This window comes from Dipteris shenzhenensis, chromosome 2, assembly GCF_047967505.1.
Source record: "Dipteris shenzhenensis isolate YYH24624 ecotype China chromosome 2, Dip_SZ_1.0, whole genome shotgun sequence".
NCBI classification, from domain to species: Eukaryota; Viridiplantae; Streptophyta; class Polypodiopsida; order Gleicheniales; family Dipteridaceae; genus Dipteris; species Dipteris shenzhenensis.
In genome coordinates this window covers 28,206,729-28,350,907 of record NC_141597.1, presented here as the reverse complement: position 1 = coordinate 28,350,907, position 144,179 = coordinate 28,206,729, and the positions used below count along the sequence as shown (strand labels likewise).

Genomic DNA, 144,179 nt, shown 5'->3' with positions numbered 1-144,179 from the left:
TAGTGACATAATCAATCGATCGCCACCACGATGTTGTCTTTTCCATGTTTAAGTGGCCACTTTGAATGGATCGATGAAATAAAGTCCCCAGTTTTGGAGGGTTCCCATGGGTAGGTTTGCCATAGTGGCATCTAATATTAGAAGATGGGCCTCCTGGCTTGTTGGCAAGGATCACAATCTTGCATTGTTTCACAACACTATAGATGGGATACTCCACCATAGCCCTGCACTTAGGATTTTTCTGACTATGACCAGTGGAAAAATGACCACCAGCCACACTTTGGTGTGCTTTGTGATTCCCTTTTGTGTGGAAAGATGCATCATTGGAGGGCCATGCCCCGCCTTTGTGGTAACAAGCGGCCACCTAATCAGCATGTACTTCCAAGATTTGAGTGCAATCCTTTGTTGCTTGTCTCTCGTTGATCGGCTCTTCAGATCACACTCTATGTACATGATTTGTGCTCGCAAACAATAAGACAACGCTTACTCCATAGACTCTTGAACTTAATTTATAGGACGTTCAAACACTATGTGTTTGGTACTATGATCATTTACAATCAATTGTACCTAGCTATCATAAGGGTAGGTACCGATACTTGGGCACCGAATATACCCTGACACTTTTGATGTGCCCATCAAATCTCTTGAGAACTATGCCCCTCGGTTCTCTCACCCTTGCCAATTTCTAGCAAACTGCTACCTCGGGTTTGGTTTGATGAAGGCGATGTTGCATTGCATGAAGGGCTTGCCTCATGCTCACTATTCACTTGAGCCAATCCTTCGCTCCCTCTTGTGATGTTCACTCCTTGCTCCTCCTCCATTCATCCTAAGCTTAGTTTCAAATCCCTGTAATATTTGATTGGGGGTTCGACACATGTAGTATGGTTTATTTATTTAATTTAGTAATGAGTGAATTGAAGCGAGGCAGTTGTAACTTGTGGTCACAAGAATACTTGATGTGATAAGCAGTGATGTAATTGTTGATATCCATATTGGGATAGTAGCCAAGTGGCGGGGATGGGCAAGAAGCAAGTTTTTTGAGCGAGTTTTGAAGCGAGTTTTTTTTGGCAACCATCACATTTTGTTCCACCTATTCCACTTGTGACACCTCTCTCTCTCTCTCTCTCTCTCTCTCTCTCTCTCTCTCTCTCTCTCTCTCTCTCTCTCTCTCTCTCTCTCTCTCTTTCACGAATGTTGGATTCGATTCACCAAAAAAATGTGTGATTAGCATGGACTTGAATGCATTGCTTGTTCTTCTTTTGTAGAAGTATTGTTGTTCTTAATGGTTTCTTCTTCTTATACAAAACTGGAGCACAAACCTTAAACCTTATTGTGAATTGGCCAATGATTTCAAAACCCATCATGAAAAAATAGAATGCAAGGCTTTTGAGTTTACAAAGCACATGTCATGTACAATCCCTAAGGACCAGAGAGACAAACAGAGAGACAGATAGAGAGAGACAGAGAGACAGAGAGAGACAGAGACAGACACAGAGAGAGGGGGGGTGAGAGAGCTATATGCACTCACGCGCATGCACACACACACAAAGAGAGAGAGAGAGAGAGAGACAGAGACAGAGAGACAGAGAGGGGGGGGGGGGAGGGAAGGAGGGAGGGAGGGAGCGCACACACACAAAGAGAGAGAGAGAGAGAGAGAGAGAGAGAGGGAGGGAGGGAGGGAGGGAGGGAGGGAGAGAGAGAGAGAGAGAGAGAGAGAGAGAGCAGTTTTAATGTGGTAGGAACAATCCCAAGATGCCTCAAAGGCATATCCCACAATCCAAGTGTTGAACCCAAGTGGACTCAACCTTGAATAGTTCAAAGAGATGTCACAGAGAGAGAGAGAGAGAGAGAGAGAGTTTCTCACACACACGCACACAGAGGGTTGGGAGGGACTGAGATAGAGAGAGAGAGAGAGAGAGAGAGAGCACTTTTAATATGGTAGGAACAATCCTAAGATGCCTCAAAGGCATATCCCATGATCCAAGTGTTGGACACAGGTGGACTCAACCTTGAATAGTTGAGAGAGATGTCACAAAGAGAGAGAGAGAGAGAGAGAGAGAGAGAGAGAGAGAGGACTAACTGGAATAGGTGGAATAAGAAATAGTGGGTTGCCAAAAAAAACTCGCTCAAAAATCTCACTCCTCGCACACACTCCCAAGTGGCTTGATTCCATGCAAAAATCACATGTAGGCAAGGTCTATGTAAAGGTGATGCGTATGGTAATGAAAGGGAGCTCTTTGATTATGGAATCTATCTCACATCCTATGTCCTCGCATGAGAGGCCTCTTCTTGCCGTCCACCACTATGTAGTTGTAGTTACTCTTCTCTATCTTATCGGTAGTCTCTTGTGTTAGTTGCAAGCCTAGTTTTCTCACTCTCTCAAGCTAGACTGCTTTCTCCTACTATTAGTCGTAGCATAATTGAGAGCCATCTAACATGAATATTGTAACGAAGGCCAAATAGGTGATAGTGAGAAATATCTTCCTTACATTTACCCTTGATTATGGAATTAGGATGTTCCTCATCATAGGGCTATAGGGATTTGAATAGGGGTTAGCATACCCATGCACAACTGCAAAGTTAGACCTAAACTTAAGCAATAACACTTTGTCGGTATGGTGGAATCTATATGATTAGGACTAGCAAAACATTGTAATGATGTTTTATGCAATTGTTGTACGATGGTTGCCAAATGGTAGAGCATAGTAGATGGTTGGTGGGAGATGATCAATTGATTTATCTTTGAGGAGAATTTACTCAACTCTAATAGATCCCTTCATGGACATCAATGATATTAATTGCACTTGAAAACTTGAACTTGCACTATGCTTGTATGTTTTTTGTATTCTTCTCCATCATCATCATTTATGGGTGTCTACTACCTTAAAAAAAGAAAACTTAAATTCAACTAGTTATATTAATGCCATAATATTAGGAAAAGGGCATAGGTAAAAAGTGTGTATTTTAATCATAATCACATAGGTTAGGTACACATCTCATGAATGCATAAACAAGATGAATTTCATTCATATGGCCTGCCCAGAGAGAAGAAAATGGAGAGAGAGAGAGAGAGAGAGAGAGAGAGAGAGAGAGGAGACAGAGAGGGAGGGGGGAGGGGGGGGGACGGCAGACCAAAGAAGACGGAGTCACTGAATGCATGTATTGAAAGGCCCTTACAATAGACTATAAACAATTCAATGGACCATATGTGGACCAATCACCTTAAAATAAAAAGAAATATCTTAAAAAATACCTATTTTTCCTTTCTTATCACACATTTTCACTAAGGCCTTCTAATGGGTAGGCCAATCATAGAATTAGAATTTGGAAGGTTGGGCCCTTGGGGGGATGAAAAGGTTGGAGTCACTAAATAAATCCAGGTTCCACCCCCTTAAATGCACGTCTGTGTGTTAGAGTAACTAATACCTAGAAAGTAGAGGGTGTTAAAGGCTGGAGAAAGAGGCCTTGGGTTGGTTGTTTGCCAAAATGAAAGGGACTCATGGGAGTAACTAATACCTAGAAAGTAGAGGGTGTTGAAGGTTGGACAAAGAGGACTTGGGTTGGTTGTTTGCCAAAATGAAAGGAACTCATGGGCGTAGTGGGAAGCTCCTCCCCCTTGAAAGTGAAAATGGTGAAAGTAGGAGTAGCCACGAGTCCATTTGATTTTAGGGAACATTGATAGCAAACTCATGGGAAGGGCACAACGAGTGAGTTTATTCACAACTCAAAGTAGCTATTAGCGAAATATACCTTCACTAGATGAGACTTCCAGAAAACAAGAGTAAGAAGGTGGTTCACAACTAGAAGTTGGTATTAGTTTCATGAGATGAAACTTCCGAAAAACTTTAATAAAAATATAGTTACAATCAGAAGATGTTATTCGAGCCGCAAGAGGTGCCAAAATTGTGATTAGTGTCTTGAGGATGGGCCACCATTGTTGACCTAGGGGACAACAAGAGCCATAGGACAATGACAGAAGAGCCATTATCATACAATGTTGACGGAAGACTTGCAAAGTGTGTACAATTTCCAAAGTGTGTAAAAGGAAACTTCAAAATTTCAAATCTATACGGCATATATATTTTTTGGATTTCAAAAAACCTTAAACTTTTCAAGTATAGGGGGGAGGCCTTTTCGAGAAGGAAAGTGCCCGACCAATGGTGAGCAACCGGTGGCGAAGGGGGCTCGGACTAGGTCGAGGACTTTAGTAGCTATATTCCTATTCTGAAAATAGTATGATCCACCTGGGACCTGTACTTGTTTAACCCAGAAAATATAACCAAAGAGCAGAAAATATAAAGTGTAACGTGAAGTTTGACGCATAAAATACAACTAAAAAAGACTTGAGCAAACAGCCGGCACTTTGGGTCGCTTTTGAAGGTTTGGTGCGTCGTCGTGATGTACTTAAATTGTTGTAGAAAGTTTTGCTTTTGCGACTGCGGTGAGCTTTCATCCTGCACCGCTGCTTTTTCCTGCAGCTTGGTCCCTCCATTAATCAATCACAACATTATACATTATTCAATCACAACATTGAACAATATACATTATTCAGATGTCGCACAACCCTCCAAATCGCCACCCGGAATAATTCGCATCTCAATTGCCTTCCACTTTCTCCAGGAATTCGCTATCGGAATGCATACTTCCATTCGTTTACTTGCACGTTGCATTTGCAGTGTTCACGCTTCACAATTGTACAGGATCACTGTAACTTTCCACCTCACACGTAAATAGTGCATGCAATTGTACAGAATCACTGTAACTTTCCCACCTCACCCGTAAACAGTGCATGAAATTTTGATGAGTTCGCCTTCTTCTTCGTGCAGCTTCCGTCGGAGCTTTTTGTTGGAGCTTCGTTCTCTGTCGATTTCTCTCCAATCGATCCGAAATTCTTCACCAACCCTCCTTCAGTCTAGCTTTCTGACCCTCGGATCTCAAAATCTTAGCATCGCTCGCCGATCAATCGCTGCCCTTCTCATTGTACCTTCCGTTTTGCAGCCTCACAATCCGTCGTCCCTCCATTTCTTTCATCGTCCCTCCGCATTCGAGCGGACGTCCAAGCGCACCACTGGATGCCGCAAATCCGTTGTTTCGGCTAAATCCTGTGATCTGCTTTTGCGCCGCTGCATTCTGTCGATCTGCTGTTCACGGGGTCAGGCTAGCATCGTTCCTGCATCTGAGGAACTTTTGCCTCAGTTTGAAGAGAATAAAAATTGATGTCGACCGGGAAGAAAGACGAACCGTCAGAGGCCTTGTAACGTCGCAGCACTAGACAAAGCAAGGATTGATTGATTATTCCGTGGCCCGTTCATCCGCGCCTGTTTCTTATACCCAACGAGGCGAAGAGAACATCTAAGAAACGAGTCGTTTAAGAGAGGTTTTGAATTCTCTGGGAAGAAAGGAGACAGTTTTTTCTCCAGGGGTAGTGCACTCTTGAGAAAACATCAGCGTAGCTTCAGCCATATATTCGAAGGCGAATTTATGAGTCGGTGACGAATCGACACAACTGTAAGCTCAAGAACTCGTCCCGAGGGCAGGATTTCCCAAGGGCGTTTGGAGGAACGCTTTATCATTTAACTCGTCTTATCATGGAATCGTCTTCTTACTCCGCCAACGTCTGTCTGGGGAATGCTCGCCTCATCGCATATGCCCTGCTTTCGTCCTTCATTTTAGCGTCAGCTCTCGGTACGTGACACCCTTTAGCCCTTTCCTTTTGTCCCTTCGACATTTACGTGAAGTTTTGCAGTTCCTACTTCTCGGCATATTTTTGTGCTGGTTATCGGAAATGGTTGCTTAAAATGAAAAAGAGAATGAGCATCTCTGGTAGGTGATTTCCGAGAATATGGTTCGGTTCTTTACAGGGTTGGAATTTGAAGCCTGCAAAACTTCGCAGGAGGATATTTTACGGTTCGAACCATTAGTCAGGCTGAAGCAGCTGGGAAAAGTGAGTAATTGCCACTATGTCGGAGAGAAGACAATATAACTGTTGTTGCTCCTTTCCTTAAGGACGCCAATACTTTTCAGGTCAAGAAATCAGTAACATTGAGCTGGCTTTTCTTTTGTTTGTATCAGATAAGTGACTCTCCTCACCACTTGCAGCGGACATTTCTGAGCAAAGCATCCATAGAAGCCGGAAGATTGATTCAAACTTGGATGGAAGATGCCGGCATGATCACGTGCGTAAGGGCTTAGGACTCGGACTGAAACGTTGAACTTAACTTCGATGAAGACTCTACGCCGAGAGACTTCCTCTAACTACTTGCCATAACAGTTCAGAGAGCAGAGAAGCGTCATATAGACTAATACTTTTCCTGGTATGTGATCAGGTGGGTAGATTCTATTGGAAATGTTCACGGGAGAGTAGTTGGCGGGAATGCTTCTGCGCCGGCATTGCTGCTCGGTTCCCATTTGGTATAGACCTTTCGTCACTTAGTTCTGAAATCGATAGTGATACCAAAGCATTCCAACTTTTCCCGTGCACCTACTTCGAGTGTAGGATACCGTGATTGATGCGGGACTCTACGATGGAGCGCTGGGCATTGTAAGTGCTGTAGCAGCGGTGAAAGCTCTCCGTGTGAGTGGACAGCTAAGCAAGTTTCCCAGACCCATAGAGGTGCGTCCTGTTACCTCCTGTATCTGTAGCAAGGTCGTTGAATCAATATTGGTATGCGACTACATGTTTGCTTGACTCGTAGAAGACAACTGACTTTTCAGGACGTTCTCGTGCAGGTGATTGCTTTCAGTGATGAAGAAGGTGTACGATTTCAGTCCACATTTTTGGGAAGTGCAGCCATCGCAGGGAGTTTCCCTTTGCAACTTCTCCATGCCTCCGACAAAAGGTGAAGTATCTAAAATTGTAAACGTCTTAAATACACAGACTGTCCTCTACATGCTACCTCTCATGGGGTCCTTCTACCTTTTGTGACAGAGGGATTACTCTAGAAGCTGCTTTGAAGTCTTCCTCATTTGATGGCACAGTTAAAAGCCTGGTTGATCTTAAATACGATCCAGATTCTGTGTGGGCATATGTAGAGGTAAATCAAACACTCCCAAATGAAAGAGGAAAACTATTATTGCATCCTGCTTGTGATCATGTCAAGTGCATTTGTGCCGGAAGCAAAGCCTCTGGGTTCCTTAGCTCTATTGTTTCCCCGCAGGTACACATAGAGCAAGGCCCAGTGCTCGAAAGGCAGGGCATTCCAATTGGAGTAGTAGGAGCAATAGCTGGGCAGACGAGGCTCAGTGTAAGAATTCTAAAACCACGAACAGAATCTTTTGTTATTCTCTGCATTTTATAGGATATAAATTTTAACTTAGCAGTGAACATAGAATTTACTGCTCACATTGGCTGTTTGCTGTATTGCAGGTAAAAGTGAAAGGGTCCCAGGGACACGCAGGAACAGTACCCATGGGAATGCGAAGAGATCCTATGCCAGCTGCAGCAGCTGCTATAGTTACCATTGAACATATTTGCAAGCATCCGGAAGAGTATCTTAAGCGAGAATGGGTGCACGACCAAAATAACCACTTTGTTTCTGAAGGCGCTTTAGTATGTACCGTAGGTGAAATATTCTCATGGCCTGGAGCTAGCAATGTTATTCCTGCCGAGGTTAGTATGCACGTTTCTTTCCATTTCTTTCACAACCAGGATTTGAGATCTTAGAAATTTTAGTTGTGAATCTTGCGTGTGCAGAACATGGATGTTCTGTTTAAAGAGGAGAATATATATTCTTTTTTTAAGCAGTGTTGAATAAGAGTTGGACTCTTGAAAGCTTCTCTCATATTTAGATCTACTTGCTAAATGCGTAGGTTATATTCACATTGGATGTACGAGCAGAGGATGATGCTGTTCGAACGAATACCATCTTCATCATTGCACAAAGGATTCAAGAGATGTGTGAGTCTCGCCAAGTTTCTTGTTACATTGAACCCAAGGTTTGTACCTTTGCAAAAATGATAAGGATCATTATAAGCTCTTGATTTCTCATGGGAAGCCTATTGTGTCACTTTATTTCTCATAATGGCTTATTGAACTGCAGCATGAAGCAGCGGCTGTTCACTGTAGTTCAGAGGTTCAGCAACGTTTGCATAAGGCAGCATTGGTTGTACTTCAGAATCTTCCAACTATTGATTTGCACCAAAATAATATGTTAGTCCCTACTATTGTAAGTGGGGCAGGGCATGATGCCATGATGATGGCACAATTGACTAAGGTATATGCATTACTATGGATTTATTGTTGCTGTGTCGTAGGTTGCTTTCTGCTTTCACAGCACTCTTAAGTTTGTTTCTAAATTTTAGATAGTAACTACAATGATTTGTTCATTATATTTGTAGGCTTTAAGATGAATTGATTGCTAAACTGTTGGCTTGGTTTTATCAAAAACCAGATCGGAATGCTCTTTGTTCGATGCGCTGGAGGAGTAAGCCATTCTCCAGCAGAGTATGTCCTTGAGGAGGATGTGTGGGCAGCAAGCTTGGCTCTGAAAGCATTTTTGGACAATGAAATGGAAACTACCATGTTATGCTAGTAGCACTTCTCTAACCATATCTTATTCTCTTTTGTGGGCATGGTTTACTCCTCTGCATTTAGATCTGTGGAATCTAAAACCAATGGTGGGATTGTTCCACAGTAAGGAACCAATCCGTGTATACTACTACAAGAAATGCACACACAAATTGTATTGAGACCTCACGTGTAATATATATGACTCTCAAAAAGAAATTTGTATGTGGCATCTCTCTCTCTCTCTCTCTCTCTCTCTCTCTCTCTGGTTAGCCACCATGACAAGGAGGAATGTTGGGGATCCTTCTCTATTGTTACTTCTGCTATTTTGGTTACACTTCTCAGGCTCCATGAAGAGCCTCTTAAAAGCACAAATGCAAATACAAGGTGATATGCAAGGATGGGAAATGAATGAATTGATGACACAATATAATAAGAACTACACAAAGTTGCTACCCTAGTTCTTTGCACTGATCTTGGGTCTACTCCCTTGATTTTGATTTAAATTATTTTTTGCAGAAAAAGAAACTTCTATTAATGCTTTGAAAAAACCCCGTGCAAGTCAGCTTCTACTATTGATTGTTGATATTACATGTTGAATGCTTGGTCAATCAACATTGATGTACTATGCCTTTTTCTTAAATGGCCTTGGAATGTTCTTACAACAACATATGAAATGAGTGATAAGTATAATGTTCACTACTTGTCCCGCTTTGCATGCTGGTTGCATGCTAAGAATGCAAGGCATGCAAAGATTGCGAAGAAAATAGTGTTTGTAAAAATTCTACAAGGAATGTTGGAAAGAGACTATTGCAATTTCAAATAAGGATCTGAAATAATAATTCAATGTAGAGTTGTGTGTCAGAGACCAGGTGGTTGTCCCTAATTTCCTTCCTTGGATTCAGGTGGCTCTCTTTAATTTCACACGCACGCATGCACACGCACATGCACACGTAACCATCACACTCTCACCATGTGGTCTTATCTACTGGGTTGGGGGCACACACACACACACACATCTATGTGTACCCTTACATATACACGCACACCCACACGCACATGCACACACACACATCTATGTGTACCTTTATATACACATGCACACACACATACACTTACACACATGCTTATACACATGCACACTTACACACACACACACCCCATCATCATCATCATCACACTGGTACTACTTGCCAATACCTAAATAATTCATTTATACAATGCTTGTAGCCCCTTATTATGTAATATGTGTACTGATGACTCATACTCACACTTATAGCACGGTGTTCATTCTTTGGTTAATGCAGCTTACCACTAATTTGGGGGAAGAATGATCTACTGAGAGGTCATACATGAAGAAGGGATGCCTTCTACATGATTTGTGCAAGGAGAATTTATAACATTTGCTTTGGTTTAGTATGGAGTGTTTCTTTCTAATGTAGTGTAGTGATATTCTATGGTTGAGTGGTGTGTTTTCATTACTTAATTTGGGTGTGGGTCTTGAATTGTAATAAAGTAGTACTCATGAACATTTAAACAATAAAATCATTATGTTGCATAAAGTAATATAATTTGTAGCTCAATGATTTATTGCAAGGTAGTCTCAAATGGACAGAAGTGCCCTTTTATTTAAATATATAATCGACCATGCTACTTCCAAGTTTGGCTGTGGTAATCCCCCTTTGGAAGCAGAGTATGGGTGTTAGGGTCTACAAAACTCCTTAACTAACTTTACCCCAGGTTTATCTAATAGTGTGGTATTTGCCAGCCTTTGAAATCAATAGTGTTCCTTTCTTTATATCTATCATTTTTATCTACAGCATTGGGGGTTTAACTTATCTGGTGTGTATTCGCTTTATATGCCATATGATGCTTAGCTTACCTTTACTAATAATTTTCTTTTTAATATTTTCTTTAAATTATTATTGGCTTTGTTTCCTAATATTTTCTATTAATGGCTATTATTAATGGTCTGTTTTTAGTGTACTTATTAGTCTCTTAGCATTAGAATTGATTTCTTATAAGTTTCTTTAATTTTTAAAGTCATTTCTTAATTTCTAAAGTCATTTCTGAATTTTGGGCACATAAGTAATGTCCCAGTATTGCTTTTATGTTCTAGATAATAATTTCTAATGTCACTTTGGTATGCAACTAATTCTTTTTCATCATTATACGTAACCGAAGGTTACATGCTAACGCGAGATTACATTTGCATACTTGTAAGTCCCTTGAATGGATCTCTTATACATGGGACTTGAGTATAAAACCCCTTTTTATTGTTCTTGTGATTGTTCTCTTGACGGTGCTTATACCTTCAAGAGCACACAATATGGTTTCAAGATTTTCTTTATTTACTTCTAATAATTCATTAAAGTTTGTGAAAATGTCTCGTCTTTTTCTAGTATGATGCTGCTACATCATTAGGCAAAATTATTGAATGGTATTACCCTCTCCAAGATGTGCATACATGATACACTAATACGTTGAGGTCTACTCATACACACCCATTACTTTATACAAATTTCACCTTTAACGTTTGAATCTTGAAGGTAGTGAGTCTCTGGTAAAAGCGATAACAAGCCGAGGTGAGCAGGCATTACCTGTCTACCCACTTGAAACTTTGACGTTCTAACACTTGGTTTCGCTTGGATGGTGGCAGGTAAGTTGACTCCAACCTCAGATCTTGGATTACTGGAAAGATTCAACATTTAAACTTTGGATTCCATATTTGGTATTGAGAGATTGTTTGTTATCCCACATTTGAGGTGTGGTATGTAATAATTTACTAGTTTAACATGATTTCATTCGATTCTCTTTCTCTGAAGGCCTGACTTCTATTTTATCCATTTTATGGGGTTTTCATCACTTAATAATCCTAATGATGGGATTAACTATATGGTCCTATATTAATGGGAGTATTAAATTTGAACACACACACATGCGTGCACACGCACCGGTACACGCACACACACCTGTGCACACGTACACACGTGCACGCACCCACCCCCACACAAGCACATGCACGTCCCAAGCGCACACGCATGCATAGGTGCACACACTCGCATGCATGCATGTGCACACATGTACACATGCACATGCACGTATGCGCACGCACGCGCACACACACATGCATGTGCACATGCATGATGCTTATGAACACACACGTGCATGCTTGCACATGCACACACATACGCACACAGGCACATGCACGCACACAATAATTTTTATTAGTAAATGTATCTCACACACACAATAATTTTGATTAGTAACTGTATCTCTCACACACAGACACTTATTTCTACACACACACACACACACACATGTATACTTCCACAAATATGAATGATTCTTTTATGTAGCCCCCGTGAAATCTCGTGCGTGCACGTGCGCTCGCACACGCACATGCATACTCATATGAACACACACCCATGCACATGTGTGCACACACACACATACACAATAATTTGGATTAGTAACTGTATCTCACACACTCAGACACTTATTTCTTTACACACACACACACACATGTATACTTCCCCAACTATGAATAATTCTTTTATGTATCCCCGTGAAATCTCCCCTTCACACTCTCTTTTTAACCACCCCACACACCAAGCATACTAATCCTCCCATACCTCCTCTAGTCCCTTCTTAACTCATGCACTCATTTGCTCCTTACTTCACTTTTGACTTAAACTTCACTTGTGACAAACAATTTTTTGAAATTATCTAAGAATCCATATGGTTGTCTAAATTCCTAGGTAAAGTGGTAACAAGCCGGTGAAAACATGCGTTACCTGTTTACCCAAATGTAACTATGACATTCTAACACCTAGTTTGTTTGGATGGTGGCAGGTAAGTGGACCCTGACCTCGAAATCTAGATTGCCTAAGAATTTGACATATTTTTTCAATATTGTGTTGGTCAAACTTAATATCATTAAAAATTCTTAATTTTGGCGGAAATTTTTGTAAACTCTAGTTTTTGCATTTTTCAACTTAGATGTCTCAAACATTTTTTCCTTATATGCTCCCCTTTTTTACTTTTTATCCAATTGACGGAATTAATTTTTATGGCTTGATTATTGATGGGACTTTTTAATCTAAACACACAATTTGATTTCCCAACTAGCCTTTGGTTGGGCTAGTGCCATACAATTAATTCACATCCATTGGATAATTCTTTAGTATGGATAATCCCTAGTCATTTTGTGACCCGACTTATTTTTTACTACCTTTTATATCTATTTTGTAGAAGCAGTTTACGCATTTACTATTCGCATCATTTTTTCATTTTGACACTTATTATACAGATCCCCTTTTATTTTATTTATTATCAGCAGGCGGTGGGAGTAGGTTCCACATGGTGGGCTTACTCCCCACCATGTGGTCTTACCCTCTGGGTTGGGGGTGCCCCCCGTACACCTTTGGGGACCCTTGTATACTTTAGGATGGTCAAAGTATTGATGACCAGTGGAAACATATGATCAAATAGAAGTCTTTCATAAAGTATATGATGGCCTGTATAGATACACACTATGTGCCTTGGAGGTCATTACAATCTCTAGAACTTGAAAAAATCTTGGTTGACCCTAAAGAACTTTATTAACAATTGCCCACCATTAAGTAACGAAAATAACGGTCCATAAAGACCTTTTTAATGGTATATATAAGATGCTCCCAAGGTTGCACTTTTTAATGGTATACATATATATAGTTCCCCCTTGGACGTTTTTAAGGACATAACATTCCCTTGGGCCCATTTTTTAATGGCATATATAGAAAATTCTCACACACTCTTATAATTGTAAATGTAAGGGTTAGATACATATATGTTGTTCCCCAAACTATTGGACCACCAAGTCCTTCATTATAATTATTGTGGAGGGATACTAATAATTAAACAATGAAAAAGGACATATCGGCAAGAGAATGGCAAAGATGCTCAATGTCTCTCTAGTTTAGCCCACATGTAACTGACCATGGCTTGGAGCAGGAGAATAATGTCCTATGTGGTAGGTAATTGGACCTTGTATGCACTTTAAGATGTGCCAGATTTGAACATGTGGTGGGGTAGTGTTTGCAGACTTGTGTAGTCCTTGTTGCATTGACACTCATGAGGAAAAAGCAGGGAAACACAACACGTGACACTCTTGACAAATCTCGTTGCAGCAGCTAGCAAACTTCCCTCATGATACTTAGAAGAATTAAAACCCCATGATACTTTTGGTGTCATTGAGTGTAGGACGGCCAATCCAATTTGCTTGACTTGAAAGGATCCAAAACAACACTCCCTTTGACGATGGCGTGCACAGTTGAGGACGCTCTTTACCACACATAGTGGCATGCAGTTGAGCACATATTGCAAGAATTGGAATAGTGCATAGCCACAATTCGTAGTGTGTGGGAGTTTTTTCAGGAGAAGCTTCACGGAGTACCTCACGAATTGGAGCTTGAGCACTCTGAGCTTCTTGAAGATGAGCTTCAAGGACATAGCGGGATACTGATTTTTGCACATGGATAAGCTAACATAATCTTCAGAAAGGTACACAATATAGAGAAACATTTAGTTTTGGCACCCAGATTTTAGTTTTGGTGCTTGGAATGGAGGCATAATGCCCGAAAATCATTCCTACCTATACTTAGAACGATGATACACTGCAGATGGTCTGAGAATAGTAGTCCCCTTCATACATTTCTACATTCCATATGCTCTCCCTCATATTTCATTTGGATTTATATACGTATATAACACTTGAAGTTTTTGACAAACAAGATGGAGCCATCCTCAATGCTATGCGCAGGAGTGTGATGCCACGTAATAGAATCCAACCTGCCTGTCTTTCGGGGGGGGCTGAGCTACTACCTTAGGGACCTCTTCCAATGCTTGAGTCATCTACTTTCTTCATTTGAGCTTTTATTTTCTTAGAACTTCTTCTACAACTCCTTGATGGAGCTCTACTACCTAAGCTTGAAGGAGGCAAGCGATATATGGCTAGGACGTCTCTGATATATGGCTATGACATCTCTATTTTTCGGTCATAGAGCCATGAATGTGCCATAACTAGGGCTTATAATAGATTCACAAAACCTTGCAGGGCGATTTCTATTCCCTACTTCCATCACAAAATCATTAGCGAGTGAGTGTTGAAATCGCTAACATAGACAGCAGAGCGAGGAGTTCCCATTTGCCAGTAGCTACGTCTATCTTGCAACTCCATGTCATGTTGTTCACATTGTATATGCTGTTTAGGCTTCCGAGGTGTGCCAAGGCACCTATTTCTCTTTGTGCATGGGTTCACAGTACCTACTTTGAGCAGGCCTTTTGTCTGGCCAAAATGCATGGTTGAAGCTCTATGTGAGCGCCAACATCCATGTTGAAGTGAGCTACATATGGCAAGGGAGCCTCACCTCCTCTGTGCGTGCAATCTCTTACTTGGATCAACTTCCTATAATGATTTCCCACCATCCCACATGAGGAGGGGTTATGACACACCAAGAACACTGTTGCCCTCCCATAGGAAGACTACGAGCTAGAGGAAGAACTAGTGTAATTCGGCGAGCAAGAAACTTCAAGCTCGACTTCTTGAGCTATCAAGGCTATGGCTATTGAGCCCTCAAGCTCAATTGAACACTGTTGCCCTCCCATAGGAAGACTACGAGCTAGAGGAAGAACTACTATAATTCAGCGAGCAAGAAACTTCGAGCTTGACTTCTTGAACTATCAAGCTTATTTAGTCCTCCGAGGCTATGATGTAGCCTCTTCACAGTCAGAGCGCATTGGGTCAACTACTCTCACTACAAATAAAGCTACATCCTTGCTATGTTGACCTCCCCCCTTCATGCAATGCTCAAATGAGTGTTCATTGAATATATTTTTCTCAAAAAATCACAAAACTTGGAGTTTTTCTTGAGAACATGGAGTTTTTTTTCTAGAGTTTGTAGATTTTAAAGCTAAAATTTAACTAACCCCCTGCTTGGAAAGGCTTTCCTAGGTCAAACACCATGCTTGCTATGGAAACCATATCCATGCGCTCTAGATCATATATCCTCTTTTTCCTTGGAGATTCATATGTATTGCTCATATGGGACCCAATAATAGGAAATTGTATCCCAAAACTCCAACAAAGGTCACTCCCCCCAGTTTCAAAGGAAAAGACCTCCAACGAGTTCTCTCTCCTATATGGAGGAGTTTCATCATAATTGATGCCATATGTCTGTGCATACCCCTTGACAACTAATCTTGCCTTGTATCTATTCATAGAACCATATGCATTGTGCTTCACCTTATAAACCCACTTGTAGCCAATTGCATTCTTGTCTTTAGGCAAAGGCACCAATTCCCATGTAGCATTTGCTTCCAAGGCATCCATTTCTTCATCCATGGCCTTCTCCCATTTTTCTTTTCCCATGGCTTGCTCAAAAGAAGTGGGTTTTGGTTCATGTATCACTTTGACCATATAGGCATAGTGAATGGTTGTAAATCCATCATATTTCAGCCTATCCACAGGATACCTAGCTCTGGTAGACAGGTATAACAACAGAAGGAATACCCAACTCATCATTAAGGCTTTGTTCTGAGGCTTTGTTCTGAGCCACTGGATTCACCATCTGCATAAGAGTGACCTGCATTCACATCAACCATGGGCTGGTCTACTTTCTCTTTTCCTTTTTGTGATACTTGCATACCACTATTTGCATTGCTTTGAGAAGATTCTCCTGATCTCAATCTGCCTGTCCATGGTGAAGTATGTGGACCACTGCTAGAGGACACTACAAGTCCACTTATATTTTGTGATTGCTGCTGTGAATTATTCTGTGCAGCATTACCACTTTGTGCATCTAGTTTATACCAGCTGCTCATCTCATAAAAAACAACATCTCTGCTCACTGTAAACTTACGAGTAGAAGGGTTATAGCATCTATACACTTTCTGCTGCATAGAATAATCAATAAAGATGCACTACTCAGCTATTGGATCCAACTTGGATCTCAACTCATCTAGCACATGAGCATAGGCAATGCAATCAAAAACTTTCAAATGAGAAATATCTAGTTTCCTACTAGTATATCTCTCCTTTGGCATCATGCCATGTATTGCTTTACATCAGATGGATGTAAAGAATGCCTTCTTGCATGGTGATTTGCAAGAAGAGGTTTATATGGAGTAGCCACCAAGTTATGTTCATGCTGTTCATCCTGAGTTTGTTTGTAGGTTGAAGAAAGCCTTATATGGCTTGAAGCAAGCACCCAGATCATGGTGTGACAAGATAGGATAGTATCTTGTTATTATTGGCTTTCAGATTTCCAAGGCAGATTTCTCACTTTATGTGAGAAAAACAGAGAAAGGCATTATGTTGCTTGTCATTTATGTTGATGATTTGATCATCACAGGTGATAGTGATGAAGCTATCCTTCATGTGAAAATGCTATTGAAGCAGAAGTTTGAGATGAAGGATTTGGGAGAGCTGCGTTACTTCTTGGGCATTGAGGTGATTAGATCCACAAGTGGGATATGGCTCTTACAGAGGCAGTATGGATTGGACATGCTGTCCAAATATGGGATGACAGGCTGTAAGCCTATTTGAGTTCCTTTGGAGCAAAATGTGAAGTTGAGTGTAGATGCAGGTGAGCTTTTGGAAGACCCTACTATGTACAGACGCATAGTAGGAAGTTTGATTTATATAACTATTGCCAGGCCAGATTTGAGCTATGTTGTTAGGCTGGTAAGTCAGTTTATGCAAGCTCCAAGGAAACCGCATTTGGATGTGGCTAGACGCATACTAAGGTATGTGAAGTCCACATTGCAGTATGGACTATTTTATGAGACTAGAGTTCAGATACAGTTGCATGGATACATTGATGCTGATTGGGCTAGTAGTATTACTGATAGATGATCTACCAGTGGATATGTGTTCTCTTTTGGGAGTGTTGCAGTCACTTGGAGCAGTAAGAAACAGCCTACAATTGCCTTGTCGAGCATAGAGGTTGAGTACAGGGGTGCAGCAATGGTCGCATGTGAGGTAGCTTGGTTGCATAAGCTACTTTATGATATGCATCAGTGCACAGATGGGCCAGTTGTCATTTATTATGACAACATAAGCAGTATACACTTGGCAAGTCTATCATGCTAGAAGAAAGCACATTGAGGTGCATTACCACTATGTGCAGGAGAAGGTTCTAGTAGGTCATATTGATCTAGTTTATGTCAGCAAAGAGGATCAGGTAGTTGACATATTCACAAAGGCATTGGGCACAGAGAAGCTACGCAAGCTCAAAGACCTGCTTGGTGTGCAGGAATTGGGATTGAGCTCGAGGGGGAGTGTTGAGATATTGAGCTCCACTCGTGATATGCCAAGGTGACCATTGTGCATTTATGTCACCGACTTGTTAGGTGCAGATGCGGTTGGTACATCGCCCATGAATAATAGCTGGATGGCAGCTATCTTTATGTTCTCTAGTTAGTGGCTCAGTTAGTATGCCACCTTAGTTAGCTGAGTTTGGTTTGAAACCCACATATAGGGTTCACCTATTCCTTTTGTACTCAGAGAGAGTTCTTTTGGCTTTCACAACTAAGAAGAGGAAAACTATTTTCAGCCTCCACCTTTGTGTATATTCCCCCATTGTGTATGTGAGAAAGCTGCAAGTGAGACTCCTTATTTCTCTCCCACTCTCTTTACAATGTACAAGTCCACTTCATACTCACTTATCAGTTTTGGTCTCCTTTGCATCACTCATATACTCTTCATCTATCTTAGAAGTGGAAGTGATGAACTAGAATCCAATTTTATGAACCCCCCATGGACATGTGGTTGCTTTCCCAATAGCCTATTGCCTTCATTTAATGAAGCCATTGCCTTCTCAAAATCAAGGGGTAATCTTTGGCACTATCATCGACCTACATCACATGGAAGTCCAATGGTGTGATCACACCACACACTGTCAATGGCACTCCTTCCACAACACCCACTGGTGGAACCTTCCTCCCATTAGCCACCTTGATCTCGACTAGGGTACTTCATGTGCATCAAAGGTGGAGCTTATCACAAATACCCATAGGTATCACATTACACTTTGCACCCGTGTCAATGCATGCCCCATGAATATTTATGTGGGACTGAGAAACTTCTTTCTTTTGGCCTCTTCTAGTAGAAATTCCTTGACTCAACTCTAGGACCAATGGACTCACAACAAGATGCTGTGACAAGGTAATTGAAATAGGACACTTAGACACATCATTCAGAATAGAGTATGGCTCTTCACCCTTCCCCACACGAAGATCAGCTATGACCAAGGACTTCATAGACCATCTGTGTTTCTTTGCTAGAGAGGACTCAGACATCTTAACTTCAGGTGGTGAAGGCTTGATTTCAGGTGTAGTTTCACAAGCTTTGTCCATAGTTCTTCTAGGACTACCTCTTTTCTTGGGTGCAGAATCACTACCCTCCCTATCTCTCTTGGACCCAAAAACCTCTATCATAGATGATCTTCTACCTTTCTTCTAGCTCCATAAGTTTGACTCTGGGGTTTTAATGAGGACACTCAATAGTGTTATTACCCCTCTCCTCACCAAAACTATAACAATAAGTGACACCTCTCTTATCCCATGAAGGATGGCAATCAGCCCCCCAATTTTGGTTTCAAGAAGATGGACTATTAACTGATTTAATTTGGAGGAAATAAGGGGCACTTGTTTCTCATTAGTAGAGGAGAAGCTTGCAACAATAGTAGCTAAAGGAGTAGAGAGAAGAGGAGTGACTCGAGGAGGAGGAGTAGGTGCAATAGGCGGAACCATGTACGATTTTGAACTATGGCCAGTTTGCCATGACAGGTTGCAGATAATGATGTGGCATTTGCATAGGTGATGACATGGCACTTGATGATATGGCACTTGATGATGTGGAAAGTGACGACATGGTAGGTGTGATGTGATAGGTCCACAAGATGATGTGGCACTCACACCGGTAATGATGTGGCAGCCATGTGGAGAGGGATATTGGTGAAGAGAGAGGTAGACAGAGAGAGAGGGGGAACCATTTGCCATCCTTCCAGGCTTCCTTTATCTTTGATAACTTAGTTTCCTTTTGGCTCAATTAAGCTCAAAAGAGATCATTTTGGCTCCATTAAGCTCAAGTGAGATCCTCGCTATCCACACTTTCCTATCTTTTATTTTATTTGAAATATCGAGTATGTATATTCTATTGGCACTTGTGTCAAAAGTGAGAGCCAAGGCAAACAATGGATCCCATGACTTTGGCAGCATTAAGTAGAAGGGGCATCGGGGTTGTAGCAAAAGATTCATTGCGGGGGTGGAAGGGGTCTTTGAGAGCATGGAAGGGGGTAGGAGAGGGCTTTTCTTGAGTGCGATGACTTGTTTCTCTCCCCTTAAGGCCTTTGTATAACTGGGTTGGAGGTCTTGCTGCCCTCCCACTCTTGTCCCCTTCATTTCGTATGTTGATTCGTGCGACTCTAGGTGCTTATAGCTACTATGATCACACAACCCACCACTAGATTTTTCTATGACCAAACAAGCACCCCCCTTGTTGGGATGAGAGGGGAGAAGTAGTGGCACATGCAGAGTCCCAATTAAATATCCCAACCAGCACCCACCTTACTGGTAGCCTAGCCTAGCATAGGCGATCATATACATCATCATCTGGCCACCCATGATGTGCACTTAGATGGCTGCCATGGGAGAATTTCTTGGTCATCAAATCCAATAACATATATAATAATTCAATGGCAAGCAAACTACCAATTTGAATGGCACTATAACTAGTGCCATAGGAAATTCCATATGCTATAGTGTGCTCAGTGATATTTCATGAAGAAAATAATATGAATTAGCCTAAGGTAGAAGGAGCCTCTATAGCCCTCTCAACACAAGAATTAGAGGAATTTGATGCATTGATATTATCTCTTGAATGGAATCTAGAATACCCACCCACTCTCAATGCGGATTACGTGGGCGGCCAACAAGCTGAGCAAATTCCTGAGGTTGACAATGTGGACCTCCGCCAAAGAATGTTGCAACTCAGTTCACAATTGCTACCACAATAGATAACATAGATTGACTGAAGGAAAGAAATCCAAAAGGGAGCCACATCTTACAAAAACTCACTAGTGGGCCAGATAGTGTTCCTCTTTAAGAATCACAAGTTAGTAATGTTGATAACTTTATGGCTCCATTTCTACAACCACAAATTGTCTCTAGTGACACTCCACAATAGGCTATTGTTCAAGATAAAGATTAGGGTACCACATGGATGCATGGGAGCCAACTATATACTCAGTACAAGTAAGGCAATTCCACATTTCAAATGGAAAGACAAATGATCCCATCACTCCAAACCAAGTTGCATAGTGCAAAGATTGAGATTCAAAAGCTCAAGGAAAGCACGGTAGAGCAAATGCAACAACAAAATATTTTCCAAAATGCTCAAGAAGAAAGAAGGATGCAATGCAAGCTAAAATTCCCTACAAGAAAAACACCTTCAGCTTTCTGATGCTTTAAGTAGAAAAGAAGAGGTAGACATTCCCTCTACCACATGAAAGCCTCTTGTGATGAGTTGAAAAAAGAAATAGTGCACTTAAAAGAAATCTTGATGCTTAAAGATTATCAAATCCATGCCATAGTCGACACAAACAATGAGTTGCAGAAAAGCCTCAAAGATTGGAAACATTAAGGTCAAGCACTAAAGTAGGAATGTATAGCATCAAAGAAGAAATTTGTGAATGCAATTGGATGCTCAAGAAGAAGACATAATCCAACTCTGCATGCTTAATGATCAATTGCTAGGCCAGCCAAAAGTAGGTCAACAATTCAACAATCCAAGCTTGCCTACACCTCAATATTTGGTAAGTATAAAGAAAAATGCACAAAGCTACAAAATCACTGAAGGCAATAATTTCCAAATTGGAACTTCAACTCATGAATCAAGCTAATGGATGATGCGAATGTGCCAACGCAAGATCTATTGCTACAGGGCACCACCACATTCCATTAAGATCTTGTTGCAATTCTTAATCAAGAGGATCATCTCAAAGGATGAGCTCACATTAATAATAGACAATTGAAATTCAAGATGCTACATGCAGTATCTGGTCTTGATTGGACCAAGGCCAATTATCACCAAGACTCTCTGGGGTTTATGCAAAAAAATGGATGAGGATAAGGAAAATGTGCTCTATCACTCAATACTCATATGGATAAAACCTGAGCAATAGTTCTATATCAATTCTATTGAGAGTTCACGCTTAACATCATGTGATCATGTGTGCATAGCACCATCATTTGTGCATAGCACTAACCCAATAGAGTGCTATAAAGAAAAGGGTTAGATGCCCTAACCCTAACCCTAAATTGGTTTGTATATATTCTACATGTTCAACTAAATCTAGTGTACAGTTAGTCATTTGTGGTGTGCTCTCTAGCTATGCCCTCTCTCCTCATCTCCATTCTTCTACTCTCCCCTCTTCATATTTTGTCATGATATCAGAACTCCCTTGCCTTTTGCTGAGGCATTGCAATTCTTGAGAGTGTGAGAGAGATTGTGAGATTGAGAGTTCTCTTGAGTGATTGTGAGTTTCTTCTGTTCACTTCCATTGAGAGAATTTCTATCGATTCATTTGATTGAGAGAGAAAGTTTCCATCCACTATTCTTTTTGTGTGAGAGAGAGTTCATTCGATTCACTATGAGAGAGTCTGGGATTTGAGAGAATTTCCATTCTCTTATGAAAGTTCATGCTTTGAGAGATTCCTTGTTGTGAGAGAGAGAGAGATATCCTAGATCTTACTCTACTGTGAGGGAGAGAAAAAGATTTTTGAGAGTCTCTCTATCCTACTTCGAGAAAGAGAGCTTTGGAGGGAGATCTACCGTCAAGCAGCTCGAAGGACCTCCAACAGTGCCTGACTCCATCTGCACATAGCCCAAGCTTCTACAGCAAGCAATAGCTATAGCAAAGCAAAGGGGACTCTAAGAGCAGCACTACATTGACTACGGCCTGCAACCTCTCCTTGATGACTTGCTCCTTCAACGACTAGCTCCTTGGCTCTGCCTCATTCAAGCTCTTTGCAAATACTGCCAATTGCATCTAGGGTTATCTTCTACAAATTCATGACAAGCAGTAGTGACCTGGCCTCTCATTCATCTTCAATGTGCTGAAGAGGTTCTGCTCCAAAGGCCACAGTTGCAGTGAGAGTGCTCTCAACGGAAGCAAGAACGGAAGAAGGAGAGAGAGAGACAGAGAGCCACACAAGTTTGGTGGGTGCAGAACCACCCTAATCTTCTTTTTCATTCATTTATATATGTGTTTGAGTATTGTACATAACTGGGGTTAAGGCACAGTGACCTTTAACCCCACAACCTCCCACTTAAAGGACAATGTGCCTTTAAGGGAGAACAACCAGTGAGCATACTATCCAATGCCCATCAATACACGACAATACTCAAACCGCTGACTAGGTAGACTCTTCGTCAGCATATCTGCAGGGTTATCATCTGTATGAACCTTGACAAGCTCTATGCGCTTGTCCTCAAGTACCTCCCTGATGAAATGGTACCTGACCTCGATGTGTTTGGTCTTTGCATGAAAGACCGGATTCCGTGCTAGCTGAATAGCACTCATGGAATCACTATGCAATGTCGGTACACCTGTATGAATCCCCAAATCTCCCACTAGCCGATCAAGCCATATAGCCTCCTTGCAACCCTCTGTGGCTGCAACATACTCAGCCTCTGTGGTAGACAAAGCAATGCACTTCTGTGCACGAGACATCCACGACACTGCACCACCTACAAAGGTGAACACATAACCGGAAGTGGATCTCCTACTATCCACATGCCCTGCATAGTCTGAATCTGTGTACCCAAGTACACGCATGTCTCCTTTACCAAAGCAAATGCACATCTCCTTGGTACCCTTCATGTACCTCATGATGCACTTAACTGCCTCCCAATGCCTCTTTCCTGGATTAGCCATATACCGGCTAACAACTCCCACTGCAAATGCAATGTCTGGTCTAGTAGCTATCATAGCATACATAAGACTCCCAACTGCTGATGCATAAGGAACCTTGGCCATCATGGCCCTCTCCTCATCTGATTTGGGACTATCTGTATGACTCAGTTTCACATATGGAGGCAATGGAGTACTCACTGCCTTCCCCCCCTCCATATTGAAACGCTGCAATACTTTTGTAACATACTCTTTTTGTGAAAGCCAAAGGAGTTTCCTACTCCGATCACGCGTGATGCGCATACCAAGAATATGACCTGCAAGTCCCAAATCCTTCATATCAAAGGCCTCATGCAACTTGGCCTTTAATGCATCTAGCTCATAAGTATTCTTGCTAGCCAATAGCATATCATCCACATATAGTGCCAGGATTATCAGGCTACTATCCTTAGCCCTTTTAGTGTAGAGGCAGTGATCAATTTCACTCCTTCTAAAACCCTGGGACCGAATGAAAGCATCAAACTTCTGATACCATTCTCTAGGTGCTTGCTTAAGACCATAGAGACTCTTCTTCAGCTTGCAAACTAAATGCTCTTTGCCCTTTTCTTCAAAGCCTTCCGGCTGCACCATGTAAATTTCCTCATGCAAATCCCCATGCAAGAAAGCTGTCTTGACATCCATCTGCATAAGCTCCATATCCTCTAATGCCACTAGTCCAAGCATGCATCTAAGTGTGGTCATCTTCACAACCGGAGAGAATATCTCATCAAAGTCCACACCCTTCTCTTGCTTGAACCCTTTAGCAACCAAACGGGCCTTGTACCTAGGCACATCACCACCTGTGACCTTCATTTTGTAGACCCATTTACATGGCAATGCTTTCTTTCCATGTGGCAAAGAAACCAAGTCCCAAGTCTTATTCTTCATAAGTGAACTCATCTCTGATTGCATAGCATACTCCCACTTGCGTTGATCCTCACGCATCATAGCCTCTTTGTAGCAACAAGGCTCCCCGCAATCAGTAAGCATCACATAGTCTACCCCTGGAACAAACCTATCAGGCGGTCTAGACACTCTAGATGATCTTCTCAATGGCATTTCAGCTTGCTGTCCCACTTGCATATCAGCCACATTTGGCTCATCATTTCCACCAATAGATGATCCATCATCTACCCTTGATTGTATACCTGTGGGAGTACTTGGTTGTACCATTTCTTGCACATTTGGTGCATGGACAGCTTGCTGCCTATCAACATATGCAGGTGGATTCATATCCTGGAAAGTGATTCTCCTCATTTCCACATCCCTCATGGGTGCCTTATGCATCTTCTTCTCATTGAAGACCACATCATGGCTGCATATGATCTTCTTTGCTTCTGGATCCCAGAGACGATAGCCCATCTCTCCACTTTCACCATAACCCAGAAAGATGCATTTCCTAGACTTAGGATCTAGCTTCTTTCGAAGCTCTTTTGGCACATGTGCATATGCCTCACACCCAAATATACGCAAATGAGAGTAAGAGGGCTTCTTGCCACTCCATGCCTCTTCAGGAATACCACCATCCAAACTCTTACTAGGTGATCTATTGATCACATGCACTGCAGTCTTCATTGCCTCAGCCCAAAAACCACCAGAAAGACTTGCATTGGAAAGCATGCATTGCAACCTTTCTTGAATGGTACGATTCATCTTTTCTGCAACTGGATTTTGCTCTGGAGTACGAGGGGATGTGAGCTCCCTCTTAATCCCACGTGTATCACAAAAATGCTGAAAGTCATGAGAGAGATACTCTCCACCATTGTCAGTCCGTAGGCATTTAAGCGTTCTACCTGACTGATTCTCAACCAAGGCCAGCCATTTCTGAAATACCTGGAACACATCACTCTTCCGAGCTATAGCATAAGCCCACACTTTCCTAGTTGCATCATCAATGAATGTCACATAGTATTCAGCCCCGCCTAATGACCGTGTAGGCATGGGACCACATACGTCTGAATGCACCAAATCAAGCATTTCAAACTCTTTCTTTCCCCTTCTTTTATGGGCTGATTTAGTCTGCTTCCCATAGAGACAATGCTCACAAAATTCAAAATCAGAGAAACTCAAATGCGGTACATAACCCAAACGGCATAAGAGTTTCATTCCATTCTGGCTCATGTGCCCCAACCTGCAATGCCACAAAGAAGTGCTCGGCTGCTCAGTTATTGCAACAACATGATCAAATACCCCTGATACATGTAAGGGATACAAAGTCCCACACTTGGCACCCCTGGCCAAAAGCATAGAGCCCTTTTGAATTTTCCAACTTTGAAAGCCAAAAGTGGTGTGAAAACCAGCATCATCTAGCTGACCCACTGAAATAAGACTCTTGGTCAGCTTAGGCACATGTCTCACATGTTTCAAAACAAATGCAGACCCATTTGCAAAAGAAAACTTTATGTCACCTGCTCCCACTATGTCACATGCATAGTCATTTCCAAGATGCACACAACCTGTCTTTCCACTATCATAAGTGGAGAACCATTCCCTATGGGGAGTAACATGGAATGAAGCACCAGAATCCAAAATCCAATCCTGGGAATATGCATCATCTGAAGTGGTAAGAAACTCTGCAGATAAACTAGACATGAAGAGAACATCATTGTCACTATCATGTGTGACTGCATTGATCTCCTCGATCTTCACTTTTCCTTTGTCCTCCCTTGGACTCTCTTCCTTTTGATTTGCACCCCAATTTGCATTCTTTTTCTTATCCTTTTGCTCTCTTTTCAGCTTGTAGCAATCCTTTTTCATATGGCCCTTCTTGCCACAATGGTAACACTCAATGTTCCGTGCCCTGGATTTACTACGAGACTTCCCTCTTTCTTGGGACTTCCCCCTGAACTATGATCTGCCCCTTTGCACATTTAAGGCTGCATCCTGCTTGTTGCCATCCATAGACTTCCGTCTAATCTCCTCAGCCAACAAGCTACCCACAACATCATCAAATTTCAGTACTTCACCAGGTGCAGAGTTACTGACAGCTGTACGGAAGGTATCCCATGAGGATGGCAATGAACATAAGAGAAATATTGCCTTAGTCTCCGCATCAAAATTCATTTTCTGAGCCTGAAGCTGGCTGAAAATAATATTGAATTCATTCAAGTGAGAAGCAATGGAGACCCCTTCCTTCATCTGCAGCTCAAACAACCTCTTCATGAGGTAAACTTTATTAGAGGCAGTTTCCTTTTCATAAGTGGCACACAGTTTCTTCCACAAATCTTCCGTAGTCTGCTCATTTACTACTGTGAAATAAACTGACTCTGCAAGATGAAGTCTAATAGTAGACTTTGCTAATGCATCCAACTCATTCCAATCATCCTCAGACATATTTGCAGGCTTAGCTTCAATCCCTGCCAAGGGTTTAATCTGCTTCTTTTGAATAAGCACATCCCTTATCTGTTCTTTCCACAAAGAAAAGTTTGTCCCATCAAACTTTTTAATGCTGAAAAACTCCTTTTCAGGCATGGAAGAGGATGCCATGATGCAAATAAAGCAAAATCCCAAATGCTAGTGCCTGCAAGAGAGAATCACACCAAATACCAGGTGCACCCAAATGTGTATGCCACAATAGAGTGAAATATCACCAAAATTCAAAGCTCAAAGCATCAAAAGATGCATCTGACTCATGTGCATATACTATGCATCCATATGAGCAAATCTGGCCCAAAAGAAAATGCCAATAAGTGCCAAATGACTCAAGCATAAACACTGTCCACTGGCATATGCATCAATAATGTCTCATCCAAGAGAGCATAGCACTATCAGTGCATCACCTGCAATGTGTCAAAGCTGTCCCTCAGCTTAAAATAGCATCCATGTGCAAAGCGTCCATAAAAAATAGCATCCCACAAGGCAATTTGGGCCTATCAGCGCATCCAACAAGGACCGCAATGCATCCAAATGGCCTATAAATCATCCACTGCAACCCAATGCATACCACGAATGAGCGCACACTGCTCAAACACTGCAACCAGAGTGATCTGCATAAGGTATGCTCAAGAAATCATAGTCCCACGGTAATGAGCGCTACTGAAAATAGAACCTGAGATGCTTCAAAACATGGGCGCCATTGCATAATCGGACTCAGCAAGAAAATCTGCAAATATCTCTCTTCTGCCAGAACTCCAAAATCCCAACCGATGAGTGAGAAATGGGAGTCAACACTTATCCACTGCCATGTGGCATAAATCTAAGGTTTCAAAACCTTAGTATGAAAAATGCATAACAGAGAGACGAAATCGAATACACAGAGATTCATAACTCTGAAAAACCTCCACCGAATCACGCAAGAACTGATAGGTAGGGGTTTTAGGGCATCCGGAACGCAATGGGACAGACGGTTTTGGAAACCGTGGCCTCAATCACTGGGTCCAACACATGGACTGAAAAACGTTTTTGGAAACAGAGCTATCTGTAAACTCCACCGGAGTGCGAATGATGAGCAACATAGAAGTTTTAGGACCTCCTGAGTCCACCGGAACTGACAGATCTGCAAATGGTTGCTCCAAACTTGAGTTCCAACACCCGGGCAAAAAACGCAGGAACTGACACAGTGAGTCAGAAATCCACTGAAATGATCCCAGATTCAAGAATGAAGGTGTTTCCAAGCTCCTGAAGTAATGTGGACACCAAAAGCAAGCAATAGTTGCCTCTACAAGTCAATACGGAGTCTCTGTCATCGAACGGAACAGGGAAAAGCTCAAAAAACGACTTTTTCTTTGAAAGCTCTTAACAGGCTCTCAAAACCACTTCGCAAAGCCAAAGTGACTTTTCCAAAGGTTCCTCCAAGGTCTCTGCACACTCGGATGCAAGTAAAGTCACCCACAAAGCTTCTCCTTCCTCCCACAGAGCTGCTGAGCTTCCAAGCATTCACGCACGCTCAGCTAGATCACCCGAGCTCTGATACCAGTTGAGAGTGCTCTCAACGGAAGCAAGAACGGAAGAAGGAGAGAGAGAGACAGAGAGCCACACAAGTTTGGTGGGTGCAGAACCACCCTAATCTTCTTTTTCATTCATTTATATATGTGTTTGAGTATTGTACATAACTGGGGTTAAGGCACAGTGACCTTTAACCCCACATGCAGCTCCTCTACAACAGTGCTGGTGACCTCAGAAACGATGCTCCAGCCTGAACGCCATCGCTCGCAAGCTCTCAACTGGCTCTAGAGCCTCTCCTACGTAGCTCTACCACCTACAAAATGCTTCAGCATCTCCCTACAACTCTGCAGTGCCAATGAAAGCAAGCTTCGACCTCCACATCAACTAAGGCCTTGAGGAATAGCCCAGCCCCCATGACTCTGGGCTGAAGCCGCGCTCTTCAACGCCTTGCACACCGAGTAACTCCGAAGACAAGGCTGCTCCAACAACACTTTCAATAGCTCCATGGGTAGCCATCTTCACCAACTACAGCCACAGGCTAGCCTTCTTATAACAACACCAGCCAGGCGATCCACATCCACAAAAGTCTCAGCCTCCCAATGCTTCTTGCACACGCTCCAACATCCATCGGCCAAATGAACTCCCAGCCTCAAACAAAGCAACAAAAAGCTTGCACACGACTCCAAATGCCTCTAACGGAAAAAGTGCCATCACCAACAACTGCAACACCCTCATCAACTTCAAGCCAGGCAACCACAGGGAAGACGATGAAATCTTCAAGATTTCATCAAAATCAAGCAGATTTCAGCACACATACTAGTGACACGTAGCAGAAACATCACCCAACCTTATCACCAAGGATTGGTCACATTTTTTGACACATGGCACCATTGCCACATCAGACCTTATCTACCACATCATCAGTCAAAGTCCATGTGCCACATCACCTCGGGTGCCAAATTAACAAGTGCCACATAGGCACCACATCACCAGCCACATCAGCATCTCTAGGCCACATCAACTACCATGCCAACACAGCCACATCATCAACTTGACCTTGGGTTAGTCAACCAGACCTTGTGGTTAGTCAACCATACCATGGTTAGGTCAACTTGACCTTGGGTTAGGTCAACCAGTGCCACCTCAGCTATCCAATCATCACTAACCCCTGCAGGCACAGTAACCTCTTCACAAGCACTTCATGTGAACACTCCTACCACCTCAACACAGGGCTCCACAAGCACAGTCCCTGCTAGGCACAGTCAATGCATGTGACCCCCTGACTACCACATCATCATTGAGCACATTTGCACTCCTTTTGCCCCTCCACCTATATCAAGTCGTATCTCTTGATCCATGAAGAATTTGAGGGTGCTCCAAAATTAAAAATCGCTCGACTTTTCATGCTCTACGCGCTTGTCACATCATATGCACATTTTGATGCAAGTATCACTCACTTTTGAGCTTCTGACAAATCCACCTCCTACATGCACATCAACCTCTACATCGAGCATCTGACCCACCACTTAAAAAGAACAAAAATAAAGAAATTATTTGCTATTCTTTATCAATCAACGATTGGTATAGATCTAGATTAGAGTAGACTAGATCATCATAGAGGGGGAGCTTTGAATCTCCCTAAGTTGCCAATCTAAGCCTTGCCCAAAATTCCCAACTAGTACCTAGAGTCAGTCCATATACTCACATATGGTTTCACATCATCACATTACTTGAAACCTGATGTTCATCAGTTCAGTGAGCAGACTTTAGAGTGTTCAGAGGCATTTCCGATTGTTTAATGGGCAGATAGCACATGATTTGATTTCACACACACATGCCATCATTGTAAATCCTATTCGGCTATTTCATAGCATTGTGCACATCATTTCAGCCTTGTAAAGCCTCTTGGCTATTTTCAGCATCATTTGCCACAAGCCTTGTAATTCATATCAGATTATATATATTGCAGTTCTATCTTCATCGACAGTTCAAATTTCAATTGCCACAATCAGTGTTTTGTAGTTGATTCATACAGTGATTTTCATGACACTTTGAGTACATTTCTTGCACCATGTCTATGACTAGCAACCTCAATCTAGAGGCATCTGCTAAGCTCGACAACTCCAATTACGGCACATGGAAATACCGAATGGAGACCATTCTTGTACTTTAGGACAAATGGGAGTATGTCGACGATGGATCTACACCTAGACCGTTGGACGATGGATCTACACCTAGACCATTGGACGATCCAATCATCAATAGCTCTACTCCACTTGTTGTCACAGCACCAGCAGCAGGATCTACAGCTACACAAACAGTTTCCACACCTGTAGCAGATCCTGCCATTGCTCAAGCTCAGGAAAAATGGGATTAGAAAGATAAGTAAGCATATCATCTGATCAAGCAAAATGTGCAATATGTCATGCTAAGACAGCTCAACACCGTCAAGACATCGAAAGAAGCATGGGATATGTTTGCAGCTCTCTACAAGTCCAAGAACACATCCAAGATTCTCACACTGAGAAACCAAATCAACCAGAGTTTCTGTAATAGCAGTGAAACCAGTCATGCTTATGTACTCCGAATCAAAGACTACAATAATCAACTTGCAGCAGGCAGCAGGAGAGACTATGAATCTAGTAGAAATGGTTCAAGTCATCCTGAATGGGAGAGGGATATGAGAATCTAGTTTAGAGTATTGCCATTCAACAGCAAATATCGACACTGGAAGAACTTGAGTCAATGTTACTTGGTGAAGAACTCGGGACGCAAGCCATTCATGCACGCAAAGGTCATTCTAATGATCAGGCATTCACAGCTTCAGACAAAAGTAGAGGCAGAGGCAGAGGTAGATCATTTTAGAGAAGTGGCCATCATCAGCAACAAAGTCATTAGCAAAGTCAGAATCAGCATCAGCATCATCCTCAACAACATCTGAATCAACAAAGAGGAAATCATTCCAACTGAGGAAGATTCCAAGGATGAGGGAATGCATCCACCAATGTGTCAAACATCCAATGCAACTACTATCATAAGATTGGACATTATGAAAGAGATTGCCACAAGAAGCAGTAGAACAAGGCGGTCAATCTAGCAATAATTGAAGGAATTTCCATGGCAAAGGAAATCATCGTGGTGGACATTCTCATCACAGTCATTTTTGCAAATGAACATGGGAATATATTTCTTGCAAACGAGGAAATACAGTAAACTGATACAGTGTACCTAGACAATGATTGCAATCTCAAAGAGGATTTCAGCTATCAAGACAACCAAGCAGAACAGGATCCTTGGTACATCGACAGCAGTACATCATCTCACATGACAAATCATTAGGAATGGTTCACAGAGATGAAACCATTAGAGGGTGTCATCTACAGATAATACACCGAACTTAATTCAAGGGACAAGTGTTATCCCTATAAACAATTTCACTAATATGAAAGGACTGGTGAAAGCTGTACTCTATGTTCCAAAGCTCAGCAAGAACCTTTTGTCATCAGTAGGTCAAATGACGGAACACAATTATTGAGACATCTTTGATAGAGATGAATGCACTATCAGAGATAAATCCAAAAGATGTCAACTAGTAGCAAAAGGTGTCAAGAAAGGACACTTGTACAGAATGCTAGCTATAGTACTAGATAAGCATGCTATGTCAGCTCAACCGCAACAGATGCCACTATTGGCAAAATGGCACAAGAGATATGGTCATGTCAATTTCAAGTACTTGTTAGATCTCAGGAATCAAAATATGGCAATTGAGATTCCAAAGCTACAGTTTCCTGGAAAAGTTTGCAAAGCACACTACTTCGGCAAACAAAAGCAAACCAACTTTGGCAGAAGCACCTCTCGAGCATGAGGTATTTTTGATTTGATACATACAAACGTATGGGGTTATGCCCAGACCCGCAGCATCGATCGTTCACTTTACTACTTGACTTTCATTGATGACTACAACAGATATTGTTGTGTCTACTTTCTGAAAGATAAATCTGAAGTCTTTTCCAGATTTCAAGAATTCAAAGCCATGTAGAATACAAGACAGGTAGAAAGATCAAAGCCATGAGATCAGATAGAGGAGATGAATATACGTCTTCAGCATTCATGAAATTTTGCAAAAGTCACGGCATTTGAAGACAATTCACTTGTGCAGATACTCCTCAGCAAAATGCAAGAGCTAAAAGGAAGAATGGAACTTTAGCACCAGACAGTGGCAATGCTTAGTCAGAAGCATCTTCCGAATCAATATTGGGCAGAAGCAATAGCCACTGCAAACTATTTGCTTAATCCGCTTCCTACCAAAACCGCCGATACAAGGTATGACACCTTATGAAGCATTCACTAGACATAAGCCACACATTGGCATCTCCACATATTTGGTTGCATAGCATATGCCCACATACATGATGATGATTGCAGGAAATTGGATGCAAAGTCACGCAAATGCATCATGATTGACTACAGTGAAGAAAGCAAAGCATACAAATTGTATAATCCCATTAACTGCAGGGTCATTATCTCCAGAGACATAATCTTTGATGAGGAATCAAAATGGAAAACCTCAAATACACAGGCGATAGAAGCATCAACATCACACTCATCTATTGGATAGGTTGATGAAGAAGAGCAAGAATTACCAGAAACGCCCCAAAAGCCATAGTAGCTCAAACGGTCTACTAGGGAAAGCAGACCTCGAGCCAAATTGACAAATGCTCAGAAAGGCAAAGCAATTCAGGTTGAAACCACCAACTATGCTCTTATGACTACCATCATGGCTATAGAAGAGCCAGTGTACTTCAAAGATGCAATAGACAAGCTAGAATGGAAAACTACTATGAATGAAGAAATGGATGCTTTGTATAAGAATAATACTTGGGAATTATGCCACCTTCCACCAAGAAAGAAGGCCATAGCAAACAAATGGGTATACAAAGTAAAATACAATCCAGATGGAAGTATTCAAAGATGCAAAGCCAAACTACTTGCAAAAGGATTTGCACAACAATATGGTCAAGACTATGATGAGACTTATGCCCCAGTAGCAAAGATGGATTCCATACGGTTCTTGGTATCGCTAGTGACACTCAACAGATGGAATGTGTATCAGCTCGATGTCAAGAATGCATTTCTTAATGATTATCTAGATGAGGAAGTCTACATGCAACAACCAGTAGGTTATGTTGAACCAGGAAAGGAGAATAAGTTTTGCCATCTCAAGAAAAGTCTCTATAGCTTAAAGCAAGCACCCAAAAGTTGGTACAGTAGAATCGACAAGTATTTTGATAATCTAGGATACATAAAGTCCAATGCAGACAATATTCTCTACTACAAAGTTCAAGGGGAAGACATCACTATTGCATTTTTGTACATAGATGATATGATTGTGACCGGAAGCAAGGATAGCTTCATCAAAATAGTAAAACAAGACTTATCTGCAGAGTTCGACATGAAAGATCTTGGACTTATGCACTATTGTCCTGGAATTGAGTTCTGGAGAGATTCAGATAGCACATTCATGAGTCAGCTCAAGTACGTTGATAGTCTACTAAAGAAATTTCATATAGAAGATTACAAGATTGCAGCCACTCCCATGGAACAGAGTTTGAAACTTACAAAAGATTCAGAAAAGCCTATAGTCAATGACAAGTACTAAAGGTAGCTCATCGGATCTCTTATATATCTGACTATCACATGACCAAATATATGTTATGTAGTAAGCTCACTTGCACAGTTTATGGCAAATCCATAATAGTCTCACTGGAATGCAGCCAAAAGAATCTTGAGAAACATCAAAGGAGTCTTGAGATACATCAGAGGTACGAGACAGTTTGGGATAGAATATAGACAAAGTCATCCACGGTTGCATGAATACTATGATAGTGACTATGCTGGAGATCATGAGACCAGGAGAGCCACAAAGGGATATGCATTTTTCCTTGGTCAAGGTGCTATACCGTGTTTGTCAAACAAAAAGCCAACTATTTCTTTGTCTTCGACTGAAGCAAAATATAGGGCACTCACTACAGGTGCATGTGAGGCTATATGGCTTAGAAGACTATTGTCAGGAAACATATTACTTTGATGAATCAAATCCAACAACAATATACCGTGATAATCAATCAGCTCAAGCATTGGCCGAATCCAGCATATCACTCCAGGACAAAGCACATTGATGTCAGAGCCTTCATCAGAGAAAGAGTGTTACTTTTGGTGACATCACATTACAGCACTGTGATAAGCAAAGAGAATGTTGCAGACATCTTTACCAAACCACTCGATAAAGAGCTTTTCGAGAAACACCAACTAGCTCTTGGTTTGATGCAGAGGAAAGACATTCCCATTAAAGTGGTGTGATGGAATGTAATGCTCAGTACTTCTTCGATTCCCCATAATCATCATATTAAGGGAAGGCCTACTTCATGATGTTGATCTTGAGGGAAGGTGTTGAGAGTTCACGCTCAACATCATGTGATCATGTGTGCATAGCACCCATCATGTGATCATATGTGCATAGCACTAACCCAATAGAGTGCTCTAAAGGAAGGGGTTAGATGCCCTAACCCTAACCCTAATGGGTTTGTATATATTCTACATTTTCAACTAAATCTAGTGTACAGTTTGTCATTTGTGGTGTGCTCTCTAGCTATGCCCTCTTTCCTCATCTCCACTCTTCTCCTCTCCCCTCTTCATATTTTGTCAAATGCTTGATGGGAAGTCCTCCTCTCTGGGTAGTAGGGACACTTACCCCTGCTACAATAAGCACCATCAACCTCCCTAGGAAATAATTTCAAGTCAAATCCAACATTGAAGCTGACAATGCCTTCAAAATTTGACAAAGATCTACTGAAGAATATCTGGTCTACCTTCAAGCTATCACCACTCTCTTTCTTGATTTTGTCATATGCCTCCCTAATGGTAGTAACATCCTCTGTACCTTTCCTGATCATCTCATACCCCTACCTAGCTCCAGTAACATCCTCTATACCTTTCTTGAAATCCATGAACCCATATTCCTTGCCATGCCCCTTCGCCTATGCCTCTCAACACTTCCTACTAGGGTCTCAATCCTACCATCCAATAGCACCTAGCTTTTTTTATTACTTGAAAACCCTTACCTCAAGGATTATCAAGTTGCTAAATCCATTTGCTATGCTCTTCCTCCACTTTCCACCAATGTCCCGCCTTCCCCCTTCTCTAATTTACTACTTGCTTCCACCTCATTTTTTGTTACCTATAACCTCTTCCTCTCCCTACAAATTCCTCAGATCCCAATTGAATTTCCAATGAGAGGTGCCATCAATGATTCCAACAATGAGTTGAACATGATTTTGGTGATTCAAATCGAATACGCACACGGGAGTTGAATGAGGATACAAATGGGATTCCAATGCCTGGTAATCCCATAGGTGATTTTTAAAGGCAATACCTAGACATGCAAGATTTTAGGGTGGGACCTCTACAAGATTTCCATGCACATTTGCAAGCGCAAATCACTCCAACATAAGCGACAAAACTGGTGAGCCATAACCTACATGGCGTAGACCCAAGCTACTCAGAAAAAAGTACCTCCTTGAGTGTTTACAAGCTCCATATTCCTTTTGAATGCATCCCACATTGATGTGGTACCCCGTCACTACAGCTATGATGCCCATCCACATGATCTAATAAGAAAGATGCTCCTCGTAATTGGCCCCTAATAAATAGATACCCCAAGGTCAAATGGATAGGCCAAGAAACACTTATCAGATCCTTGGAAAAACATGCATCACAGATGTGAGGTAGGTATGACAAAACACTCAAGGAAAGTGCCAAACATCGTGCAGCTCTGGCAGTAATCCTTGAGGTGTCCCTCACCATTGATGACCATTTACCCACACTAAGTTTCAACCCGAATGAACAAATAGATGCTCAAATAACAAATCGCATATTTCAAAGAGCCATATCACTTGAAGGGTGGTATGTGTGTCTGGTTGAAGAAATGATTGATACTGGCTTCTTAAAAATTGAGCAAACAATCTATGGTGTTCGTGGATTACAAGGAAAAAATCAACAACAAGCTCAATCCATCTATCACCAACACGATCTTTACCATACTCATTGGGTAAAAGCAACCACATCACAACATCATCAGCAAACTCAACCATAATCCGAGGATGGGTATTCAAATCGGTCCAGGGGAGTTGTTAACCCTATGGCAACAAGGGCTATAAGTACAGACTAGAGTGATAAAGAAGAGTAGTAGCAAAGCTCTACTTGTAATATATTGAAAGATAGTATGATGAATGCAAAAGAATGAGGATATCCAAAATACTCTCTATAAAAGATCCAATCATACTTGCAATATCAAGATCTAGAGAGAGAAATACTAAAGCCTACACTTTTTGAGGTCCCCCCAAGAAGTGTAGAGACCAAAGAAGTCCCCCCACAAAGTTTAGAGGCCCCAAAGGTCCCTCCAAAAAGTGTAGAGACTCTTACCCAAGAGGTGTCCTACAAAAAAGGTCCCACCCTTGACGTTCTTACAAAAAGTGGAGGGACTCTTATCCAAGAGGTCTCCTACAAAAGAAATCCCACCCTTGAGGTTCCTTCAAATTGTGTAGAGACCAAAATGTATAAATTTCTCTCAATGGAATGAAGCTCCCACTCTTTCGAGTTCAATGTTCAAGTTCACTTATGTGTTCATGTGATTGATCTCCATTGTGTCCATGATCCCATTAACAAAATATGAAGAGGAAAAAGGAGAAGAGTGGAGATGAGGAGAGATGACACACCTAGAGAGCACACCACAAATGACTAACTGTACACTAGATTTGTTGAAAATGTAGTATATATATAAACACTTTTAGGGTTAGGGTTAGGACATCTAATCCTTTCCTTTATAGCACTCTATTGGGTTAGTGCTATGCACATATGATCACATGGTGTTCAGCATGGTTTCTCAACCCCTTCCCTCAAGATCTACATCATGAAGTAGGCCTTCCCTCAAAATGATGATTTTGGGGAATCAAAGAAGGACTGAGCATTATATTCCATCACACCCCTTTAATGGGAATTTCCTTCCTCTATGTCAAGCCAAGAGCTTGTTGGTGCTTCTTGAAAAGCTCTTTACCGAGTGGTTTGGTAAAGATGTCTACAACATATTCTTTGCTATCACAATGTTGTAGTGTGATGTCACCAAGTAGCTCTCTTTCTCTGATAAAGTTTTCTCTAACATCAATGTGCTTTGTCCTGGAGTTATATACTGGATTCTTGGCCAATGCTTGAGCCGATTGATTATCACAATATATTGTTGTTGGCTTTGATTCAAAGTAATCTATTCTTAACAATAGTCTTCTAAGCCAAAAATGCATATCCCTGAGTCAATCTCCTGGTCTCATGATCTCTAGCATAGTCATTGTCACAATATCCATGCAACCTTGGATGACTTCTATTCCAAACTGTCTTGTACCTCTGATGTATCTCAAGACTCTTTTGGCTGTATTCTAGTGAGACTATTTTGGATTTTCCATAAACTGTGCTAGTGAGCTTCCTGCATAACAAATATCTAGCCGTGTGATAGTTAGATATATAAGAGATCCGATGAGTTGCCTATAGTACCTATCATTGACTTATAAGTTTCAAACTCTGTTCCATGGGAGTGGCTGCAATCATGCAATCTGCCATATGAAACTTCTTTAGGAACCCAACTCTTAAAGGTGTTGTCTGAATCTCTCCAGAACTCAATTCCAAGAAAATAATGCATAAGTCCAAGATCTTTGATGTCAAACTCCGTAGATAAGTCTTGTTTCAACTTCTTGATGAAGCTATCATTGCTTCCAGTCACAATCAGATCATCTACATACAAAAATGCAATAGTAATGTCTTCCCCTCGAACTTTGTAGTAGAGAGTATGATCTACATTGGACTTTATGTATCCCCGAATAGAAAAATACTTGTCTATTCTAATGTACCAACTTTTGGGTGCTTGCTTTAAGCCGTAAATTTTTTTTTTAAGATGGCAAATTTGATTCTCTTTTCCTAGTTCAACATAACTTGTTGGTTGTTGCATGTAGACTTCCTCGTCTAGGTAACCATTGAGAAATGCAATCTTGACATCGAGCTAATACACATCCCATTTGTTGAGGGTTGCTAGTGATATCAAGAACCATATGGAATCCATCTTTGCTATGGGAGCATAAGTCTTCTCATAGTCTTGACCATATTACTGTGCAAATCCTTTTGCAACTAGTTTGGCTTAATATCTTTCAATGCTTCCATCTGGATTGTACTTCACTTTGTATACCCATTTGTTTGTTATGGCCTTCTTTCCTAGTGGAAGGTCACATAATTCCCAAGTATTATTCTTGTACAAAGCTTCCATTTCTTCATTCATAGTAGTTTGCCATTCTTGCTTGTCAACTACGTCTTTGAAGTACGTTGGCTCTTCTGTAGCCATGATGGTAGTGATAAGAGCGTAGTTGGTGATTTCAACCTGAATTACTTTGCCTTTCTGAGTGTTAATCTGGCTGGTGGTCTGCTTTCCCTAGCAAACCATCTAAGTTGATGTTGCCCTTCTTAGGGTGCTTCTGGCAATTCCTACTCTTCTTCGTCAACCTTTTCAGTAGATGACTGTGTAATCGGTGTGTCTAGCTCCTATGTATTTGATGTCTTCCATTCTGATTCTTCATCAAAGATTACATCTCTAGAGATAATGACCTTTTGGTTGATCGAATCATACAACTTGTATGCTTTACTTTCTTCACTGTAGCCAACCATGATGCATTTACGTGACTTCACATCCAATTTTATGCGTGATGGTCGTCATATATGTGGGAATATGCTATGCAACCAAATATACGAAGATGCCCAATGCATGGCTTTTGTCTAGTGAATGCTTCATAAGGTGTCATACCCTGAATCGGTTTGGTTGGAAGCCGATTAAGCAAGTAGTTTGCAATGACTATTGCTTCTACCAAATACTGATTTGGAAGATGCTTCTCACTAAGCATTGCTCTAGTACTGTCTGCTGCTAAAGTAATATTCTTCCTTTAGCTCTTGCATTTTGTTGAGGAGTATTTGCACAAGTGAAATGTCTCTTCAAATGCCGCGATTTCTACAAAAGTTCATGAATGCTAAAGACATGTATTCACCTCCTTTATCTGATCTCATGACATTGATCTTTCTACCTGTCTGGTTTTCTACCATCGCTTTGAATTCTTGAAATCTGGAAAAGACTTTAGGTTTCTCTTTCAAAAAGTAGACCCAACAATATCTGCTATAATCATCGATGAGAGTCAAGTAGTAAAGTGAATCATTGATGCTGCAGGTCTGGGCATAACCCCATACATCTTTATGAATCAAATCAAGAATACCTCTTGCTTGAGAGGTGCTTCTACTGAAGTTGGTTTGCTTTTCTTTACTAGAGCATCATGCTTCACAAACTTTTCCAAGAAACTAAAGCTTTAAGATTCCAATTGTCATATTCTTATTTTTGAGCTCTATCAAGCTTTTGAAATTGACATGTCCGTATTTATTGTGCCATTTTGCAGAAAGTGGCTAGGTGTAGACCCGTCGACATACTCCCATTTGTCCTGAAGTACAAGAATGATTATCATTCAGTATTTCCATGTGCCGTAATTGGATCGCTTAGCAGATGCCTCTAGATTGAGGTTGCTAGTTGTAGACATGGTGCAAGAAATGTAGTCAAAGTGTCTGTGAAATCATTGTCTGAATCAACTGCAAAGCATTGACTGTATCAAGTGAAATTTGAACTGTTGGTGAAGAGAGAACTGCAATATAAAATCCAATCTATTACAAGGCTTGTGGCAAATGATGCTGGGAATATCCAAGAGGCTTTAAAAGGCTTGAAATGATGCGCACAATGCCGAAAAATAGCCAAATAGGCTTTACAAATGATGGCATGCATGTGTGAAATCAAATCATGTGCTATCTACCCACCACTGATCAGTCAATCAATACCTCTAAACAATCTGAAGTCTGCTCACTGAACTATGGAATGTCAGGTTTCAATTAATATGATAATGTGAAACTGAATGTGAGCACTGGGACTAACTCCAAGTAGGAACTATTTAGGAATATATGAAGAGGGGAGAGGAGAAGAGTGGAGATGAGGAGAGAGGACACAACTAGAGAGCACACCACAAATGACTAACTGTACACTAGATTTAGTTGAAAATGTAGAATATATACAAACCCTTTTAGGCTTAGGGTTAGGGCATCTAGCCCTTTCCTTTATAGCACTCTATTGGGTTAGTGCTATGCACATATGATCACATGATGTTGAGCATGGATTCTCAACACCCATACACTACCGTGTTCTAGCATGCCCTTACCCTTGAACTCCCTACCCTCTACTCCTTCTTCCCATCTCTTCCTCCTCCTCCTTACACTACCTCCTCCTCCTCCTCCCTCTTCGCCCTCCCTCCTCCTCCTCCTCCCTTCTCCTTCTCCTCCCTATACCTTTACCTCCCTCCACCTCCTCCTTCCTCCCTTGATGCTCCTCCTCAACCCTTTTCCTTCCTCCCTTGACCCTCCTCCTCAACCCTTTATCCTTTGAAGTCACGAAGGATACTAGCTCTCCACTCCTCAACCTTGAACTCCTCCTAAACCCTGCAACCCTCTCTATACCTTAGAACTCCTAGCTAGCTCTCTCAACCTTATCCCTCTTCTGAATCTTGCAACACCCTTCTAAATCCTTGAACTCCTGTGGAGGCGAGAGCCTCCATCCATCATTGTTATCCTCACCCACGCGTGCATGAGATATGCTTTCCATGCTTTATCCTACACCTCTAACCACACCACTTGAGGACCTATGCTACACTTGTGAACACCTATGCTAGGACGCACAACGACATGACTATAGGTGACCAAAACCCTAGTATGAGCTTGAGCCATTCATAAATACACGATAAAAAGCAAGGCATGAAAGAACTGTTGATAAATTTTGAGCAGTACGAGTACTACCTTGACCTTTTTTCCCAATGTGTCCAGGTGTTGATCAACTTTTTTCCCCATTTGTCCCTATGTGGACCAATCTTCTTTCCCCATGTGTCATGGTGTGAATGGATCTTTTTCCCCCATGTGTCATGGTGTGCATAAACCTTTCTTACCCAAGTGTCATGGTGTGTATCAAACTTTTTCCCCACATGGTGTGAATCAACCTTTTCTTATCAAATTGTATTTTTCATACATGGATATCTTATGTCAATTTTGGTGTGAAAATTGTAGGTTTGTAGTATTATGTGACTAGAATTATAGAATATGGTACATAAATTTTTATATGTTTGTAAAAGCATGTGATAATAATTGTATAAAATGGTACATAAATTAATTGAAGTCCTTTTCTTCAGCAACTAAATAATGTTTGAGATGAAGACCCTATTAAGGGGTTTTTGGATGTAGCCGTGTGAGAGAAAATAAGCATTGCTTGTAAATGCCTGTAAGGTTTTGTGCATCCCCTCATACAAGCATAAATGTCCATGTATAAACCAAATTATGTGTGGTAATAGGTGATTTCTAATGCATGTTACGATTTATTTGTAGCTTATTAATAAACCATATTTTTGTTAGATGGTTAAACTATGCTATACATAAATTATGAAAAGTAGACAAAGACTCATAACATTTTAAATAAACGAACTAGAGAAGAATAGTATCTATAAGAATACCTAATGGTAGTACACCGTTATAAGTGATAAAGGAGGCTAAGGGCTTGCGATTGTGGAATGAGTAGGTGTCTCTTTTAGTCATACATGCATGGGCGATCATTTTGTTTACAGAGCTGAGGAAGGTCGTATACAAGATTTGTTTACAGGATGAAAATTGATTGATTTAGTTCAATAGTGTAACATTCTATGCATATAACCACATGTTATATATGGATAAGCCATCTTTCAAAATAAAGAATCATGGAGGATATTCTTTCTATAGATACCTCGTCATATGCTTTAAAGTAGCGAGTTATATGATGGCATGTTATGTATGTGGAACCCATCTTTTAAACTTTAGAATCATGGACGATATCCTCCTCATACACGGCCCTTCTTTGCATGAGAAAATACCAAGTAGCAAACACATATATTGCTACTCCAATAGTAATATAGAAAGGTTCACGCTTTTAGGATCGTGTTTAAAAACAAAACTTCAAGTTGCTTTATTTTAGATTTGAGATCAATTCACAATTTAGTCTCAATACATTGTCCAGAACAAAAATAACAAGTACCAAATATAAAAGATAAGTAAACACATATAGTGCTACATCAATAGTAATGTAGAAAGGTTTAGAATCGTATTTAAAAGCAAAACTTCAAGCTGCCTTATTTTAGATTTGAGATGAATTCACGATTGTCTCAATACATCCCAAATTACAAGTACCAAATAGAAAAGATAAGTAAACACATATCTTGCTACTTCAATACTAGTACAGAAAGAGTCACGCATTTAGGATCTTATTCAAAAACAAAACTCAAATTTGCCTTATTTCAAATTTAAGAGGAATTTTAGTCTCAATACATTTTCGAGAACAACAAATCTAATGATGTTCCACTTAAAAATGGGGGGCCTATATCTAAGCTTGTGTAGCACTAGGCAAGAAGCATGCATTTAACATACCCCTATACAATAAACATTTACATCTAATTATTCACCCCCATCTATTATAAAATTTCACTTAAAATGCCTCCTTTGTAAATTCACCTGGGATATGCATTTATTTCATCCCCTCATGCATGTGTATGGCATGTAATTTCCTCAATTAAAAAAATCCCCTTCTAGGAATGCCCTAAGAGCCATATGCTAATCTAGCTAAAATGGAGGGCACATATGGATACTTTTTTTTAAAACACACTTGTTGGACCCAATACACAAACATATATCAAATGCTAGCTATATGCCATGAAGCATACATTAGTTCCTTCAGGACATATAAACTAAATGCAATGATGCATGTCATACGCAAAGGGTGGGTGAGAAAAGTTCCGTGCACATCATGAAGGCACCCATCTTTAAGTGGTAAAAGACATACGATAAAGTTGACTTGCACATGTGAAAGAGTAATGAGAACCTCGAAGGGATAAAATCAAAGAAGTAAAGAGTATGTGTGATCTTGAAGCTTAGATGGATACAATGAGGAGGCTATACACTAGACCCGATAGGGCATGGGAATATGGGTTTGCTCCTCAGTGGTAGTTGGGAGGGATCTCACTACCCCGATGTGCACCATGGTACTTAAAGTCAACATGGGTGCTTACATATAGGACACTAACGCATCTTCTTGATTCTTTAACAAGATTGAAGGTTGCCCTACACTATTTGTATGTTACCATGGTCACACTTTGTATATTATCATGGTTTGGCATATCGTCAAAGTCAACTTGGAGACTTACATATAAGACACTAACATAGCGTCCAGATCGTTTACAAGGTTGAAGCAATTGCCACACTATTTCCGTGTTACCCTGGTTTGGCACATCAATAGTACTGACTTTGTGCACCTCTGACTTGTGTTTTGTTGAATGTTCCCCTTAAGCTGTGCTCAATTCCGCGGTTCTCTTGACCTTCACTCTCACCTGTGTAGTGGTAAGTTCGTCGCAAGAGGGAACATTGGCGGGTGAGAGGCATGATGACGTGGACGGTGACAGGGGGCTGTCAGCTAGGTGGTGATCAATGATGATGTGGCAAAAAGCCAGCGTGGCATGGTCTGCAAAAGAACATGAGGGAACAGAAAGAAACATAAAAATAAAAAGAAAGGCCGTCTCCCTTATAGTAGTAGAGCTGTCGAAAGCTCCATCGAAAGAAGACGCATTCGCAGAATCCGAAGCGCTAAGCAGCAAACACAGCTCCAGATTTGGAGCTCCTACAAGAAGAATACGGGCAGTCGAACCATTAGCAGAAGCCTAGGCAGAAGCAGAGCCAGTAACAGAAAGTAGAGCTACAGATTTCAAGAACAACAAGAACAAGGAGAAGCCTCGGCAGAAGCAGAAGCCGTAACAGAAAGTAGAGCTACAGATTCGACGAACAAGAAGAACAAGAAGAACCAGAAGAAGCAGAAGCAGAAGCAGAAGCAGCAGCGCTCCGAAGAAGAAGACGCCGACGACGACGAAGAAGCAGAAGCAGTAGCAGCAGCGGCAGCAGGAGTTGCCGCCAAGAACATCTTCAGGTTAGCATTTTCTTGCCTCTCCTTGCTTACTTCCCTGATCTTTCGCTCCATCGTGATGCCTTGGGATGAGATTTTACGCACAGCAGGTTTGCCTGCCTGCTTCCACCCTTGAACTTCCTGCATTGTTTGCTTTAGGGGAACTCTCTCCTCTTTATTGACCACACGCATTACGCCTTGTTTTCAAAGATTGCGTTTCTTAATCCTTTGCCATTTCAAGAAACGCTGCCGCATCTGTCTGATCGCCCCGATTTTTTGCTGCTGCAGCTGGTGGCATTCGGCCGACAGCGACAAAACCGGTATTTAGCACTGAGAAAGAATTCGCTGTCAAGTTGTGTGGGCACTGCCATTGGAACTCGTTACATGACAGTAATCACGAAACAGCTTGTGATAATGGAACGAGGGCAGATCTTCGTGAAAATCGCCATGCCACTCGGACAGTGATAGAGGCGTACTTTATAATTAAGCGGAGGCTCTAATGTAGAATCCTTGATTTCGTACAGAGTGAGCGGTAGGTTGTTTTGTTCTGTACGCTTTCTTCAAGACTGTGCCGTTGTCTCCAATGGACGTATGGACTCTTAAGCACAGATTTCTGGGTTCAAGTATACTGGCTATCTCAGAGATTGGACCAACAGGACGAAAGCAACGCCACCGAGGGAATGCTTACCGTTAGTAATCGGCATAGCGTGGATATCCCCAAATTTTTCATGGTCTTTTTGACTACCTTAAGAGGTGTTGTGCATCATGGTGGAGAAACGAGTTTATGAAGTCTGGAAAGGAAGCAATGTAAGGGACCTCCCCACTTATTCCATTATTTTTACTTATGAATAACGACTCTCAAACCATCATAACGGTTATCTTAATTATGCTGTAGCCCATCGGCATCATTTTTCAGCGCTCTTTTTTTGAAAGTGCGGTACAGAATAAAAATGCACTATTTCCTCTTCTATAGTCATAGCCAAACAAAGACACGTATCATTCCAGTCGTAGTCTCTGGTACATGACTCTTTAAAGTAGAGATGCATTGACATAAAGACAAACAACAACGAATGAAAGAGCCGTGAAACTGAGGTCTCTCTTGCCTAGTAACCTGGTCTAGCCATGTTATGGCTAAAGTCTCTATGCATTTAGTAGTTCTATTGGAAAGGGCTAGTTCTGTCTGCATGTGACCTAGCATTGAGCACAAAAGTTATCGTGTGGCTACTTTTCAAGTTCAAAGTGCTGTAGTTGAGCTCTATTTCAGCTCGGAGTTTCCTTTGGCAACAGTAACACCTTTTTTCATGTAAGGACAAGTATCTGAGAAGTGTACACTTAAATGCCCTATTATCGTTTCTCTCAGCATGCAGTCGAATTGGTGCAGTTTTTCAGGCCTTGCTCTATGTGCAAGGTGTGTTTATGCTGTATCTACATGTTGCCCTTAAACTTGCGTCCTCTTGTGCTCTGTGCATGTCGTAGCAAATTTTCAAGGAAAGTCTTATTAATCCAGATCACACAAGGGCTTTAGGTTTTAAGCTGTTGCTGCCTATTTATTTATCTATTATGGTTTGAATGGATTCTTACTTATTTGTATGAATGAATAATCACACATATATTCAGGGGCTGGAAGACTCTCCTTCCCCTCATTGTCATTGGCATATACAGCCCGTGGCCATGCTGGCTAGGTTTGCGCAATCAGCAGCCTGTTGGCATCCACATAGGCAGCACCAGGAGCTTCTAGGAGCTGCGTCAGCAGCGTGCCAAGCAGCCACACAGGCTCCATGTGGGTGCCACATGGCAGTTGGCTGACATCAGCAGACCCTGCCAGTCTGGTCGGGACAGATCAGACTTGGGTTGGCCAATTAGGCAGGCCTAGGTCGGTGCAGTTCTAGGCCTTGGGGCCTATAAAAGCCAGCTCCCTTGGCCTCATTTCTCATCCACCTTTGAGGCTATTCCAGGACAGGTTTACCTCCAGCCAGCAGCAGTCTTCAGGACCAGATCGGGCCAGGCAGGTAGCAGCGGTCTTCAGAAGCGGATCAGGCCAGGCAGGTAGCAGCAGTCCAGCTCCCTCCTGCAGCATCTACATCTGCATCTCCATTCCAGACCAGGCTTCATCGCTTGGATAGCAAGAGTAGGGTTGCATCAGAGCAGCCCTCAGGTCACAGATCTACAGTGAGGGATCTTCCCCCCCCATACATTACTTCTCCATTCTTTTGCAGTGAAGGTTCTCCTTCCATACAATACTTTTTCTTTCAGTTATCTACAATCGTATTCAGCCCTATTGGGCAGACATTTATTCAGTTCATTTTCCCCTCTTTGGAGGCCCGTTATATTCATCCTCAGATTCTCACACCAACCTCACAGCTTCCACTTGTGTTTGTGAGTCATTATTCTGTTAGCTCAGTCTGCATCAGTAGGAGAGAGAGTGATTGAGTCTTTCTCCCTGCTGCATTGGTATCAGAGCTTCAGATGTTCTTTCTAGAGATACAGAGGTTCAGTCAGGATAGACAAGATTCGTAAACCATGGATGCCAGTGGCAAGTCCAAACCTAGTGTGGAGGAAAACGTTGCTTATGCAGCCCCTCCACCGCTAATAGCACCTCTGGTCGTTGAGGCCCTGATGATAGTTTTTGCCATGGTAGCCATGATGCAGATGCAGCAACAGTAGTTAGAGAACCTTTTTGCACGCATGCTTCAGCTCCAGGAGATGCGGGATGATCGTGATCAGGCCGCCAAAGAGCGCGAGAGAGCAGCTCTCAGGAGGCAAAAGAAGAGTGTGATCTTGAGGCCTAAGAAGTTAGGGAGCTGAGAGAGCGCACAGCTCAAGTGGTGAAGGAAAAATGGGATTGTTAAGTGTGTAGTGATCCATGCCTTCAAAACATGGAAGCATTTTCTGTATGGACAGGATTTTACTGTTTGGACATATCATCAGGCATTGAAGTGGCTTCAGACAATGCCAGCTGCACAGTGGTCTAACCACTAGGTTCAATGGAGGCAAACTTTTCAGTAGTTTGGTGGAAGGATTGTACCAGCCTGGACAGAAAATGTCGTGGCTGATGCTCTCAGTAGATGAGGATGGTTGCCTCCATCTCCGTAGTTCAGGAGTCTTCTCTTGCAGTGATGTGCCAGCAGCACCCTACCGACTCAGATTTTTAGGTACATTGGTACATGATTCTGCTTGATAACCAGCCTGGTGAGTATGCCATACATGATGGGTGGCTATTTTTTTGAGGACGCCTTTGTGTATTGCCCCAGTTCCGTGCTACGGTACCCCATGATATGCACGATTTCATAGTTCTCAGACACCGAGGGGTTGCATGCACTGTAGAGAAAGATCGAGCGCAAGTTTTTCTTGCCTTGTTTACGCAGTGATGTCCAGGAGTTTGTGTCTCACTGCCAGAGATTCCAGCAGGTGAAGGTATCCCATGGGAAGTTGCCAAGTCTTCTTCAGCCCCTTGAGAGTCTGGGTCAGCCGTTCGAACATATTAGCATGGATGTTGTCACTGACCTTCCACTGGCCATTGGGTCAAGGAATACTATGTGTCAGACCATTGTCGATAGGTTCAGCAAATTTGTCATGCTTATTCCATGCTAGGGTACCATCGATGTGAATTCATGGGTAATTTTTAGAGTTATGTATTTCAAAATTGCCGATATCCTTCAAAATCTGCCTTTTAAATAGCCCAGCGCCCTTAGAAAATCGTATGGTTTCTCTTTTGCATCCAAAATCACTTCCTATATCAATGCCTACGTGCACTTGTGCACTCTTGTTGCAAGAGAAGTAGATTGACTATCCAGTTCTTTATCTGTTAAATGTGACGTTTTATAAATTGTTTTGTTCTTTGTATGCGTGGTGAGAATTGTGAGATTATCGATGCTTATATATATGTTATTGAATGATCTGTCCAATAAGCAGAAGAAGTTCCAGCGTTTGTTCTTTCCTTTAGTATAGTGCTTCATATGTAGTCTAATTGGCTGTCATACATTTTTGTTGTTTTTTTTTTAAATGCAATGGTAATTAAAAGTTCCCATTGTTTTTGGACTACCAAAGGTAAGGCTCGAGTGAATGTTTGTGTTTTGGGTTATTTATGGGAAATGTGCAAGGCGTTGGAGTAAAAGAGGTCTTGAAAATTGAATGCCATAGATTTTCATGTGAAAATTTTCTTGAAAATGATGAGGAGAGAGGAAAGTGAAGATGAGCAACAAGAAGACAAGATGAAAATGGGAGAAGATAAGAAAGATAAAGGTAATAGGTAGGAAAGAAGAGCAATACAACAAAGGTAATGCATGAGGTTAAAGAATGGGTGGGAAATGCAAATGGAAAGGTTAGATGCTAAGGGATTGAATACCATTGCATGGTAAGTGACTTTCAAGAAAAGGGTTCAATAATATATGTAGCACTTAACATAGGTGTGTATGGATGGTATACAAAATCATCTTATGGATACTTTCCCAAAACAGGTTTTTAAATTATGATATTGAAAGAAGGTACCCTTCTAAAAATAAAAGGTTGAATAAAATCTGTTTCCCGTTTGCTTTATCTTAAACGCATATCAGATATGGTTTTGATCCTTTATCAAATGTTCTAGTTTGTATATCCTCTCATTAATCTATAAGTTTTTGGAGGATCCTTACAAAATAATCAAGTTAAACAGTCCAATTTGAGTGCATTTGCAATCAATGCAGAAGCAGCACGATAAGTTGGCAAGCCTTGAAGCAGTACTACCATGAATGTGTACTGCAGTTACTTAAGTAGCAATTCTCCAAGCTAAAATAACCTTGCCCAATACCACACCAAACAAGTGTGCTACTTCATGGTGCAAATATGGACAAAGTCCCTTGGCCTTCAAGAGCCCTTTTTCTTTATTTAGTCCAAAATTTCAATGAGTGGAAAGACTATACTCATTGATATCAAGAAATTTGGCATTTTCTATCAACCATCAAGGACGCATCGTGGACTTTCATCATGAAGAAAGCAACAAGAGACTTGTTGTTGCAATTCATGAAGAAGGCAAACGATCTCTGGAGAAAACCCCACTACAACTGGGGGAAAACCTGGTGCTTGAGAGCTCGGAACTCACAGCTCAACAACCAAGTGGAAGGGAGCACATGGGAGTGGATGAACTGCTCCACTACCTTGCTCCTCAGGTGAAAGACTGGGCTGGCTCTACTCTTCTGCCAGGCCCCTGCAATGTGTGATGATCTGCTCCACAAGAGATAGTGAGACACCAAGGAGGGGGGCCTATAAATATCCCCATCCTCTCCCTGGTCGGTCAGCAAGAAGGGGAGCCGACTAGCTGCTCTCCCTGGCCAACTTATATGCAGGGGGACCGACCCCCCTCTGCCCTCTATAAAGGCTGATTGGCAGCCCTATTGCACCTCCTAGAGGGTTGATCACCTGCCTTGCTCATGGCACACATCCCTATAAGAGGGCACACCCCTCTAGGCCTAGGGGGGCTGACTCAGCAGGTCCTACATGAGCTGACCGGACCCGGTGTTCCCTTATAAAGGGCTCACCTCCTCCAACATACAAGGAGGCTGCCTAGAGCCGACTAGATCTACTCTCACAGGGCGGGCACACCCACAGCTCAAGCCCTCTCTTTCCCTACCCTAGCCTCACACTAGGCGGGCACACCCACAAACAAGGCCCTCTCTCTCTACGGTGACATCAAGAGATGTTGAACTCCAACACGCCCTCTCAGCTCCTGGATGGAACAGAGACGCTAGGGAGCTGGGTGTGCCGCTAGAACAACTAGAGGAATCCGTCGTGTGATGCTCCACTGCTGAAGACCACCATAGGTACTGTTGAAGAAGCCTCCCCATGGCACAAACTGCCTCTGCACGTCATTGGAAACTTGGAACTGTTGTTCCTAGGCCGCAGGTGCTAGGTACACTCCTTTGATCTGGTACTGGGTCATCTGGTACAATAATCCAACTGTTGGTATTGGTACATCATGCCAACAAAGGATCCAGGAACAATAATCCAACTGATACTGCCTTTGGTGCAAGGTCTGCTTCCTTGCATGGGCACCTGAATTTAGAGCTAGATAGCCCCCTCTGAATCCCCCTCTCAAGTCCAAACTAGTACACTGTCGCCATATCAATGAACTTCAGTGCTCCAATGACAACGGGCATATAACAGCTCACAAGGATCAATCAATTGTGTCTGGGTTCTCGCAGTGGCAATCTAATGACCCATCCGGATCTCTAGCAGCATCAGACAATAGCTGTAGTAGAACACTAGGAGACCCCCTCTAGATTTGTTAGGTCATAACGTCCAAACAAAATAGAAACTGGTAACAAGTTGCCACCTGAGTCAGTGGGAACAACTCCTTGTGGAGGTCCTGCCTGATAGCCTACCTCGATAAATGACTCCTTGCTCGGTGCACTTGATCAACAGGTCCAGCTGCCACAGACAAGCAAGCAATCCTCCATCTAGATCCGGAAAGCCTGTTGGCAGCGCCTGCCTCGTGCTACTAGAAGGCTGGAGTATACGTGGTCGCAACAGTCACACTATTGGTCACCTGGTTACTGGACCCCTCTGCGTTCCTTTGGGGACACTGACACTAATAATGACCTTTTTGGCCACATCAGTTACACGTACGGGATGCCTTGAGAGCTTCTCGTTCCTTAGCTGTCAACAACTGCTTTGTGCCTTTCTGATCAACTGTCAAAGCCTCAAGGCTGACTGTCGTAAGTACGATCGATGAAGCGCTTCTCTTGGTCAAGCACCATGGGCACCAATTCCTCCCAGGTCAACTCATTCACCCTACCACTGGTGATCTAGGATGAAGAAGGCTCTGTACTAAAAGGATAACTGGGATAGTAGAGTAATGTCATGTCCTCTGATGAAATATGCTTCCTTGCTTGAAGGATCTCTTGTAACTTGTTGATGTGGTCCCGCATCGATGAAGACTTCTTGGGATCCAACCACCTCATGTGGACCATTAGTGAGACCCTCTTCATGAGAGAGGTTCGGTTATACATGGACGCCAAATGCTCCCATATACTTTTGGCCATTGTCATGTGCTTCACGTGATTAATCACATGAGGAGTACAGTTAAGAAATATAAATGATCTTACTGTGGCATTAACACGGTCCACAGTTGGGACAGAGTGTCGGCCTCCTTTTGAGCCAGGATGCCAAGGTCCTCTGCCAGGGGATGTGGTCGGGCAACACCTATCAAGACGAAATCTTCCATGTCGTATGACTGTAACACGGATTCCATCATCACTTACCAAACGCCTTAATTGAGCCCATCTAACTGCCGGTCAACCGGGAACGTGGGCAACACTGGAATTCTAGTCTTGTTCTCTGCCATTTCAGGCAAAGTCGTCATGTCGGAGTGAAGAGGATGATGAATTGAAAGAGAAGATGGATGCTGCTCCTCGGATCTCAAGCCAACCGTGGCTATGATACCATGTGAGAAGTGCAGCAGAAATGAACGGAAGAGAGAGAGAGAGAGAGAGCGCGCCTCACACACACACACTGAGAAGGAGAGAAAGGAGAGAAAGGCACAAGAGAACTGCAAGTAATGTGAGAGTCACAATGAAAGGGTGATACCCTTTCAATAATGTCCCTTGAGATCACTCAAGTTCCATCTTCTCATTTACACCTACCCTTATCCTATGACCCATGCATCTACCATTCAATGCACCTAAATGCACCCTTCCCTTCCTATTGCCCCTGGGACCTAGACACGAGTGTGCATATCTTTATTAATAAAATAAGTATCACATGTCCAAATTTGATGCCGTCTGAAGCATCTGGTCCAGCTCGACTAGTTCTATCTACTTAGATGATCCACCGCCATAACAAATCGGTCGGTGTCCATCATAAATACAAATACATGTTACACCATTGGCGTATAATATACAATAATGTTTTAATGTCTACTAATCACGGATTAGTGATTTCTCTTGTCATGACACTCCCTCCCGTTTGAATGGACAGAAGTCCTCTTTTGGATCCTCTCTTGTCTCTTTCTCTTGCGTACACTTCTCTTTTACTTCTGCATATGCATCTCCTCTTCATAATCTGCAACTTGTCTTCTCCTGGTAGTACACGATCTCTTCTGAATCAGAACTTAAATCTCATCTTCAAGTTCTGGTTCCTGTTGATGTTGAATATTCAAAATGCAGAAGTACCACTGCAGTGCCTCTTCAATATCTCTTCATACTCAGAACTCTCTTATGAATACCAAGCTGCTGAAGTCTCTTCATAATAACCTGCTCAATAAGCTGAAACATGTTCTCAACAAACTGGTGAGTATTCAAAAGATGTGCTCTCACCCAATTGTGTTATTGAACTAGGTAGACCTTGGCCATAGTTGATTTTGTGATGGAGAACTACTTAGTCTATAGAAACTATAGACCTTCAATCTCTTTTTCCAACTCTTCTATTTCAGCCCTATTCATCCTCTCAGGCGCTCTACATGGAGGAGAAAAATATTTATTCTGTGTCCATACTCTACAATGAATATGCCTACTCTCTATTCAATTCACACATCCATACACCAGTGTTGGCTGAATGGATAGCATTTACTCTTGGTTCTATGTTCACCGTAGAGTCTTGGGATGATGAGGTAGAAGCCTCACCCTCCTACTTGGATGCTTTGCCTTTCCCTTTTACAGAATTGGCTTTGGCAATTTTGGCTAATAGAGTAGGACATTTATACCATGGATGCCCTGGCTTATGTTTCTTACGTCTGAAACATTTACCCTCCTTAATTAGCTTTTTCTTCTCATCGTCAGTCTTGGGTATCCATCCAGGACGTGATTGGCTGCTGACATTTTGTACAATAGCTTTCTCTTTTCCTTTGTTGAAAGGCTTCCGAGGATTCAATTTCCTCTCAGTAATCTCAGCCAATTTAGTGAGGTCTTTCGAGGTGGTTGGGTTGAACATTTCAACCTCATACCTCACAGGGGCTAGGGCTGCTAAATACTTCTTCCTTCTATCATCCTCGCTCTTCTCAGGTAACTCTAAAGAAAGTTTCCAGAACCTAGCTGTAAATTCAGCGTTACTCTTGTTATCGAATTGCTTGAACCTTTCCCAGCGGAAGGTCAATTCTTCTTCATGCCTCATAGGCATGAAAGTGGCCTTAAGTTGCTCTACAAATTTGGACCATTGAAGAATAGGCTCTTTTCCCGTTTGTGATAAGGACCACCACATCGAAGCATCCTTTTGTAGATGCAGTGTGGCAAGAGCAAGCTTCTCGTGGTCGGTCTTATCTTGATGGGCAAAATATAGCTCAAAATGGCAAATCCAGTTGAGGATTTTATCCGCCTCTCTTGCTCCATTATACTTTGGGAATTCTATTGTCTCTCAAGGTTGAAATTTGGCTCTCTTTGAGGAGGTACCTAAATCTTCATCTCCAAAATTCAGCACTCTCTTAGTCCCAAATTTTGTCATAATAGACTGTTCAATCATATGGCTAAGCTGAGATGTGAGAGATGGGAGAGTAGAATGCAAGAGTGAGAGCAAGAGTGAGTTGAACGTCTGAATAGAAGAAGTGTAAAGAACAACACAGAGTGGGGTTTTGTCTAAGTGACAAAACCCTTATCCTATCTACTAACCGTAGTTAGGGATTGGAATGTGGTTAGGGGAAAAAACCTCAGAGAGGGAAAAGTGCGCCTAACCTACTTATTACCTTACATTGGCCACTGCCTAGAATATACCAATAGTTGTAACACCCCCTGTAGTGCCAATGTGGTGTACAAGGTAGTGATCAATCACCAAAGGAGATAAATTTAGGGCTCTACGAAATGCCTCAAACTTCTCACGTGGAAGTGCTTTGGTGAAGATGTGTGCAACATTGTCATATGTTGACACATAGATCATACTGATCTCCCCTGCATACAACTTCTCTTTGACATAATGATAATGAGCCTCGGTGTGCTGCGAGCATGAAATACAGGATTCTTTGCCATTGCTATAGCACTCTGACTATCAGTGAGAATTGGAGAAGGACCCTCCAATAAGAGATGAAGATCCACGAACAAATGACGCAGCCAAAGACATTCAACTGTTGCTGTGAAAGCTGCCCTGTACTCAGCTTCACATGAGGAAGTAGCCACTGTAGATTGTTTCTTACTCAGCCAAGAAATGCAAGCTTTGCCCAAAAAGAAACAATTACCACTAGTGGACTACCTGGTATCATAGTCTCCAACCCAATCTGAATCACGGTAAGCATGCATCTACAAGTCAACCCCCTTGGGAAACATCAAGCCATAAGACTTTGTGCCTTGCAAATAACGGAAGATGCCTTTTACAGCCTGCCAGTTTGTAGTCTTTAGGTTGTGCATATACCTGCTCACCTGAGATACTGCATACTGAATATCGGGCCTTGTATTGCACAAATAGATGAGGCATCCAACAGCCTGGCTGTAAAGTGTGACATCCATTGATTCACTTGCATCATACATAGTAAGCTTCAGCCCCGGCTCCATGGGAGTGGCTATAGGCTTACAATCATGCATATATGAAAATGAATTGCTCCCAGGTGCTACGTTTTGCTGTTGGCATCTCAAAGAAAGAGACGCCGCCCTGCTGTCTTCCCTAAACTCCAGGTTGTTAAAGTCACCTCCAACAATCCAGGAGTCTACATTCGGAAGACACTCTGACAGCCTCCTCCAAAAGGTTGGTCGGTGCTGTCTGCACGCTGGGGCACACACGTTCAGGATCCCAATCCTGGGCTCTCCCGTCCGAACTCCCATCCTAGAATGAGCTTGTCCTGATCATAGACCTTTGGAGCCAAAGTCTGTGAGAGAGATGCAGACCCCTACGCTCCGTCCTATTGCGGCGGACCACTCCTCTGAGCCTGTCCCTGGGAGAAGGTGGTGACGTTGTTTGATGTCTGAGGTGAAAACATGTACTCCTGAATCAAAAGGATGTCCACTGCGCATCCTACCACTACCCTCTGCAACTCTTGTCGGAGTATCAAGTACTGCGCTGGCTACGAAGACGGTCATGGAGCCCGTGCACGTTCCAACTCACTATGGTCCAACTCATGAGGACGGGTGTGTCAAGAACAAGGCTCTCCTGTGAGTGGGTGCTAGTTCCAGAAAGACTGCTTGTGTGACTTTGCCGGGGGTTTGGAGGGCGAATAGTCCGTGTCTGTGCGGCGATGTACTAGGGTGGATATCGGCTCAATACCGATCTTCCATGCCCACTTCATCATGAAGGAGGCTTTCACCCCGAATAGCTCCACACACTTCTAGAGGGGCCAGTAGTATGCTTGCTCCACCTTTGGCTCTAGCGGCAATCTCATAACTCCTACCGCCAAACCACTCATCGGCTTCTTGCGCGTGAAGCTCAGCTGGAAGTTCACCTCCGCGCCATGGACGTGCCTAAGGTCGAGTCCTTGTGGCCCCATCCACTCGTCCATCATGCGTGAAATTTGATCTCCCGTAATAGTATCAAACATCTCTAGGGACCACTTCTCCAACCCTGTGGAGGCAAACTGGAATCTCCAAACGGGGTGTGTCTGAGATTCCATTGCATTGATCAAACCTCCCTTCCGGGGCTGTAGGACCATGAGCGTTACCTCTAGTGGTAGAGGATAGGAGTCCATAATCTCCAGATAGTTCCAAGGTCCTAACCTCCAGAAGTCCTGTGGTAAGGGACGCCTAGGCTGGAGGTTGGGGGCTACTCTCCGGGAGGACAAGCCCCGTTTCTTAGGATACCTCCCTGAACGGACCGGCTGTTGGGATGAGGAAGCAAAAAGGGGCGTCATCTTTGCCTTGCTTATTAGGAGGGGTGTTGAGGCGGAAGAATCTGCTTTGGAGGTGGAGAGGGGGGCGGCAGGGGTAGGGGCGCGGGGGGCGGGTGGTGAGAGTGATCATAGCAGGGGGGGCTGGGGGGGAGGGACCGGGGGGGACTCGGGAGGGGGGTGGGAGGTGGAAAAGAAGAGGGGGCGGGGTGTAGAGGGGGAGGGGGAGGAGGAGGGATAGGGACGACCACAGGCCCCCTGCTGATCAGGCTCGTCGGGCTCTGGATCCGCTCCTTCGCAGCTCGGGCTAGCATCCGCGGCTTCCGCCATCGCCGCACCTGGAGCTCCTGGGGCTCACTACTACTACAAGAGTGAGTGTGGAGGCTAAACCTCCGAAATGGGAGGATCATCTGGATGGGCGGTGGCCCTTGCTTCTAGGGGAGGTGGCTGCTGCTGTTCCTCCTTCGAGTCCTCTCGATCAACCCCGTCCCTCTTTCTCGTTTGGCTCTCTGCCTGCGGCGCTTGTGGGCCTGTTTGCTTGGTTTCTTTTTCTTTTTAACCTGGGTCCATTCCCCTTCGAGGAGGTAACCTAGGGGTTCTGAGACTCCTGTTGCTTTTTCCAGCTGAGCTCCCCCGATACAGCCTTGACACTGGTGGAGCAGAGCCCCATCCTCCTTGGCCCGCATCTGGTGTACCTCTTTCCTTGGTACCATGGCTTTACAATGGAGAACATGGACACGACACACCATGTTCCCCGCTTCCCGGTTACGCTTCGCTTCCCGGTTACGCTTCGCTTCCCAGGGCTCCCAAAGGAGTACAGAGCCATCCTCCCCTCCATTGATCGAGCATTTGGCACAGTGCTCGAGTCTCCGCCAAATTCGGCCGTAGCATTGGTAGCAGATGACGGGGTCCCTAGGATCAGACAAGTGGTTGAGAGCCCAGAGTCCCTCCCAAAGTTGATTCTTCTAGAGACCCTTTAAGGGGGTACACTTCGCCAACGAGAGGAGATTTCTGGGTTACCATGCCAATGTCTCCGTTGTAGGCTGATGGGTCACCTAGCCAAAGATTGCCCCCGTGGCCATGGCCGAGTGCCTCCCCCCCCACCCCACTAGAGCAGGCAGAGTCAACAGGCCTGAGTCCAGCGCCATCTCAGGCAATTCTCTCCCATAGATGGTGACCTCCTGAATGTGGTCGCCCTCTAGTACCAAGCTTGCCTGGATCAACTCTCGCACCTGTCGCCTTGTTGGTGTGAGGCCCACAATTTTGCCCAATTGTGTCGCCTTGTTGGTGTGAGGCCCACAATTCTGCCCACAGTTGCCTTATCCTGAAGGGATTGAACTGCGTGTTGAACCTGTTGTTTGTCGGCTAGCGAAAGAAGGACCTTAACAGTTGTGGGATTCGAGGGTGTTGCCATAGAGCCCCTCTGGCCAGGCCAAAGGTCACCACCAAGATCTTCTTCCTTCTGACAAACACGAATGCTCTTGCTGCTGGTGAGGAAAGGAAGGAAAAGGGGGAGGTGGGGCGAGGGGAATGGACAATGCGGGAGGGCGGAGGCGAAGAAGGGGAAAGAAGGGAGAAGCGGAGGAGAGAGGATGGAGAAGCAGCGGGGTGGGGTCAAGAAGAGAGCGGAAGGGAGGTGGAGGGGGAAGGAAGCCTGGGGGGGCGGAGAGGAGGCAGGAGGGGGGCGAAAAAGGGGAGGCGGGGGTGAAAGTGTGAAAGGGCGGGAGGGCTGTGAAAAGAAGGCGGGGGAGAGAAGGAGGTGGCGAGTGGGGAGGTGGTGCGGAAGGCAGAAGGGGAGGCCACGCGGGGAGAGATGGTGAGGTGGGGAAGGTGTCGGGAGGAGGGTGGAGAGGAAGCGAGGCGGGGGCAGAGCGGTGGCCTAGGTGGAGGAGAGGCGAGGTGGAATGGCAGCCGAGGCGGGGGTGGGGGTGAGGTGAAGAGGAGGCGGAGGGGAGGCTAGAGGCGGCGTGGCGATGGCGGGCAGCGGGAGCAGCCAGGTCCATAGGGGCGCGTACTCTTCCTTTGAGTGACTCATATAGGTTCATTGCCTGCTAGATCATGATATTTGCAACTCTTGGAGTCTTCGAATCATGTGGGCTCATGGGACTATGTCAAAGGCCTTCCGAAAGTCTACAAAGTAACCATAGACTTTCACACACACAAACACACACACACACACACACACACACACACACACACACGTGCGCACGCACACAAAGAGAGAGAGAGAGAGAGAGAGAGAGAGAGAGAGAGATTTAACGGCACATTTTGACTGCCTGAAAGCAAGAAATTTCTCTTTATACTTGTGGCTGGTTATACTCTATTCCAAAATGAGGTGACATGATATTTTTGTTTGTGCAGAAGTTTTTCCTATCCGGACGGTTGATTTGAGAGAGAGAGAGAGAGAGAGAGATTTAACAGCACATTTTGACTGCCTGAAAGCAAGAAATTTCTCTTTATACTTGTGGCTGGTTATACTCTATTCCAAAATGAGGTGACGTGATATTTTTGTTTGTGCAGAAGTTTTTCTTATCCGGACGGTTGATTTTTGGACCTGATGTCAGGTCCTTGGCAGTGACAATATTCCTTATAGTTGCACCAGCAGTAATATTCTGCGTCCTTGTTGCAGGCCATCTTCTGCATAAGTTTACAAATTACAATAGTGGCATTGCTGTAGTGGTCGTGGCTGCGGTATTTACTGTTTATGTTAGTGCCTTCTCCTTTCTCTATACAACTATGCAAATCTTTGTAATGCAGTTAATGTACTTTTTTGCTTGAAAGTCCAGCATCCATCCCCCTCCCCCGTCCACCACCCCTTTTGTGCTCACTAATTCTGGATGGGTAACACTGGGCATTTTAGTTTAGAGGAAGTGTCATTATTAATAGAGTAAATGGTGGAGTTGAGAATGACCAAAATGAAGCAATTTCAGATAGAGTTTCTGCGTGCAGGGACACTTTATGTTGAGATTTCGATAAACCCTTAGGCTCATGAAGGTCAGATGTTTACTGTTATCTCATAGAGTATTTGACATGCTAGACCTTTGAAGCCTACACATAGATTTTTCTACACTTTCAACACTTGAGCATTGTTTGTGGTGAAAATCACATGATTAGGGATTGACTAAAAGTTTATGGATTTTTTGCTGCCTGCAAGAACCAAGTTTTTGCAATGGGGGCCCTCTTTGGTGCTCTTTCACTTATCTCTGCCACTCTTAAGGAGGAAGGCAAGCATAACTTTAACAAGGAGAACATATGTGTTTGAGGACAATGACATCTAGTGACGCCCTGCAGAATAAACAACACAAAACCCTCTCCACAACCCCCCCAAACAAAAAAGGAAAAAAAGAAAAAGAAATTCTAGTAATCTTGTATCATTAGTGAGTTGTAGAGCAGAGAAGGAAATTGTAGAGCAGAGAAGGAAATTGCAATGATAGCGAAGAGCAAGGATATTTGTATTGCTTAGAATGCTTGAAGTGTATGATCCATCCAATGAGGGCTGCTTTTATATAGAGAGTGAAGAGCCACTTGGGAAGGGTGCAATCCTTGATGAGAAGGTACGTTACGGTAGTAACTGCGCCTTTAGAGTATTGTGGTAAGTTATTGCTACATTGGGGTAGATTTCAAGAAGTGCAGGCCTAGAAAGGACACTTTTGTGGTTGCTTGAATAAGGTTGGCAGAATGTGGTTGGATCTTGAATAGTTTAAGATCCTTGGTTTTTGAATCTTTGTTGGGATCCATTGGCATCCTTAGACCAAGAACTGCTGGTTGAGGTGGGGCTTTGTTGTTTTGTAGAACCACGGCTGAATGACCCTCGATCCGCTTTGTGTAAGTGATGGCTTTTGAATTGGTTGAGAAATTAGCCTTGAGGACATGGATAGGTAATGTGGAACTAAGTCTTGAGATGAAGACATGTAGCCTATCATCCTTTGTTAAGCCATCGATTTCTAGTACCAATGTGGTAAACTGGGAGATATAGGCAGACAGGGAGATAGTCCCCTCCAAATTGCGAATTTGTAGACGTGGAAGTCTGCATTGGCCGGCACAAATTGCTTACAAAGCACGTGTTCAAAACGGTCCCATTTGGTTACACTTTGCCATCATTGAGGCATCTGTGCCACAAGAGAAAGGCAGTGTCTTTCAATAGGGAGTCATCGATTGCTATTTCTTGCCATTGGGAAGCTTAATTGTGTGAAAAGTGTAAGTGCATCTTTATGAGCCATTGATACACAACCTCAATTGCTGGGAGGAGAAAAGATGGTGAGGTGTCTCTCGAAGAAAATAAAGGAGGTGATCGAGATCCTTGGGCGACACGTGGTGCAGAATATCGACATTGTAAATGCGCCTAGTATATCGGGCATGCATTTTGCACATGGAATCTTGCAAGGCGAGGTTTGTGGAGTTCTCTTGGTAGAGCATGTGATGGAGAGATGTGATGGAGAGAGAAGTGTGGGAAATTGTTGTGTATTCTATGCCCAGTTCTCTGCAATACTTCTCCTGTGAAATAAAGATATTGCTCTTTCCTTGCTTCACCTCAATCCCAAGAAAGTAGTGAAATATGCCTAAGTCAATCATCTCGAACTCCTCCATAAGAAGTCTCTTGACTTGAGCAATCTTCTTCATATGATCCCCATAATGATGAGGTCATCCACATAGAATCAATACTAGCCGCAAATCCCCCTCTGTGTTGAGATAGAGATTTGCCTCTGATGGACTCCGTTGAAGCCCGATCTTCTGAAAGAAAACATCTATTCGCTAGTACCAAGCTCTGGGGGCTTGTTTCAGCCCGTATAAGGCCTTCTTCAACTTGCAGACTTTTGATGGGGATCCTGGGATTTGAAATCCTGGTGGTTGTGCCACATTTACCTCCACCTCCAGGTTACCATTTAAAAATGTAGACTTGACGTCCATCTGAAAAATAGGCCAACTGTGAAGAGTAGCCAAGGCAATGAGAGTCCGAATAGTGACCATCCTAGCTGTGGGGGCAAAGGTCTCGTCGAAGTCAAGTCCTTCTGATTGTGCATAGCCTTTCACCACCAATCTTGCTTTGTACTTGTCCAAGCTCCCATCTGACTTGAACTTAAGCTTGTACACCCATTTAGTCCCGATGACCTTCCGCCTGGTTGGTTTGGGCACTAAATCCCAGGTGTCATTTTTCAAAATGGCATCCATCTCTGCCTTCATGGCTTCCTGCCATTCTGGTATATCCTTCGCTTCCTGGAGAAAACGGGGCTCCGCAAGTTGAGCTACCAAAGCGAAGTTCACGGAGGAAGTCTTCATGTTTCTTTGAGACCGCCGCTCTCTGGAACTGCTCTCGGGTACGTCGGTGACGTGCGTCTGCTAACGTCTTCAAATACCATTGAGGTAGCTTCTTCTTAGATGGAGGTATTTTGGATGAAGTTGACTTGGGAGTTGGCTCTGGAATGGCATGCTCCTCCTCCTCATGCCACAGAGGAAGGTTGAAGATCCGATCCTGAGACAATACCCCAAATTTTTTTGGCAACCAGCAAATGTTTCACCATGTATGACCACATGGGATAATTGGGTCCATCGAGCTTGTCCTCAGCTGAGAACATACCCATCCAGTCATTGCTTCCCATGGCAAAAATAAAGCCCTGAAGGAAAAATGTGCGCTCAAGAGTAGCCTCTAGGCTTTCACTGCAAAATGAGCTGGCTGTCCAAAAATGACAGCAAATGTCAGGCAGTGACCAACCAAAAATTGACTGCTCAAACAATGAGCTAAATGCACGTGCTGTCCCCAAAAATATGACCTACAAAACAATATTTGTCTGGTCAAAGGACCCCCTTGCCAAAGATAGTCGTCCTGCAAAAATATCAGCCCAAAACAAGGGGCAAATGTCTGCAAATGTATCCAATGATCAATTGAGCTGTGAATGTCCGAGATGGAGGCTGCGTGCCTCAAATCTGGCAAGACAACAAGCCCAAATCAAGGGGCCAATGCATAATATACCCAAATTGAGGTGAATAAAGCAAATGTCACTGCAATAGACATCAAATCTGGCAAAAGCCCCAAAATGTGAGAGGGCAAATATGCCAAAAAGAGTGCAAATGGGGAAAAGCCCCAAATTGTGCTGCAAGTTGCAAATGTGATTCAATGTGCTGCAATTCCAAGCCGATGTCAATATTCTTGCATGTCAATGTGTACCAAATGCCCAAAATTGGCTGTACCAAGCCAATGTCACTGCAAGTTCAACAAAATTGACAAAACCCCCAATTTTCGAAAGAGCAAAACTGTCAAATTTGGGGCAAATGACCAAAAGCCCCAAATTTTGCTGAAATAAAGAAAATGTGACAAATTAACTAGCAAATCTAAAAATATCCCGCAATCTGTCAGCAATTGATCCAAAATCCCCAGCGTCGGAGTGGAAATGAAGTCAAAATAGGGCAAATACTGCAAAAGCCCCATAATGTGAGCAAAAGGAGCAAATGTGACACAAAAGCCCCAATCTCTAGAGCAAAATCACCTCAATGCGAGTGCAATGTGTACAAAGGTGACATAAAAGAGGGTGAAAAGCTTCAAATGCAACTGTACCAAGCAGATCTGAGTCAAGAGGGAGAGAATCCCAACCAAATGGTGCTAGGGGAGGTGGGAGCACCTGGAGGAAGCCATGGCATACGGCATGATTGAACAGCTGTGCGCAAAATGCTCAGTGCATAGTCCCTCATGATCTGGTGATCGTCGGTTATGAAGCCGAAGAAGGGCAGCTCGTACATTCTGCGAAGTAAACAGATGACATGTGGTGGGTCTGGGCATAGAGGGCATATCAGGTGGTGCTTGACCTGGGACATCATACAGAGAGCAAGCGTATGTGTGCCAGACTGCGGGATTTGTGATGGGAATGGGTGACTTCCCTTCTAATAGGAGTCCCCATCCCATGGTAGGATCTCCTCCGCCAAAAGAACTGATCACCTCATCCATCCTGTGCATGAGGAAAGCTCGCTTCTTACACCGTGTCACTCCGTGTGAGATCCGGTGTGCCTCTGGTGGAGTCAAATGTCCTAGTGCTATCTCACGTGTAAGGTGGGCTCTCATCTCTCTGCACTCATCATCAAACCATGGATTTTGGGGCATCTTCCCATCTGGAACACGTGCGGATCGTGTCGTGGGAAAGGATCTGGCGGCAACATCCTGTATCACCAATATAAGACTGTCTGATGCATGTGCGAGGTCCATCCCATCACCAAGTAGTACTAGGAGCTCAGAAGCCAGGTGGCTCATGTACACTAGGTCAAGAGCACGGTCAAAATGGATTTGAACATGAGTGGGTGGTGGGGGGGCCCTCCTCATGGCTAGCGTGGCGATTGATATACAGAAAGTGAGATATGAGTGGTCGGCTCCGAGCGGGGGGGACGGCACAATAAAGTCATGTATCCATGGGGTGAGTGCCAGTGGACCGAGCACGTAGTCTACCGTACTACTTCCCCCGCCATGTGGGAAACAGGCGAGTTCACCAAATGATGGCCATCTTTGGAGACCGCTATATATGATCAAGTCATGTATAGCCCCCAGCTCAAGTAAATGTCTCCCATATGCTGTCACTGGTGCATCTGCATCTGTTGACTGTCTCACGATCTCCAACTCTGTTGCATCCATTTCCGGCACTATGAGGGAATCCTCATCGAAATCTAGCAGGCCCACCTGTCTGTTCCCAGTATGTGCATTGAAGTCACCAAGGAGGAGAGTGTCCCCTTGTCTGGAGAACTCCGTGATATCATCATGAGTGGTCTCATATGGGCTGTGTTCGTCAATGGTGACTTCTCGTGCATAGGATGATGTGTCTGGGAGAAAGTAACATACTGCAATGAAAGTCGGCTGTGTGTCTGGTAACTGGATCTGAATCCACATGTGTCATGCGTGCTCCTCCTTTCGTATCATAGAAAGGAGTGGCCTCAGATGTGATCTGAAAAGAACAGCCACACCTCTGGATCCTCGTACCCCACTATCCCTCCTCAATTCCTTCCTGTGGGCAGGCTCCCATGTGTATCCTGTCACTGTGGGTAGCCCTCTCTCTGGGCTCTCATGTGTCTCGGTGTAGAAGATCACATCTCTGTTATGGTATGTCTCCAAGAACCCCCCTGGGTCGGACCATAGGGTGCCATTACAATTCCACACTGCCATCTTCAATTTGTTTTGCATACCCGCCCCGCCCCATCATTCAGACACCGTCATGTGTTGTCCCCTTCTCGTGTTGCATCTCGTACTTCTTTTTCTACCTTTTCTCGAATGATCACCCTACCATCTCTGTAAACTCTGCCCATTTCCCTTCTTGTCTTGCAGCCATCATCCGCACCATGCCCTCCCTTCTGTGTTCCTGTTGTAGGAGTGTGAGATCTTCATTTAGAAAGATCTTGGTCCCCTTCAATGCTGCCCGTGTACTCATAAGGGTGGACCTATCTGTGGCTGTTCGCAGCTTTACAACCAAGGGCCTCATTGGTGCATCTGTTTTACCCACTCTCCAGGCTGATTCACAAGTGAGGTTTACTCCCATGTTGTCAAAGAGGGTTTTGGCATCTGACATGGGGCTATCACCTACCGTTAAGCCTCTGACCAGCACATTCAAACTCTTGCTGTCCCGTCGTTTCTCTTCCTCAATTGTGTCAGAAATGAGTTCCCTTTTCTTTGGTGTTGTCTTTCTTGAGTACATCTTTCCATGCAAGCATATCAGCCTTCCCTTTTGTAATTTGTTGTGTGAACTCGGCGTGTTTCCCATGTACTGTTGTTTGCAAAGCTGCCATATATTTTTTGAGTCGTTCATTCTATGATTTCAGCATATCAATGATCTTGTACCCTTCCTCTGACGTCCCCTTCGCATTTTTGAGTTGCTGCATTTGCTCTTTAATGGTGTTCAGCTCCTCGTTAAAAGGTTGCTGAAACTCCCTTTCTTCCCAATGAGCACTTGCTTTCAGTTTGTCATTCTCACTTTGGAGGGCATCAACATGGGCTCCCAATGTCTCAATTTTTGTGGTCAAATTACTGTTTTTTTCACCCAAAGCACGTGTAATGTCTTGCATCATTTTACCTTTCTCACATATCCATTTGTTTTGCATCTCCTCTTGCCATTTCTTCATTTCATCTTGCATTTGGGCTCGAAGGTTTGAGAGCTCTTCTTCAGTCTCTCTCAGCCTCTTGCGTAGGCCTTCAATTTCTGTTTCTTGCATCTTGCATATCTCCTTGAGTGTTGATATGCAGGCCTTGGCATTCGGGTTTTCTATTTTCTCCGCCTTCGTCCAGATGAGGCTATACTTCCGGTCCTTGTCGCCCCTTGTTTTCTGGTCGGGTGAGCTCTCCTTTGACCCCATAGTGTCACCACTTCTTGGTCTGATGTCTTCAGATAGGCTTCTTGATAAGATGTCTTTAGATAAGCTACATGGCGTAGATTACGAGGGCTGAGGAGGGGGGGCTGGCTACGAAGCTAACCTTGGTGTTTTGCAGCCCAAGGTTGCTTTGCAAGCAACAACCAGGTGCTACGGGCCTCAGTGGCGGGTCAAGGTGCAGCAAAGGTGGGCAGTGGCGGGCGATGGCGTAGCAGCAGCAATGGCGAGGTGGGGCAGAAGGCGCAAGCAAGCGGGAGCAAGGAAGAGAGTAGGTAAGCCGTGCGGGGAGGGGAGCAGCGCAACAGCGTGCGGGGGGGGGTTGCACGCAGCAGCGCGAGCAGTAGCAAAGGAGCAGACGGGGGGGAAGGGAGTGTGCTAGCGGGCAGGCTGGCTGGGCGAGTAGGTCGGAGCAAGCTAGAGTGGGGAGCTGAGGCATGGCGGAAGGTCGCAACATGTGGGGGCTAGAGCTGGAGCGTGGTGCGGTGAGGTAGCAAGGTGTGGCGTGGCGTGCAGAGGAGCAACAGGGCGGGGAGCAGTTGGTGCGGCGTGGAGAGGAGCAGCACACACAGAGAGAGAGAGAGAGAGAGAGAGAGAGAGAGAGAGAGAGAGAGAGAGAGAGAGAGTTTATTAAAGTCTTCGGGAGACCGTGAAGGTCTATGAGACTAAAGATAACTGATACAATGAGCATAACGGTGGCAATCTCAAAATGGGCCAGCCAACCGTTTCTACAAAAAAGAGGTTATGAAGGACGGTGTGTCTAGTCCTGATACAAAAAAAATGTGTCAACCTCCAGATGATACAAAAAAGAAGGGGGGGGCACCAAAAATGGGGCAGGGGGGGGAGATACAAAATATATGTGCAGGTGGTGATCATCAGAGACCAATCATAGAGGGGCCATCAAATGGGAGGCCGGAAAAAACCCTGCAATAGATGATTGGCCTCTGACGTCACGCGGCCTAGTCGAGCTCGGTCGTCGGGGGCGGCGGGTGGCCCTGTGGCTGAGGGCAACGGTAACCCCGGTGGGGCGGGCAGAGAGCAGAGATGAGAGAGAGAGAGAGAGAGAGAGAGAGAGAGAGAGAGAGATATTTTTGGTGAAATCCATTTATCGATAGATTACAAACGAAGAACTTTTGCCAAAGAGGGAGTTTGGAAGCCCGAATGTGTTGTAAATCTTTGGTGCAACAATGGAGAGGAATGTGCCATAGACAAGATTGCTGGGTGCGGGAAGCAATGGAGTTTAAAAAGGATGCAAGGAGCAGACAACAACTGAGGGAAAATGAGCATACTTGCAAATGGATAATGACAAAGTACAAAGGGGCGGCCGATATGGCCCCCAAGTCAACCGTATGGTTTATGAGTGATGTCAATTCTATGAGTTGACTTGACCTACAAGGCACATACCAGGCCTAAGTGCTAACAAACCCCCCTTCATGGTATGGCTGAAGTATCAAGGACCGTCTCAGGAATATACTTGGAATCTATATCATGGTTGCGTATGTTCATTCAAGATGGATATAGCAACCTATGATAGTACAGGGAGATGATCATTATGTAGTAAAATGGAGCCAAGTGTAAGGCAAGTTGAAAAGCCTCAAATTTGGGTCACGGTAGAGCCTTCGTGAAGAGATCTGCTAAGTTGTCCTCCGTGGCAACATAGGACAATTGCAAGTCTCTGGCTAACAGTTGCTCTCGAATATAATGATAATGAAGCTCAATGTGCTTTGTATGCGCATGAAACATGGGGTTATGTGCAACCGCTAAAGCCCTCTAGCTGTTAGTGTAGAGGGTGGTAGAAGTTGGCTGGCTGATGTCAACATGTGCTAGCAACTTGTGGAGCCAGCCTCACTCTACTGTAGTTGTGAAAGCTGCCTTGCACTAGAAGTAGCAATTGTAGGCTGCTTCTTGCTCAACCATGAGATGCATGAAGATCCAAGCATGAAACAGTTGCCACTATGGGACACTCTTGTGTCATAACAACCCTACCCAGTCACTGTTCGTGAAAGCATGCAAGATGAGTGGAGACTCATCACCATAGAACAGTCCCAAATTTTGCATGGCCTTCAAGTAACGAAGACCCACTTCATTGCCTGCTGATGCTGTGTGCTATTCTTGTGCATATATTTGCTAAATTGGGAGATGGCATACTGAAGATCAGGCCCAGTATCACATAAATAAATGAGGCAACCCATAGGTTGCTGCTAACCATCTTCAGAGGAGAAACGGAAGCCAGGCTCCAATGGTGTAGAAATTGGCTTGCAATCCTCAAAGTGGAAGCAGTCTAAGAGCTGTCCAATGTACTTGGATGGCCGTCATTCATCATTATACCGCCCTCAACATATACAAACTGGATGCCCAAGTAATAGTACAATGAGCCCGTGTCTGTCATTACAAATGATTTCTGCAAAACAGCGTTGAAATCTGCAATTTTTCCCATATCCTCCTAGTGACAAGCATGTCATCACCATAAAGAATGAGGATTAAAAATTCTGCAGCACTCATTGGGATATAAAGAGTGGCCTTTGTAGGGTTGTTCAGAAAGCTATGGGCTGTCAAATATGCATGTATCTTGGCATACCATGCCCGGGGTGCCTTCTTCAATCCATAGAAGGCCTTTTTCAGCTGGCAAACCTGATTTTTAGAACCGTTTTGCTCAAAGCCAGGTGGCTGAGTGACGTAGACCTCTTCTTGTAAATCACCATGACGAAAGGTGGTCTTAATGTCCAACTAATGAACCTCCCAATGTTTGGGGGATGTAAGAGCAACAACACACTGTATGGTTGTAATGTGTGAGGTGGGAGCAAAAGTCTCCTGAAAGTCAATGCCATGTTGCTGTGCATATCCCTTTGCAGCTAGGCAAGCTTTGAAGCATCACCATGACGAAAGGTGGTCTTAATGTCCAACTAATGAACCTCCCAATGTCTGGGGGATGTAAGAGCAATGACACACTGTATGGTTGTAATGCGTGAGGTGGGAGCAAAAGTCTCCTGAAAGTCAATGGCATGTTGCTGTGCATATCCCTTTGCAGCCAGGCAAGCTTTGAAGCGTTCAACATTGCCATCAGCGTTTCGTTTGACCTTATAAACCCATTTTGTGCCTCTAGCACGCTTTCCTCTAGGCAAGTCACACAACGCCCAAGTGCCATTTGCATGAATGGACTCAAGTTCAGCTCTCATGGCATCCATCGTTTCATTTGACCTTATAAACCCATTTTGTGCCTCTAGCACGCTTTCCTCTAGGCAAGTCACACAACGCCCAAGTGCCATTTGCATGAATGGACTCAAGTTCAGCTCTCATGGCATCCATCCATTCTTTGCTGTCAAAAGCATCCTTTTGACATAGAGGCTCGTCATTACAAGTAGTGGCAATCAAAAGCTACAGCCAAGGAATTACCATGCATTTGTTTGTTTGCATGTCTAGTGCGTGCAAGTAAAGGCTCAGTCTGCTTGCTGTCCCTGAGGGTGTCCAAAAGCCAACGAGGCACTGATTTTTGCTGTCTAATGACAGCCCACTCCTCTTCAACTCCTTGCTCAATAGCATGGTGATCAAGTGGAGGCATATCAGGCTGAGCAAGTGCAACGAGAAAAGGATGTGAGTTGCTTGAAGCATGTGACATTGTGCTCCGCACTGGCTGTTTTGAATCTGTTGGTGATTGGAAGAGGGGCAGCAAAGAATCAACGACATCTGAGGCCTCAATAGATGGTTGTTTTTTGGAGTCCAGCCAAGACTCAGCAAAAACATCATCCCCGCCGATGATAGCCTTGCCTGTGCTAGGTTGATACAACCGATATCCCTTGCTTTCTGAGATGCAGCCAATAAATATGCATTTGATGCTTGTCCTCAAGCTTATGCCTCAGCTGAGATGGAACATGAGCATATGCCAGCGACATAAACACCCGCAGATGTGAAATAACAGGCTTCCAGCCGGTCCATGCCTCACAGGGTGTGATAGTCTTCAATGCCTGGGTGGGTACTCTATTGAGTACAGAGTTGAAACACATAATGGCATCCAACCAAAATTTGTTCGGCAAAGACCTGCCCTTCAGCATGCCTCTGCTCATCTTCATCTTTGTAGGAATTTTCCTCTCCACAAGCCCATCCTGCTGCAGAGTATATGGCATTGTGCACTGATGAATGATAACCTGGGCTGCTAAAAATTCAGAAAACTCACGAGACATGTATCAACCTCCCATGTCAGTGAGAGAGTCAAGAGTTTATTGCCACTTTCATTTTCAGCCATGGCAAGAAAATGTCTAAAACATGAGAATACATCTGACTTGGATTTCATGCCCTAAATCCACGTGAACCTGGTGAAGTCATCCACGACTGTGGAAAAGTATAAGTTGCCTCCAAATGATGCTGTCCACATCGGCCCGCATACATCATTATGTACAAGATGCAACTTTTTGGATGCACCAACAGCCGCATACATTGGAAATGAGAACTTGTGCATTTTGCCCAATAAGCAGCCCTCACAAACATGTTTAGCAGGTGCATGCATGGGTGGGAATACAACCACCATATCCTTTGAGTGCATTTTCACTAGACTCTTGTGTCCAATCTCTCATGCCAGAAGTGAGAATATGAAATTACAGATTCTGACACCAAGTTTGCCTCAATAGCTGGCTTCTTTTCATAAACATCAAGGTGATACAGCCCACTGGGAAGTAATGTAGTAAGTACTATATGGTCATCATACGGGTTGTCATACGCGGCACAACGATAACCATTAAAAAGAACTCCAAAACAATTCAAGGAGATGGCTCAGATAGAAATGGGGTTCTTTCTGATATGTGGCACATATAACAGTTCCAAAAGTAAAACTGTATCCCTTGTTATTGAGGTGACTTTGACTTGGCCAATCTCTTTCACGGGATAAGATGCATTGTTGGCACATGTCATTGTGCCACCATGTGGTGCAGCCCTTAAAGACTGAAAGAGAGATTTGCAGGAACTACTATGCTTAGAAGCACCAATCTGACTCAGAATCTGAGACAGATAAGGCTATAGCATGCTTTGCTGGATGATATTGGCATGTCACAACAGGTGCCCACTCATCATGAGCAATGTTCACTGCCTTACGAGCATGTTCAAGGGGAGCATAGGATTTTGTGAGAGCAAGATTTGTTTGCTGTTTTGTCTTCTCTAAAGCTAGGCGCTTGCGACATTTAGGGATGTCATGACTTGGCTTCCTACAGTAATTACAGTGCTTGCTATTTTTTCAACCGTGGGCAAGTAATCTTCCTATGATGATTGCCTCTTGGAAACAGATGTGCGAAGCATATCCTCTAGAAGTTGATTTACAACTTCCGTCTGACCATTAGATTGTGCATGTTTAGAGGAACTCAACTAACTTGTCAAAGACAAGCATCCAGAATTCACTTGTAAGCTTGGAGTCCCGATCACTGACTATGTCAGCCGGAAACCCATACCGATGAAACAATTGGTCAACCAATTGTTGAGCTGACTGAGTCGCTGTGACTGTGGATCTAGTAGGTATAAATGTACCCATCTTTGTCCAGTGGTCTATGATAACCCATATGGAGTTCGTGGCAATCCCATAATAAAATCCATGGAAATACTTTCCCACTTATTATCAGGAATGTCCAAGGGTTGTAGCAACCCTGCGCTTCTAAGGCGTTCTGCCTTGGTCACTTGACAAGTATGGCAACCTATCACATAGTCCTGAATAAATTCTCTCATATTAGGCTAGTAAAAACTATGTTTCACAAGAGATAGAGTCGTGTGTAGAGGAGGGTGTCATGACATTCTTGAAGAATCCTGATCAAAGATCCGACACATTTGGTACACAAATTTTTTCGTTCCGGAACATTCAAGCCATTCCGAATCATCCACTGACCTCTCGGCACTTGAACCATAGGTGGCACAATCCGTGAGTCTTCGTCAATCATACGGGTACCATATTGGACCTTCTGCCAATAATGACTGAAATGACTATATTCGCGCAAAGCGCTCTCAAGTATTGAAATAGGTCAGAGGATATCTCGGTAAATGATAAAGCATTCACCATCTTAATCTGACTTAGGGCATCAACAACACTATTCAAAGAACCTTTCCTATACCTAATCTCAAAATCAAAATCCTACATCAACTCAGCCGGCTAGAACAAGCGCACTCTTGATACAGTTTTTCAAAGTATCGAAAGCCTTGTTCAACTCTATATTCCAAGTAATAGGTTGTGTAGACCAAGTCAAACCTTTTGAATTCGATCTTCATAAATTCTAACACCTTCGCGAGTAATCTTGTGTCCTTAGTAAATGATTTGTTTCATGAAGAAAACGCGTTTATTGATCTTAGCATACAGCTTATTCTGTCTTAATACAATTAAGACGATCCTAAGATGACCAATATGATCCTCTAAAGTCCTGATGTAAACTAAGATATCATCCAAGAACACAACAACAAACTTGCCCAAGAACTCTTGGAACAAGTCATTCATCATCTGTTGGAAAGTCCCGAGAGCATTGGTCAATCCAAAGGTAATACGAGAAACTTGTAATGACCATACCTAGTCCAAAAGGCTGTCCTTTCTATATGTTTAACATAAATACGTATCTGGTGGTAGCCAATCCGTAAGTCGATCTTAGCGAAATATTTCGCTCCAGCTAATCTGTCTATCAAGTCATCAGCACGAGGGAGAGGATACTTATTCTTAACCGTGATTTTATTCAGTCTTTTAAAATCCACACACATTCTCCAGGTTCCATGCTTCTTCCTCAGAAGAACGGGAGCACCTCAAGGTAATTTGCTTGGGCGTATATACCCCAACTTCAAGTATTCTTGAAGTTGTTGAGCTAACTCGTCCTCCTCTACTTGGCTCATCCTATAAGGCAGTATACTTATAGGCTGAGAACTAAGGACTAAATCTATGCAATGGTCTATTGCTCATTCTGGAGGCAAGCCTACCGGCAATTGTTCAGGAAATACATCACTAAAATCATTCAACGACTTCTTTAATTTAATATGTTCAACCACACTTGCATTAGACACAGATACAGATGAAGAAAATGGAATCGAAACACATCATAAGAAGTTGTTTGTAATATATTTCGAACTTCAATCGCATTTACAAGAGGTCCCTCGGAGGGATGTATATCATTACACTGTATCAAAAGTCGGGTGTCCCCGTACAAAAGAGAAAGAGTATGAGCTTTCCAATCAAATTGGACATGATGGGTCTTAACCATTCAATGCCCAACAACTCTAGATAATCCAAGTGCATAACATAGCATTCCAAAATATCTTTGTAGGCTTGAATCTGGACGGGAAGTCGATCCACCTTGCGATCTCAAAACTGCTTCCCAACTAGAAAATGCACCGCTTAGGTGTGATCACTAAGCGTCGTAATGAGTTGTAGCTTTTGCACAAGTTTGTGGTTAACAAAGTTGTGAGAACTACCTGAATAAAAAAGAATATGAATCCGTGTCCCTTGCATCTCACCATAAGCCCGGTAGAGATCATGGGGGCCAAACAATGAATTATTAAAAGAACAATCACAAGAATGAGGGCGGGTGAGGACATTGACACAAATACCTGTCAAAGTACTCTGAGCGGCTGTCTTTGACTTCGTAGGTGGTCCTTTGATCTTCGGTGTAGGTCCCTGTGAGGCTCCGGACCTCTTTGGGAAATCAGCCCAGGTATGCCCTCGCTCCTCACAAATGAAGCATCGCCCTTCCTTCCGAAGCCAAAGCGAATAGAGGAATTGCTCCTTGCTGCCCTTAGCGGATTTTTGCTTCTTTTGAGAAGGAGGATCAGAAGACCTCACTTCGCCGGTGCTAGTAGCTACATTGAAGAACTTTCTCTTGTTCTTCCCCTGGGCCTCGGGTGTAGTCAACTTCTTGGTCGAGGCCATGGTATCATCATAAATGTGCGCGAAATGTATGGCCCCCTTCAGGGTTGAGCTCTTATTGTTCTTAACCTGCAACGTGTATGAATCGCGCAAGCTGGCCACAAAGAAACCCAAAAGGGTCACAGAATCCATCTTTGTAGTGGGGGTCTGAAGGTCACAGAATTTCAGGAGATAGGTCATGAAAGTGAGGCTCTGTTTGGTCATATCCAAGGCCTTAAACTTGGCCACGATGTCATAATCATCTTCCTCTTTAAGAAACTCAGTTCGAAAGGTTAGTTCGAAAGGCTTCTTCGAACTCTGACCAGAGGCCTTGATTCCTTCCACCAGAGTAGATCTAGCCTTCCCGGCTAGGTATCCAACTGCTAACTGTATGCGCTTGTCTTGTAGGGGTGAAAATTGAAGGGGACCTGCCATTTATGCAGCCAAGTATCCACCACCTCTTTCTTCCGATCCTTCTTTTTCTCCGAGAATTGCGCTGGGGTAATACTTGGCCCGAGAACGGAAGCCATCGCATCCATGTGGGTCAACCCTTGAAGCTATGACTGCATGGCAACAATTTGCTGGAACAACTGGTCATGGTTCGAATTTAGGAGCACAAACTTTCCATCCAATCCTGTGAGGAATTGGTTGAAGGCGTCTTTTGTAACCAGATCCTCATAAACATCATAGTTGTCCGTTTTCATATCCTGTTGAGACATAGGGGATGGTTGATTGGAATTATTTACGTTCTGATCCGCCTTAAGGAGGTTGCTTCCATCAGCCATGAGAGAAACCAATAAAGGAATACCGAAAAGGAAAAAAGGCTGTGAACTGCAAGACTTGGGAGAAATTCGGAATAAGGAGAGATGTTCTGGCACACATAGTAAAAGTGAACTGTTGAACAATCACCAGGCTGGTCGAATCCTTGGAAACCATGTTGGAATAACTGCGCCAAGTCGTGCCCTTTGCCGATGAACCAGCCTAGGATTTGGCAAACTCCAAGACCCCAGCCAAACAGTAAAGCAAACAGCCAACCAGCAACAAATTGTACGCGCAATCAACGGTGACTTGTATGCCCTTTGAGCAGCAACTAAGCTTGACCTGCACACAAGCACAAACCACCGATCATAGAACCACAAAGAGAGGTGCAGGCATACTCACTACCCAACCGTGATGCTCACAGGTCCAAGACTTGTAGAATCCGAGCATCCCCCGAGTGACAGGTTGGGCTGCTGACACGAACATCTGGATCGTCCACAAGCTCTTGGCATCCCATACCACCAGAAGGTGCCCATAGAGCCTCAGGACTGCGCTGGGAATCCGGGCTACATGAGAAAGCAGGTGCACGTCTGCAACACGATCCAGGATCTAGACCATTAGTAAGGAAGAGCTAGACTTGCTCTGACTTGCGTGAATGAAAACTGAACCCCTGGGTCCCTTATATAGGCTCTGACCCAGTGCTGTTGAAAATAGTTGGAACCCGAACTCGTCCATTGCCCTTGCAACCCAACCTAAGAATTGCCTGCCTACTAGCCACTAGCCTCCCTAGGCTATCAAAGCTAGTCTTGTGTGCCTAAGCACACGTCAGATACAATCCGTGCTTCAAAAATAGGTTTCTGGTGACGAAATGAGGCACCTGATTGAATTGGAGCAAAATGACAGGCAGGAGCAATGGGAGGCTGAGTAATGAGCATGGGGGCAGGCAGGTAGGAGTAAGAGATCGTTCTCTGATACCATTGGTGGGTGCGGGGAGCAATGGAGTGCAAAAGGAATGCAAGGAGTAGACAACAGCTGAGGGAAAACGAGAGTACTTGCAAATGGGTAATGAGAAAGTACAAAGGGGTGGCCAACAGGCCCCCAAGTAAACCATATGGTTGACTAGTGAAGTCAACTCTATGAGTTGACCTGACCTAAGAGGCATATATCAGGGTTAAGGGCTAACAAAGATGTAGTTGGCATGAAGAGAAATCAAGGGGTAGGCAGCAAAACCTTATATACAGGTGCAGCCATGATATTTGCCAGTTGTAGTTTACGGCAAACATGATCATTCGATTGAAGAACCGAGTCTTTGGGGCGGTAGAAAATGATGTAGCATCTATGACAGTAAAGACCAAAGAGGCCTATACTGCTGTCCCAAAGCATTCTATTTGACATTTGCAAGAAAGGAGATGATCATACTAGCCCCATCAAGCACATCATCTACATGACAAGTTCCTTTGGACCAAGGAACATAAGAGCAGCAAGGTTCTTGCAAAGCCAATGGAGGTGTGAACACCTTTGATAAATGAAGGGTCTTAGCACGCAAGAGTATCCCTGTTATTCCATCTAAGATGGGAGAGTATGTGCTTCCAATCAGAAAGCATACAAGAGGCAAAAGGGCATCCCTTTACTCTGTTATCAACGTGTCCCAAGAGAAAGTCCTAGTGGGAGGGCTGCCAATTACTAAAAGCCGCAAAAGATAAGTGTAAAATCAAATGTGGCATCATAAATATCCATGGTTGATCACCTTGCATGAACTGCAACATTTTCACCTTATGTGCAAGAATATGCATATGAATATTGAGGATATTGAGTCCCCCATTCGTTTTAGGTGAGCAAAGTTGATCCACTGAAAGTAGCCTAAGAGCTCTTCGGCAAGTTGATCGCCAGAAAAGCTCCATGATATTAGACCTAAAAAACGAGATGTTCTACTTGGCAAATGTCATCAAGGGCAAATATAACTGGATATATGCAACCAGAATTGATTGAACACACACGCGCGCACACACACGCATGCACGCACGCATACACATCCATATCTCAATTGAAATTTCATTAAGAAGGCGCAATTTTACTTACATAATTTCAACAATGCCATTGATAATAGTCAACAAGGCCATAAGTAGTAGTGGAACAAACATGTGATAGATGGTAGGACGAGATGTGAGATGCATATTAACCACTTTTGTTAAGTAATACTTGCATTAGCTGAACGTCATGACCTGCCAATAAGCAAGTTTGGTGAGGATGTTTTGTTCTTCTCTCTCAATATCTCCCTTTCATAGAGCATGACATTAGACATGGTCCGTGATAGTAGGAAATCATAGACTTTTGCACAGGTTGGGATCTAGATTGACTAGAGGTGATCCACGATAGGGGGTGATGACGATAGGCCTCGAACACGTGCTAGAGGCACTAGGGCTCCTATTGATACCCCACTCCGGGTCCGCATGGAGGCTCAAATTATTGATGGATGACACATGGCAAGAATCACTCCCTAAACATAGATGGAGTTATTGATGGTTCCACTTCTAGTTTTGACATTAGATTTTTAAAGTGGTGCCAGACACATGTAGATCCCCTATCAAATGTGCTTTTTGCATGATTCAACTCTGATTTGGTTTCATATTCTCTTTAGCCTTCTGCAAATATCAATATGCTTTTGTGTGTGTGTGTGTGTGTTTGTCCGTCTCTCTCTCTCTCTCTACACACACACACTCACACACACTTTTTTTTTTAGTAGAATCCAGTGCAGTATATTTATATTCTCATAAACTTACAAGATGGGAAGTCTCCAAAATGGAGAATATCCCAGAGATCAGAAACATAAAAAGAAAAGCTCTATGCAAGAAGCATGTATATCACCCTCATGGCAGGCATCATATAAAGATTGCCGCAATGATGCTCGGAATGATTCATATGACTTTTGAATCTGCCGACCCAAGTATGCCAAATTATGCTCACTCCAGATTGTCCAAAGAGCCCAATATCTCACCCATGAGAGAAATAGTGAGTATTGAGACAAAGACCTCATAAATCTGCCAAATAACCAAAAATGTTTCCCAAATCTGTGACTCGGGAAACGAAGTCGAAGATGATCTGAAATTCTCCCAAGGAGCTTCCTAGAACCCGGGCAGTGCCATAGCAAATGAGGGACAGTCTCTGAAGGAGCCTGACATCGTAAACATATGGATGGTGCAATGTGACGTTTGGCAAGTGTGATTCCCACTGACCATGTGCCAGTCATGCATCTCCAAAGAAAAAGTCTTTGTTTCAAAGGCATTTTACACTTCCACAATATCCGGAGATTCTTCCGCCACCATGAGAGGGGCTTCCTGATATACCACAGCGCATTAGCATATTGCTGAATCCATGGAGCAGGCTGAAGAAGCCTGTAGGCTTGGATAGAAGTCAAGGCAGGCAGAGGAACAGGATGAGAGCATGTAGCAGAGGGTTGCAATTGCCAATCCATAAGCCTGTCTGTGTCAGCCACAGGAGGAATAGGTAGAAAAGGAAGTAGCAAATCAGCAATTTTCTTCCATATCGACCTGTGATGCATTCCCAATGCATAGGAAGCGGTGGCCTGAGGGAAAGATAAGACATAGCCCTGATCATCTACCACATCATTGATGTATCTAATTCCCAATTTCATGAGATTATATGCCCTAACAGGTTCTTGTAAAGCAAGTGGAATGTCAAAGATGGCACTCCAATGAATACTTTCTTTCCTCATTGAATTTGTCCCCGAACAGTTTTCGGGAGCCCATTTGACCTGAGAAAGTACCTGTTTCCAATCAAGTATCAGAGCAGTAGAGAAAGGACAGCCGGTTAGCTTCCCCACAAATCTCCCAATGACAACCTCCCAAGGATCAGTAGTCCAATGGCCATAAGCAGGTGTCCTCATGTTGACACACATGGATGCTAACATGCAAGTCCATGGCTGTTGTTGATGGAAGAAAGTATGGAGCAGAGTCACCTTCCTTGCTAGTACATGATATCTTATATTGAGAACATTAAGTCCACCATGCATTCTAGGAGAGCACACCATTTCCATCTTCATCAGTCTCAATGCTTTCACTGCAGTTTTTGTCCTCCATAACAGCTCCATAGCTTGAGACATAAAGGCCGAAATATCTCTGGAGGACCAGTGTAGCAAAGGCAAAAAAAACTGAACATAGGACATTACAATAGACTGTACTATTCTGAGCCTGACATGAAGTGGCCAAGTAGAGATTTTCCAATATTCCAGTTTATGTTGAAGTCTTTGGAAGATCCATTTTAACTGCTGCTTCCTGGTGATATGCCAGCCTATAGGATATCCCAAATGCCTGACAACATCTTTGGAATGCACTATCTGACCTGGCCAGAGAACAGAATGCCAGTCACATTGTTTTAGGGGAAGCAATTTAGATTTGTCAAAATTGACATGCAATCCCGCTGCTAATCCATACAATGATAGTGTGGTCATAAGCATGCGAACTTCCCGAGGAGAGTTCTGTGGCATAAAGAAGGAATCATCAGCATATGCCTGTGCCAAAAAAGATGCAGCCCCAGGGATTTTAAGACCAGCCATCTGTCCTGTGTTTGTAAGATGATCAAGATATGTCAAGAGGGGATGGGTCGCAATGGCATAGAAGATAAAATCCCATTGAACAGTGTCAAATGCTTTAGTAATTTCTACCTGCAATATGAGCACATCCTGATGCGAATACTTAGCATATTCGATTGCAGTCAATGCATTGGAGATATTGTCATGGATTTGTCTTCGCGGCACAAACCCATATTGATGAGGATGAAGGCCCGCATTCAATATCCCGTGGAGCCTATACACAATCATTTTGGCAATGAGTTTGCAAACTACAGGCTGAAGATTTATGGCTGCTTCTCCAAGGGTCAGTGCCTGGTTATACTTTTCATCATAATGCATTTACTACATACTGGGCAAGACTTGACAGATGGTATTTATTTTACCCACAACAATATGCAGATTTTACCCCTCATCTATTCATAGATTTCTGCCCCATTATGGATATATCTGCAACTTGGTATGCCACTGGATGATTTGCCACCTCTTTCCAGGAGATTACTGCATGTTAATCAGGCTTATCTTCGACATCAATATTTCCAGCAAATGATCAGATCTGCAATTCATCCCTTGCCCTTGCATGCTCAGGAGGACATGGATTATGCTTGGCACAGTTTTGTCTCTCGTATACAAAATGTCATTAGAGAGTATGGAAACTGGTATATGACTAAATGGAGAAAAGAGGTTAAATGGGCAAAAAGGACAGCACAACAATTGACTGAATTTTCACATTTAAGGCCTCTCTCTGAATCAGAAAATGATTCCCTTTCACATGCTCGGATCAAACTGACTGATAATGATCAAAGGAAATTGAACAAATGGCAGATTAGAGCAAGAATGAAGCCCCTCATGGATAAGGGCTGTTCATCAAAAGCCTTCTTCCAGGGCCTGCATGCTACTCGAAAGAAAAACTCATGTCTAACGGTAAGGAAGCTAGATGGCTCTTGGACGCACTCTTTCTCTGATCTCCAAGATGAATGCCACAATTATTTTCAGAAATTGTTCTCTGTTTCTGGTTCCCCATCAAATCAAATCACTGATGCGAGGACTGAATTCCTTCAATATGTTTCTGAGATAGTGGAAATGGATGATGCACTTACATTGGAGAGACCTTTTACTGACACAGAACTTGATAATGCATTGTCCCACATCAGCAAATACAAGTCCCCTGGTTGGGATGGCCTTACGGTCCAATTCTATATTTCTTTTTGGGATGATTTGAAAGAGGTCCTTTTGCAAATGATCAATGTTGCCTGGCACACACTCACACACACACTTTTTTTTTTTGTAAAACCAAGATACTTATATTATGATACATTCATTTACATCTGGGCAGAGCTCAAAAGAGAGCCAAAGCCCTATCCATCAAAAGCAGTAAAAGAAAAGCTGAATACAAGAAACATCTAAATCTTCCTCATGTAAGGCATCATATAAAGACTGCCGCAATGAGGCTCGGAAGAACTCATATGGCTGCTGAAGTGGATAATTCAGATATGCTTGATTGCGCCATAACCAGAGGGTCCATAAAGCCCAGTATCTGATCCAGTGGAAGAAAAGAGAATACTGTGATAAAGAAGCTGACAGTTTGCCATATATCCAGAAAAACCTGTAGAACCTGTGAGCTGGGAATCTGAGAGATAAGAAATAGGAGATTCTGTCGAGAAGGTCTCTGGAATATGAACAAAACCACAGTAAATGCGGAATACTCTCAGATGTAAGATGACATCTTGGACAAAGGGGCGAAGCTATCCTTCTTTGAGCCAATTTGACCCCTACTGGAAGAATACCAACAATACATCGCCATAGAAAGAGTCATTGCTTCAAAGGTATTTTCAAATTCCATATCAATTGCAATCTTCCTTTCCACCAGGCTAATGACTTGTTCAAATGCCATAGAGAATTAGCATGATGGGCAATCCAGGGAGGAGGTAATATCAAACGATAAGCCTGTATAGAAGTCAATAAATTCAAAGGCTTAGAGGATATGCTTGTATTTGAAGACCAAAGGTGCCAATCTTGAAGCCTGTCTCTGACATTCAATGTCGGAATTGGAATCAGAGGGAGTAAGAGATCAGCAATAGCTTTCCAAATGGGTCGATGATGCATCCCCAAATTGTATTGTCGACATGCTACTGGAAAAGTGAGAATATTTCCTTGCATATCCACTACGACATCAATGAACCGGATACCCATTTTCATAAGATTGTAAGCTCTGATGGGTTGTTGAACAGCAAGGGAGAGGAGAAGACAGCACTCCAATGAATACTTTCCATTCTGAGTGAAGAAGCTAAAGAAGCAGGATGGGGAGACCATTTGATGTGAGAGAGTACTTGCTTCCAGTCCTGAATCAAGGAATTAGAAAATGGACAACGAGGGATTTTACCTTGCAATTTGCCAAGCACTACTTCCGATGGATCAACTAGCCAGTGTCCATAAGCATTAGTGCTCATCTGTCCACACAAAATTGCCAACATGATAGACCAAGGCTGCTCTTGTTCAAAAAATGTCTTGAGCATAGTGATCTTTCTTGCCAACACATGAAATTTGATGTTGATTATATTCAAACCACCATGCATTCTTGGTGAGTAGAGCAAGTCCATTTTGAGCAGCCGTAAAGTTTTTTTATGAAGCTTTGTTTCCCAAAAAATCTCCATGGCTTGAGACATAAAGGAAGTGAGATCTCGAGATGACCAATGTAATAGAGGAAGATAGAACTGGACATAAGCTAGAACAATAGACTGGACAATTCGAAGCCGTACATGCAGAGGCCAAGTGGAGATCTTCCAATATTCTAATTTGTTCTGAATTTTGTTTGCCACCCAGGACATTTGTTGCTTATTGCTGATTTTCCAGCCAATGGGATAGCCCAAATGTCTTACTATGTTTTCCGGATAAACAATCTGGCCTGGCCACAAGATAGCATGCCAGTCACAATGCTTGAGTGGCAAGAGTTTTGATTTCTGAAAATTAATTTTAAGACCAGCTGCTAACCCAAATTCTGAAAGGGTATCCATCAAGAGGCGAATCTCCAAAGGACTATTCTTTGGCATGAAGAATGAATCATTTGCATAGGCCTATGCAAGGAAGGGTCGTGAACCAGAAATCTGAAGCCCCTCTAGCTGTCCAGTATCAACCATGTGATCCATATAAAGTAGCAAAGGGTGTGAAGCAATGGCATAGAGCAAAGCACTAAGAGGGCATCCCTGTCGAACTGAGCGTTCGAGAGTCCAAGACTCAGACAAATGATTCCCAATAAAGCATTGTGCAGTGGAATCTGAGTACAGCCAATATATGACATTAACTAGCTTTGGCCCAAAACCAAGTTTTAACATGATTTGAGAAATATAATCCCACTGTACTATATCAAAAGCCTTAGCCACATCCACCTGCATTGTTCTGAATATTTTGCATATTCCATTGCGATGATAGTGTTAGAGATATTGTCATGTATGTGCCGTCTAGGAACAAAACCATATTGCCTGGGATGAAGGCCTTCATGAAGGATATCCTTTATCCGATGTACCAACATTTTGGCAATCAGTTTGTATATAACCGGCATCAAAGTGATGGGTCTCCAGTCGTCCATAGTCTCACATAGAGGTTTTTTGGGCACAAGCTTAACCAGACCATGCTTCCAAGCTGAGGGAAGATGTTGAAGCTGCCAGGCTACATTTATAAACTGCAGAATTGGACCCTTCAGTTCAGGCCAAAAGGCTTCAAAAAATTCAACCGTCAGACCATCCCAACCAGGGGATTTATGTTTACCCAAATGCCTAAGAGCTTCATCCAATTCAACATCCGAAAAAGACATTTCCAGCATTGAGGCTTTTTGCAAGGAGACAATAGGAGAAACAAACGCAGTAAATTTGTTACGGGCTGAAATAACCTGAGGTGTAGAAGATGGTGGCTGAGAAAAGAGAAGCTGAAAATGATCCAAACATTGTTTTTCTAGCTGAGATAGAGTCTGGGTCCAAAGGCCGTCTGGTTTCCTGACCCTCATGATAGATTGGCTTTGTCTATGTGCATGTAAGTTTCGAAAAAAAGATTTCGAGGAACAGCCCTTATCTAGCATAGGTTTAGCTCTGGCCCGGGTTTGCCATTTGGACAACTTGCGTTTATCATTGGCATCAATTATGGAGGAAGCACAAGACAATAAATGCTGCTCAGAATCAGATAGAGATCTTTGATGACTAATCTGTACCAAATACTGCTTGTATGATTTTGCCCACTAGATATGCTGTCTGGTTTCTGCCATGTACCATCTTCCATATTCCTTAATGACATTTTGAATACGATGTATGAAAGAGGTCCAAGCAAAGTCCAGATCCTCCTGAGCATGGGAAAGCAATGGTCTGCAAGCCAATCTGATCATATGCTGGAAATTTTCATGAGAGAGATATAATTGATTGACCTGTAAATTTCTGACTGAAGAGAGCTGTAAGTCATCCAGAGGCATACCAAAAGAAAGAATGAGCCATAGTGGAGTATGATCAGATAATTGCTGTGAATAATCAGTCCGCATTTGACATGTAAATTCATCATATTGCTGAGCATGAAGAAGATAAAATCTATCAAGCCTGGCCCAATATTCTGTGAAAGCATTATGATGATATGTAAATCCCATAACTGATGGGTGAGTTGCTGTCCATAAATCTGCAAATTGAAGAGATGATGTCATATGTTCCCATTGCTGAATTTCAGAAGGCAGCATATGGGATTTATGTGTAGTGTTGTCCTTCCAGTGAGGAGAATTGTTGAAATCACCACAAAGTAGTGCATTTGAAGACCAAGGATATTGCTTGATGGAGTTCCACATTTGAGCTCTTGAAGCTGAATTTTGAGAAGCATACAAAGATCCTATTTCAAAAATCTCTCCATTAATCATACATTGGATAATCATCCATCGTCCACCAAGATCATTATATGCTATACAGGGTTGCAGATCATGTCTGGCTAAAATGCACAGCCCAGAGAATTGTTCAGATCCTGAATAAAATATAATGGGGTTGCTTGGAGAGGTAGAAGATTGTCTTGGAAAAGGAGCAGAGGCATCCCAATTACGAGATTGGAGAGGTCTCTGTTTGAGGGGCACCGTCTTCTTTGCAGTCTGCCATCCCTCATGAGAAGATGGGTTATTTTCCCCTAACTTGCTTTTTCCTTTATCCTTATTTGGAGCTGAATTGGCCTGGCTCCCTGTATGAACTGAAGGCTTTGCTCCTTTAACGTCAATCTTTTCCACATATGTCTTCTGACCTCCTTTGTTAGATGGCAGAGGGATAGCTGCTGGAGGAGGTGGATGAAGGATAGAGGGACACTCTAAAGCAAGATGCCCAAACTTGTGACAAGAAAAACAAGCTCTAGCAAAAATGCCCCATTTTAAAGTGAAATATTTTTTTCCCAAATTAACACCCTCAATCTCAACTGCAATAGAGGAGGGGGTCGGTCTATCAGTATCCCACAAGATGCAAAAACGATTTTTATTACCTGTGGGACAAGGAGGACAGATCACTTGTCCCAATGTCATAGCTAAACCTGGAAGCTCTGTTCTCATGTAATCTGGAAAATCAACCACTTCAACCCATACTGGGCAGTGATGCTTGATGAGGTTCTGATAGTTCTTATTAGGGGACCAGGGCATAATATGCACCATTTGTCGACCAAAAAATAAAGGAGACATTTCCAACATCTTTTGTTTTGTCAAGGCATCCAAAAGATGTACTTCATAAAATCCTCGGGAGGCAAAATAGACTCCTTCTACATAGCATCCACCTAGGAGAGAATTCACCCATTGTCCCACATCATTAGTAGAGGGAATTTTGCCTAGGAAAAAGATGATCACTGCAGTTTGAGAGAGCTTCTTCAAAGGATGCACAAGAGAAGGCAACTTCATTTTGTAAGTGAGTTCCGGAGTAGGTTGAATCCATTCCCTTCTACTTTGTTGAAAATCCTCATTCAATATATCAAACACATAGGAAGCATCTTCAGAAGAAGGAGCTATGGGGGGAGAGGTTTCCCGTGCTTGTCGTTTGGGTTCAGGAGAGAGTGCTCTCTTGACATAATATTTGTTTGCTTCTGCCATGGAGGCTGAGGGATTCAACAAATATCAAGCGATGAGAAAAAGAGAGGGCTGAAGCACTGTACTGATGAAAGGAGAAGCTGGCAGAAACTGTACGGGAGGGACACCGGAGTGTGGTACGTACAGATGTACGGTTAAGCAACAGAACAGTACGGAATATTGACACAGAAAAGCTGACAGAACTGTACGGAACAGAGGCGGTGAGGGGACACGATGGGGCTATAGCTGTACGGAGGAGCTAGGGATGTACGGATGTACGGAGGCCCTGTACGGAGATACGGAGAAGAAGACTGACCCTTACGAAATACTGAAACAGAGAAGATAAACAGAAATGTACGGAAAAGAGAGGCTGATGGGATACGAAGGGACGATACTGTCGGAAGAAGCAAGGAGGTACGGACGAACAGAAGGAAGTTGAGAAGGAGAAATTCGATAGCGAGGAGAACAGCAGCGGGTTCAGACAAGGCGTCGTAGGGATGAGCCGAAACTGTACGTACAATGCCGTACAACCGTACGTCGTCCGTACAGATGTACGAACGGAAAGGGAGCTGAACGAGGACCTGGCTCTGCGTCGACCTCCTCCCTCACGCTCTCTCGTCGCTCTCACACACACCACACACACACACACACATTCCACACACACACACACACACACACACACACACACTTTTTTTAAAAGTGAAATCTTATATTTTTGTGTGAGAAACCCCAAAAAGAGGTAAAAACCCACCAATAAGTACAAAGGAAAAATTTACAAGTAAAGCCTCAGAGCAAAAGTCATGAGACAGCCAAGTAAAAAGTTACAAGATCAAACTGGAGGAGGATCAAACACAACATCCTCCAGTTTAAGATTGTTGCTTTGTAAAAAGAGATGCATTGAAGAAACTGCACTGTCAATAAAAACCACATGTTTTTTGCCCTTGTGATTCTTCTTAATATAAGCTGGCACCCGAAATTTCTGAATCACAGGGTCAAAAACCTGTTGCAACATGGGATGAAAAGTAACCTTAATTATTTTTGCCAAAATATTAACAAAAAAATTTAAGCTTAAAAAAGTACCCTAGATTTTTCTTACATGCATAGTTTAGGGCACATCTGCATCCCGAACAGAAGAAGACTCTGGCACAGGCATCAGATGCAAAGGAGCTGGATCAACATCTATATCCTCAGACAAAGGAGTTGCATCTGATAAAGCAGGACTCAGCATGTCAACAGAAAGAGATTCTGGCACAGTGACCATAGGCAAAGGAACATAATCATCATCAATACACTCTGATAAAGGAGCTGCAACTGGTAAATCATGAGCCATCATGTCAGCATCACCCAGATAAAACATGTGCATCATCCCGTATAATCTCCTCTTGAACAGGCAACTCCATAGCTTGAAGAGAAGGAGGCTGAATATGCTCCACAATAGACTGATCCTGAGCTTCCTCAGCAAGAAGAGTAGCCTGAGATTTAACGACCTTCCGCGGCTTTGGAAAGGAAGCTAGAGCAGAGATAGGAGGGGAAGGAGGAGGAACAGGTAAGGAAGTAACAGGAAGCATGGATCGAGAAGCAGAAGGGCAAGCACGAGCATAGTGGCCAACCTGATGACACCGATAACAAGCTGTAGGAAAAGTAAAGTGCAGCCGGATGCGCAAGGGATGAGCAATGTCCAAATCCAGATCCAAAGAAGAAGGCATTGGCTGCACCATATCCCATAAAATACATATGCGAACATCTCGAGTAGCCTGTAAGAACTCCGGTCTCGGAACATGTAAAGGCCTCCCCAAAAGCGCTGCAAGGGTAGGAAGATGCTGAAGAAGAGGCAGAGGTAAGCGCTTTGAGGGTAATCCAGATCGGACAGTGAGTCAGAAGAGAGGCCGACGGATCGAAACAGATCCTAGGGCATCGCATAAGCAAAAAAATCAGCCCCCAAGAACACCAGCACGATTGACTAGTCGCTCCACATCGGTTGAAGAACAGTGAGCATAATAGAACCCTCTGTGCAGAAAGACAAAGGAAGAAATACAATCCGGACCCGTTGCAACTTCTGCCCAACGACGAAGATGAGCTGCAGAGAGAATCGTGCCCATAAAATAAAGACACACCCCAAACTGCTGAGCCTGACGAAGACTAGAGACCTTTGGGGCAGAATCCAAAGAGCAAACAAGGGGAGAACCTGAAGTAGGAACTTCCGTGACTGAGGCTGCACATAGCTGTCGAAGAAAATCCAATTGGAGTGAAGAAGAAGGACCATCCGCAACATCCAATTTGGCCGATTTGAAAGAATGCGAGGGAACCAAACCACCATGCTTCCGCCGAATAAAAACACATGCAGGAGAAGGCAAGGCAGAAGGAGGGGCTGATGTTGAGAACACAAAGGAATCTGATGAGGGAGCAACAGGAAGAAAGGAAGAAGAAGCGTCATGAACAGGTGGAACAGGAAAAAGCTGTACAGAGGGAAAGAGAGGTACAGCCAGGTTAGGTACAGCCTGTACAGACTGAAGAGAAACATGAGATAGGGCAGACTGTACGGACGAAGCGTTGGCAGCAGGCTGTATGGACGGTGCAGGACAAGGGAATTGTACGGGCGCATTAAATGCAGGCTGCTGTACGGATAAAACAGGTATGGAAAGAAATGGGGGAGGAGACGGGACAGAAACATGATGTGCAGGTGCAGGCCGTACAGACGGCTGTACGGACTGCAAGTTGACAGGCTGAGAAGGTACGGACAGTGAAACAGCAGGCTGTACGGACCTTGAATCAGAAAGCTGTATGGACGCCGGGGCTGGTACGGATGAAGAGACAGCAGAAACTGAAGATGGCGAGGCAGACAGGGTACGGACAGGGAAGGGGGAGGTAGAGGAGCTCTCCATCACGGACACGCCACACACACACACACACACACACTCTCTCTCTCTCTCTCTCTCTCTCTCTCTCTCTCTCTCACCCCCTAGCAGATTTTCTTGCTTTTCTTTGGCACATGTTGCCTCCACGTATAGTATTGATGCCTAAATTTCAAAGACTTACATGCTTATCTGTTAAACAGTTCATGTCTTTGCTCTGTGGTCGTTGGTGATTATCAACGCTCAAGGGGGATTAGGGTTATTATTTCATGTGGGTCGTCATGGACCCAATATGAGATGATCTTTTGTAGTTGACATCAAGTGCAACAATGATGGAAGAATGTCGTGAGAAACATGAAAGTTGCAGTTAGTGATGACTTATTGTAGGAAGTGGCAATAGAAAGGAGAAAGAATTTCAAAATACTACCCACATGGGCAACATGTGAGAAGAAAGAAAGTTACAAAGTGTTTGTTGCTCTAATCAGAAAAAGAAAGGAAGGCTAATAATAATTTAGCAAAAAACTATATCAGAAAGTCAGTAAGAGTAAAATTTTCTTGTAATTTGCATCTTCTTATTATCATCATCTGTTAGATTACAAGAAAGCATAGAAAGCTGGGAAATTATCAATGCTCATGGCAGAATTGTAAAGCTTCCTGGAATTGTCTAAAACTCATGAACCAAAATTGTGGAGGATCATGGAAACTAATGAACGCCATTGCAGAAGTGCCATTCCTCAATTTTCTCCTTGATCACTTGTGCTTCGCTCCTCTCAAGCGTGTTTGTCTATGGAATGTTTGTTTGAAGCTCTACTCTAAGAGTCATCTTCAATAGGTGAAGTTTTTTCCTTTGGGCAAGGCATTGTGCTTTGGATAGAATTATGACTCTCAATTGTACTTGTTGTTGGAGTGCTAGAAAATTCAGATTGGAAGCAGTAGACAGTTGATTAAGGTATATAAAAGCAAACTTGAGGTTTTTTACTCATTGGATTTGATTGTGTTCCACATGGGTTTTGTGCAGGTTCTGGTACTGCTTTTACTGACATCTGGTAGAGACCCTGGTATAATTCCACGAAGCCCTCATCCACCAGAGCCGGATGATGAATCTGTAACTTCTCCTGCTGACTGGGGTGGAGGGCAGACTCCACGCTTGAGGTTGCCTCGTACTAAGGATGTGGTGGTGAATGGAAATACAGTGAAAGTGAAATACTGTGATACATGCATGCTGTACAGACCCCCACGCTGCTCACATTGCTCTATATGTAATAACTGTGTCGAGAGATTTGACCATCATTGTCCATGGGTTGGCCAGTGTATTGGAAAAGTAAGTATGTTTCATTCTTACTTGATACTGATTACAAACTTTGTATTCCTTAACTGTGAGACAGCCTCTGTTTGTGCTGTATTGTGTGAAAAGGATGAGCCTTGGCATGTGCCAGGGCACATCTAGATATACGTTCCTGCTGTATTATTGGACATGCAAATTTCACCTTGTGAAGTTTTCAACCATGTTATGGCCTGCTGATATTGCAATAAATTCTTTCTATCTTAAGAGGTGCATTGCCCTATCAGCTTTCTTTTCTAAGCATCTTTTGCTTAGAAATGCTCTTTTAGGAGAGAATAAAATGAAATACTATAGTCTTCTCAAGCAGGTTAGCATGAACACCCACCATTGGGTGCTGATGACTTCGATCGGGATGTCATAGTAGCTAGTCCTTGCTATGCATGATAGAGTTTACAGTTTTCAACCTTGTGAGTGACTTCATGAGATTGAAACTGCACTATTTGTTGTGTTTTCAAGGGATGAGTTTGGGCATGTCCCTGGATTTATCGAGATATATATATTTGTGTGAAGGCTTCCATTCAGTTAGGCTGCATGGTTATGTTTCTGGAAAGGCTTTTGCTACTTCTTTTTCCCCTCAAATAATTTAAATCAATCTCAATCACAGACCTCAGATGAAAGATTCTTCAGCCAAAAAGTTTGGATTGGTCTGATGAGGATTTCTGCCTGTCAGTATTTTGAGGTTGTGGCCTGAATGTTTTTTTGATCCTGGAACTCCACAGTTTCCAAATGGCATCATGTCATTAACTGGTTGGCATTGGAGCAAAAGCAATATGCAGGCAGTAGCATCGATATGAAGAAATTTGAGTGAACTGTTATAAAATGATTATGGGGCGATGCTTGTAATGGATTTGCTCTTGGCAGGCTATGTATGAAAGTGGTTTCTTTGTCCTGTAAGTCCAGTCCTACACCTTTGTCTCACCTGTGGAATACTTGGTGACTTGCTCAATGCAAGTTATTCAGTGTAGCGCGATGATCTTTTGATGCTGCTATTGAATGCCCTAATTGTGGTAATGAAAAATTCGCTTTCAGGAATTGATGTTGCAGCTTGGTATAGTAAAATTGGTGCGTTTTTCATATCAAGAGGATTGATTAGAAATCAAAATGAGCAGGGGTTATATACTTTGAAGAAAGATGAAAATCTGACAATTATTACAGGTGATGTGGATGATTGGACTATGGCAAGCCATAGGAGGGAGATGATAAATCATGTCAAGGCAGACTTGTAGAAGCACTTCGACATAAGAGATTTACAGGAATTGCATTACATTTTGAGGTGGATAGAATGGGAAGTCTTTTTCAATCAAAGGTAGTCCAATCAAAATAGTTCATAATACCTTTAAGGTTGTTAGTGAACAAGTCCAAGATGCTACATTGTATCGGCAAGGAACTAGCGAATTGATGACAGCAACTAGGCATTATATCAGGTTTGTAGTAGGCTTGGTCAATTAGTTTATGGTGAGCATCATTAGATCTAGGTGAAGAGGATCTTCAAGTATCTCAAAGGTACAAGGGATCATCAATTGTCATATTTGAATGAACCTCACGGGATTTTGTGATGCGGATTAGAGTGGAGGTAAAGAGGCAAAGCCAACAAGATCTTTCTCTACAAGTACACACGAAGGCGACATAGTTTCCTCTTTTTGTCTGAGCCTCCGAGCCTCCCTGTGTCTTCATTCATTGTGTCTCCGAGCAATTGCTGATTAGGGTTCTTAGTCGAGTCTACATCTATTTAAAATCCCATCTCGGATTGATTGTGCGCTCCAAAATGATATTTTATGTCATGCAATTCTAGATTATTGTGGCTTCAAAAGCCAACATATTGCTTTATCCAAGTGTCCTTGTGAAGAAATATGGTCACGAAGGCTTCTAGATGAACTTGATGCAGTCCAGGGGGAAGCTATTACGATCTTTTTGTGACAATACTTTTGTAAGAATCCAAAAGAGCATGGGAAGGCCAAGCACATCGATATTTGTTGTCATTCCATTCGGCATCTAACCAAAGAGGGAGAAATTCAATGTATCCATTGTTTCTATGAAGATCAGCCGGTAGACGTGTTCACCAAGGCATCGCAGAGGTTAAAATTTCAAACCCTTAGAGACATGAGACCTTCAGCTGCTTCCTCGTCTCTCCTTTTACATGAAACCGGCAGCATATGCACACTTAACTAAAAGGCTCTCTTCATCGTTCAGACTACAGAGACATTACGTTTCCAGAGAGTCAAAGAGAAGTGTGTTCAGTTTGACCAATGGCCCTATATCAAGCACTTTTTGGGCAATAGACCTAAGAAAAGACGAGTGGATTGGCTTTGAGGGACTTACCGTTATGATGCTCTCTGGCATGATCCAAGGGAAGTGTGTACTCCACATGATATGATCCTAGTAGAGTTTGCAGTGAGACATGCTCATACAAATGCCTCATTCTAGATATTACTAATCTGGATCGAGTCAAACAGTTTGGCTAGATAGATGCATGTCAACTGGGACCACTATGGATGGCCTTGTGATCAGCTATGCATCTCGTAGTTGAAGGAGACCAGTAGTGCTAGTACACACCAATATCTAGATGGTTCTGATTGGAGGGCATGTGTATCGATCATTTACTGGCATATCGGTATTCACAAGACATCTCTTTCTTGCATTTGACACAAGAACTCATTGATGACCTATGTGTCAATCGTATGGCCTCTTTTGATTTCAGCTTTCCATCCTACTTGTGGACATACATTAGTACATATGCAAATGGAGTGAATTCACATATGCAAATTTCACCTTGTGAAGTTTTCGTCCAAGTTGCGGCCTGCTGGTATTGTGATAATTCTTTCTATCTTAAATGGTGCGTTGCCCTATCAGTTAGATTTAGATTTAGATGCTCGTTGAGGAGAGACTAAAATGAAAATGTTTAGACTTCACAAGCAGTTGTAGCTTGAATGAAGAGATTTTGGACTACCTTTTGATTAGCCTTCTCCTTTAATGCTAGCCTTCATCATGGCTGAGTCTGCCCTTCACCTCCGGAGTGCTGACAAAAACTCAGTACGAAGACTTTGTATAAATGGATGCTCAAGTATGTGTGGGTGTGTGGATTTGTATGTGTGAGAGCATATTTTTATACTATGGTCTACACCCACTGTTGGGCGTTGATGACGTCAGTGGGGATGTCATAGTAGCTAGTCCCTGCTATGCATGATGGAGTTTATGGTTTTCAACCTTGTGAGTGACTCTCATGAGATTGAAACTGCACTATGTTGTGTTTTTAGAGGATGAGTTTGGGAATGTTCCTGGATTCATCTAGGTATATGCTTCTGCCGTATTAGGGGACATGCAAATTTCACCTTGTGAAGTTTTCGTCCAAGTTGCGGCCTGCTGGTATTGTGATAATTCTTTCTATCTTAAATGGTGCGTTGCCCTATCAGCTAGATTTAGATTTAGATGCTCGTTGAGGAGAGACTAAAATGAAAATGTTTAGACTTCACAAGCAGTTGTAGCTTGAATGAAGAGATTTTGGACTACCTTTTGATTAGCCTTCTCCTTTAGTGCTAGCCTTCATCATGGCTGAGTCTGCCCTTCACCTCCGGAGTGCCGACAGAAACTCAGTACGAAGACTTTGTATAAATGGATGCTTAAGTATGTGTGGGTGTGTGGATTTGTATGTGTGAGAGAATATTTTTATACTATGGTCTATACCCACTGTGGGGCGCTGATGACGTCAGTGGGGATGTCATAGTAGCTAGTCCCTGCTATGCATGATGGAGTTTATGGTTTTCAACCTTGTGAGTGACTCTCATGAGATTGAAACTGCACTATGTTGTGTTTTTAGAGGATGAGTTTGGGAATGTTCCTGGATTCATCTAGGTGTATGAATTCACATATCTAGTTGGCGGACAAATTGATGGAGACTTGGACCATCCTCATTAGTTTAAAAGTAGGCCTGTCTCCTAGGGAGCCTTGCAGGCTAGAAATGCATATGGAATTGCAATTTTGCTAGGGCTGCACATGAATCTTGAGGAAGTGATCCTGTAGAATCATGCAACGAAGATAGTCTTGTTTGGAAGTATTATCCACTAGATGGGCTGTTGAACTTTCATGGACTGTCTGCTTTGTTTTTCTTTGTTTTAATTTATGGCATTGCACGCAATGTATCTTCGGATGTGATTCAGGTTTGACTTGTCATGCTTTTAAGATGGGAGTGCACATTTCTGAGGAGGGTTTCATTATCCCACCAGGGCACACCCAGATTCACTTACCACACTCTCTTAGTGTTGTGATTGGATAGTTCCGTGTGTCATCGCATCAACTCCGTATTGAGAGTAGGGGAGCAAATGGGATTCCCAGGGAGAGTCGTATCTATACTTCCCAGTGATCGGCATGAGGTCAAATTAGAGGAGCACTTCGTCTTTCATTGCCCAGTCTACTATGAGATTCGTAGAGGATACCACTGCCTTTTGCGAGAAGGGGTCAAGAGTCTGTCTAGACTCATCTCATACCCAGATCAGTGATGCTTGGCCGCTTTCATTCACGTGGTGGTTCGACATAGAGAGCGTATCACCACACCACGGAGACCTGAGCAGCCCTTAATTGGTCCATCCCCGAGTATGATCACAGAGTTCTTCCAGTCAGAGCATGTTGCCCCATGGCCACAGATAGCAAGAGAGGCAAAGACCCCGAGATCAAGATGTGGCACACTCGACAGAGGACAGATGCACGAGGCGGTCCGACAGAGAGAGCGTCTTATCAGACCACGGAGATAGGAGCGGGCCTAAATTGGTCCATCCCCGAGTATGATCATAGAGTTCTTCGAGTCAGAGCATGTTGCTCGCATGGCAACAAATAGCAGGATAGGAAGAGACTCCGAGATCAAGATGCGGCACACTCGACAAAGGACAGAGGCACAGATCACACTCACTGACATCTCTTCCATTTTTAGTACCTTTATGCGCTGTCCCTGTAGAGAGGGCTGCCATAGTTGTCTCCAAAGCTTGTTTTCCCCATGTGTCTTCTACTTCGCTCTTGTAGGCATGGTATCTTTGCTAACTTTATTCAAGTATGCTAGTAATCCTTCTCTGTCCTTCCTTTGACCTAATATTTGATCTTGTTGTTTTCCTTGCAGGTTTGGAGCTGCTAGGTGCTGAAGCCCTTGCTGGATGGGTGGAGGGCTGGATGGCCTTGCGTAGCAGCCCTAATACCCTATGGGCTAGGTGGGGGTTGAGAACACCGCCCTGGGCCTATGCTTGCAGGCCTTGAAGGCGCTTGGGGGTGTGGGGGCTAGTAGCAGGTCCCCGTGACCTGCTTTGCGGGTGCTTATGCGCGCGCCAAGAGGGGAGGCTGGAGCAGACAGCTGCTCCGTGAGAGCAGCTGCAGCCATGGCGGGGTCAAGGGCCAAGCGTAGGGGGTCGCGGCACGTCAAGAGCCAGGCGCAGGGGGTTGGGACAGAGTAGTAGCAGCAGGAGGTGCTGTGACGGGATACGAGCAACAAGAGGCACCATGACGGGGTTAGTAGCAGGTCGTCCAGTTGGGGAGGGGGCAGAGAGAGAGAGAGAGAGAGAGAGAGAGAGAGAGAGAGATTTTTAAAGTCTTCGGAAGACCAATGGGTCTATGAGATTGTGAAAAACCTGGTACAAATGAGAGAGAGAGAGAGAGAGAGAGAGAGAGAGAGAGAGAGAGAGAGAGAGAGATAAATATTAACGTCTTCAAAAGCCCTCGTAGGACTATGAGACAAAGCACACACACCAAAAGCGTAAACACAAAACATTAGTTATAGACTGAGAGTCTCTTGGGAGTGCATATAACCAATTCCAAAGTTATAGATTAGCGTCATGATACTAGGTGAGATAGTCAGCCTGTATTACATCAGTTTAAGACTGAGAGTCCTTGGGTTTGGATTTAAAATCATTGATAAGTGCTTTTCCCTCTTTGTAGACAGCCTATTTCCCTTCTTTGCGAGCGTCCTTCACTTTGTTCAATTCTATGGACTTCATCTTGAGCTGAATCGGGGTGTGCTCCTCTGATATCCATACCTTGGTGCCTCTCAACTTATTTGTTTGCATGAGAATCATGATTCTTGCTTTCCTGTTATTGAGTACCACTTTAGCTTGTGTCCCAATAGGAGCCACAATGGTTATATCCTTTAGGTCCCATTCAATCTGAGGGGTTGCTGATATGATATTATCAAAATTTTCAGCCAGGCTCCCTTCATGCCCCAATGCGTAGACATTAGCCACCCTCTTTTCTTGTTCTTGCACCTCTCCATATACTTCACTTTTGTTGATTTTGCTGTCCATTGTTGCTGAGATTTCCTCTTTGACCGATTTGACCTCATTGGTAACCATGTCATGTACTTTGGTTACCAACTGTGGTGCAGGTTCTGCTTCCATGTGTATCTGTAGTATTTCCTGTATGATGTTTTGTTTGCCATTGTTCTCCATCTCCTTCACTTTCTTCCTGAGAGCTGCAACCATAAATATAAGCTCCCTTACTTCCTGCTGTAGAAAATATATCTGCTCCTGTGGGTCTCAGCCTATGCAATCACCAGGTATACCCTTGTACATATGCAATTTTTCCTTGTTGTAGAGGGCTTATTTAAGACACAAGTCCCACTGAAGGGCTACATTGATGCTGTAAAGCTATCCATGGCTGAGGCTACGGGTGAGACTGCACTGTAGAGGTTATGGCTGATCTGTCCCCATGATATGGTTCTATGGAGACTATTGTGTATGCTGCTGAGAGAGCTGCACAGGTTATTGGGGCTGGTGTGGGCCTATCTCAAGCCGCTGTGTGACTGCATTTATTGTGGCTGAAGGTGTGTGGTTGCTCATGCTGCTACAACACCAGGGCATGCTGCCGGAGGTGGAGGCACCGCTGGAGGGGCTACTAATACTTTGGGTCAGGGGAGGCTCCTGGGGGAATCCGGAGGAACTGTGGAAGATCCAAGAATGAGAGAGTACTGGTGGGTTTTATAGGTATAGGGCTGCTGACTAGCATACGCTGGTCGGCTGGTAAAGAGCAACCGTTGACCAAGTCGTCAAAAGTCAACATTGACTGAAAAGTACGTAAACGTTATTGATGGAAAAAGTCATCTCTGCATTTTTTGACCTGCTTTGTTTTCCGAGTTTCATAATATTGGTTCTGTCAGAGTGATACATGCCCAAAACACCTGTGCCACAACATGCTCACTGAATCTTGATCACGAGCAAAACATTGCTTGTGACTCATTCTGTCCAAGCACAATGAAAACCTTGTTGAAGAGGCTAGAATGTTTAAAGCTAGCATAGTCCAGGGATTTTAAGATGAACATGAATTTACGAAAGAGCTGTTTCAACATATTCCCAAGCAGGTAAAAGCACTCTATTGAAGGAGGTAAGAGCCACGGAATGTTTATGCTTGTCCACTGCATTCAAGGAATGAGAACCAATAACAATTCTTTGAGGAGGTTAATTATGCCACTCAATTTAAAGGCTCCACCATGGTTGGATAATGTGTCGAAGGACACTTGTTTTATTTCACTGTGTAAACATTGTACATGTTCAGCTTGTGCAGGCTCTTTCATTACAGTATAACTGTTATTGTTTCTGCCGTTGTAAAATTCCTCTGTGAGTTCCTTTGTTTTGTGTTTGTACTGTGACTCTCTCTTGGCGATTTCTAAATCTCAAGACATTGTCATGGTCTCGTCCAGCTGTCAAACAAAAGGTCAATCATGTTCTAAGACATGTCACCTTTTGAAATTCAGAGAAATTACAGGTTCTTCTTTATGTTTGTCTCTTCGACGACTCTCCTATGCATTTACGTTTTCGCGTTTTCAGCACTGCTTATCAAGTTCCTCATGGATGGGGATCCGGAAACAGGCAACACCCGCACGGTGTGGCAGGCAATGGCAAAGTCTCCAGCTTCTGTGGTTTTAATGGTCTACTCATTTATTGCTGTATGGTTTGTGGGGGGACTTACAATTTTCCATCTTTATCTTATCAGTACGAATCAGGTATTTATCTTGGCTTTCCATAAGCTTTTTATGTTTTAAATAAGAGAGAGAGAGAGAGAGAGAGAGAGAGAGAGATTTTATTCCTGTTTTTTGGAAGATTTTGTTTCTTGACTTGCTTGTTTATTTTTGCTTAGTCACCTTTTTCCTTTTTCCTTTCTTCTTTATTTCTTGTTTTCTCTCTTTTGTTTATTTGATGTATTTTAGTAAGCATTGGGTTTGTCCAAGAGACTTCGTGGGTCTTTAGAAACCCAATATAGCTGCTTATGCTTGGGCACTGATGACGACAGAAGTGTTGCTTTGCTTGCTAAGTATGTCTTCCTTTTGTTTTTCATAAAAGTTTTTGTTTACCTCTGTTTTCTTCTCTTTCATTTTCTCTTTTATTCTTTGTGTAGGTTTTTGGTCTTTAGAACAACAAAAAAATCTAAATTTGTATGATTGGACATATTGTAGTCTTACAAAGGTATATATTTATCAATAAGCTTGCATCGAGATGATAAAGGGATGAATTACAATAAACATTCATGCTTAAATCATGCTTTTGGGACTGGAAGGACTTGAAGCGCATCTCTTGCTAGCTCTCCCAACCTTTTTGCATTGAAATAATGCAGATCTTCTTACTTGAACAATTGGTTTCTATATGGGTTTTTTGAACCTTTCACATAATAACTCTTGTAATCACTTCCAAACTTCAACTGTTCTGCATGAGTTTACTGTCTTATAGCAGGATTTTGCAATATATATATTTTAGAGTATTCCAGTGCTCTGTTACAGCAGGGCTGCTTGTAGAAGAGGCCTTGAATGCGGCATCTGCCAATCAAATGACTGATATAGAGAATGCATGATCTCATATTTTTGTAGATGTGCTAGACAGGAGTGATGTCCTCCACATGAGTGATGGTAGTTATCTATAACCGATAGAAAAGTTACTCCGAGGACATGAAAAGTTTACTCTGAGTGATGGGAGGTATCTATAACTGATAGAAAACTTTACTATGAGGACACGAAAATGGAGAGAAGTTAAGAAAAGAAAAATGGGAGAGAGACTGCAATGTGAGAAAGAATTGACATCAAGTGCAGTACATCAGACATAGACAATCTGGAAATAACTTACTCACATGTAGGCACTTGTAGTCATGGGCTTAAGTTATAGGGCTTGATCCCATGTTTTATAGATATATATATGTGTGTGTGTGTACATATTTTGGAACATAAAGGGAAAATGATGCTGGAATTTATACAGGGTGATCAGCCTTGGGCTACTATGGTGGGTTATTTGCTATTACATTTGACCACTCATATTTTTCGGCATTGGCAGCCCTCTCAATGGACTTTATGATAGAATATATTGATGGTTAGTTAAGGGATGCCCTTTTTCCTCTCGAATGTTTTCGGATCAGAAAGAAATACTCTCCAATCTTAAATGGCAAGGCTGCACCTCTCCCGAAGGAAACTCCTTACGGGCTGAGAGTTTACATTGGTCCAAGGTGTTTCCTCGTCCACTGGCCTTGCAGGAACCTAGATGATCTTATTTCATTTCTATCCAAAGGAATGCGGTTTGTGGGGGATGTGCTTCATGCTGATGGTACTTTTCCCTTGGCAGTTAGACAGTATGGATTGGGGCTGCATTATCGACCCCTTTGGCATTATTTTTCTCAGATGCTTCAATGTTTCCTATCAGTGTCAAAGCTGGAGCTTACTTCTCGTCTTAAGGATTGGGCTCTATATTGCCAAGGTTCAGGTAGTCCATTATTGTTGGCTGATATCATCGTGGCCAATTGGTACATGGTCTTGATGCCTTCACCGTGGGTATCAAATAGGGCAAATCGGATTTGGGTTATGAATCGTAATCTCAAGTGGTAGAGGAAAAGATTGGGGCAGCTTTGGAGCTGCAAATTGCCACTTTGTCAACATGTCTTTTTGTGGCGAGTGACTCTTGGTGTTTTTTTCCTTTCAGTCAACTCTTGGCACGAAGACATATTGCTCTTGGTGTCTATCACAGATGTTTGGCTTCAAGGGAATCCTTGTCTCACATTTTTTGGCATTGTCTTGAGACTCATGACTTTTTATTCTTCTTGAGCAGCGTCTCTAGGCACGATTTTGTACTGATTGCTTTAGCATTTTTGGCTATTTGGTATCTATCCATGTCGACATGTTTTGACTTTTTCTTCACGTGGGTTCGTTATTTGGAACTTTGGACTATATAGAAGGACAAAAATCATGGAGTCTTTGATGATTCCACTTTCTTGAAGTTTGACTTTTTTCGGACGTAACTACACGACAATCGTTTTATGATTGTTTGTGTGCTTGTCGGATAGATTCTCTCGCTTGCTTGTCTCATAATGCCTTCTTCTGATTTCATTGCATGTTCCTCTTTTGGATGTAATATAAAATGAGAATTTCACAAAAATGTGTGTAAATAAATAAATAAATATTTATATATGTGCGCGTGCGCGTGCGTTTGTGTGTCTTATGTATATACTTATACATACATACATACGTACGTACAGATGCATAGATAGATAGGTAGGTAGACATACATACATACACTTTTTTTGTAAAATGAATTTTGCATTAAGAAAGCATGTATATTCATAGCTGTCCTAGAGTGGGACAGCCACTATTCATAACTAAAAGCAGTAATTAAAAGCTTCCAAAACACACACACACACACACACACACACACACACGCACACACACACACACACACACACACACACACACACATTTTTTAAATTTAGTTGAAGCTTTGATTGATTGTATTACAAGAATAGTCACCTCAGAAAAGAGGCGCTAGAAAATAGATCAACTGAAGATCTCAGTGTAAGCCAAATATACATCCTGATATTTCTGGCGAGTTTGCAAGCAATCAAAGAAAGATTGCTGCAGAGAATGCTTAAAGAAAGCAAACAAAGAAAAATTGGGATCACTAAAGACTTTACAATTGCGGTCTGTCCATAAAGTCCAAAGTGGCCAATAGTGAGCCCCCAAACAAAGAAAAGATGAAACTCCGGTCACTATGGATGAAAACCAAAGAGCCAGAAAAATTTCCCGAAGAGAAGAGTCGGGAATCTCGCTCGTAGCATCTTTCGAAGAGAATCCAAAAACTGCCGAGAAGACGGGCAATGCCAAAATAAATGGAGAAATCAGACATTGATGACATAAAGCAGGAGCAATGCGCCTACGGGCCGGAAAAATTCCCAGAAGCACTCACCATATAAAAACCTGTTGTCGAAGTGGAACCTTGTATGCCCAAAGTTGCCGCAGTAATTTCCCCTGCCACTTAGCTGGACGATGCATTCGCCAAAGAGAATTACCCCTTTCTGAAACCCAGGGTTGAGGCAAAAGAATTTTGTATAATGCAGGCACAATAATCTGAGATAGCCTTAAAGGACGAGAGGAGGAAAGTCAATGTCCAATCATCTAATCTTGGAATTCCGAAGGGGGAATCAAAACCAAAGGCGAAGCGTACAAGTGATTTGCTGCCACAAAGTATGATAATGAGAACCCAAACCATACTGTGTGGCTGTCAGAGAAAAGGGAAGCATAGAGCCATCATCATGAATAACATCAGCAACAGTATTGATCCCTTTAAAAGAAATAAAGTAAGAACAACGAGGTTCCTGTAAAGCAAGTGAAGGCTGAAAAGCTTTGGACCAGTGAATGCTTTCAGCCCTCAAAGAATTATTCATCAGAGACTGTCGATCATGCCATTCCAGGTGAGACAGAATCTGATAGAGAGAAGCTAATTTATCCCAAACATCCTTTGCTGTCCTGCAGGACCGGATGTGTGGAATAATGATTCTCTTGCATGATAAAGCAATGCATGAATGTGCATTTGCATCTCTTGCATCCCATCTTGACTGTTCTTGAGTTGGAAGAGCAGCAGCAGGAGTGCTAGAGGAAGAGACATCAGGAGGAGTACCCCCTGCAGAAGGACCAGCAGTAGAGGCAACCACTGTAGCATTGGCTGGCCTCAGATCAGCCCCAGAAACAATATTCCACAAATGCTTTGCAACAAGAATATGTTTCATGAGATAAGACCACATCGGATAGTTGGTGCCATCCAACTTATCATCTTCATGAAGAACTCCAAATAAATCTTGATTGTTCCCACCCATAGCAAATGTGATATCCTGAAAAGGACCTGAAAACCCAAAAGCCTCAAGGCTATCACTGCAAAAAGCTGGCTGTTTAAAAAATGACAGCAAATATCTACAAATTTCAGACCCAAATCGAAGGGCAAATGCAGATCTGACCCAAATGTGACTATGACAGGCAATGTTCACTGCAAAAAACGGCAAATCTGGCAAAAGCCCCAAATTTAATGAGGGCAAATAGGCTAAAAAGAGGGCAAATGTAGAAAAGCCCCAAATTTTACTGCAATTTTTGCAAATGTGACCCAATGTATGCAAATCTGATTCAATGTCTTGCAGAAGTGACTCAATGTTTGAAAAAATCTGACTCAATGTCCTGCAAATGTGACTCAATGTATAGCCTCAAGGCTTGAAGGTGCAAAAGTATGAGTTACTGTTCCAAACACCAGTTGAAATTGAACTCCCAACACAAAAAACCCCAAATTTTGTTGACCTGAGTGATGACGTGGCACAATGTGACAGTCCTGAACCAAATCTTGAAACAAGTACAACGTACGGCGTAGGTACTGAACAGTCGTACGGAACAGTACGGAATCCAATGTACGGCTGTACGGATGCGAGGTGTACAATTGTACGAAACCTGTACGAACCCTTGTACGGTGATGTACGGAACAGGTACGTTGTACGGGAGTTGTATGGACATCTGCTGTGTACAGTTGTATGGAGCAGCTCCAATGTACGGTGCACAGCATAGGTACGATGTACGGAATAGTACGGACGATATACGTGCAGTTATGATGTATTGAACTCAGGTACGAAAGTACTGAAGCAGGTACGTTTCCACGTGCAGGTACGGCGTGTCAAGTAGGAAAATGTACGGAGTCATAGTCCGTATCTGCTGTACGGCGATGCAGATACGGATCTGTACGTCTGCTCACGTACGGGTTGTACGGCGCAAGTACTGAATGCAGTACGAAACAGGTACCAGACCTTTCGTACGCCTGTATGGAGAGATGTACGGCGCAAGCTGAGTACGACTGTACGGAAGGAAATGCAGGGAGTTCGACCGCCTGTACGGAGAGATGTACGGTGTAGGCTGAGTACAACTGTACGGAAGGGAATGCAGGGAGTCCGGGGGTAGGAAGACGAGTCAAGCCTCGCTTTGATACCACTGTAGGATCGGATAGAAGAGAGAGAGTACAGGCAGCAAAGAGTCGTAGAAGAATGCCCGTCATGTCAAATCTAGATAATGAAAAGATAGAAGTACAAGGTACTTGTACCTAGACCTAGGACTAAGTGTCCTAGGTGTCACATAGGACTAAGTGTCCTATGTGGCCTAAAAGGCACTAACACTACAAGTGCCTACACTTACGCCTACAAGGCACATACCATGGCCTATAGGGCATCACTAGAACCACCAGAAGATGGCCTACACATTCCTCTTTGAAGTTTGATACATATAATGGAGTACAGGACAGGTACAAAGCCCTCACATTCCTTCTTTCTTGGGGGTTTGTTTACAGAAGCATCCAAGATGAGGAAGGTCGCCACATTTTTGAAAGGCAATGCACTTAAGTGGTACACCAACCTTATGCTTCAGGGAGATGCACCTGCTACTTGGCTGGAATTTAAGCAAGTGTTCTCTTCTACTTGGCTTACTCCAACTTTTGAAGTTGAAGTACTTTCACACTGGCATGACTTGTCATACAAACTTTGCAAGAATCTTGATGATTACACCCAGAGGTTTTGGGATGTTTTGCTGCCATTGAGCTCTTACAGGCATGTTTCTTTGAAAGAGCAAATAGAGAGGTACTGTTGTGGATTGCCTAGTGAGCTACGTGATTATTGCATCAAAACCAAGGTGGGTTCTATGACTCAATTAATTGAGAATGCAAGGACAGCATATGCATGGATGCAGGAGAAGAATTTGGGCTTTATGGACAGCAAGAAAGAAGACAACAAACGGGCTGCCAAACACCAGGATAAGGACATCAAATTTGAAAATAAAAATTATGGCAAACGACCGTTTCAAAAGGGAGAAAAAGCCCAATTCAAAGCTGGTCAAAGGCGTGGACAGCCTAATAAACAGCCCTGTACCAAGTTATCTGATGAAGAGAAAAAGTCACTCATGGGGAAAAACAAATGTTTTATATGCAAAGGAGAGGGACACCGCTCTTATGATTGCCCATCCAAGAAAAGAGTCAGGTCAGATGATGATAAGAATGGTGATAAATAGGCTGATCGGAGTTTGCCACATGCACATGATGAAGAAGAAACGAAAAAGACTGAGATGTGCAGAGCATGGGGAAAAATCAGAAATCAGAATTGTTTGTTTTTCTTTGATTCTGGGGCAAAGGCGAATTTCATAACTCCTGATATGGCAGGAAGGCTCGGCATCAAGCCTGAGGAAATGGGGCCATCCGGCATGTGTGATATGGCCAACCCTGAACTCAACACACCTATCACTCCTATCATTGGCAAGTTGAGGATGTATATCCAGGGATATCAGGATGCATACGACTTCTACATTATGCCTTTGCCAGAGTGTGATGCTTTGCTTGGGATGCCTTGGATGTACAAGGTGGGGGCTGATGTGCGGATGAGAAACAAGAAGATTTCTTTAACTTATAGAGGCAAAAATTTTATACTTGATGTAAATTTGAATGGGGAGTCCATCCCTGTAGTTTCAGCTTCTTGTATTTCCAATGTAATAAAGCGTCATATTTCAGCATACTTGATTTTTGTCGAAGAGGACAGCCAACCAGTTCAGGGAGGCTCTACTCTTTCTGCTTTAGATGGAGAAAGGACTGCTTTTATTTCAGATTTTCAGGATTGTTTCTCAGATACACTTCCTTAAAAATTACCTCCCACGAGGCCTGAGGATCATCAAATTGATATAATTCCAGGAAGTTCATCGCCTAATATACCTCCCTATCGTGTCAGTAAGGCACAACAGGAAGAGATAATGTCACAAGTAAAGGAACTCTTGGAAAAGGAATTAATACAGCCAAGTAATTCTCCTTACTATTCCCCTGTGTTGCTTGTGCAAAAGAAGGATGGCAGTTGGAGAATGTGTATTGATTATAGGGCTTTGAATAAAGTCACAATTAAGAACCGTTTTCCAATTCCACGCATTGATGATATATTGGATCGGTTGGAAGGTTCCTCAATGTTCAGTCGTATTGACCTTAAAAGTGGATACCATTAGATAAGAATACGGCCTGAAGATGTCTACAAGATTGCCTTCCGCACTTCATTTGGCTTATATGAGTTCCTTGTGATGCCTTTTCGTTTGACTAATGCACCTGCCACTTTCAATAGAATGATGGACATAATTTTTAGAGCACATAGAAAGTTTGTGGGCACTTTCTTCGATGACATCATTGTGTTCTTGAAAAATGAGCAGGAGCACAGGAAACACCTCACTATTGTGTTTCAAGAGTTGAAAAGACACAAGCTATTAATAAACACCAAGAAAAGTGAGTTCTTTATGCATGAGATTCATTTTCTCGGTCATATAGTGTCAAAGGATGGAGTCAAGATGGATCCTGCAAAAGTTGAGGCCTTAAGGAGTTGGCCAATTTTGAAAAATCTGCATGAAGTCAGAAGCTTTCTTGGGTTGTGTTCATACTTTCGGAGGTTTATAAAGTACTTTGCAGAAATTGCTTCTCCCTTGCATGCTTTACAAAAGAAAGCTGTATTGTTTCAGTGGGGACCAAAGGAAAATGCAGCTTTTGAAGAGCTGAAGCAAAAGTTGTGTTTTGAACCCGTTATTATCTTGCCAGATCTTGCAAAACCCTTTGCTGTAACTTGTGATGCATGTGGGAACAGCGTAGGAGGCACTTTGATGCAGGATGGCAGAGTGGTTGCATATGAGAGTAGAGTTCTCAAAGATGCTGAATTGTACTTGCAGACATACGAGAAGGAAATGTTAGTAGTGATACATGCTTTGACCACATGGAAACATTACCTTCTTGGAGCTGATTTTTATGTGCAGACAGATCATCAGTCACTTAGATATTTTCTCACGCAGAGAAAATTATCTGAAAAGCACATGAGATGGGCTAACTTCCTCTCAATGTTTCATTTTCAAATTGTACATGTGCCGGGTAACAAAAATGTCGTGGCTGATGCACTTTCCAGGAAACCACAGCCTGAAGCAGTCTCCAAGAAACCCAGTGTTTCAGCAGTCAGCATTGCTTACAACAATGTGTTAGATGTGACGAAAGATCCTCCATATGCAGGACATAGGGGAACTACAGCAACAATTACAGCAGTGGAGCAATACTTTTATTGGCCATCTTTGAGGAAAGATGTGGAAGAATATGTGAGAACATGCATGGTTTGTCAGAAAGTAAAGTTTGACAAGCAGAAGGCACTTGGATTGTTACACCCTTTGCCAATTCCGGATAGACCATGGCAAAGCATAGCTATGGATTTTGTGTTTGATCTTCCACGTACTCCCACTGGACATGATGGATTGTGGACAATAATTTGCAGGTTTAGCAAACAAGCCCACTTTGTGCTAGTAAGAAAGAAAATTACAGCAGATCAAATGGCCAAATTGTTTCTGCAGCATGTCTTCAAGTATCATGGGATGCCTGAATCCATAATCAGTGATAGAGATATGAGGATGACCAGCCTCTTTTGGAGAGGGCTGTTTGAAAATATGGGCACTACGCTGAAATTTTCGTCATCTTTTGACCCTCAGTCTGATGGACAATCGGAGGAGGAAAACTCTACCATCTTGGATATGTTTGAATGCTATGTCTTAGACCACAAAAGCAAATGGGAGCATTATTTGGTGTTCGAGAGGGGGGGTAGCACCTCCACTCCCTCAGTACAGACGGGCTCACCGTGATTTCATAAGGTCGCTTGATGACACTGTATGTTTCACCTGAGATACTGAGCTGACAGTATTTCTGCTGTGAGACTTCATGATATTGATGCATCTTGACTATTGATCGACGAGGATCACATAGATTTTGAGCAGTGTATATGGATGGATGCATGCCTCTCCTAGCCATATTTTCAGTGTCTCTGTTTACTATAGCTGTGGCTTTCTTGTATACTCTTTTATGCTATATTTCATGCTCACTCCTGTGTTTTGGGACATCAAACTGTGGTTTGCTGTTTCAAGAGAGGGGTATGTCACGGGGGCGTGAAATTCTAAGTACTTTAATGTACTACAAGACCGTGACAACTTTGGTTTTAAAAGTCCAAACATGGGCTTAATAATGTGTAATTAAACGCGGCATGGTGCCTAGCACATAAGCGTAATTAATCCCTAGGCCCAAAGACATTCCAAGGAATTAAAAGAGTGGTTGTTGGGAAATGATGATGGGGCATTTTTAATGGACCCCCTAGAGGGCCATGTACCTTCAGTGGTCCCCCTTAGAGTTCCAGGTGGCTCTAGTGCCTTCTACATGCTCCTTTGCCATTCCTGGACCTTCCTGGGCCTTCTAAACTTCACATGTGTGGTTTTCTCTCTCATCTTCTCCCTTTGTTGAGATTTTGGACTGGTTTTTCAGCCTTCTTTAGCTGAATTCCGTTTTTCCTCATAACTCCTCACTCGTTTGGATTCCTCGACTTCCGTTTGGCCTGATGGCTTCCCCTCTGCCTCCCCTTCGTAGTGATATGCGTTTCCCTCCGTGCGTTTGGTAGAACGGGCAGAGCTGAGCACTTCTTTTGCTGGTCGAATTTGCAAAAGTGGCTTTTTCTGGACCTTTTTGCTTTTACCGCCTCCTGGGCCTCTCCTCTTGCAAAGCTACAGCTTTCTGTTGAATTTCGAGTGGTCCCACACGCTGGTTGACTGGTTTTTCTCAGTTTTGGAGGACTTTCCAGCGATGAAACTTCTCCAAAACCTTCTCAATGCATTCCTCTTTGAAGCACGCTTCTTTTGAGCCCAAGAACTCCCACTTCTTCGTGACAGGAGTGCTTCTTTTCACATTTTTCAGTGGAATTCTTGCTGGTCGGCTCCTGTAAATGCTCTTTCTTCATGCCTTTGCACTCCTCTTTGGCTGAGAATGCAATTAGGCATTGGCTACTACGTCCTCTTGGCGATTAAGGACTTGGTTCGAGTTTTCAGGGCTTGGTGAGTTGTGATTTTGCTGCTGCAATTTCTTTTTGCCATAAACTATTGGTTGGCCTCGTGTGCCGCCTCTTTCTTGGTTCACAGGTGCCTAGACAGTGCTACATGAGTCATTCTTTGGTTGGGTACTTTGCTGATTTTATTTTGGAGCTTTGAAAAGCTTTGTGAATGCCATCTGGAAACCACTCAAAGAGAGTGCAGCTGGGGTGCAGTGTGATTGCATCTGGACAGCCAATGGAATTGCACTCGGAAAAGAGAATGCCTTTGGGTTGAGCCTATGGGTTAAGTGCACTTATGTGATGGTGTTCTATGCTTGAAAGCCTTGTGAAGGCTTAGTGAATTGGGGCTGCGTGCTCAGTTGCAGGGAAGGTCTCCCAGATGCAACTTGTAATCATTTCACTTTGAAATATAAAGAAATACCGAAAGGGGCGCCACGGTGTTTGGGGCCAATCGGGTGCACTTGTATATGTTTGTTGAGCAAGGGGCATTCTAGCCTCCATCCCTTTTTCAGTGGTTTTGTTTGCGAACAAATGGGTAAATGCCAAATGGTGATCATGCAATGGTTAATGGTTGTGATATATGCTTTGTGAGCTGTAAATAAGTGCTGAAGTGATTAAAGGTTTAGTTCCACTGCCCTTTGAGTGATTAGAGGCCGGTTTCAGGAAGGGAGGAGGCAGATGACACCGAGGGCTGCAACACCAGAACGGAAGGCAGAAGAGGCGTAGGGACAGATGACGGCCGTACAGCCTGTACGGACGGTCGTACGATAGGGTTTGTAGAAGGAAAGGCAGAGAGGAAAGCTGCTGCAGGCTAGAGGCTGTAGGATTCAGTCCCGAGGGCTGTACCGATGGTGCAAGAGAGGCAGCAACCTGTATGGACTGCGTGAGGAGACCAGATGAAGGGTGCGACTGAACAAAATAGGGCTGGGACTGTACAAACGGGCGCATGAAGGGAGCAGGAAGATGTACGGACGGTACGGATGGGGTTGGGAGGTGAACAGAGGATGACGGAATAGAAAGAGAGGGGGACGGAGGGTCTACCAGGGCTGCGGGGGCTCCAGAGCTCTCCATCGCTCACACACACACACACTTTTTTTTTTTTTTTTGGGGGTAAAATCCAGTGCATTGTATTTATATTCTCATAACTTTACAAAATGGGAAGTCTCTCACACACACACACACACACACACACACACACACACACACACACCCCCCCACACCCACACCCACTCACGATTACACACACACACACACACACACGCACACACACACACACACATTTTTTTTGTGTGGGAAGAAATCTTTTATTGCTGTAAAATAATTACATTCATAATTACTTCAAGAACGAAGTAGCTACTACTCAACTAAAGATCTCAGTATAAGCTATATACACATTCTGATCAATCAAACGAGTCTGAAGACAATTGTAGAATGATTGTTGCAGAGAGCGTTTGAAAAAAAGAAAGGAAGAAAATATTGGATCACCAAAGACTCTATGATTTCTGTCCATCCATAAAGTCCATAGGGTCCAATAGCACACCCATACAAAAAATAAATCAAAACCCTGTCTCTGTGGATGAAAACCAAACCACCAGAAAAATCTGCCAAAAGTAACAATAGTAAATCGCTGTCGAAGCCTCTGTTTGATGAGAGCAATGAGATCATAAGTATTTGGACAGGAACAAAAAATGTGAAGCACTGATTCAGTAGAGTGCTGGCATCTGTGACAAACAGCTGAAGCAATATGTCTGTGTGCGAGTATCTGTCCGGATGGAAAAATACCAAGGAGAACTCGCCATAGGAAAAGCTGTTGTCGAAGAGGGACTTTGTAATGCCAAAGGAGACGCAGCCTTTTTCTCCACCACTTCATTGGATGATCCATATGCCAAACAGTATTTGCTCTATGGGAAATCCAAGGTGGAGGTAATAAGACTTTATACAGTGATGACACTGTGATATGTGAGAGCTTCAAAGGACGGGCGTATAAGGAAGGAGAGCGTAAAATCCAATCCTCAAGCCGATTTTGAAGTTCCAAATGAGGTACTGGCAAGTACGGTTGGAGCATTGCTGAAATTTTATGCCATAAAGGATGATAGTGAGCTCCCAAGCCATATTTGCGAGCAGCCATAGAAAAAGATAACATTGTGCCATCCTCCTGAAGTACATCCGCCACAGATGAAATGTTTTTGAAGCAGAGAAAATAAGAACGTCGGGGTTCTTGTATGGCCAAAGGAGAGTGGAATACTTTAGACCAAAAGATATTCTCTGCCCTCAAAGAGTTGCCCGAGAGAGAGTCCCTGCCATGCCATTCCAAGTGGGAGAGAATGTGTTTCCAATCAAGAAGCAGACGAGAGACAAAAGGGCATCCTCTGATCTTGCCTTGGATAGAGTCAAATAAAAAATCCCACTGAGTAGGCTGCCAATTCCCAAAGGCAGATGTATGAAGATGTAATAAGAGAGAGCGGATCATGAAAGCCCAAGGCTGATCTCCTTGCATAAACTGTATCATCATTTTCCCTCTGTGAGCAAGTAAATGCATTTGAATATTGAGAATGTTCAGACCCCCGTGCATCTTTGGAGAATAGAGACGATGCATAGAGAGTAATCTGAGACTTTTCTTGCCATGTTTTGAACGCCAGAAAATTTCCATGATAGCTGACATAAATGAGACCAGATCTGCCTTAGTGAACATAGTGAGAGGCAGATAAAATTGTATGTATGCTATCAAAATGGATTGTGTAATTCGCAAACGAACATGTAATGGCCAAGTTGCAAGCTTCCAATATTCAAGTTTTGCCCTTAACTTTACTAGCACCCAATCAGTTTGTTGTGAACGGGTGAGTCCCCAGCCTAGAGGATAACCAAGATGTCGAATGAATTGAGAAGCGGGGACAATTTCCCTAGGCCACAGAAGGTTGTGCCATTCCTGTGCATGTAACGGCAGCAATTTTGATTTCTGAAAATTTATCCGAAGGCCAGCAGCCAATCCATATGTGGAAAGAGCATGCATAATCATGGACATATCAGCCCGAGTATTTTTTGGCGTAAAGAATGAGTCATCAGCATAGGCCTGAGCAATCATGCTATAACTGCCAAGAATCTCCAAACCGTGCAACTGATCAGTGTCCAAGAGGTAATCCAAATATTGAAGCAGTGGATGAGTGGCTATGGCAAAAAGTAAAGCACTCAGGGGACCTTGCCTGACAGAACAAGCAAGAGTCCAGGATGGAGAAATATCTCCTGAAAGTATGCAGGCAGCTTCATTATCTTGATATAGCCAAGTGATGAGTTGCTGCATTTTTGTGCCAAAACCTAATGCCTGCATAGTCGATGAAATGAAATCCCACTGAACAGTATCAAAAGCTTTGGCAATATCAACTTGCAATAACAAAACATCCTGCTGTGTGTATTTGGCATATTCAATTCCAATGTAGGCATTAGCAATGTTGTCTGTGATATGCCTACGCGGGACAAAGCCATATTGAGCAGGATGCAACCCATTATGTAGAAACCCCTTTAGTCGATCAACAATCATTTTGGTAGTGGCTTTGTAAATGACGGGCATAAGAGTGATAGGTCTCCAGTCTGCCAAAGACTCACAAATTTGTTTTTGGGGAAGGAGTTTAACAAGACCTCTCTTCCATGTGTCCGGCATTTTTTGATTTTGCAACGCCACATTCACCATATATAGCAATGAGTGCTTCAAAATGGGCTAATATTCTAGAAAAAACTCGACTGTTAAACCATCCCATCCTGGGGATTTCCATCTGCCACATGATTTGATCGCATCTGACAGTTCCCTCTCAGTAAAGGGTTTCTCCAATTCCAAAGCTTGAGTAGGGGAAATGATTGGAAAAACATTTTGTAACAGTAAATTTCGTGCAAGCAAAACCTGTTGCGAGGGAGGAGCTGCAAAGCCAAATTGCTGAGAGAAGTGATGCACACAAACAGAGGCAAGCTGTGACCATGAAGTAGTCCGTGATCCATCAGGGATAAGCACTCTGCAAATTTCTGTTTTGATTCTCCTCTGATGCAAACTCTTGAAAAATTCTTTGGAAGAGCAACCTTTATCTGTGAAGGCCCTTTGTCTTGCTCTAGTCTCCCATTTTGCCAGTTTCCTGTGATCATTTAGTTTAAGACAATGTCTGGCCTGACATAATGTGGTTTGCTCATGCATGGACATCGAACGATGATGACTGAGTTCAGTGAGGTCTTGACAAGTAGACTTGGCCTGAGCAATGGTTTCCCTCAAAGTCTTCATGTAAGACTTGCCATAAACTCTAATCACCATTTGCATTTTAGAAATAAAAGAAGCCCAGGCATCATCAGCATGAAGATGGCTGCTAGATGAAAGACAATGAGCTGCTTCAGCAACCATTGCCTTAAATTCAGCATGTTGCAAATAACTGTTGTTGATGATTAGATTTCGCCTTTGTGGCAATCTATCATCTGGCATCTTATGAAAAGATAACCGCAGCCATAGTGGGGCATGGTCTGAATGCACAAAGGCACAGTCAATCCACATTTTGCATGCGAAATCCCCATTTTGTTGGGGAGCAACACTATACCATCGATCCAGTCGTGCCTTATAAGCGGAAAGAGCATTATGTTGAAAAGTGTAGCCCGGTGACAAAGGCTGTAATTCCTTCCAAAGGTCAACCAGATCCATATGCAAGAGTAGTTGAGACCATGCATGCCTTTCAGGAGATAACATATGATCGTGGCTGGAAGTGTTGTCTCCCTGTTGTGGAGCATTATTGAAATCCCCACATATGTAGGCATGATATCTCCACGGGTATTGTTGCATGGCATCCCAAATTGCAGTTCTTTCATTGCAGTTCTTTCTCTAGAGGACTGAGGTGCATAAACTGAAGCAAATTCAAACACCTCTCCTCTAATAATGCATTGGAGAACAAGCCATCTGCCTTTGTTGTCATTTAAAGCAATGACTGGTTGAAGCTCATGTTTGATCAGAAGGACAACCCCTGAGAAAGAGTGCTCCCCAGCATAGAAAATATCATATCCACAGTAGTGTCCTGTCTTGCCTGCATAAATATGTTGGTTGTGTTCTTGTATTGCCACTATGTCAGGCTGAAATCTGTTGATGTACAGCCACACAGATTTCCATTTCCTACTGTCACACATGCCCTGGACATTGAGTGTAAAACATTTGATGTGAGCAGTCATATATACAGGTATTTATAGTAATGTAACATCTATGTACAGCAGCAAAATTTATGAGGTCAGCCTCGCATTTCTATCTCAGGGTCGAGGCCTCGACCTTGAGAAGAAGTAGCCGCCTGAGAAGTAGACAGCAAAGCAGCAACCTCTTCTTCAGGGAAGAGTGTTCTGCTGGCTGTTACTGCAGCCCATGTAATCCCAATTCGTGTATTAATCTTTGGGGTATTTCCGCTAGAAGATGCACCATTCCAAGTGCGGGGGGGTGGAATACTTCGAGCAGAAATACCTTTTCTTGGACTTTGCCAGCCATCAGTTGAAGGTTGCTGGCCTTTGGTCGAGGATTGAATAGCAGGAGGTGAATGTGAAGTGAGATTCCCATTGGGAGCCACTGGAGCTTTGCCTTTATCCTGACTCCCAGAAGGCTGTCTACTGCTTTTATTTTTGTTGGCAACTGGAGTAGAAGCATCTTTGGTAGGCAGGTAAACTGGCAAAGTAGCACGAGGCATTTTATGTTGATTCATTGGACACTGTGAAGCCATGTGTCCAAACTTTTTGCACTCAAAACAGGCCCCTGCAAATAAACCCCATTTGAGTTTATAAAAAGCACTTCCCATGTTCACATTGTTCACCGTGACTGAATAAGAGTCCGGTGTGGGATTATCAGTATCCCAGAGAATGCAAAATCTGTTTGAGTTGCCATTTGGTCGTGGTGGGCAGACCACTTTACCTAAAGATGTTGCAATTTTAGGCAAAAGTGAGGCCATACATTGTGGGAAATCAACAACTTCAACCCAAACTGGGCATCTGTGTTGGATTAAAGCCTGAAAGTCCCTTGTGGGAGACCATGGCAAAACATGCACCATTTGCTGCCCAAAAAAGAGAGGTGAATGTTCCAAAAGCATTTGTCTGTGGATCTCATCCACCATGATAACCTCGAAAAAGCCCCTGGCTGCATAGTGTACTTTACAAACAAAAGAGCCAGCCAATGTGCGTGTCAGCCGGTTGCCTATCTCTGCAGCAGGTGGCATACGGCCTGGGAAAAATAATATGACTGCATTCTTAGCATATTTCCTGACTGGATCCACAATTTCATCAACCTCAACCATGAGGCCAACTGAAGGAACCGAGTCTTTCCACTCTTTCCTTGTATCTGCAAATCCTTCATGCATTACATCATATACCAGTTGAGCCTCAAGAGTATCATGCATCGGGTCATGCTGACCCTCAATCTGCTTTTGCTTCTTGCAGGGAACCGAGCGCTCCTTTTGAAACGTTTTTTCATATGAATAGTCTGCCATGACTTTGTAAGAAAGGGAGCTCAGAAATGAAGTACCTGTAAAAGGGTAGTGGAAGCCAAAAAAACCAGTCCCAAAGAAATATCCACAGGGAGCTCACAAGACAGGAGAAGAGTATAGCTGGTGAGGAGATAGCAGAGGGAAAGGTAAGATTTTGACACAAGACTGTTAGGGAAGACACCAGAGCAAAAAGCTCCAAACCTGTACGACAGGAAGTACAAGATTGTACGGATGATGCTGAGTTGTACGGAGGTATATACGGGCTGCACAGAGAGAAACTTGACAGTACGATGGTACGGACTGAGAATGTGAAGACTGGCCTGTACAGACGGCGGACAAAGTACGGAAAGGTACGGGCGTACGGACGTCGTACGGTGACCGTACAAATGTACGGACGGGGCCGCGTAGGTTTCCTGGCGAGGACAAAACAGAGAGCAACGGACACCTCACGGAGATCGCACTTACACATACACACACACACACACACCAGACACACACACACACACACACACACACTTTTTTTTTTTTTGGGTGAGAAGAAATCTTTTATTTCTATGGAATAATTACATTCATAGCTGCTTCAAAAACGAAGTAGCTACTACTCAACAAAAGATCTCAGTATAAGCTGTATACACATCCTGATCTATCAAACGAATCTGAAAACAATCGTAGAATGATTGTTGCAGAGATCGTTTGAAAAAAAGAAAGGATGAAAATAGTGGATCACCAAAGACTCTATGATTTCTATCCATCCATAAAGTCCATAGGGTCCAATATCGCACCCATACAAAAAATAAATCAAAACCCTGTCTCTGGGGATGAAATCCAAACAACGAGAAAAATCTGCCAAAAGTAACAGTAGGAAATCGTTGTCAAAGCCTCTGTCTGATGAGAGCAATGAGATCAGAAGTGTTTGGACAGGACCAAAAGATATGGAGCACTGATTCAGTAGAGTGCGAGCATCTGTGACAAACAGTTGAAGCAATATGTCTGTGTGCGAGACTCGAGTAACTGTCCAGATGGAAAAATGCCAAGGAGAACTTGCCATAGGAAAAGCTGTTGTCGAAGAGGGACTTTGTAATGCCAAAGGAGATGCAGCCTTTTTCTCCACCACTTCATTGGACAATCCATATGCCAAACAGTATTTGCTCTGTTGGAAATCCAAGGTGGAGGTAATAACACTTTATATAGTGATGACACTGTAATATGTGAAAGCTTCAAAGGACGGACATATGAGGAAGGAGAGCGTAAAATCCAATCCTCAAGCCGATGCTGAATTTCTAAATGAGGTATCGGCAAGTACGGTTGGAGCATTGCTGAAATTTTATGCCATAAAGGACGATAATGAGCTCCCAAGCCATATTTGCGAGCAGCCAAAGAAAAAGATATAATTGTGCCATCATCCTGAAGTACATCCGCCACAGATGAAATGCCTTTGAAGGAGAGAAAATAAGAACGTCGGGGTTCTTGTATGGCCAAAGGTGGATGGAATACTTTAGACCAAAAGAGATTCTCTACCCTCAAAGAGTTACCCGAGAGAGAGTCCCTTCCTTTCCATTCCAAGTGGGATAGAATATGTTTCCAATCAAGAAGCAGAGAAGAGACAAAAGGGCATCCCACTGAGTAGGCTGCCAATTCCCAAAAGCAGATGTATGAAGATGTAATAAGAGAGAGCGGATCATAAAAGCCCAAGGCTGATCTCCTTGTAGAAACTGCATCATCATTTTCCCCTTGTGAGCAAGCAAATGCATTTGAATATTGAGAATGTTCAGACCCCCGTGCATCTTTGGAGAATAGAGACGATGCATGGAGAGTAATCTGAGACTTTTCTTGCCATGTTTTGAACGCCAGAAAATTTCCATGATAGCTGACATAAATGAAACCAAATCTGCCTTAGTGAACATAGTGAGAGGCAGATAAAATTGTATGTATGCTATCAAAATGGATTGTGTAATTCGCAGACGAACATGTAATGGCCAAGTTGCAAGCTTCCAATATTCAAGTTTTTCCCTTAACTTTAGTAGCACCCAATCAGTTTGTTGTGAACGGGTGAGTCCCCAGCCTAGAGGATAACCAAGATGTCGAATGAATTGAGAAGCAGGGACAATTTCCCCAGGCCACAAAAGATTGTGCCAGTCCAGTGCATGTAAAGGCAGCAATTTTGATTTTTGAAAATTGACCTGAAGGCCAGCAGCCAATCCATATGTAGAAAGAGCATGCATAATCATGGACAGATCAGCCCGAGTATTTTTTGGAGTAAAGAAAGAATCATCAGCATATGCTTGAGCAATCATGCTGCGACTGCCAAGAATCTCCAAACCGTGCAGCTGGTCAGTGTCCAAGAGGTGATCCAGATATTGAAGCAGTGGATGAGTGGCTATGGCAAAAAGTAAAGCACTCAGTGGACATCCTTGTCTGACAGAGCAAGCAAGAGTCCAGGATGGAGAAATATCTCTTGAAAGTATGCAGGCAGCTTCACTATCTTGATATAGCCAATTGATGAGTTGCTGCATTTTTGTGCCAAAACCCAAAGCCTGCATAGTCGATGAAATGAAATCCCACTGAACTGTATCAAAAGCTTGGGCAATATCAACTTGCAATAACAAAACATCCTGCTGTGTGTATTTGGAATATTCAATTCCAATGTAGGCATTGGCAATGTTATCGGTGATATGCCTACGCGGGACAAAGCCATATTGAGCAGGATGCAACCCATCATGTAAAAACCCCTTTAGCCGAGCAACAATCATTTTGGTAGTGACTTTGTAAATTACGGGCATAAGAGTGATAGGTCTCTAGTCTGCCAAAGACTCACAAATTTGTTTTTTAGGAAGGAGTTTAACAAGACCTCTCTTCCATGTGTCTGGCATTTTCTGATGTTGCCATGCAGCATTCATCATATATAGTAATGGATGCTTCAAAATAGGCCAGTATGCTAGAAAAAACTCGACTGTTAAACCATCCCATCCGGGGGATTTCCATCTGCCACATGATTTGATTGCATCTGACAGTTCCCTCTCAGTAAAGGGTTCCACACACACACACACACACACACACACACACACACACACACTCACTCACACTCACACTCACTTTTTTTTGTGAGAAGAAATCTTTTATTTCTATGGAATAATTACATTCATAGCTGCTTCAAAAACGAAGTAGCTACTACTCAACAAAAGATCTCAGTATAAGTTGTATACACATCAAACGAGTCTGAAAACAGTCGTAGAATGATTGTTGCAGAGATCGTTTGAAAAAAAGAAAGGATGAAAATAGTGGATCACCAAAGACTCTATGATTTCTATCCATCCATAAAGTCCATAGGGTCCAATATCGCAACCATACAAAAAATAAATCAAAACCCTGTCTCTGGGGATGAAATCCAAACAACCAGAAAAATCTGCCAAAAGTGACAGTAGGAAATCGTTGTCAAAGCCTCTGTCTGATGAGAGCAATGAGATCAGAAGTGTTTGGACAGGACCAAAAGATATGGAGCACGCACACACACACACACACACACACACACACACACACACACACTCACACTCACACACACACACACACACACACACACTCACACTCACACTCACACTCACACTCACATCTCTCTTAATTTTAAAAAAATATAGTGAAATCTTATATTACAAGATAGCTATCCAGGAAAAAATTGGTAAGCTGAAATAGTACATCAAGCGAAAATGTCCACGTAGAATAAATATCTGTGCAGTGAGTTTGCAAACAATCGGAGAGCGATTGTTGCAAAGAACGACGGAAGAAAACAAAAGTAGAAAAGATTGGATCACCAAAGACTCTGTGATTCCTAGCTTTCTAGAGAGTTCAGAGTCCCCAGTAGCGAATCGAGGTAAAGAACAAATCAAAGTATGGCCGTTTAGGATATATCCCAAACAACTAGAAATGCTTGCCAAAAACAGCTTAACAGAATCTCAATCTCAATTTGTCCCGAAGGATGCTCAAGAAATTCTATGTCTTAGAGCAATGCCAAAAGATATGAGATATAGATTCCCTGGGAGCTAAACAGCGATGACAGGTAGCAGGAGCAATACGTATGTAAGATAAAAGTTTTCCTATCCTGCCATAAAAAAACCTATTGGCGTAATGGAACCTTAGGGTGCCAAATCTTCTTCAATCTCTTTCTCCAACATTTGAGTCAACGGTGCAATGCCTAAATCTGATTGGCTTCAAAGGTGGTGATAACAAAACTTTATATAAAGAAGAGACTGCTACAGTCCATACAAAGAGAGAGCCTGCATTAGCGAAGAAAGATCTGTTGGAGTATTTTTTGGCATGAAGAATGAATCATTTGCATAAGCCTGAGCAACCAATAAGCGACTTGCAGGAATTTCGAGCCCATGTAATATATTTGTCGCCATCAAGTGATCAATATATTGAAGCATTGGATGCGTGGCTATAGCATTCAAAATAGCATTGAGAGGGCAACCTTGCCGAACTGAACATCTAAGTGTCTAGGACTCTGATAGGTCTCTAGATAAAATGCGTGCGGCTTTGCTATCCTGATAAAGCCAATAGATAACATGCTGTAATTTTTGACCAAATCCCAAAGCCTGCATAGTCTGAGCTTTAAAGTCCCATTGAATGATATCAAATGCCTTTGCAATATCTACTTGCAGGATAAGCACATCCTGCTTTGTATACTTGGCATACTCAATCCCAACATAAGCATTTGCAATGTTATCAGTAATATGGCGTCGTGGAATAAAGCCATACTGAGTTGGATGCATGCCATCATGTAAATATTCCTTTATCCGATCAACCACCATTTTGGTGATGATCTTGTATATCACCGGCATCAAAGGAATGGGCCTCCAATCAGCTAATGACTCACAAATGGGCTTCTTGGGAAGAAGTTTGACCCACCCTTTCTTCCAAGCATCCGGCATACATTGATTTTGCCAAGCAGTATTGATCATTTGCAGGACAAGGCATTTTCAGCAGATGCCAAAAGCCAAGAAAAATTCCACCGTGAGACCATCCGAGCGAGGAGATTTCCATCTACCACAGGATTTAAGAGCATCATTTAGCTCTTGTTTAGTGAAAGGAGCTTCCAAATCCAAGGCCTGTTTCTGAGAGAGAATTGGAATGACATGCTGTAGTAATTTTCCCCTTGCTGTAATAACCTCTTGTGAAGGTAAATCTGCTTTTCCAAACTGAGAAGAAAAATGTTGAACACAAAACACCATTTGATAACAAGCCCGTGCAAATATTTTGAGAAGACCTTTTGTAATGTAGACCTTTAAAAAAGGCTTTGGAGGAGCAGCCTTTATCTAAAAAGGCTCTCTGTCTTGCATGTGTTTCCCATTTAGCTATTTTCCTATTGTCATTCCATTGCAGATAATATTTTGCTTGGCATAAAATCTGATTTTCCTGATAAGAAAGATTCCTGAGGTGACTCAACTCTGTCAAAGACTGACACTGAGATTTTGCCCAAGCAACATTATCCCTTAAGGTCTTCATGTAGCTTTTTTTGCCATAACTACGAATGACAGCTTGCATTCGTGTAACAACGGCTTTCGAAGCAAAATCAATACCAATGGCACCCTGTCGAGATATCGGCTGAACCAATCTTTAACCATAGTCTTGTATGCTTCATGTTGCAAATAACTGCTGTTGACAACGAGCAATCTTGTGTGAACAAGCCTGTTATTAGGTATCTCATGAAGAGCAATCCTTAATCACAGAGGGCATGATCGGAATGTGTGAATGTGTAATCCACCCATAAATTGACTGAGAAAATCATAATGCTGAGGATCAACTCTATACCATCTATCCTATTGAGCCCGATAAGCAGAGTGAGCATTGTGTTAAAAAGTGTAACCAGGCAGCATAGGCTGTGATTCTTTCCACAAATCAATAAGAGGGAGCTGAGTCAATAAAGTAGACCAATGCTGAAGCTCATATGCTAACATATGAGTATGACATGATGTATTATCACCTGGTTGAGGAGCATTATTAATATATCCACAAATGAATGCATGTTGTTTCTAGGGATAACTTTGCAAATCAGCCCAAATTAAGCCTCTGCTACGAGAGGAGTGTGGCGCATAAACAGAAGCAAACTCAAGAACTTCCCCCTGTATAAGAGATTGGATTATCAGCCATCTACCTTGGCGATCATTTAGAGCAACCAGTGGTTGTAATTCATTTTCACTAGGAAGGCCACCCTATATGGTGGGCTCGCACATGTGCTGGGCTGGCTGCAAGGCAGATCTGCTCCTCTCCTCTCTCCCACACACTCGCCCCATTACAACACCACACCATCACACACACACACGCGCACACACACACACATTTTTTTAAGTGGAAAATTTGAAGCCTTTATATTACAAGATAGCTATTCCATAAAAACTGGTAAGCCAAAAGATTACATCAAGAGAAAATCTCCGTGTAGGACAAATATACATCATGATCTATGTAGTGAGTTCGCAGATAATCGAAGAGCGATTGCTGCAGAACGACGGAAGAAAACAAAAGTAGAAAGAACTGGATGACCAAACACACACACACACACACACACACACACACACACACACACATTTTTATAGTGAAAATTTTTGATTGATTATATTACAAGGGTAGCGACCTCAAAACGAGGCAGTCGAAATTACATCAACTGAAAATCTCAGTATATGCAAGATATACATCATGATCTATGCAGCGTGTCTGCAAGCAATCAAAGAAGGATTGCTGCAGAGAACCCTTAAAAAAGCCAAACAAGGAAAATATAGGATCACTAAAGACTTTACAGTTCCTGTTTGTCCATAAAGTCCAGAGTGCCCAATAGCAAACCCAAACAAAGAAAATATGAAACTCTGGTCTGGGTGGATGAACACCAAAGAGCCAGAAAGACTTCCGAAAAGGAACAGTCGGGAATCTCGCTCGCAGGCGTCTTGCGATGCCAAAGAAGATCAATGAACTCACGAGAACATAGACAAAACTAGAATAAATGAGGCATAGTCTCTTGAGAAACTCAAACATCTGTGGCAACGAGTAGGAGCAATGTGTCTACGAGCCAACATCTGTCTGGATGGAAAAATGCCCACAAGCACTCGCCAAAAGAAAACCTGTTGCCTAAGAGGAGTTTTGTAGGCCCAAAGTTGCCGCAATCTCTTTCTCCACTACTTGGCTGTTTGATGCATTCGCTAAATAGAATTGCCTTTCTCTAAAACCCAAGGTTGAGGCAAAAGGATTTTGTATAATGTAGGCACCGTAATCTGAGATAACCTCAAAGGGCGAGAAGAGGACCTTGGGGAAGTCAAAGTCTAATCCTCGAATTTGTCCTGAATTTTCAAAGGAGGAATCGGAACAAAAGGCAAAAGCATACAAACAATTTGTTATCACAAAGCACGATAATCAGAGCCCAAGCCATACTGTGTAGTTGCCAGAGAAAAAGGTAGCATAGAGCCATCATCATGAATAACATCAGCAATAGAAGTGATGCTCTTAAAAGAAACAAAGAAGGAACGGCGAGGTTTCTGTAAAGCCAGTGGAGACTGAAAAACTGTCGACCAGTGAATGCTTTCAGCTCGCAAAGAATTACCCAGCAAAGATTGCCGACCATGCCATTCCAGATGAGAGAGGACATGCTTCCAATCAAGAAGCAACTTGGAGACCAAATGGCAGCCAGGCAAAGTGCCATTGATGCGACCAAATAAGAAATCCTAGTAATTGATTTGCCAGTGACCAAAGGCAGAAATACTGATATGTGTAACTGGAGATCTAATCATAAGAGCCCAAGGTTGATCACCTTGCAGAAATTGCAGCAACATTTTTCCCCCGTGAGCAAGGATGTGCACGTGGATACTCGTGATGTTCACACCTCCATGCATCTTAGGAGAACAAAGTTGATGCACTAAAAGCACATCCTGAGACTCTTTCTGCCATGTTTGGAACGCCAGAAGATGTCCATAATGGCAGACATGAAAAAAGCAAGATCTGCCTTGGTGAACATGATCAATGGCAAATAAAATTGAATATAAGCCACAAGGATGGACTCCACTATCCGAAGCCGAACATGCAAAGGCCAATTTGCCAATTTTCAATACTCTAGCCTTTTACAACGAGTGAGACCCCACCCCAAAGGGTAACCAAGATGACGAACAATCTGAGTGGGTGGAATGATTTCCCCGTGCCACAAAAGACTATGCCAGTCTTTAGAATGCAATGGGAGCAGCTTAGACTTTTGAAAATTTACATGAAGACCAGCTCCCAAACCAAAAATAGAGAGAGCTTGCATCAAAGCAGAAAGATCATTTTGTGTATTCTTCAGGGTAAAGAAAGAATCATCAGTAGGCTTGAGCAACCATGCAGCGATTTTCATCCAATTCCAAACCATGAATGGAGCCACGAGACGATCAATATATTGCAGCATAGGATGGGTAGCAATGGCATACAATAAAGCACTAAGGGGACATCCCTGACGGACTGAACAACGAAGAGTCCACTCATCAGGGAGATCTCCAGAAAGAATGCAGGCTGCATTGCTGTCCCTGTAAAGCCAATAAATAATTTGCTGCATTTTTGTTCCAAACCCCAAAGCTCACATTGTTTGTGAGATGAATTCCCATTGAACTGTACCAAAGGCTTTTGCAATAACCACCTGTAAGAGCATAACATCTTGTTGCGTGTATTTGGCAAATTCAATCCCAATATAAGCATTGGCATTGTTATTTGTGATATGCCTACGGGGAATGAAGCCATATTGTGAAGGATGCAACCCATCATGCAAATAACCTTCAATACGATCAACAACCATTTTGGCTATGATCTTGTAAATGACTGGCATGAGCGCTATTGGTCTCCAATCAGTGAGTGAATCACATAGTTGCTTTTTTGGAAGGAGCTTGACAAGTCCGTTTTTCCATGACATAGGCATTTGCTGATTTTCCCATGCTGAATTAACCATTTGCAGCAAAGTAGGCTTGAGGATATCCCAGAAGGCAAGAAAAAATTCCACTGTGAGACCATCCCATCTTGGAGATTTCCATCTGCCACATGATTTAACAATATCTGACAATTCTCTTTCAGTGAAAGGAATTTCCAATTCCAAAGCCTAAGCATCAGAGAGAATGGGATGGACATGTTGTAAAAGAAGTTGGCGGGGAGACAACTTGAGGAGAAAGAATGTCCACATGCCCAAAATGTGATGAAAAGTGCTGCACACAAAAAGCAGCAAGCCTTGAGCGAGATGAGGACCAAGAACCATGAGGCATCCAGATGTGACAAATATTAGCAGCCTGTCTTTTGTAATGCAACCTTTTAAAGAATTGCTTGGAAGAGCAACCTTTATCCAAAAAAGCCCTTTGTTGAGATCGTGTCTCCCATTTACCAAGCTTTCTTTGATCATTCGATTGGAGATAAATTTAGCTTGACATAATAGCATGCTCTCTTTTGAAGACTAAGGTCGAAGATGATTGAGTTCAGTCAAACTCTGGTAAGAGTATTTGGCATGTTTCACGGTCTCCCTTGTAGCCTGCATGTAGGATTTACCATAATCCGGAATAATTGCTTGCATTCTTGCAACAAAAGCCTGCCATACATAATCCAGATCAATGTGCATCTGATGAGAAAGAGGCTGAATGGCATCAAAAACCATGGCTTTAAAATCAGCATGGCCAAGGTAACCATTATCTATCAGCAAAAGGCGTCTGCAAGCCAATCGATCATGTGGAAAGTCATGAAAGAGAGCCTCAGCCAAAGAGAAGCATGATCAGAATATGTGAAAGCATGGTCAATCCAAAGCTGATAAGTGAAGGCATCAGAATGTTGCGGATCAACCCGATACCATCTGTCCAAGCGTGCCTGATAAGAAGATTGAGCATTATGTTGAAAGGTATAGCTCGTAAGCATGGGCTTCGATTCCTTCTAGAGATCAACCATAGACAACTGAAGCAAAAAATTAGACCATGCATGCTTTTTAGAAGCCAACATGTGAGTGTGGCCCAAGGTATTATCTCCCGGTTGAGGGACATTATTGAAATCATCACAGATAAAAGCATAATTCCACCAAGGATATTTATGCATAGCATTCTAAATTTAAGCTCGATTCCTAGGAGATTGAGGATCATATACTGATGCAAATTAAAAGATGTCGCCTTGAACAAGGCATTGTATCATCATCCATCGACCATGGTGATCATTGAAAGCCACAATAGGGTGAAGATCATGCTTAACCAAAAAGGCTACCCTAGAGAAAGAGTGCTCTCTAGTATAGAAAATGTCATAACCAGCAAAATGTCCAGATTTACCAGCATACATATGCTGATTATGCTCTTGTAAAGCCACTATATCAAGCTGCAATTGGCGTATATACAGCCAGACCTGTTTCCATTTTCGACCATCACACCATCCCTGTACATTCAAAGTGACACATTTGAGATGATCAAGCATATTTACAGATATAGGACAGGTATGTACAACAACAAAAAAGCCTTCTATGTCTGCATTTCCACCTCAGTGTCCAGGCCTCGGCCCTGAGAAGAAAAGTCAGCCTGAGGAGAAGACAATGAGGCATCAACTTCGTCTTCTGACATAGCAACCACCCAGGGTTCTAGTCAGCCAATTACCAACATCTGCAGCAGCAAGCATCGTCTTGGAAAAAAGATAATAATGGTATGCTTGGGATATTCCTTAATAGGATCAAAAAAATCATCCACCTCTACTATGATGCCCATGGTGGGAACTGGCTCCTTCCAACTCTTTCGAGTGTCTTCGAAACCCTCATGTATCACCTCATAGACAAGCTGAGCCTCTGTAGAGTCATGAAGGGGGTCATCCTGACCCATAGCCTGCTTTTGTTTTTTGTGTTGCATTGATCTCTCTTTCTGAAAAGTCTTTTCATAAGGACAATCCGCCATTTGAAGGCGATGGAAAAAAGAACCCAAGAAAGAGGAAGCTTGAAAGGGCGCTGTAGAAGAGGGAACCCAGAACCAAAAGGGAGGCTGTGGATTATAGAGCAAGAAACTAAGGAAAAGAGCAAGAAAGAGACCTGAAGCTGAAGGAGAAAGCAAGAAAGAAAACTGTACGGAAAGGATTGACAGCACGGAAGCTGTACGGAGCCAAAAAGGGAAGAAGCTGAAGGAGAAAGCAAGAAAGAAAACTGTACGGAAAGGATTGACAGCACGGAAGCTGTACGGAGCCGAAAAGGGAAGAAGCTGTACGGAAATAACAAGGGACGCTGGCAGTACAGAAGCTGTATGGAAAAGAAAAGACAGAGAAGGCTGACAGAACATAGGGGAGCTGTACGGAAAGAAAACAGAAGCTGTACGGAAAGGGGAGGACAGCAGGGTCGTGGAGGCAAGTAGCACCGTGGACTTGTACGGATGGGGCCAGACAGCAAAAAACAGCAGCGTGCAGGGTACGGACAGGGTACAGAATGTTGTCAGACAGCGTACGTACAGAAAACGGGCCCTGTACGGATTTAGTACAGGGTGTATGGAGACAGCACGGGCTGAACACACACACACACACGTACATGTATGTGTGCATGCATGCATGTGTAGACTGTGTGTGTGTTGTGATGTTTGGCTCCCAGGGAAACAATGTCTTATCTCTTTTGGCACTGTTCTCATACATGTGATTTCTTGGCATTATTGGGTCAAACTTTATGTGCTAGATTTCCAGGCTTTACTTTTGGTAAGTGCTTCTGGCTGTTTGGGATACATCCCCCTCGACATCAATTTGTTTTTTTCTTTATTTGGGTTGGATATTGGGCACTTTGGACTCTGTGGAAGGATAGAAATCATAGAGTTTTTGGTGACCCGATTTTCTCAGCTTACTCTTTCTTCAGGCACTCTTTGCAACAATCGTTTTATGATTGTTTGCAAACAGGGTCTCTAGATCAAGATGTATATTTGTCATATATTGACATCTTTGCTTGATGTATTTTGAGCATATCCTGCTTTGGGAATAGGAGCATGTCTAATAGTGGCACAAGATTTGGTGAGGGATGGCATCAAGGGATAAAGTCAGTGATAGATAATAGATTGCTATTGGTGCTCGGCCTATATAGAGGACACAAGTGCTATTGCCACTGTAGTGGTCTATCTTCCCCTATCAAAGAGAGAGAATATATGTGAGTGTCCAGGCCTATTTAGTCATGCACTCTGGCTCTTTGTTGAGTCTGGTACCCAATTGTCCCTGTGGGTCGTTGGAGAAACAATCAATGACATGAGGCTAGCTAAGCTCAGTCGGTCCCTCGTGTGCTCTCCTTTCTGCTTGTATGAGCTAGTTTCTATATCTATGGGCCTCAAGAAGGAAAGTGGAGACATGTCGTTGATCAGGATGTGGAAGGATCTCTCTAAGTGGTCCATATCATACATAGCATCTAAATGCAAAATGATCCTCTATCTTGATCCCCTACATATCACATAAAGTGTAGGAAAAATATCATGTGGCATTCCATCTACCCACCCTATCTCAACCCATAGCCTATGTGAAGAAACTCAAAACTGACCAATCAAGACCCTCAATGAATGCAAGAGATGAATTTGTATTTGGTAGTACAATAAACCCCTCTTCCATGATCCATAAGCAATGATGTCTATAGAAGTTGAGTTGAGCCAAACAAGGGGAATATGTCACAGCACCATGATCAAATACAAAAACAAATTGCATCAAAATATGCAACAACTAAAACAACCGGCTATAGTCAAATGTTGGTATTATTCAAGAAGTTGAAAAAACAAATACGAATCAGACATCACGGGATCAGGTATCAAGAATACTACACAATTAATAAATAATTTGAATGATCAGACCACTCCCAAAAATATTTCAATTATTTGGATGCTCAACATGTATACAATTGGAACTTGTCACAGATGAGGGACACAAAGCTTCACTAATGGTTGTTACGCAACCAAAGGGTAAAGACACACTTATACAAAAGCAAGACAAAGATCATAAAATCGATTCGGGAGATGAAAACAAGAGACTGCCCCCTTTTTTCCTGTGCTTGGACGTTGCATGCCTGACTTCGTATCACTCAATGAATTTTGGCTGCATACAGGTAGTTTTAATTGCCTTTGATGTTTGGGAAGAAGGATATTGCATCCTTTTTGTCCACTCTTATGGAGACTCTCTGGCGGTCCAAGCATGGCAGTAAGAGCCTTAGGCTACTCTCCATGCAACATCTCTGTTCACCAAGAAGGCTTGGTGGTTTAAATATTCTAAATATTCATATACACAGTTTGGCACATAAGGGGGGAAATGATTCTGGTGCAAGGTGATCAGCCTTGGACTGCTATGAATCTATGATGCTTACTTGATTTCACATATGACTACTACTGCTTTTGGCCACCACTGGCAACCCACGCAATGGGATGGTAGAGTTAAGGGTTGCCCCTTTGTTTCCTGAATGTTTCCAGAATTGGAAGGAAATACTCTCATCTTTAATGGCATGGCCTTGCTGGAAATTCTTCGCACACTGAGAGTTTGTATTGGTCAAAGGTGTTTGTTCGTCCTTTGGACTTGCAGGAAGTATTTCATTGGTCTTGAAGGCATCCAGTTTGTGGGAGATGGCCTGCATGTTGATGATACTGTGCTCTCTTTTCCTTTAGCAGTCATGTAGAATGGTTTGGGGAAGCATTATAGACCCCTGTGGCAATATATTGCTTAGCTTCTGTAATCTTTCTTCCTGGGGCCAAAACTTGAGCTTATGAACCACCTTAAGGATTGGGCTCTTCACTGCTAGGCCTTTCCTCCGTTATTGTTGGCTGGAATTATGGTTGCTAAGTTATATAAGGTTTTGATGCCTCTACCTTGGATTTTAGATCGAGCAAATCAGATTTGGTCAATGAATCATAATGCAAAGTTGTAGTTGAAAAGATTGAAGCAGCTTTGGAGCTGCAAGCTTCCTCTTTGTCAACAGGTTTTCTTGTGATGGGTAATGCTTGCAGTTATTCCATTTGGCCAACTCGTGGCACACAGACATATTGCTCTTGCAGCTTGTTGTAGATGTGTGGCGCCAAGGGAATCTTTGCCTCATCTCTTTTCGCACTGCCCTGAGACCTGTGATTTTTTTTCTTTCTATAGCGACGTCTTAGGGCTCGTTTTCCTAGTGATTGTTTTGGCAAGCACTTTTGGTTGTTTGGGATCAACCCATAGAGGAAAGGGTTTGATCTTTTTTGCTTGGGTACATTATTGGGGACTTTGGACTCTGTGGAAAGATTGAGATCATAGAGTCTTTGGTGATCCCACTTTTCTAAAGTTTCCTTTCTTCTGGATGTCACTCCGGCAATCATTTTATGCTTGTGTGCGCATTAGATAGATTATCCTATTTATACTTCTCTTACAATGACATTTTCTGATCTTGTAATTGCATGTTGCCTTTCTGTGGACTTTACCTAACAAAGCCTACATTGTGAACACAATATGATATCGAAATTGGTCACTCTGCATAGCCCATGCTCTTATGAAGCATTGTAAGATTTGCTGCACAAAATATTTGCAAGTGAGTAGGTTTTTGGAGGAGAAGAACGTAGATATAGAAAATGAACCATTTTTAACTTCTTTAGGGCCCAGACAGATATTGCCAACATCTATTTGAGAAGGGGCTTGGTAGAGAACATTATTGAATTCACGCCAGGAGATTCCTGCTAATTCTTGAGCTGCTATAAGTTTGAATACTACCAGTTTTTAGCAGTCGAAGGTGGAATTCTGTCAGTCAAAAGTATCCTCCAGGAAAGACAATCCTGATTGGATGAATATGGAAAATTTGGAACAAGGTGTCCAAAGACGAAAGTGATTTATGCATGGCCCTCCATGTGACTTCTCTTGTCAGGTGTATTTATATGAACATAATATTCATGTTCTGACATTGAATTCATGTATGTACGTTTGGAACAAGTGTGATTTTATTGTGTATAATGTATCACAAAAGGTTACTTACACTGATTGTTTACTTCTCCTTTGTGTATTGATATGAACAGACCAACATGTATCCTTTCCATTTCCATCTGAGCTGACTTTTGGGTGTATTGATATGAACATAATGTGTCAGGCATGAAAAATCTTTGATGTTAAGAATTCCTGTACAATTTGGAACAGGCCTACTGATCTTGGTTATTTTCTCCTCTTTGTCTTTCCTGTGGAGTTAATGTTTGCCTTTTTAATCATAACTCATGTGCTGCTTTTACAGACAACATACGAGAATTTCAGGTATCGGTATGATAATAGGCTAAACCCTTACAACCTTGGAGTGGTTCAGAACTTTTATGAGATTTTTTGTGCTCCTGTTGAGCCCTCCAAAAACAAATTTCGGAAGAAGATTCTGCTGGATGCCTCTGGTCAAATTTTGTCCAATCCTCAGTCAGTAGTAAGCTCAGGGAAGCAAGGGGAAGTTGAAACAGGTGTTAAGCCATCAGTGCAAGCTGGCATGAGTGAAGGCGATGAAGAAACCCAGGGTCGGATAAGTGAAGTTGGTGAGCTTGGCCTGGACATTAAAGACAGCTATGACGATGCTTTCACACGTGCTATTGGGCGCCCTTTATCATTGGAGAGCAGTGATGCCAGAAGTGGAGCACATCCCAGAAGATCAAGTTGGGGACGGAAGAGTGGGAGTTGGGAGATGACACCTGAGATTCTAGCTTTGGCTTCAGGACAGACGGATGCTGCCCAAGTGAATGGAAATGGCAGTCAACCCTCAGACAGGTAATACATAAAGTCCTTGAAGAATTCCATCCATTGTCTGCTTAGGCATCGGAACAGCAGGGATTTTAGATCTCATTTTGATAGTCATTGTTCTGACAATTGATCTCCTGAGATTGGACGGAATCCATAGACTGTCTTGCCTTTTTTTTCACTTCTTTATCCTGGTGCCATACAGGCCCCATGAACATGCACAACCATTGGAACCCTGATGTTTTTGAGTATGCTGTTGATCGTGAAGCCAGAAGACTCGTCAGCAAGGGATGAGTGCTCATTGCTTCAATTGCTTGAGACAAGCCTGTCAATGTGAGTTTTCAGCTGATTGATTGAAAGCATGATGAATTACCGAGTCGAGGTATATCTATTTCAGCAACAGCTTTCATGTATTATCCAGAGCTGTTTGCAGTGTGATGGATTATCCCTAGTGGATGTAAATTAGTTCTCACACTGAGAATTCCTCATAGAAATTCTAGATGTTTAGTTTCAGGTTGTTGAGGTGACAGTTGTCTTCATGGCGACACAGGCTATTATTGTTATTCGTGTGACCATAATTTGATAAAGCAATTTGTGTAATGATTCGATTCAAATTTTTTTAGAGGTTCACTTTTTCCTTGATCTGAGGATGTGGTAGACTCTAAACTTGATGATTATTTTGTTTTTTTATGTTTCACAAATTCAAGGACAGGGTCAGGAACACAACATTATGCAAATTAGAATGCCCCAGTGGTGAAGAAATGCCCTCTGAAATTGTGAAATGACAGTCTTTGACTCTTGCCTTACAGACACGGATCCAAAAAGTCCCTTGCTTCATCAATAAAGATTATCAATGTTGACTATTTCCTTTTCCTAAGTTACACTGTAGTTGCAAGTCAACTGATTTGCGTAGTGCAACCAAACCCTTAAGCTGCTCAAATGATTGGTGCTTCAAAGATTTATGTTTCTTATGATTGGGCATTTTAATGGCATGGGATTCAAAGTATGTTGATCCGAAGTGTGAAGCTTATTGTGGTGTCGCATGCGTTTGTAAGTTTCAAAATTACAATTGCTCATTTTGAAGAGAATGAGCATTAATGCCAACGATTTCTTTGTCTGCCACCTACTGATAATCTGATCATATTCTTTTTTGCTTCACTCTTCTCAGGTTTGTTCAAAGTGTACCATGTATTGTATAATTTTCTTTAGGGGCTGCTCTAGCTAGACTGATGTGGTGACATGACTTTTACCCGGAGTGGATTTACAATCAGAGTGTTGGTCCAAGGTGTCTTATTGTTATAACCACATTCCTTTTGCTTGGAAAGTTTCACTAGAAAATTAGCCTAAAAAGAATATCAAATCAAAGACCTGCACAGATCATTACTCGATAGAATATGGTGCACATTGCAACATGCTGTATTTTATGAGAGTTTTATAGACCTTGTTACTATTGTAGCTATGGTCCTCTGTCAGTATTGTATACATGAGTGATGGAGTTTAAAGGAACAGAATTTCGTGCTTGTATATCTTATTCTCTATACTCTTCATGTAGGTATGCATCATGTGCATGTTCAACGTGTATTGGTCTGTGAATTTTGTCTTAGCGTAACAGAAAGAGAACATTTTTGTTCTTCACACAAGCAGAAATGGCTCTTGTTTTGGAGATTTGAGGGAGGGATGTATTGTTGGCTCTTACTCCAAGAGAGGGGCACCATTGACCAATCATATGTGGTGGATCATGGGTTGAACGATCGACTTGATCCATGTGCAAAGACAATCATTTATAGATCTTGTAGAGAATTGTTGAGATTTTAAGTGTCTGTGATGGTTCTGTTATTAATTGGGTTCTTAGTAACAGAATAGCTTTCATTTTGATCTCCTTATGTAAGGAGAGTAACTAGAAATCTCACGACTAGAACACATGGGTTTATGTCAAACTTTGCTTGTAATTGACATGTTGAGGTGCAAAGCTATGAAAAACCATGCAAAGGTATAAAAGTGGAGTCTACGTATGAAAAAGGAGATGTTAATGGGTAATTGAATCATATGGTCACAAGGTCAAGTGCATGTGGTGTCATAGCTTTGGGCCATGATGAAAATTGGTGCAACAATCTGCAAAAACCATGGCCATGAAGCAAAATTTTGTTATTCCAACAAGGGAGATGATAAAGCGAGGAGGACAAAGTAATAAGATGACACCCCATATGTATGTTTTGTAGGTCAAGCATTAGGCAATGGAAAACTATGGACCAAGTGTCATCAATAGCCCTATTGACTTGGAGATTGGTGTCATGTGGTTTGGCTTGAATATGAGAAAGAAAAGAAAGTTTATTAGAGTTTTTGAAAGATCGAAGTGTGTGAGATTGAAAACACTTGAAGGGGTAAGGCCACCCAGTGGGCATTTACACCCGAAGACTAATGCTAATACTAATATCCAAAACTCCTAAAAAATAGATATTAGTACATGAGCGTGGATAGGGCCAAATGATGGTAACTTGTGTTGTCTAAAGGTCATTGAATCAAAATTGATGGAGGATGTGAGTATTTGGAGGCTTGTGCCAAGTTGGAGGGGGGTAACTTCGAATTTAGCTAGGAGGATCTTGTGTGGGACTTTAAGTTTATTGTAAATCATCAAACTAGAGCATGTGTACTCAAGCCAATTGATCTTTGATAGGTCGGGGTCTCAACAAGAACTACCATACATATCAACATTTGGGCGGACCAAAGAGTTGAACAAAAGCGACCTAGGATCTTGGAAATGAGAGTGGAAGAAAGATTGGGTGCTTGAGTATGGCACCTGTGACATAGCCCTGCTTAATTGGGCTTGCATAGCTTGTCTCATTAAGGAAGATCAATCCTACACATGTATAGGAGGCAACAATCTCTACTTGCAACTTGTTGAAAGTAGACGAGAATATGACCACATTGTCTACATGGAGAGTCTAAACCAAGGATCCAGCTAAAGATGACCTGGTGCCTCCTAGTTTTTGGATAAATGTCTCAAGATCATCTATGTAGTAACCAAACAGAGTTGGCAAGGGCAACCTGGTTTCACCTCAATCGTGCTCTTGGCCTCCTTAGTCCATCCAATCGTCATCCACGCCCTAGCTAATACCATCTCATAAAGTGTCAAGACTACCCAAATAATCTATTGATCGTGTCCTGGATCTTGTAGGAATGTGATGAGGGCATAGTGTTGAAAGCATTATGAAAATCCACAAAGTAGGAATTACTACCATGTTTTTGTGCCTTGGCCTCCATAATGATACCTCGCAATGTCAGGGAAAAGTCTTTTTTGGCAAAAGCTAGTGGAAGATTATATGGTGTAGAATTTGATGACTTTGAGATACTAGATGTTACTAGATGTTTATTAAAAGTTTGCATGCAATTGTTAAATAATCCTTGGACCCAGCCAAATTTACTTAAATCTCATAGTCTATCAATCTTGTAGAAAGGAGAGCAACAAGTGCGCTAAAAATTGTTTTGCCACGAGCAGATTCTAGGTCCAATATTAGTGATTTTGAGTATCCTTGTATGCATATTATTTTCATAATATTGAACTAGCCATTTATAAGGGCTCTTCTATTTAGTGAGGTCTGCAATGTTGAGGGAGACAAGCCCATAAGGATTTTTGTTAGGAATCCACATCCGCACATGGATTCAAACTGGACCCACAACTCCACATAATTAAATACCCCATCGTGGAGTAAACTTAGTGCTCGAGACATGACAACCCTAAACTTGCATGGTATTGCCATTGTGAAGTTTGGTGAATCCTTGAATTGACACTAAAATGCAAAAATGGATATACTAGCCTTTTCTCAAATTGATGTATCAGAGAGGTCAAGTCCTAGTTTGCTATTTACTTTCTCTACTCAACTTGCGATTCTTACTCAATGCTATGAGGATTTGAGAAATCTATCCTGATCCTTGCATTTTATAACAAAGGTGCTTTTTAGGACAATGCTTATGGGTATTTTTGATCCAACTTGTATAATTGCTATTATACATATTAGGTTGTGGCTCTAAGTTTGACTATCTACATTCCTTGAGTCCATTGCGGATACATCTTTCCTTGAAGAGAGCATTTGATGATCCCATTTGTGTACATTAATTCCATTCTTTATCACAACCCACTCCTTAGAATAAGGGAACCTGTACATAATGAGACCCTTTTAGGCATTAGTGAAGCTCATTGGTCCAAGTCTAAGCAAGATGCATTTGTTTCATTTGAATGTGTAGTATCACTTGTACAATTTCATACAATGCATATTGTCCTTGGACCATTGTTTCCTTGGACCCCATGTTTGATATTATCTACACATGCATCAATAGAAGAAACACTTCGCCCTTGCATCACTGATTGTTGACATGAGTTCCCTCTTGAGTTTTGCATAACTCCTACGAAATGAACTCTCATGCGCCTTTTATGGGGAGGAGATAGGTGAACGCCAGTAAGGGGATTCACATATGGGATTTCTAGTCTTGGAATAATGCTTGCCTCCCTACCTTTGCTTATAGTGTAGACAACAGCTCAATGGTAGCAATTATGGACTTCCACCCTTCTCTTTATATCCCTCAATTGTAGTTCCATGCAGAGGGTGTTGTTTTGAAGCTATATCCTCACAACCTCTTCATGGAGTGATAATCTCTTCATTGAGTGACAATCTCTTACTCTTCATAGCCATTCAATCGCTCTCCTTGTTATTCATTTCAACCTTGTTCTATTGAGCCATGTTCCATGAACATTATGCTTTTCCTTCAAGACGTTTAGTTGAACTAGTGGTCTTGTGTTGTCTTTTCTTCCTCCCAATGCTTATTATTTTGCACCACTTCTTTTAAGCAATGTCTCCAATCTTTAAATGTGTAATCTATGAATTACTGTTTGTGGGGTATGGTGGAGCTTCCACCTTGTGATCATTATGCATCAGCATTCCCCTTATCATTGGTCCATGCCTCATCCACCCACTTGTGAGATGCCTTCTCACCTAAGTCTCCCACCTTCTTAGTAGTCTTACGCCTTCCCACTGGGTTCCCACTTGAGTCTCCTACTTGTCCTTGGTAATCGGTTTCCCCCCCCTATTAAATGAAGGCAGTGGCTTGTTGAGAGTATATGGGACAATTGCTACCTCTAGCTTGAGATTACATTGCTACATACTTTCCAATCAAGTGGCTATCTATTGAAGAATCACACTCCACCCTAAGCTTGGTCTTCGGGATGTGAGAGCGATTTGGGACAATGTGTGTGCTTGAGCTTGCAATTCATGCATTAGGGATTTGATGCCTAAATTTTGACTCCTAAATGACATGGAAAGCTCAAGAGTTCCTTGATCTCTACATTGCCTTAGGATAATGATTGTTATGTATTGCTCCACCCAATATGGCAATTCAAGCAAGTGCCTACCATCAATATAACTAGGTCTTTATTGATTGAGTACTTGTCCTTGCTCAGAAATGTGAGCCTCTTCTTGAAAATTCTCATCAAATTTGGCAAGAGCATGGCTTTTCCTTTCCACAGCAAATATCATCACCACTCTTGCTTCATGCACCTTTTTAAAAAAGTATAGTGGTTATTGACATGTCCTACTTCTTTGCTAGTAGGGTCTCCCACCAGGCAACACATCATGTAAGCTTCTGCATTGGGCTTCACACGCATACGTTGAGGTACATTGGTGACAACATGAAAGTTGAGCGAGGGTAAAAAGGAGGACTAGGAGAGCTTCATAGAGTTGGAGGTATGGAGAAAAAGAAGATGGAATTGATATGAAGGCTGGAATGGGTCTAGTGATAGAAGTGGGGAAGACATTTGAGAGTTCAATGCAAAGGAGAAGTGACAGTTTTGTGAAGTGGATGTGAGAACCTAGTGAGAGTTCAAGAGATGAGAATTGAAGGAGTAAGAGTTCGATAAAGGAGAAGTGAAGGACATAAGGATGTTATGTTATCAACCATACCATCATCAGTGACTTTGAGAATCCTCATCTGTGCAAATGACCATTGCTCCACTTATTCAAATCCCAATACTTCACCTTCTGCTACAGTCTTATTTGCAAATGATCTCATTTGTAAAATGTCCCCTATAGTAAAATCCAAGGTGGTGCACTTTGTATTCTTGATAATGTCTGTTGCATAAGTCTCATCTTTGTCCCATGCTATAAATGATTTGTTGGATGTATTGTAGGGCATAACATCTCCAAGTGTTTCCATATCTCCACATTTATACTTTAGCTCAACATATGTGCTAAGAATCTTTGATACAGTAACTGCCACCTTATCTTCGCCAAGTCTTCGAAAGTGGCAAACTGAATTGGGATCACTATCATGGATTGTAGCAAATGCAACTACTTCTCTTTTGCTACATAAAATCACATTCATCCCTGGAACAAAATCTATAGCCATCTCCTTTGTGAGAGTCCTTCGCAAGGAAGCTGCAGTAGCAACAATTACATAAATATTAGTCTCTTTTTAATAATCTACTCATTTATTATAATTTTTAATTAGTACTTAATTTATTGGTGGAAAAGTTATCTGATCAAGTACTCATCAGATGGACACACCAAGTTATCCTTTGCATGGTCAATCGAGCATTAAATACTATTTTTGCTCTAGTGTCATGCACATCCGTGAAAAAACACGAGCCTGCTAGGTATGTTATCCAATCAAGCACTTATGGGATGGGTGTGCCACTTTGCATGTAAGTCAATTCCACCTAGTTGAAGGTGTGTGCAAAGTATTGTGCCCATCGGATATGCTTTGCATTGTCGATCAAGCATAAAACACCGTTTTTGCCTTAGTGTCATGCACAACCATGAAAAAACACGGTCCTAAGTGTGTTAATCAAACAAGTACTCATTGGATGGGGGCTCCACTTTTCATGCAAGTCCGTTTCAACTAGGTTGAGATGCGTGCAAAGTATTGTCACCATCGAATATGCTCTGCATGGTCGATTACGCATTATACAATGTTCTTCCCGTAGTGATATGCACATCTGCAAAAAAACACACACTTAGGTATGTTATCAGACCAAGTACTTATTGGATGGGTGTGCCTCTTTGACAAAATTTCAATACCACCTAGGTTAAGGCATAGGAAAAGTATTGTTCCCATCAGATATGCTTTGCATGGTCGATCGAGCATTAATTACTATTTTTGCTCTAGTGTCATGCACATCCATTAAAAAAACACGCTGCTAGGTGTATTATCCGCCGATCAAGTACTTATGCGATGGGAATGCCACTTTGCATGTAAGTCAATTCCACCTGGTTGAAGGTGTGTGTAAAGTATTATGGCCATCGGATATGCTTTGCATTGTGGATCAAGTATAAAACACCGTTTTTGCGTTAGTGTCATGCACAACCATATAAAAACACAACCCTAGGTGTGTTATTCAAACAAGTACTTATCGGATGGGGGCTCCACTTTGCACACAAGTTTGTTTCAACTACGTTGAGGTGCGTGCAAAGTATTGTCACCATTGGATATGATTTGCATGGTTGATCACGCATTATACACCATTTTTTTTCGAGTGATATGCACATCCGTAAAAAAACACGCCCTTAGGTGTGTTATCCGACCAAGTACTTATTGGATGGGTGTGCCTCTTTGAGAACATTCCAATACCACCTAGGTTGAGGCATACAAAAAGTGTTCTGCCCATCAGATATCCTTTGCATGATCGATCGAGCAATAAATACTATTTTTGCTCTAGTGTCATGCACATCCGTAAAAGAACATGCTGCTAGGTATGTGATCTGATCAAGCACTTATGGGATGGGAGTGCCACTTTGCATGTAAGTCAATTCCACCTAGTTGAAGGTGTGTGCAAAGTATTGTGCCCATCGGATATGCTTTACATTGTCGATCAAGCATAAAACATCGTTTTTGCCTTAGTGTCATGCACAACCATGAAAAAACACGGTCCTAAGTGTGTTAATCAAACAAGTACTTATTAGATGGGGGCTCCAGTTTGCACGCAAGTCCGTTTCAACTAGGTTGAGATGTGTGCAAAGTATTGTCACCATCAGATATGCTCTGCATGGTCGATTACGCATTATACAACGTTTTTCCCGTAGTGATATGCACATCCACAAAAAAACATGCCCTTAGGTATGTTATCTTACCAAGTACTTATCGGATGGGTGTGCCTCCTTGAGAACATTTCAATACCACCTAGGTTAAGGTGTAGGAAAAGTATTGTGCCCATCGGATATGCTTTGCATGGTCGATCGAGCATTAAATACCATTTTTGCCTTAGTGTTATGCACGTCTGTAAAAAAACACGCTGCTAGGTGTGTTATCCGATCAAGTACTTATGCGATAGGAATTCCACTTTGCATGTAAGTCAATTCCACCTAGTGAAGGTGTGTGCAAAGTATTGTGCCCATCGGATATGCTTTGAATTGTCGATCAAGCATAAAACACCGTTTTTGCCTTTGTGTCATGCACAACCATCATGCACAACCATATAAAAACACGGCCGTAGGTGTGTTATTTAAATAAGTACTTATGGGATGGGGGCTCTGCTTTTCACGCAAGTCTGTTTCAACTACATTGAGGTGCGTGCAAAGTATTGTCACCATCGGATATGCTTTGCATGGTCAATCACACATTATACACCATTTTTTCTTTAGTGATATGGACATCCACAAAAAAACATGCCATTAGGTGTGTTATCTGACCAAGTACTTATTTGATGGGTGTGCCTCATTGAGAACATTTCAATACCACCTAGGTTGAGGTGTACAAAAAGTGTTGTGCCCATCGGATATCCTTTGCATGGTCGATCGAGCATTAAAGGGCTCCAGTTTGCACGCAAGTCCGTTTCAACTAGGTTGAGATGCGTGCAAAGTATTGTCACCATCGGATATGCTCTGCATGGTCGATTACGCATTATACAACGTTTTTCCCGTAGTGATATGCACATCTGCAAAAAAACATGCCCTTAGGTATGTTATCTGACCAAGTACTTATCGGATGGGTGTGCCTCTTTGAGAACATTTCAATACCACCTAGGTTAAGGTATAGGAAAAGTATTGTGCCCATCAGATATGCTTTGCATGGTCGATCAAGCATTAAATACCATTTTTGCCTTAGTGTCATGCACATCCGTAAAAAAAACACGCTGCTAGGTGTGTTATCCGATCAAGTACTTATGCGCTGGGAATGCCACTTTGCATGTAAGTCAATTCCACCTAGTTGAAGGTGTGTGCAAAGTATTGTGCCCATCGGATATGCTTTGCATTGTCGATCAAGCATAAAACACCGTTTTTGCCTTTGTGTCATGCACAACCATATAAAAACATGACCGTAGGCGTGTTATTCAAATAAGTACTTATCGGATGGGGGCTCCACTTTGCACACAAGTTTGTTTCAACTACTTTGAGGTGTGTGAAAAGTATTGTCACCATCGGATATGCTTTGCATGGTCGATCACACATTATACACCATTTTTTCCCTAGTGATATGGACATCCACAAAAAAACACGCCCTTAGGTGTGTTATCTGACCAAGTACTTATCGGATGGGTGTGCTTCTTTGAGAACATTTTAATACCACCTAGGTTGAGGTGTAAGAAAAGTGTTGTGCCCATCGGATATCCTTTGCATGGTCGATCGAGCATTAAATACTATTTGCATTAAATACCATTTTTGCCTTAGTGTCATCCACATCCGTAAAAAAACACGCTACTAGGTGTGTTATTTGATCAAGTACTTATGCGATGGGAATGCCACTTTGCATGTAAGTCAATTCCACCTAGTTGAAGGTGTGTGCAAAGTATTGTGCCCATCGGATATGCTTTGCATTGTCGATCAAGCATAAAACACCGTTTTTGCCTTTGTGTCATGCACAACCATATAAAAACACGACCGTAGGCATGTTATTCAAATAAGTACTTATCAGATGGGGGCTCCACTTTGCACGCAAGTTTGTTTCAACTACGTTGAGGTGCGTGCAAAGTATTGTCACCATCGGATATGCTTTGCATGGTTGATCACGCATTATACACCATTTTTGCCCTAGTGATATGGACATCCGCAAAAAAACACGCCCTTAGGTATGTTATCTGACCAAGTACTTATCGGATGGGTGTGCCTCTTTGAGAACATTTCAATACCACCTAGGTTGAGGCATACAAAAAGTGTTATGCCCATCGGATATCCTTTGCATGGTCGATCGAGCATTAAATACTATTTTTGCTCTAGTGTCATGCACATCCGTAAAAAAACACGCTGCTAGGTATGTTATCCGATCAAGCACTTATGGGATGGGCGTGCCACTTTGCATGTAAGTCAATTCCACCTAGTTGAAGGTGTGTGCAAAGTATTGTGCCCATCGGAAATGCTTTGCATTGTCGAACAAGCATTAAACACTGTTTTGGCCTTAGTGTCATGCACAACCGTCAAAAAACGCGATCCTAGATGTGTTATTCGACTAAGTACTTATGGGATGGGCAAGCCACTTTGCATGTAAGTCAATAATACCTAGGTTGAGATGTGTGCAAAGTATTGTGATGATCCCATATGCGTTGCATTGTCGATTAAGCATAAATCAGTGTTTTTTCCTTAGTGTCATGGACAACAACCAATAAAAAACATGGTCCTAGGTGTGATATTCTAAACAGTACTTATTGAATGGGCGTTCCACTTTGCATGGAATACCATACCACCACTTTTGAGGCACGTGCAAAGTATTGTGCCCATCGGATATGCTTTACATGGTAGATTGAGTATTAAATACTGTTTTTGGCCTTGGTGTCATGTACAACCGTCAAAAAACACGATCGTAGGTGTATTTTTCAAACAAGTAATTATTGGATGGGGATGCCACTTTGCACACAAGTCAATACTGCCTAGGTTGAGGAACGTGCAAAGTCTTGTGTCCATTGGATATGCTTTGCATAGTCGATCTCACATTATACACCATTTTGTTCGTAGTGTTATGCACAATCGTCATAAAAATACATTTGGAGGTGTGTTATCCGAACAAGTACTTATGGGATGGGTGCACCACTTTGTATGCAAGTCAATACGACCTAGGTTGAGGCGTGTACAAAGTTTTGTGCCCATAGGAGAAATGTAGATGCGATAATATTAGAAAATTCTCGGTATGTGTATATGTGTGTGTGTGTGGCAAACAATTTTGATACAACAAAGTAAACACCTAGTGCACAAATTATGCACTTCATACCTTGAGTAAATAAGCTTGTTGATGAGGATAAATACACCCTTGAATAAAAGCACAGTTGTTGTATGACCACAATAGGATCGCTTTGACACCTGTGATTTTGCCCACATGTAAGTTTGCAAATAGTATAAAAAATCATATAATAATATATTAATAGTTTGCAAATGTGTATAGCAAGTGAGTAATGGGAAGTGGAAGTGGGAGTGAGGAGGGAGGAGTGGAATGGGAGAGGGAAGTAATAGGGGTGTATGATAATAAGTATAAAAAATAGTATAATAATATATTAATAGTTTTCAAATGGCAAGTGAGTAATGGGAAGTGGAAGTGAGAGTGGGGAGGGAAGAATGGAATGGGAGAGGGGAAGGTAATAGGGGAGTGGGATAATAAGGGAGTGAAATGAGTGAGGGGAGTTAATAGGGGATGAAAAAGAGGAGGGTGAGATGGGAAAATATGGGATTTTGGGAAATGGGAGGAGTATGGGACGTGGTGGAAATGTGGGATGGGAGTGGTGGCAATGGGGGAGGAAGAAGAAATGGATGGGGGGAGGGCTAATGGAAGATTGGGATGAGGGATGGGGGTCCAATGGGAGAGGGGGAGTAATGGGAGCCAATGGGAGAGGGGATAAATGAAAAGCCAATAGGAGAGAGGGGAGGAATGGAAAGCCAATAGGAGAGGAGGAGGAAAACCTAATTTGTTTTATATATAGTCTTCCTTGTTCATTCATTCTCCCCTCATTTCATTCATTGAAGCAAGAAAGCAAGGAAGGAAGAGCAAGAAAGCAAGAAAGAGCAAACTTACCAACTTTTTTCAGGTACTTGCAAATTTTTTTGATTAATTCTTTATCTAGATTTTTTTAAAAAAATTTGAAGAGAGAGGAACTAGAGAGAGAAAGGTTCCTGTCAGGAGGGGAGGAGAAGGAGAGGATGGAGGGGCAGGAGGGAAGGGAGGAGGAGCGGAGGGAGAGGCGGGGGCGGGGTCGAGGGGGGGAGGGGGGAAAGGAGGGGGGAAGGGGGGCGGGGGGGAAGGGGGGGGCTGGGGCAGCCTCCCTAGAGGGGGGGAAGGGGAAAGGGGGGGGAGCGGTCGCCACCCCCTGGAGGAGGGGAAGGGGGGCGGGGTGGGAAAGGGGGGAGGGGGGGAAGGGGGGGCGGGGCAGGAAGGGGGGAGGGGGGGGGTTGGCGGGGGGGGGAAGGGGGGAGGGGGGGGCTGGCGCCCCCCTCCAGGGGGAAGGGGGGATGGGGGGGTGGAGGGGGAAGGGGGGAGGGGGGAAGGGGGAAGGGGGGAGGGGGGGGGGCTGGTGGCCGCGGTCGCCAGCCCGGGGGAAGGGGGGAGGGGGGGGCTGGCGGGGGGGGGAAGGGGGGAGGGGGGGGCTGGTGGCCGTGGTCGCCAGCCCTGGGGAAGGGGGGGTGGAGGGGAAGGGGGTGGGGGGAGGGGGAAAGGGGGGAGGGGGGGGCTGGCGACCGCAGCCGACAGCCCTACGGAAGGGGGGAAGGGGGGGTGGAGGGGGAAGGGGGTGGGACGGGGGCGGGGGGGGGAAAGGGGGGTTTGGCGGCCGGGGGGCTGGCGGGGGGGGAAAGGGGGGGGTTGGCACCCCCCTCCAGGTGGAAGGGTGGCGGGGGGGGAGGGGGGGCTGGCGGCCGCGGCCGCCAGACCCCCTGGAGGGGGGGATGGGGGGGTTGAGGGGGAAGGGGGTGGGAGGGAGGGGAGGGGGCTGGCGGGGGGGGGGGGGAAGGGGGGAGGGGGGGGGGAAGGGAGGGAGGGAGGGAGGGGGTGGCGGGGGGGTAGCGGGGGGGGGAAGGGGGGAGGGGGGGGCTGGTGCCCCCTCTAGGGGAAAGAAGGGTGGGGGGGAAGGGGGTGGGGGCTGGCAGCTACGGCCACTAGACCCCCTGGAGGGGGGGAAGGGGGGATGGGGTGGTGGAGGGGGAAGGGGGTGGCGGGGGGCTGGCGGGGGGGGTGAAGGGGGGGCTGGCGGCCGCCATCCCCGTGGGGGGGGGAGGGGGGGGTTGGCGCCCCCCTCCAGGGGAGGGCGGGGCTAGCGGCCGCGGCCACCAGACCCCCTAGAGGGGGGGGAAGGGGGGATGGGGGGGTTGAGGGGGAAGGAGGTGGGAGGGGGGCTGGCGGGGGGGGGAAGGGGGGAGGGGGGGGGCTGGCTGCCATGGCCGCCAGCCTCGTGAAGGGAGGGAAGGGGAGAGGGGGGTGCTGGCGCCCCCCTTCAGGGGGAAGGGGGGCAGGGGGAAGGGGGGATGGGGGGTGGAGGGGGAAGGGGGTGGGAGGGAGGGCTGGCGGCCGTGGTCGCCAGACCCCCTTGACGGGGGGAAGGGGGAGGAAGGGGAGGGGGGGAGCGGGAGGGGAGGGGAGGGGGGGGAGGGGTTTTGGCGACGGAGGGAGGGGAGGGGAGGGCAGAGGGGGGGAGTGGGAGGGGAGGGGGGAAGGGGGGGGGGGGAGTGGGAGGGGAGGGGGGGGAGAGGGGTCGAGGGGGGGAGAGGGGGGGCAGAGGGGGGGAGGGGTTTTGGCGGTAGAGGGAGGGGAGGGGAGGGTGGGGGGTCGAGGGAGGGAGGGGAGCGAAAGGAGAGAGGGGAGAGAGAGAGGGAGAGGAGAGGAGGGAGCCGAAGGAGAGAGAGGGGAGAGGAGGGAGGGGAGTGAGAGAGAGAGTGAGGGGAGGGAGAGAGAAAGAGAGAGAGAGAGAGTGAGGGGGGAAGGTATGGGAGAGAGAGAGAGAGAGTGAGGGAGAGAGAAACAAGGGAGTAGAGGGAGAGAGGTCGAATTCTTACAAGAGCGACAAATAAGATTTGACTTAGGAAAAGAATGAAAGGGACTTACTAGAAGAAAGTATCAAGAAGAATGTTGAACACAAATTTGAATTCTTACAACTAAGAGTAAGAGCAACAAATAAGATTCTTGCTCAAATAAGATTTGACTTACTATCACGAGCAAGAGCGACAAATAAGATTCTTGCTCAAATAAGATTACTATCACAAGCAAGAGCAACAAATAAGATTTGACTTACTATCACGAGCAAGAGCAACAAATAAGATTTGACTTACGAGAAGAATGAAAGGGACTTACGAGAAGAAAGTATCACGAAGAATGTTGAACACAAATTTGAATTCAAATTTATAATGAATTCAAATTTCCCTCTCTTTTTTGAAAATTCAAATTTATGCGTAGGAGGAGTGGGCTAGTTTTTCTTATATATACTCTTCTTTCCACTCATTCATTCTCACTCTCTCCTCATTTCATTGAAGTAACCAAGAGCTGAAGAGAAAGGATAAGCAGAGCCTTACTTTTTTCACTTTTTCCAGGTACTTGCATTCTTTTTCATTCGTCTTCTAATTCTTTTTCTTTACTTACAATTCTTTTTCAATTAGTTTCTTGTTAAAGTTTTTGAGTTCTATTTCTTAAAATTCGTCTTGTAATTCTTTTTCTTTACTTACAATTCTTTTATTGTTAAAGTTTTTGAGGAGGGGGGTCTTTTAGAAGGCATTACAATTCTTTTTAAATTAGTTTCTTATTTGAGTTTTTGAGTTCTATTTTAATTAGTTTTTTATTTATATTTGAGTTTGTAAATTTGAGAAATGAGAGAATAGGGAGGAGGGAGAGAAAGAGAGAGGAGAGAGGAGAGAGGGAAAGAGAGAAATTAAGAGAGAGAAGAGGGGCTCTTGGCAGCTATGGCCGCCAAAGGGAGAGAAAGAATAGAAATGAGAGAGAGAAT

The 144,179-nt window shown here is 43.0% G+C and overlaps 2 protein-coding genes across 5 annotated transcripts; both read left to right on the top strand.

The window, feature by feature from the left end:
- The first annotated feature begins 4,850 nt into the window (after nt 1-4,850).
- Nucleotides 4,851-8,691, top strand: LOC147904575 (allantoate deiminase 2-like). 3 transcript variants are annotated; one of them, XM_087394810.1, is made up of 12 exons: nt 4,851-5,685; nt 5,877-5,944; nt 6,073-6,176; nt 6,327-6,411; nt 6,497-6,613; nt 6,730-6,839; nt 6,929-7,034; nt 7,158-7,244; nt 7,367-7,609; nt 7,810-7,935; nt 8,040-8,213; nt 8,391-8,691. In XM_087394810.1, exons 1-12 carry the CDS (start codon nt 5,589-5,591, stop codon nt 8,529-8,531), a joined length of 1,458 nt encoding a protein of 485 aa, XP_087250936.1. In that variant the 5' UTR covers nt 4,851-5,588; the 3' UTR covers nt 8,532-8,691. The 3 variants fall into 3 exon arrangements, with proteins under 3 accessions (XP_087250936.1, XP_087250927.1, XP_087250945.1); XM_087394801.1 differs by having other exon boundaries at nt 5,862-5,944; XM_087394819.1 differs by having other exon boundaries at nt 5,583-5,685; nt 5,894-5,944.
- A 35,451-nt stretch (nt 8,692-44,142) lies between these two features.
- LOC147904574 (putative protein S-acyltransferase 7) lies at nt 44,143-130,267 on the top strand. 2 transcript variants are annotated; one of them, XR_015542344.1, is made up of 8 exons: nt 44,143-44,545; nt 44,810-45,328; nt 58,749-58,934; nt 88,677-88,979; nt 96,721-96,969; nt 128,808-129,319; nt 129,495-129,622; nt 129,997-130,265. XR_015542344.1 is itself a non-coding variant. In XM_087387342.1 (7 exons), the coding sequence occupies exons 2-7, from the start codon at nt 45,287-45,289 to the stop codon at nt 129,526-129,528; spliced, it is 1,326 nt and encodes a 441-aa protein (XP_087243468.1). In that variant the 5' UTR covers nt 44,143-44,545; nt 44,810-45,286; the 3' UTR covers nt 129,529-130,267. The 2 variants fall into 2 exon arrangements, 1 of the variants encoding a protein (XP_087243468.1); XM_087387342.1 differs by having other exon boundaries at nt 129,495-130,267.
- Nucleotides 130,268-144,179: the final 13,912 nt, after the last annotated feature.

Bases quoted from the DNA above. Each gene is read 5' to 3' on its own strand.
- LOC147904575 (XM_087394801.1), top strand. From the start codon at position 5,589: ATGGAATCGTCTTCTTACTCCGCCAACGTCTGTCTGGGGAATGCTCGC. The intron at 5,945-6,072 runs GTGAGTAATTGC...TGTTTGTATCAG, and splicing joins GGCTGAAGCAGCTGGGAAAA to ATAAGTGACTCTCCTCACCA. The intron at 8,214-8,390 runs GTATATGCATTA...ATCAAAAACCAG, and splicing joins TGATGGCACAATTGACTAAG to ATCGGAATGCTCTTTGTTCG.
- LOC147904574 (XM_087387342.1), top strand. From the start codon at position 45,287: ATGGTGGAGAAACGAGTTTATGAAGTCTGGAAAGGAAGCAAT. The intron at 88,980-96,720 runs GTAAGTATGTTT...TTTGAAATTCAG, and splicing joins TTGGCCAGTGTATTGGAAAA to AGAAATTACAGGTTCTTCTT. The intron at 96,970-128,807 runs GTATTTATCTTG...CTGCTTTTACAG, and splicing joins ATCTTATCAGTACGAATCAG to ACAACATACGAGAATTTCAG.